Source organism: Nelumbo nucifera, chromosome 4, assembly GCF_055504915.1.
Source record: "Nelumbo nucifera cultivar China Antique chromosome 4, China Antique-T2T, whole genome shotgun sequence".
Classification (NCBI taxonomy): domain Eukaryota; kingdom Viridiplantae; phylum Streptophyta; class Magnoliopsida; order Proteales; family Nelumbonaceae; genus Nelumbo; species Nelumbo nucifera.
The window spans coordinates 44869426-45013604 of NC_142652.1; the positions used below are offsets into that span (position 1 = coordinate 44869426).

The 144179-nt window shown below is 39.4% G+C and overlaps 1 protein-coding gene and 1 long non-coding RNA gene across 8 annotated transcripts; one reads left to right on the forward strand and one right to left on the reverse strand.

Annotated features, from left to right (window-relative positions):
• Positions 1-6096: 6096 nt before the first annotated feature.
• Positions 6097-107100, forward strand: LOC148792244 (uncharacterized). Of its 4 annotated transcripts, XR_016085636.1 has the most exons (7): positions 6097-7587; positions 7705-7742; positions 28041-28109; positions 40172-40577; positions 41206-41265; positions 106663-106728; positions 106965-107100. It is a non-coding gene; the product is annotated as an uncharacterized LOC148792244 (long non-coding RNA). The 4 variants fall into 4 exon arrangements; XR_016085634.1 differs by having other exon boundaries at positions 6099-7742; positions 28041-28106; XR_016085633.1 differs by having other exon boundaries at positions 6100-7742.
• FSD3 (Fe superoxide dismutase 3) lies at positions 31486-107423 on the reverse strand. 4 transcript variants are annotated; one of them, XM_010272458.3, is made up of 8 exons: positions 107032-107420; positions 89776-89853; positions 54369-54560; positions 53742-53913; positions 39815-39888; positions 39698-39724; positions 39518-39541; positions 31486-31769 (listed from the first exon to the last, which is right to left on the reverse strand). In XM_010272458.3, exons 1-8 carry the CDS (start codon positions 107125-107127, stop codon positions 31644-31646), a joined length of 789 nt encoding a protein of 262 aa, XP_010270760.1. In that variant the 5' UTR covers positions 107128-107420; the 3' UTR covers positions 31486-31643. The 4 variants fall into 4 exon arrangements, with proteins under 4 accessions (XP_010270760.1, XP_010270761.1, XP_010270759.1 ...); XM_010272459.3 differs by having other exon boundaries at positions 53742-53877; positions 89776-89856; positions 107032-107419; XM_010272457.3 differs by having other exon boundaries at positions 89776-89856; positions 107032-107416.
• Between the last annotated feature and the right edge of the window lie 36756 nt (positions 107424-144179).

Genomic DNA, 144179 nt, shown 5'->3' on the forward strand with positions numbered 1-144179 from the left:
TGAGCCTAGAACAGAGTTAGAGACATACCAAGGGGCCCATCTAAGTCACGGCTAGCAACAAACTCTAGCCACCTAAGGATATAAGGTAAAAATAAGGCCGACTCTACTGAACCTCTTTTGCGCTAACAAGTGTGCTAACCCAACATTAGTCCTATTTACAAACAGAAAGAAATATCCATTGGTTTAGTCATAAATAAAATATTGTTGGGGTTATGTCTTTGATTGTCTAATTAAGTTGTAATCTAAGTTGGTGTGATTTTTCTTTAGGTTAAGGTGGATTTTATTCTTTTTAGAGAGAAAAAAAAATTAGAGGTTGAGAGAATGAAGAGTGCTCTTGGTGTAGAGTATGTTCTTTTTTCTTGTTTTGTTTTTCGAGTTGAGAGAAGGGAAAATGGATGTATAAGGGTTAAAAACCACAAAGTATTCTGTACAATTTTTCTTCCTTTACTTTTAAAGTGAAAAACAGCTTTCGTTTCTCCTATGGATGTAGGTAGTAAGGCCAAACCACATAAGTTCTTTATGTTCTTAATGGTGCTTATTTTGTTTGTCTTCGCTTGGATTTCATTTATTCTATTGCTATTGCATTTTCTTTATTGTTATTTTGCTTCAAATACTTCGTAGTTTTATCCTATAGGTGGCTGTTGTGAACCTAACAAAGTGATGTCAAAGCTTACAAGTTAATGTTTACAAGATGTTCATAAAATTGCTTAAAAGATAATGGCAACAAAAAGTGTAATTATCTCGATTCCAAATTGAGATATTTGATGTCAAAGGTAACTTTACCGTATGGTAGAAAAAAGTAAAGAATGTCCTAGTTTAATAAGGATTTGTTAAGAGTGTTGAAAGGAAATGATGGGAAACCAAAAGGCATGAAGGATGTTTACATAAACCTCCTCAAACTTATCCTACCAATCAATGTTACAGATTGCTCTATCAAGCTTTGCTATAATATTTTTCTCCCCATCTCTATTATTGGGCCAAATAAACAAGGGTCGTTGGCTAATTAACTCAAACCAATCCACACTCATCCATCAGTTCCCTATTTCTTTGCAAGTACTTAGAGTTATATGACTTTTCTCCCTCTTTTTTCCCATTGTTGGAAAACTAGGTTGAAATCTCCCATACAAATCCAAGGCTCCTTCAACAAACTTTCAAAAGCTTTTCTATTTCTATAAAAACATTATTTGGTTTACCATATATAAATGAACAATACTAATTTCCTTTGTCCACATCACCTACTCATGCATAAATGACATGAGGGTTAACATAAAGAACTTTTAGATCAACATATAACTCAGATAACTCCCAATCAATCACCCTAGGTTGGGTAAGAACAAAATTTAAGTTGAATAATCTTTTTAATTGTAGTTGACCTGGCCGATTAGATCATTGATGATGCCCAATTATAAAACGATTCAAATCAACCTCCAACCCACCATTTTATAAATAAACAATTGTCATGGCCAACAACCTGTTACCCTTGGTAGTTGAATTATTGACTAGTCTAATTTGTTTAGTAGATTACTAGGTTATTGCATTAAACAAAATGAAATGGTGAAATAGGGTTCATTATCCAACCTTATAAGATGGAATGGTTCAAGGTTGAGTAAGTTTTAAAACATTTGAGTGCTATAGTAGGATTAGAAAAGATCCTAGAAGATAAATCGATGAGTCTTCTTACAATCAAAGAAAGTGTTCATTAGGTTATGTTTGGTTGTAGTGCAAATAAATTTGCACCAATACAAATGCATGGGAGTGCAAATGTAAAAAAATGCAATTTCTTGTTTAATTTTATTTTAGATTTTACTTTATTTTGCTTCATGTTTTAATTTATTTCATTTGTAATTCAATCAAACGAAATAAGCTAAAATTTGAAAAAAAAAGGTCATAATTTATACTCAAATCATTTGCACTGCCATAATTTTGCATTAGTGCAAACTTATTTGTATTGCAACCAAAAACAACCTTAAATAATAAGAGCATCACAATTAGTTTGAGGTCCACTAACAAAACAAATATGGTGGATTACTAACCCATACATTCATTGTTTTGTCATCATCTAAACCTTATCACAACCATACAAAATCAACCACACTACAGGAATCCTATTTTGTTAGTCCATCTATATATAATAGAAAGAGGAAAGAAGGGTGGCGAGGGTCCTCTCACCACAAAACTCACATGTAGCTCTTCTTCTTCTACTTTCTCACACATGTATTTGTTTTTGTATTGAATCATTAAAAACCTTATGGGTCTTTATTGTCTTTCATAAAATCCATATTTACACGCCCTCTCTCTCTCTCACACACACACCTCCACATAAATCTCCCCTCCCCATTCCTTATTTTCCTCTTAAATGTCTTTTCAATCCCTTTTGGCTCTCTCTAATAAAGTAGGGTGTAAATCAAATGGACTCGGTTAGATTAAGGGTCAACCTAAATATGAACCTTAGCTTGGGCCCAAATTTGCCCACTAGTTCGTGGGGTGAACCAATCTAAACAAATCATTGTTCTTTTCCTTGGGTAATCAAGTTTTTCCCTCTATTTTACTCCTTTCCTTGGGTTTAAGTTTTCCCTTTGTTTCTATTAACTTATTTTAATGTAAATCTGTTTAGTGGATTTTTCTTAATTTAATAATAAAATGTAGTAAGAAATAATTCAATGCGAGTTTTTGGTTATCTTCATCAATGGGAGGTAGCCCATTGCCCCAACCCATGTTTTTGCTACAACTAACTAGATAAGGTATCAATTGAGCCATCATCACTTGGCTTATGTGTTTCTCATAATATATAAGCCATATAAAGAGGAAAGTTTAGAGTTCAATAACCAATAAATACAAAATTACTATTCTATACGTAAAAATGTAGAATACAGCATCTCGTGCATCGCACGGGTCATTGCTAGTTTTATTTATTGCCATATCCCTTGTTAAATTATGAGTGTTTAATTTATTTCTTACTATTTCAACCCATGTCCTTTTTGGTCTACCCTTAGTCCTTCTAGCCCCTTCAACTATTTCTTACATCTTTTTTATGTTATTTTCCTTCTTTGTCTAGCCTTGGTATTTGGAGTTTTGGGGGTGTTGTGGTTGTGGTTATGGTAATCGTTCTCTAAGAATTTTGAAAAGTATCACATGAAGATAAGTTTATTCCTCAAGCTCTTAGTATTCTTGATTTGTGCATGCTTAATTTGAAATAGATTTGTTTCTAATAGGGCAAGATTTTTAGAAAATGTAACAATGGCGGTCAAGCATACAAACCGTTAATCAAGACTTAGTGTTTAAGCTATTCTCTGTCCTAGTGACATGTGTACCATACTTGGCACGATTTTTGTTTCCTATAAATTAGTTGCTTTATGCTTTTTATTCTTTATGCATTTATACTATTTTTCTTGCTCTCTATTGCCTCTGTTACTTCTATTTTTGTTGTGCCTCTATATTCTTTTGAATTCTTCTATGCATTTCCCTTGCCCTTTCAACAATGGTGTCCGAAAAAACTATTGTTGTTGATGTTGTCAATGATTTTTCCAATAAGATTGATAGTTCGAGTGCTAGGATTGTGGTCATGGACATGGACTCTATGGATTTTTGTGATGATTCTCTCATGGCGAATCCTCCGCATGAGGATTCCTCTTTACTACTATTGGGAGAGAAAGCTATTAAAAGGCACTTTCAAGACTTCATTCAACCTGATAAGGTGGGATATTTTCAAGAGCTAACATCTCCCTGGTAAGCTGAAGCACAACATTTGAAGATGTATGAAGACCGCACAAACATATTCATGAATTGGTGTTCATGCATGTTAGCTCATCCTCTTTACACCTATCTATATGCAGTAGTCAGTGGTAGTTGGTTGCTCACATTGTTTCTTTGTTTAGTAATCGTTTTTTGGAATTCATCCATGTACTCTACTCTAGATGGTGGCATACAACTCATACTTTGTTACCACATGGGGAGAGTTTATTGTAACTCTAGAGGATGTTGTGGTGCTGGTGGATTTCCCTTTCTCTAGTGTTTTTCATATCATAGATATCACTCGTAAAGAGTTTTGGGAGGGTCTAAGTAAAGAGATTTTTGAGTGATTGATGGATTTTGATGCCCAAATGCAACAAGGTTTGCTTCCTATTCAGCACAGTAACTATTCCTTGAAAGCATGGTCTAAGTTTTGGTATCTGAGGTTGAAAGCAACTAGAAAAGGTATAGATTCTACAGCCCTTGTTACTTCCATTACTTGCCTCTTGTTGAGGATTTTGTTTCAAGGTGGTCCTAATAGACTACATGTGGTATGCTTGCATGTTGGCGACGAGGGAGAGATGCTTTAACCCCCATGTTTTTGGGTCATTTGTATAGTACGCTTGATTTCATTTTATTCTCCTTCTAGGAGTCATATAATTGTTAGCTATGTACATAGTATTTTTCTTTTTATATTTGTTTGTGAGAGATTTCCTGGGGTGGGCATTAGGTCAAGAAAGTTGAGTTCTTCAAATGTAACTGGTTTTTAAGGGGGGAAAGGTAGAGGAAAGGAATTATATAGCTTCCATGGTAAGCGATGGGTTAGTTGTAGTGCTAATATATCATGCAAAAAATTGTTGGAGCTTATTAACAAGCATAGTACATTTGGTACTCATCTTTACATTTGCGTAGTGGAGACAAGTTCCTGCATTTTGGTTCATGATTTTTTGGGGAGAGCGATTATGTGGTTTGTCTTGGGAGGGATATGGTGTTGTTTAAAATGTTGTGTTACCATCCTTCTATGTTGTAATTCATTAATTCCTCCTACAAGGCCATGGGTACTCATTACAAACCTGATTGCATGATGTCCCAACTTGGTTTTGACCAAGTAACCCCCTTTGGCATAAATAGTGTGAAGATCCCATCATTATCCATTGATAGCATTTTTCAGCTGGTTGGAAAAGTTTCCTTTGGTTGTTCACTCCCATGTACCATTGTTATCGTCATTTGGGTGTGATTAGGGGTGTAAACGGATCGAATTCGAATAGAATCTGGCAATATATGAATTCGAATCCATTTAGAAAATCTGATATCCAAATTTGATTCGGTATTAGACAAATATTGAAAATTAATATTCAAATTCAAACTTGATTAAATATTCGATTTGGTTCGGATTTGACCAATTAATTATTTTAGGTAACTAATAAATACATAGAATAAATATTTTATTTATTTAAATTATATAAATTATTTATATAATTTAATTATTATATATAAATTGTATAAAACATTTAAATATTTTATTTATTATATATAATAATTAAATAATTGGTCAAATTCGAATATTTATCGAATCGAATTAGGTCATATACAAATTTGAATCCGATTAGCTATGTGATATGAATAGGATATCTGAATTCAACCAATTAAATATTTGAATTATTAGAATTAGATTCGATTATGTTGAATCTAGAATTCAAAATCAAATTTTCGAATACCGTTGACACCTTTGTAGAAAAGCATGAAAAAAGTATTGGTGCTAAACTGCTATATGAAGTTTCTCCCTCCAAAAAAGTGACATGGCACAAGGCACCTACTACTATTGTGGAGGTGGAAGTAGAATTGATAAACGAGGGTGATGTGATTGAAGTAGAGTATGAGGTGTCATGATCTTACGAGTATAGGAGATTGTTGTTAGGTTTGAGTTTGTAGAATCTGTTTCATCAAAGAAAAACCATGGGAGGAAGGGTCAAAGGATAAGGGAAAGAATATGATGGTGGACACTCATGTCCCTAAGGTGATGCCTCAAACAGTTAGAAGACCCATGGAAGAGGTTAAAGGAAGGGCAAGACCCATTGGAGATTTTTTTTTTGTGTGTTAAAAGGTATATAATTGCTTGTGCTTATGTATTGCTTCCTTATAAGATATCTATCATGCAATAGACTCATTTTCAAATTCAAATTTGTTCCACTCCTAATCATTCTATTTGATTCCTAAATAAACTTCTTATAATTATTCATCTCTCTTAATAACTCTTATATTTAAAGGTATGAGGAATGGAGTACCCCTGAGTATGCAATCGGAGTTGTAATTATACTTGTAATAATTTTAAAAATAAATAAAAAAAGAGAGAAGAAGATGAAAGAGAGAGTTTAGAAGATGAAGAAGAAAAAAGGAGAAGAGAAGGGAAGAAAGAAGAGAGCTTAATGAACCTCTCTTTAGTTCCCTAATGACTTTTATTAATTTGATTGTAAAATTCAATACAATTACAACAGTGCCCTCAATAGGGTAGCTAATTAATAGAGTTAAAAGAAAGAAAAGTTGGCCAAATAAACTATGACCCACTATCTAAAATATAAAACACTAACCACACCAATAAATAATTGAAGACTAAGGCCCATTTGGCTCGATGTCTCTATAAAAGTTTTAAAATTTTGTAACATATAGGCTTAATATCTTATATATATTGTTCTAATGAGGGTTTGATACATGGAATGCATGGAAAACATATGTTGCTCAAATTCTTCCGTATTGAGATAATATGGGTCTTTATGGAGTCATTTTATGTCTATATCCCAATATGGACCAGTACTCCAAGTGTATTGATTAATACATTATGATTTTAATTTTATAACCCCTCTACATTCTCTCAATAATTACCCCTCTAATGATTTTGGATTTAGTACTCATAAAAATTGTCCTCACAACACTTGCAATTGTGCAATAGGAACATCACCTTGTGAATGAACACATACAAGTACAGAGATGTCCAAATGCATGACTAAAAGTGTTGTGAGGATGGTGTAAAGACGAAATCTAGTCTCCTCTCTAATAACTCTTATATTTAAGCACACTTTTAAATTTAAATTTATCTTACTCTTAATCTTTCTATTGATTCCTAAATAACCATATAATTACTCCCTCTCTCTATCTTAATGACTCTCATGTTTAAGTAGGGGTGTAAACAATATCCAAAAATCCGAGTTTGAATTTGAGATCCGACCTATTCCAATCAAATTCGGATTATCCATATATTATTAACGATCGAATTCGAACAACACTTCTTTACCGATAAACTTATCAAATCGAATTCGAATAGAAGTCGATTCGATTCGATTATATTATAAAATATAAATTATATATATATATATATACATCAATGTTGAGAATCACTCTGATTTTGGATGAAAAATCTCATATGATAGGTCGATTATACAAATCCCAAAATTTTCACTTCTAAGGATTGGTAATTCCTTATTTTGTGTTTATTGCTACATCCTCTTGAGAATAACGAAGATGAGTGCCCATGTTTCATGTGCGAACATGGGCACTTTCGTAATTTTGCACAATACATATCATCAACAAATCCCTAATCTCATTTGTTGTTTTCCCCCACCCCTAGCGTTCCTCTTCTTCAACGACTCTTTACAACTCTGCTCTTTGCAACTCCGGTTACCTCAAGAATTACTTCCATCTTTTATTTTTTTCCCACTTTCGATCAATGCTACCCCCAAAATCTCACCCTATTGATTCATTTTTTCCCTATTTCTATTTTTTCATGCCACTCTTGTTATTTATAGGAGAGACTGTAGATCTTTGCAGCTCTCCAACGATTGTCTACAACCCAGAAGATCTCAGGTCCACCTTTATTATTTTTTTCTAGTTCAATTAAAACAAGCCCAAGAATCTCATAATTTTGTTCTAAAAATACTTTCAAGAAAAAGCTTCTATCGTATTCTCTGCCTCTGTTCCCAGATAAGTTCATTGCTTGGAATGCAACTCACAAAATCGAGGTATCACAATTTTTTTACCATACCTCAGCTATAAATGTTCCCTAATTCTCTCCATCTAGTAAGGACATGCTTATGTCATTTGTTCTTGTTAGGACCATACTTAAATGGTGAGATCTTTCAGCATACATATCTGTGTACATAGACAAACTCTTGATACCAATTCAATGAAGATTTGCAACCCATGTATCTCTTAAATGGTTTATTGTAGTAGTTGCACAGTTGATTGCCAAGACAATTGTATCCTATACTCTCAAATGATTTTTTGTTTGCAAAAATAACTCAGAAAAAGTACTATCCGTGCATTTTACAAGAAATAACTTAGGAGTTATGATCTTCTAATGTCTTCTCCCTCTAGATATAGAAGGATACAATCTAGTAAAACCAAAGAAGGGGGGGGGGGGGGAGAAGTGATTTATTGACCTAAAAATCACCATAATTGGACCATATAAGGTCTTCACTATATCTTCTGCCTTTTACATGCTTTAGTCATTAGTGTAGAAAACAACAGGAACAATAGGACTGAACTCTACTAAGTAATAAAGAAGACCTAGAAATTTTCGTATGATAGGGTTTTAAGATACCACCCCTTCCTCTAAATCTTAAGTTCCTAATTAATTTCACTCTTTAGTCTAAAAAATGTTTTTATATTTATTTAAATTTTACAATTTAAAAACAAAAACAAAAGTTAAAGAATATTAAAGTTGAGTTTATAGTCCTTTATCTTCTAAACTCTATTCAAATCAGACTGAATCCATTGGGCCATAGAAAGTGGTGAAGCATTTAAATTTTATGAAAAGTGAGTGAAAGAGCAATGGCAAATGCCTTAATTGACTGAGAAGAAGGAAAAGTAACTTCTACAGGATGAGTTTAGGTGGATTTAGGGTGTAATAAGATACTCTTGAAGTCAATCTTCAACTCAATCACAGGTTGGAAGGACTAATCAATTTCTAAAAGAAGCAGTCATTGTTAAGGGATAATTTTCACCTAGAATCAACAACAAAGACAAAGGTATGTTTAAAGAGCCATTGTCTTCATTAGTCGAGAAGAGGTTGGTTGGGGGTTGAAGAGATTGAAGAAGCAAAAGAAGTGAAGAGGTACTATTGAAGAGTTTGATAGTGGGTACATGATTGTGGTTTGTAGAAGTAAAGTGGTGTTGGTATGATGTTGAGAGATGAAGACAAGGCTTGGCTTGGGATGGGGAAGGAGGGACATGGTAGAGATGAGAGTTGCTTCAACAATGTCAAAAGTCCTAAAGGCTTTTGATAAGTGTTTTAAACTGCAAAGGTGTGACACAAATCATTCCACTACTTGGATGCATGACATGTTGTTTATAACAAAAGAGGCATAATCCTCTTGAGCATGACGTCTGAGTGTTGTGTAGATGTTTTATATATTTTTGTTATGGTTTTATGTGGCTTGGTTCATATAGTGTGCTATGATTAGTTTCTTATGGTTTGGTTATAAGAAAGGTCAAAAGATTTTATTTGGTTTTAATAGGAAGATGGTTCTAGCATTTCAATTTAGAATATAATGGGTTATGGAGAAGATTATTAGTTGAAAAGTACGGTTGCAGTGCATTTAAGGCTTATCCTCACTTTTTGAGAGGCATAAGATGCTAGCTTGGTCTAAATTTGGCCTAATTTCTATTAAATCTTGCTACAAGGGGTTAGAGATGCTTGAGGCTTTCCTTTTTCCTAACAAAATCTAGAGGTCTGTTGCACCCTCAAAGATCAAGTTTTTTACTTGGTTGGTAGTTTGGGAATTGGGAGAGATGTCCTGCTAAATTGGTGTTAGTAAAAAAGGGGTTTAATCTACTAGATCTTCTTTGTTCCTTGTGTAGGAGTAAGGAGGAGTCTTCTAGCCACTTTTTCCCCCATTGCAATTTAACTCACAAGATTTAGACTTTCTTCTTCAAGGCCATTTCTCACCAAGGATGCATGTCAGACTTTGTTCATGTTTTGTTGTAGGGATGGAGAATAATTTTTCTTCTTCCATTTTGCTATTAACCTATTTTTTTAGGATACTTGAATATAGCTTGTCATTGTACATCAAAAGCAAAGGTGCAATCAATTCATAGCTAATGAGTTTGAACTACAACTAAGATGCTGGTGAATTTGTACTCTATATGGTCTTTTCCAACATGTTCACCAAGTGTTAACCATATAACTCGATGACAGCTTCTAGTAACAAATGACAAGAAAGAAAACATGACTGATTTCCTTGATAATAAATAGCAATTTTGTGGCTATTTTTTTTACTTCTTGACAGTTCCAAAAAAAGCTACAAAGAGTTGATATGGATAAAACAATTAATTAATCATTTATACTCCATAACCATAAACTTCTTGGCACAAAACCCAATACGATAAAAGTTTAAAAATGATCCACTCTACAAACTCCGATAATTGTTCTACCCCATGAATTTTCTAATACACATGCAGTACATCAACAACATAGGTTTTTGCACTAAGGATATTTCTTGCTATGCAAGGGTACATGAGTGACATTGTGTACCCTTGTGTAGGTCATAAAGTATCACTTATTGTGTCTCCATGTCTTTAGAAAGGAACGTTTCTTCTCTTCTCTTTCTTTAATTAATTATTGTAGTTAGTTGTTGGTAGAATGTCTGGTGTAGTAAGGTGTGAATAGTTTCTCTTAGGACAAATCAAATGTGAGATGTTGGTGTTGGTTTGATATTAAGTAGATAATTGCACATCTCAATGATCAAACTCATAGACAGGATTTATGTTTCATTTTTAACTTTGAGAATAATTTGTTTAACAATTTTTTTTGAATCTATACTGAATATTTTCTAATCAATATTTTACTAGAAACAGATGGCATCTTCTTAGAAGGGTAAGCAAGCGGCCACAACTAAGAGTAATGAGGCCAAGCATATAGCGATGGCAAGATGGTCAACTAGAGATGAAAAGGTTTTAATTGAATTGATGGCGGAGCAAATTAAGAAGGGTAGAACTACTACCATATTTAGTAAGGTTGGTTGGGCAGAGATCAAGAAAGAGTTTCTAAAAAGGATCCGAAATGACTACACAAACCTCCAATTCAAAAATAAGTTCAACAAGTTAAGGACAGTATGCAAGGATTCCAAAGCATTGTTGACCCAAATTGAATAATGTTATGATTACATAATGAGGACTTACAATAGAAGGGTAAGTTTAATTGTATACATAATGGTATCCATTCAAAGTTATTTATATACAAACTATGATTTTATGTAATGAAGGTTAATGTGATTGTGGATCACAGGATAATCCAAGAGCCAAGAATTTCCGATGTAATGGGTACTCACTATGCTAGAAGGCCCAAAATTAAGAGAAATATATGGAGATACCATTGCAACTGGTGATGTGGCATTTTCCAACTTTCAAGATGATGAAGTGGCAAATGTTGTTGTTAGTGAAGAGAGTTCATCTGATGGAATTGTTGGCCTTGATAATGTGCCACTAACACTTGCAGAGGTGTTGGATGCAAACATCCTTGGGTTAAGTGATGCTTTGAACAAAGACAAAGAAGAATTGGTTGTTGATTAAGAAAGTTGGTACTTCAAAGGACTATAAGCGAAAGAATTATGGTAATAAGCTGTTTGCAGAGGCTTATAAAGCAATTATAGAAAACTATAGAATGAGGTCTCCATCTATCACAACTGGTGCTACATTACCTTCTGAGCCCTTCTTAATCAATAAATGTGTAGAAATGGTGATTAGTACGAAGGGCATGAATAGTAGCATCCCTAATGCAAGATTGTAGATGGAAAGAGATGTTCATCAAACTACTTGATGAGTTAAGGGGATGGTTGTTAAATGATTGTGATGATGATGATGATGAAGAGGAATGAGAGGATTTATGAACGTTTTTTATTAGATTGTGCAAAGAGAACAACTACTTTATGAGTTAAGGGGATGGTTGTTAAATAATTGTGATGATGATGAGGAGGAGGAATGAGAGGATTTATGAACGTTTTTATTAGATTGTGTGAAGAGAACTTGTGTCCCTTAGACTAGTGTTGTGGTTTGAAACTTTGTATTTATGGTTTGATGTTTGGTGTCTAGTTATATATGATGTTGATTATGTTATGGATGTTATGTTATGATAATGATGTGATGTTTATCACTTGGTATGTTATAGTTTATATCCATATGTTTCATTCTCTAAGTTGATTGGTAACAAGTCAACATGAATCCACATAATGCTAATGATGGTGTTAATAGTGATGATAACTAGGATGGTTCTTAAAATGTCACATAAATATTACTTGAAATATATGGTAAAGGAACCAAAATGCACAAACACAGATTGGGGAGCAAGATATTTGCATGAGGTTCTTCAAGGAAACCATAAGAGGTGTCAACATGTTTTTGAATGGAGATGTGTTTAAAAATCAGTGTAGGACTCTTAGAGTGAGAGAATTAATTATTAAAAGATTCAAAGTTTGTGAGTGTGGAAGAACAGTTGGATATTTTTTTTAACTGTAGTGTGTCACAACTTCTCAAATAGAATGGTTACAAAATGTTGGCAACATTTTTGGGAGATGATCCATTGACACTTCACAACCAATTGTTGTGCTAGGGTGGGATATCATTTGCCCACCACCTACATAGGACACTCCTATGGAGATTGCCTCAAACCTTACCCATATTTCAAGGTACTTGTATTTCCATTATACCTATATTCCAAGGTATTTGTATTGTCATTAAGGTGCAACTAACTCTGGTGTTTATTTTTTTAAGGATTGTGTTGATGCCCTTGGTGACACTCATATCAGTGCTTTTGTTCCTATAAATAAGCAAATACCATATCATGGTAGCAAAATTGTAACCACTCAAAATATGATGTGTGCATGTAGTTTTTGACATGTGCTTCATGTTTGTTTATATTGGGTGGGAATAATCTGCCAATGATTCTATGGTATTCTCTGAGGCATTAAACAAGTCAAGGTTGGCTTTTCGCGCCCACCTCCAGGTAAGTTCCATACAATTTCATATGTTACAATGTGTGTTAAATTTGTAAGTGTTGATGTTGTTTAATATTAGAATACAAGTAAATACTAGTTGGTAAATTCTGGATATGCTAGGTTTTTAGGATTCTTACCACTTTTTCGCGGTGAATGATACCATTTATCTAGTTTCAGGCGAATAAAGTAACCAAGGGATGAACGAGAGAAATTTAATCAAGTACATTCCTCCCTTCATAATGTTATTAAATGATGTTTTGGAATTTTGAAGGCAAGGTTTCCGATTCTAAAATAGATGCCATCATTCTCAATTAATACACAACACTAAATTGTGATTGCAAGTTGTAATATACACAACTTTATAAGAAGGGAAATCATGAATGACAAATCACTTTAACAATTTGTTTGATACATTTGGGAATAAAAATGTTAAAATAGATGATGATAGTAATGAGGATAATAATGATGGTGGAGGCAATGAACCAAATGATAAGTTAGAAGATACGATGATAGTTAGACGTAACATTACTAAGCAGTTAGTTCTAGATTATGGGTATTAACAAATATGACATATACACATCTTTTTTTTTTTTTTTGTGGAACATATGTACATATTCATGTATAGATATATTCTTTTGAAGACATGTAAATAAAAATACAAGGAGGAGAGGAAGAATGTTGTTACTGAAGGCTAAGACTAAAAAAACTATGGTCATTGGTTTTACAAATGCCCATCTGGAGTGGTATGTTATGCTTACGTTTAACCAATAGTATTCATTAATAAGATATGTATTGGTTATACCATATTTCACATGTTGGCACAAAGAAATGATTTCATCTAGGTTGACCAATATATGCCCAAAGAAGAAGTTGTCATATATGATGAAGTGCAATAATACCAGACTTCAAGGAGGGATTAGATTTTTGCAATCATTGTGTGTGATTGTTGCATGATCACAGCTTGTTGGGCATTTTTATTAATCATATGTATCATTATAATTTTAAAATGAAATGTGTGTATACGTGAACCTATCTCTTTTTTTTTTTAATATGTATTTGACAATGATTTAAATGTAATACAATGTAGTGTAACTCCATTTGAACTTATATTTATTAAAATTGAGTCGTAGCTCGCTACAACGCGAGCTCGAGGTCCCCCGAGCTACTGAAAGGGAATACTCCAAGACTATCCCAACTCGCGAGCTAGGATAACCAACTCGCTCCAACACTCAGGCAGAAAGACTGGCCCAAAGACAATCTCGATGGGGGTCACCCCGAAGTACCCCTGGGAGCTCACAACAAGATAGCTCGCTGCGCGACAGGGTAGCTCGCTGCGCGACAAGGTAACTCGCGACTAAGCAACGCGATGCTCTCAGGAAGCTTCTATCTAACAAGAGTGTACCCGTCAGACTGCGCCACGTCTCTTGACTGACGACGCAGTCCCTGCCCATTCGACAGACTGTACCCACGTCTCTCGATAGATGGTGGTGTGCTTGTCCTCCAGGGACGTGTCACCCATCCAATTGGGTAGTACCCTGCAACGGTCACCTGCGCAGCCCTGGCAGGTAACGGCTGCGACAGAAGCCCAGTGGTGGTTACGCCCGATTTGACAAGAACTCCCCTATAAAAGCCCCTTAGTCGAAGGGGAGAGTGATCTCTGATCGAATCTGATTTTGAGTCATCTTACTTGCTCTCGAGCTAATCTTGAGACTACATGTGGTACACTCTTAGCCTCTTTACACTCTTTTCCCCAGCATTCTAACTTAAACTTCGGAGTATTCCCACCAGGCAAATCCCTCGGGAATCCTTCACCTTCTTCTTCTCAGGTGCCGTCCGTTGCCAGCTAGGAGCCAGTCAGCAGCCAACTAGGAGTGCTTGGATCATGCCGCATCAATGGTTGTTGCTGATTTGCTGAACCTTGACGGTTCCTGGAATGTGGCTAAGGTTAGAGTGTTTTGACCCCCCTTGGGCTGATCTTGTTGTTAGTACCCCTACTGTTTTAGTATTGTCTTAAAGTAAGTATCCGTTAATGTTTCATTAAAACTCGCAAACACGTAACGTATAATTTTTTAAAACTCAAATTTACCCTTACCATCTTCCTTTCAGCACTGACAAACTAAGCTAGGATAACGAATAGTGGGGATAACCCCCTCTACCGCCAGCCCCTCTCTCACTCACTTGCCAGCTGCGTCATTAGTTGAGTTGCACTTTCTCTTCACAGAAGATGAAGACAAAGGAGGACATCCGACTGAGGAAACGTGCGAGAGATGGGTAATTTGAAAAGCCAGTGATGACGGGGGATGCTTGCTGTCAGTATCGCCCGTCATAGATGTTGTTGGGGAGGAAACTAATCTCCAATAGAGCCTTCTCCTCCTCAAGCGAAGGCTCCCCCTCATTAGGCGGTGGGGCTCCCTCTTTCTGCTCCTCAATAGTAGGGCTTCTGTACAACTTCACCGACCAAGAAAGTGGTTTCTCTGAACTTAGTCAAAGTTAGTTACCTCTATCCATCGAAGTAGGGTAAGTTTGTCTATTTGCTAAATCAAAGAGATCGATGCCTAAAAATTTGGAGATTTGTTTCAAATAGAGTTACTACCTCACCACCCTCCCTAACCTTTGGAGGTGAAACAAAGGTTGTCAGAGACACCAAACCAGTTGACCTTGCAAAAAGTTAGCAATTCCTTCTTCTCTTGCACTTTTTATGCTTCTTTTTGGAACTAGGGGAAAAAAGCGTCGATTGGCTTTGGTACTTTTTATTGCCTGTTATTGCGAGAAGAGAACAAGAGGGAGAGGGAAGAGGGGGAGTTCAATGAAGTGGTATTTCATAGCAGCAACGATGTGCTTACAGGCTAAAACAAGAAAGAAGAGATCGATGTGGGAAGAAGAAGAAGAAGAAGAGAGGAAAAACCATCAACTGTCCTTGCTCTTAGATTGAAGGAAAGAAGAGAGAGAGACTGCTGCATTGCTAGAAGCCGCAACAACAACTATGTGCTCTCAGACTAAAACAAGGGAGGTGAGATTAATGGGGTGAAGAAGAAGAAAAGCAGGAAGAGGAGAGAGAGAGAGGGGGGGTAGAGTTAGTCAATTTCCTAAACCTTAGGGGTAGTTTAAGAAATTTGTCCTTTCTTTTATTTGGCTCCCTTTTAGGAATGGGTGCCTCTCCATTAAAGACGTTTTTTTTTTTTTTTTTTTTTGTTTATGGAAGAATCATGCTGTTTTTTTATCTGCTAATATTAAAGGTTTGATAATAGAATTTGGGAGTTAAAGGTTTTGTCGAGATTTAAACTTTCCTTTAGAGACTAATTCAAGGATTTGTGTTAGTATCTTCATTGTTAGCAAGTGGGGGTTTTAGAGTGCATTGGTCTTGTGTTTTTTGTGGGCAACAAGATGACGATCCGATTCAATTATTTTTTGCCTCTCCTGTAGCTTGAGATATTTGGTTTGTTACTCCTTTTGGGCTTGCTAGATCTTTTTCCTCTACTTCTAAGGTGGATTTAACTCTAGCTCTATTGAATTCTCTTAGCTCAATTGAAGATAGAAATCTATTATTAATTTTCATGGTTGTTATCAATTATTGTATTTGGCTTCTTAGAAGTGCTATAATTTTTAGGGGTGATTTAGTAGATATTCATAAACTGGTTATTAAAATTCACACATCAGTTTTGGATTGCCTATATTTTTGGACTTTAATTTGAATGTTATTTCTCCTAGTAATCAAAGCAGATTTTGCTTTGCTTCCTCTTCTTTGAGTCAAAATGATGTAATATCCTTTTGTGATGGGGCTGTGCTTAATGATGATTTAGGGTCATATGGAATCATTGCTTTTTGTGAAAATATGGTAATTATAGATGCACAAAACAGTCCATATTGAAAATAGAAAGGAGAGAAAGAGAAGAGAAGAGAAGAGATGAGAGGATAGGATAAGAGAGAAGAGAGGAGAATGGATAGAAATTGTCGATCTGATTAGAAAGAGATTAGAATGTCTTAATCCTTTCTAAGTAGACAACCCAATTAAATAAAATAGAGAATTACAAATATACACTTGTTTATGAAAAATAATGGATTGTAGCGTGCTTAATTCAGGATGGAATTACTAAACTACCCTACTGCCCAAATACACTCAAAATAATGTTCTTTAATGCTCTCTTTTAATAGTTCCCTCAAGTTGATGTATATATATCATATATACCTAGCTTGTTAGTAATGAAATCAATACGAGGACAATGTAGGGCTTTTGTTCATAAATCAGATAACCAATCTCCTTTCTTCAAAAATGGTGATACCACCACTTCAGATCTTCTCTCTAACAAAGTGGCAATCTACTTCAATATGTTTTGTTCTCTCATGAAAAAGTAGATTTGGTGCAAATATAAATGGCGACCTGATTATCACAATGTAAGTGCATAGGAGTCTTCGCCAAAATCCCATTTTTTTAAAGAAGACTCTAAAGCCACACTAATTCTCCTTTTGCATGACTCATGGCTCTACACTTAGCTTCTACACTTAACTTAGCCACATCATCCTATTTCTTGCTCTTCTAGGAAATAAGATTGCCACCTAAAAACATATAATACCTTGTTGTTGACCTCTTATCTTTTGGTAATCTAACCTAGTCAACCTGTATAAACCCAAACATGGTCAAATGACCAAAATCTCTATAGATAATCCCCATACTAGATAATCCCTTAAGATACTTTAGGATTCTATATACAACCTCAAGATGCGGGGCACGTGGAGAGATCATAAACTGGTATACAATCCCATTACAAAACAAATATTTGGATGGGTGATAGTTAAATAATTCAACTTCCCTAAAAGTCTCTGAGCATTGGAAAATGGCTCACTTAGGCTGATATAGACGACTAACCAGTTTGGGTATTACTAACCAGTTTGAGAGGACCTTTGAGAATTACTTTCAAAAATGCTTTTGTGCAATAGTGACTCCAAAGCCCAAGGTACCGGCTAACCAGTTTGGATAAGACTCGGATGGGAGAGGGAAGGGGTTAGGCACCCCTTTCCCGAATCCAAAAATCCAAAAAAAAAAAAACAAATAAAAAAGGGTCTCTCTTCACTCTTTCTTTCACACATCTCTCTCTCTCTTTTCCTTCTCCTTCTTATTCTTCCTCCTTTAGTTCTGTTCATTGTCTTCCTGACAACGAATAGAGAACTCCCACCGGTGTTTATCTCTTCACCATTCTTCACCTATCATTGGCGTGCATCTCATCTATCATTGGCGTGCATCTCACCATTCTTCACCTATCATTTTTCCTCTACGACGATTGGGTCATCGTTGTTTTCTTATTTACCTTTTGAATCCAATTTTATGAGATGATGAATGTTGTCGATCGTGTGCCCATGCCTTTAATCACATTGTAGTCTCTTTGAAGATTAGGCTCTGGTTTGGTTTGATGAAAGACAGTCAATACTCGAATTTCAGTATATATCTTGAATCATTAATTGTTGTATGGTTGGAGTTCCTATTAGATAGCTATTCGATTTGTTCTGATTTCGATAGTTATATATATGTTTGCATCAAGGATCTACTTGTAGCCATTAAATAGGAAATAAGTAGATAAATACACATTAGTTAAAAATTGATTAAAAAAAATTCAAAAGAAAAAGGGAAGGGATAAGATAAGGAAGACAATAGATCAAGATGAGCCTTATCTGTTTTTAGATCAGATTACAAAGGAAAGGGGAGGAGATTCAGGGTAATTTGGTATCTCAACATATTACAGGAATGAAGGGCGGTGTCGGTTACTGAGAGCAAAAAAAAATTTAAATAAAAAATAAATAACAATAAACAATTAGGTGAAAGAAAAGGAAGAAAAATAAAAAATAATGAAAGCCAACAATAATGTGTTTAATTTGAAAATCAATATCCAGTTCAACAGACAAGGATACAATTGCAATATGGAGAGGTTTAGAAAAAAAGAATAGGTTGATCAGTAATTGGGGAAACAAATACACTAAATAAGAAAAGTTACGAAAAATAATAATAATAATAATAATAATAATAATAAAAGTAAAGCAATAGATTTTCCTTTTTATGTCTTGTTCTGGTTTCTTGTTCTTATTATTATAATTGTTTGTTTGTGCTTGTTGAAATCCCAGGTGGGCCCCACCTAGTGGACCTGGTAGAGGAGTGCCTAACCCCTTCCTCTCCCATCTGTCTTACCCAGACTAGTTAGTTGGTGCCTCAGGCCTGGGATCCACTATTAAACAAAAGCATTTTTGAAAGTCATTCTCGAAGGTCCCATCACCTCTATTTCCTCAACTGATGGGTGGCGACTCCATATCAGCCCAAGTGAGCCATTTTCCGATTCTCACACTACTCGAGTTCATCTACTTACTCTCCTTGATCTAAAACAAGTTTAGTTTTGGGATCCATGGGCAACAAATCAAGGTGGTTGCTTCATGTACACTTCTTTCATAAGGTCACCATACAAGAAAGTGTTCTTTAACATCTAATTGATATAAAGGCCAATGATTAATTGCAGCTAAAGAAATAACCAAACGGACAAAGGTGATCTTAGCAACTGGAGAAAAGGCTCAAATTCTACAACACAAGTCTAAGGTGACATTTGACAAGTCTTTCTACGCGGTCTTTTGGACTTCGATAAGCTTGAAAGACCGAAATTTGGTCCTTTCTGTTTGGTAACCAAAAGCTGGAAAGATGAAAAAACGTGTGTGCAAAAAGACCAAAAACATTGAATTTCGAGAAGCATCAAATGAATATTTTGGTCTTTCTATGTGATAGATAGCCTCTAAACTCATTTTTAAAAGTCCAATAGACTGAGCCTTTTACCGAACGATTTTTGTCTTTAAAGACAAGACCCCAAAAGCTCAATATGTCTTTTGGCCCACTAGGCTACTAGAAGAGCTTTCTAAAATGACTTTTCAAACAACAACTAAGTAAACCCTTTAGCAACTAAGTGAGCTTTAAGTCTATCCACTGTACCATCAAGGTTAAATTTCACAACATACACCCATCTACATCCTACAAGTTGCTTACCAGAAGGGAGAGGAACTAAATCCCATGTATCATTTTGATGAAGTGCCCACATTTCTTCTTCCATAACCATCACACCCAAGGTCAATCAGGGCCTCTTGTAGGGATTTAGGGATAGAAACTATAGAAAGGGAAGTAACAAAATCAAGGGTAGAGGGTGATAACTGTGATAATGATGGATATGGACAAAGTGATTAATATGATTGACAATATAGGAATGTGTACATTTGCGAAGGGCAATGGGGTAGATCAAGGTCTGAAGGTGTTAAACAACTGGAGTAATAGTAGTAGTAATAGAGGGGTTAGTAAGACTCGTAGATGGCAATGCAAATGATGTTGAAGATAAAACTAGTTGTGTGCGTAGATATACCTGTTAAATAGGTGGCCTAGGTAGAGTAGTGTTGGTGGGTTATGGAGAAAAAGTGCACAATGAGATTGGAAGAGGAAGAGAATCACTCAGAGGAGAAGGGAGTGGATCACTAAAGGAGAAATATGGAGTGAACTCATGAAAGGTAACATTAGTATTAACAAAATGATGACAAAGAGAAGGACTATAACATTTGTACCCTTTTTGGGTTTTTGAATATCCCAAGAAGACACACTTCACTGCATAGGGTTCAAGTTTGTTATGTTGTCAATCAAAAAGGCGAGTAAGCAAACACATCCAAAAATATGAGGTGGTAAAACAATCAAAACAACATTGGGAAATAAAAATAGAATGAGGTATCTTAATCGGAAGAACTGATGAAGGCATTTTGTTAATGAGATCATAGGTAATAAGAACAATATTACTCGAATAATTTTTTGGCACATGCATCTTAATAAGGAGGCCCTGTTTAACTTATAGTAGATGGTGGTTTTTGCATTCAACTACTCCATTATATTGTGGTGTATCAACACAAGATGTCTGATTTATAATTTCATGCACATAAAATTCAATTAAATGATGAAGACATGTATTCATAAGCATTATCAAATTGGATAACACAAATAGCATAGCCAAATTGAAGTTTTATCTCCATAAAGGACATGGATACAAAAAATAATTCAGACCTTTCCTTTAACAAATATAACTAGGTAACTCATAAAAAATCATCAACAAAAGTAACAAAATACCCAAATAAGACACTATAGGACACAAACCCAAACGTTTGAATGAGCTAAATAAAAAGGTTTAGACACATGACTTATAGTTTGAGGAGGAAAAATAGCCAGATGATGCTTGCTAAGCTAACATGCATTGCAATCAAAACTAGTGTAAAATGAGAGTGAATGAACCATAACATGTAGACTCTACAATGAAGGATGACACATCCGACAATGAAGGATGACACATCCAACAATGAAGTTGAAAGGGAAATACACCATAAGAATACGACTATAAGGTAGTAGATCCTAAGTCACCTTGCAAGTAGTATAGACCACAAGATTCAACTCCTCCCCTAATCTGCCTCTTCGTCTTCAAGTCTTGAAATACACAATAAGATGGAAATAAAATAACATAACAATTTAGTGATTTTGTAAGCTTACTAACAGACAAAAGATTGGAAGGAAAGGGAGGAACATGAAGAATAAATGATAAAGTTAGTTGGGATGTTGGGTTCACATGTCTTATGCCAGATACTGGAGATTTATATCCATTAGCAAGAGTTTAACATGTTGGACAAAAGAAGATAAAAGAGCTAATTGAGAAAAAAAAATAGATGAAGTACTTGACATGTGATCAGTAGCACCTGAATTAATGACCCATGGAGATGATAAGGTAGAGACAAGTGAAGCCAAATACCTAACAATTGGGCAAGAATAGCAGTGGAGGAATACAAGGCTGCAACCAACCAATTACACTTTTCATAGAAATAGTCATTGTTTCCCCTTCTAGCTGATTGTTTGTGGTTGGGATTGTGACACATCGTTTGGATAGCTCACTTCGTTAGCATAACTTCTTGTTTAGTTTTTTTTAACAAATGACAATACTCCACAATATGTCTCTTATGGTGACAATGTGAGCAAAGTTGAACTCCATATAGATCTCTACAGTAACCAGTTGTATGCCCTTCCAACCCACAATGAGTACAAAACCTAGTATTACCATTTCTGCCTTGGCTACGACCACCCCAAATACCATTATCTCCTTTACCACTTAAGAAAACTAAAGGGCCATGACCACCACTGCCATGCCCTCCTCCATAAGTACTTCAACCTTGTCCACTTCCAGATATAACCAATACTACTCAATCAGATGTCTGGGTGGACTCAAATAATTTGAACCTTTACAGCCAGGAAAATACATCCTCCATGTCAAGTAGCTTTGGAATACCCAAAATCTAAGCTCTCACTGACTCATTCAGGTTTGATTCCTGAAAGAAATTTGGCTACATACAATTCCTTTCCCTGCTTTTCCATAATACTTACATCACTAGTAATAGGATGATTGTGAGAGTCGGAAAAATGGCTCACTTGGGTTGGATTTGGAGTCACCACCCGTTAGATTATGAAGTGGAGGTAATAGGACCTTGAGGAATCGCATCAAAACTCATTTTAGTTCAATAATGATTCCAAATCCCAAGGCACTAGCTAAACCAGTCTGGGTAAGACTCGGATGGGAGAGGGAAGGGGTTAGGCACCCCTATCCCACATCCAAAAGGTGGAGCCCACACTAGGGAAACCCAAAGTTAAAACATGTGCAAACTAACTACTTCATGATTTGAAAAGAGACAAGAATTATAAAAAAATGAATGAGGATCATATAACCACATAAAAGAGAATAACATGATGGGGCTGATTCTAATATGAGGTATCATTATTTCAAATAACCAATGATGCATAATAATCAAAGTGAAGTAAACACAACGGCCTAGATGATGTAGAGTAAGGAGAATATAATGGTATGAAATAAAAGAATAATTATTCAGACTTTATTACTAACTAATAAAGAGGAATCATCCAACTGGCTATGACAAAATGAGAATTATTCATATCATCCAAAAGAAATGAACTAAAACATGATAAAAGGTAACCACAATCATATAATAACATATGTTAAAACATGGTCTTAGTCAATTGATGGTCAATTGATGGTCATATCCAAGTGATGTAAACTACTCAAGCACCATTAGAAAGATCCTAATGGTAAAAAGAGACTAATCCATAATAAAAGACACTAATATACAATCAATCATGTAATCATCATGAAAACAATACTTGATAGGACAAGTTTACACTAAGACCATCAATTGACTAAATGTCCTAAAGAAGTGAGGTGAAAACAACACTTGATATGACAAGTTTACACTAAGACCATCAATTGACTAAATGTCCTAAAGAAGTGAGGATTATTCAATTATGCTTAAAAGTATATTATCTATTGATATAAGAGGAAAAAGAAAACAAAAGGAGAATATGGAGCGGTGCATGAGACAATATTATTAGGTAGTCAATGGAGAATGACTTGATAACCTATTTCTAATTTCTACAATTTTGATCAATGATTAGCTAGCTGAAAATAAGGCACTTGTCAATTTCTTTTGGGGTGTCATCGAACCAGAGTAGATGGAAGACTAGGCATGTAATTTTGTTAACAATGGTGATTTACCAACAAAAAGAAGTACAATCCAAAACTAGGTTTATTTCAGCTACTTTTGTTCACATCACATGGGTATCAATCCATCCATAAGGGAAGGCTACCAACTATTTGCATTAAACAATCCTAAACACCGCAATGGACATCGATTAGTGGTAAATACAACAGTATGGGACTCCAAGCTTACTAGTTCGAGCTAAGCAAATTCGATGAGTGTCAAACAGGAATTGAAACTGAACTATTTAATCCAAATAAGAATTAATAATTGAACCACTATGTAGGTCTAATAAAATGAAATCTACAAATGGAAGTGAGAAAGAATAGAAAATCGTAAGCTGATGCACTATGATGTATGGTAGAAGGTGAAAGTTGAGGAATGTGCCTTCAGACTTGCAGTTCGGCATGACAACTACTGTCTAGAATCTGATAACCTCGCTTGGCTAAGGGCGTAGCTGACAATCTTCGGTGATCTGAGAACCTCTTTGTAAGCAATTTGTTTGTTGCCTTCAAACTCAATTTGACTGTGTGGCTGACTAGACTTGACTGGGTGGAGTTCTTGATCAGAGGATGAACACAAACAAAGCAATGAATGGATACAGCTGGTCAAGTTACTACTCAACTAGGTGGTGAGAGTTAGTAGGGGTTCCCAGATCAGCTACGACAAGTTACAAAGACCAAACACCAAAGAGCAACTAGTTAATGGGTTAGGTAACAGTGGGCTAATCTTTAGTCTTGAGTTATAGAACTTCAGTGGTGGATGGAAGGCCTCGAATCCAGTGATGGTTCCGTAACTCTCCTCTGGTTAGATTGTGGACGACAAACCTGGGTGGATTGCCCTACTTGCCAAGTGGTAGAGGTGGAGGAAAAATGATGAAGAAGGAGCGAGAGAGAGAAAGGGAGAATGATTGAACGAAATCAGAGGGAAGGTTGTTGCCGCTTTGTTCATGTCCAAGGGGGAAGACAATGAACAGTGCTCGAACAACTTTTGGGCGATTGGTGGAGGGGTTGATAGAGACTAAGAGAGAATGTGAGATAGGAGGAAACAAAACTAATGGAATCTGCTGCTGCAAACAGCGACAGTGATGGAACATGGGAGGGAAAACGGGAAGAAGAAAGAGGAAGAGAAAAAGGAGAAAGGGAAGAGAGAGAGAGATCCAGTTGGAGGTGGAGTGAGAGAGAGATATGCTCGGAGGTTGAGGGCCGCCACAGTGTCGAGAGCTGGAAGACAGTGAATAGTGAAAACTCTCCTTCAAATTTCGCCCTCCTCCAAATGAAAATTTAGGTTGGATTTAAAGGAAGGGTTAAGGTAGTTTCTTAAATTTAGTGAAATCTAGGGGTATTTTTATAATTTAGGAAAACTTGGTCAAACTAGATTCAAGGGGTCAAACCGGGGTTTCTCTGATGGCTGGGATTTTGGGTCAAAATTTGAGGGGTCGAGATAGGTCTGGGTACAAAGAGGGGTTTTTATGTATGGGTTATTTAGATTGATCGATTTTTTTTTTTTTAATGAATGGTCAAACAGGGATATTTTGGTCAAAATTTGGTAGGAGGGGGTTTTAAGATATTCTGAGTTTATTGGTAGGGTCATATTGGTTCAAATGGGCCCAAATCGGATAGATCTGTAAAGGGCTTGATTCGGTTAATCTAGGGCTTCGAAGTGGAATCTATATATGATCGAAGGGCAAAACAAAGGTAGTTTTGGGTGAAATTTCACAGGGTAGGGTTTTTGGGTAGTCTAAGGTGATTGGTAAGGTTAGATTAGGTTAGATGGGCTCAGATTGGAAAGATTCAGAATCCGGTCATTTTAGAGTAGAGTCTCGAAACAAAATCTAGGTGCGATGGAAGGGTAAACAAAGGTGTTTTGAGCTAAAATTTTATAGGTGGGCATTTGGAGGTGTCGAGGACATGATGGTGAGGTTTGTATTAGTCTTAGAGGGTTAAGATCATAGGAATTTGGGTCGGATGTTTAAAATGGAATCTTGGTTTAATGGAAGGGCAAATGGGGGAATTTGGGGTTGGAACTTTTTGGGCAGGCGTTTTTATGTATCTGGAGTTTAATGGTGTGGTTTGATCAATTCGTATGTGTCAAGATCAAGGGAATCTTGGTATCAAGTGTTTTGGCTAACAGGAGAGGTCGAAATGAAACCTTGGTTTGATGGACGAGTGAACAGAGGAATCTTGAGTTCAAATTTCATGGGTAAGTGTTTTGGGAGGTCCTGCGTCTGATGGTTGTGTTTGATCTAATGATTGAGGTGTAAGTAGGGATCGATCAGGGCCATCAGATAGGTATCAGCTAGGTTTAACGATGGATCTGAGGGCTCTCATTGTGAAATTTGGGTTTTTTTTTGGGTTTTTGGGTGTTTTGGGGAGATTGAAAGGTTCTGATCGGACATTCGGGGTGAATTGGGGTTCAGGTGATGGACCAAGCAAAATCGAGTGCTGATAATGATATATATTCAACTTCTCATAAATGCTCAACATATCAAAGTAATAATCAACTTCGAAAGACTTATCGCCCTATGCTCTAGTAATATTATTACTCCCTGAGTACATCCTCTTTGCTTGCTCCCAAATATGCTTAAAAGTGAGAGTACTATTGATTTTTGTCTCCATAGAATTTCACAACCATGTTTAAATTTGTGCATCTTCTCGTAACCACTCCGAGCACTTGGAATTATCAATCATGGGCTTCTTATCAGTAGATACTTTAATATTCCAATAGGTGTGAGTGAAACCTCTACTAATTTTGCCCAAACAACATAGTTTGCACTATCATTCAACTTAGTGGTGGTCAACATAAAGGTTGTGGGGGCTGTAACATTTGATTTTACGTCCACAATATCTCACTATTCTCACAAAAATGAAATCACAACTAAATTTCATCAACCTGATCACACTCACAGTTCACAAGTAGACCTACCATATCACTAAAAGTCCCTTCACAGCTTTAGTTCCATCACAAAATCAATCTCATCACAAAATCACAAGAAAATTTTTCACTTCACAGTACTAATCAAAACCATCTATCACTTCCCTTCTTGGTTTTGGTCCACTAGAAGGTCACAAATAATATTAATGATCACTTATCACAATACTTGTGATGGTTAGAACCATCACTAATCACCTAGAAACCCTGCTGAAACTAGTTCGATCCCCTATAGCAAGCAGTTATAGCCATCTAGAAGGAACCCTAATCAATTCAATAGTGAACGAAAAACCTAATCATGTGAAAATGTGGTATTATAGATGCATAGAACAATCTAATTTGAAATAGAAAGGAGAGAAAGAAAAGAGAAGAGAATAGAAGAGAGGAAAAGAGAGAAAGAAGAGATAGGAGAATGGAGAGAAACAACTGATTTGATTAGAGATATTAGAATGTATTAATCCTCTGTAAGCAATTGACCCAACTTTATATTATCGCTAAAAAAAATACAGAATTACATATATACCCTCATTTATGAAAAACAGTGGATTGGAGTGTCCTTAATTCAAGATGGAATTGCTAAACTACCCTACCACCTAAATACACTCAAAATAATGTTCTTTAGGCTTAGTTTGGAAGGAGTACGAATTCAAATATGTAGAGTGCAAAACCTTGTATTTTGTATTATTTTGTATGTATTTGTATTGTACATATTTGTATTTGTACTCCTTCCAAATTTGAGTCTTAATGCTATCTTTTAACTAGAACCGAACCGTGGGTTTTTTTGAACCAAACCGACTTGACCAGTTTTTTAAAAATCTAAACCGAAACCGAACCAACGTAATCGGTTAATCGATCCATCAATTAACCGGTGGACCGGTTAACCGCGATTCGGTTTTTCATTTTTTTTGCACTCAAAATTAAGAAAAAAAAGGAAAAAATTACTTATCCTAAGAGGTGGCGGAGCCATAGAGATGAGATGAGATAAACAACGATAGAGCCTGGGAGGTGGCGGTCCTGGTGGAGTTGAGGCGGTGACCGACTTCTTGGTTGGTTGTTGTAGGGGTGAGCAAAAAAACCGAAGTTGAGGCGGCGACCGACGCCTTGATGGTTGGTGCAACGGAGACGGAGATGATAGGCGACAGAGAGAGAAAGGGGCACAAGTAAACACCGAAGCAAGAGGAGAATTGGCCATTATGTGAGACTTGAGAGGCCATCGGTCGGAGGACGTGTTAGAGGAAAAACTAGAAGATGAAGAAAGTCAAGGAGGAAAAAGTGAAGAATCACAAGAGAGACTAAGAGAGAGAAAGCCTACTGCCTATTACGGTTTAGGTTTCCAAGAGGGAAAACTTGAAAAGAGGAAAAAGTGAAAAGGCACTAGGCAGACGCGTGTTTGTTTATTGGATATTTAGATTTTAAAAATAACAAATATGCATGGAGAGGTAAGGTACTATGGTTAAGCTTTTACTTTTTCTTGGATTTGTTTGAAAATTGAAAAAGGCGCTAGGCTAACCTGGCACGCCAGACAGTAGGTGGATAAAGTGACAGACGCGCAGCAATAAGGTTATTCAATTTTAAAAATATAAATATAAATATAATATATAATATATACATTATATATACATCGGTCGATTACCGGTCGGTTCGATTAACCGCCAGTTTTTGTACAAGGTTAACCGAAACCGAACCAATCGGTTCGATTAACCGATTTTTCAGTTTGGTTTCGATCGGTTCATTTTTTTGGTTTTTTTTTTTTGCTCACCCCTACTTTTAACACTTTCAACCATTCAAATGATGGGTTTCTTTTTGCTACAGGAGGGAGGTGTGATCGGGTAAGCTGCGGTGGAGGCTGAATCGGTGGCTATTAAGAAGGCTTTACTCGTGGTAGTTTTAGATTCACTTATGGTTGTTGATAGAGGCTTTACTTGTGGTTGTAACTTTTTGGTTGATGATTTCTTCGATTTGTGATTGATTAGACTGTGCTTCTTTCTGTTTTGTTCTTCTATGTTTTTAATAGGTTGGTCCATTGTATAGCTTCTAGGGCTAAAGCTTTTGAGGAGGTTATTTGGTTGGTTCTATTAGACAGTTTTGTATGCCCTTAGCTTCAATCTGATTTGATGTACTTTTGATATTTAGTGTAAATAAATAAAGTGCATGTTTGATTCATGTTGTTTGATTTGATTCTGTGTAAGACCCTAAAACTGGACATTTATTGAGACTCGTATTAGTTTTAAATGTTCACAGCCATTGGATAAGTCTGGGGAGATTTATCCAGCCAAGGCTGATACTGGTATGCCACTAAGTGTTGGGATGGCCTATCTCGGCCACCAGGGTAAGACCCAAGGCACATGCAGTGTGGGATTGCTCGAATCCTTGAACCAGACCAGATTTCCAGTATTGCCCTGGACCTTGGAGACAGATGGGAAAAACTGGAAAGTTACACCTGACCCCTAGACTCGATTATGATATTTCACTGGGTGTCGAATCAGGCCGTCTTTGATATGCCAATCAGTGAGATCCTTAGCGGGGGCCAAAACCTGGGCATGTTGGGACAGTCTGAGAATTCATCTGAGTGGGTGATCATAGTGACAGGATCAACCCCTTTGTCGAACAAAGGTAATGATAGGGAATGCACTCTCTCTGATGGAAACCAAACTGCCGGCAATTGATTTCAATCGTTGGAATTTTGTTTTGCAAAATTTATATGATATATATATATATATATATATATATATATATATATATATATATATATATATATATATATATATACAGTTTCAAAATGTTTGCAAATGGTTTTAATTCCTGGGATCCATGTGAGTACAGAGTGCAGCACTGTTCCTTGCAGCCGAGGGAGAGGTCCTCTCTTGTCGGGCAGTGCTTGATCATTATGGGCTGAGAGGTTAAGTGTAAGGCCACTTAGGATAATACCTGATGGGCTAATCTTGCACCTGCCCACAGTCCCTGGGTTTTTATAAGATGGCTTGGGCCAATGATCACTTAATGTAAGTGTTTGGCCCATAAGGTCCATATGATGGGGTCAGGGGTTTACTGGGCTTCTAAGTGAATTCGGCTAGGCCTTATAATAAAGGTTGGGCCGAACCCATGTGGCTGGTGTGTAGATCAATGCTTGGGTCCCATGCCATACAAAGAAACCCAATTGGGCAGCAGATTGGAAACTAATTGAGCACTGATTATTTAATGGGCCAAAAGCCCATTTCGAACTGGGCTGATATGATCACCCACTTAAGGGGCGGATCTGAGATTAAGGTTATGAAAAGGATTGGGCCTTTAACCTAATCCACTCTAGGAGACCAAATTCAAATCAGATTTGAATATGGTAATCTCCTGATAAGATCAGGAGTTATCTAACCTAATCTGCAGATAAGATTAAGATCATCCCCTATCCAGATGCTGATTTGGATTGGGATAACTCATAATTAGGAGATTTCTTAATCAAGAAGAAAAGAGGAAAAACCCTAAGAGAAAAACAACAGAATTCAAACTTAGGGTTTTTTGAGCAAGAAATTATCCTGCGAATTGAGATAGGATCTCATACACACTCCAGAGAGAAGAGAAGCATTCTTCACCATCTTCATCTCAGGAGTTCTCCTCCAGCCGCCGCCATTCTCTGAAAAGATTCGATCTTTGAAGAAAAGAAATCAAGAAATCAGTTCTTGATATCAGTTTTGTAGAAAGAACTGAAAAGATTCGGTGCTCAATGTTTCCAGAGGATTCTTGTAAAAGATTCAGTGTGCAGGACGCACTCTGCTGGTTTCGTTCCACATATTGCTGTGTCATCTTCAACAAGAGCGGATCTTGGTGTCCTCTTTGGGCGTGAACACCAACTTTGGGAGATACTGCTTCTCTGAATCAGGTATAATTCATCCCTTGTCTTTTGATTCAAATTTGGTTCGATTATGGTTCAAGTAGGATCCTTGAATATTGTATTCTAAATTCAGGGAATATGATTCACAGTTGGAAGAATGTAAGAAAATTTTTGAAATTCGCCCACCCATTCCGCAACCTTTATGGTATCCATACGATGGATCCTACCATTCTTTCAGGTTCCTCCAAAGCTTTTGGATTTAGACTTTCTTGGCTTTTGGTTTTTCTTAATATATTTTGCTTTTCCATAAAAATGCTAAAATTGGTTATTAAAATTAATGTATTAATAAGTATTAACACAAATCAGATTGATTTTCTGAAAATTAAGTTATATACATACAAAATTTAGTTCTACCATTTTTCAACCATCACCAATTGTGTCTTAATATCTCACACTTCATATAAACCATTAAAAACTGATTTTTACATGTAAATAACTTTTATTGATAATTGTGAATAATTTATCTATAATCATATACAACTTATGTTTATTGTTATTAATATATTTTTGAAATTTATTTGAATATCCTAACATGTCCATGTGCATCTTGACTTTTATTCATATCCATGTGTCTCCAAAACATATCACAATGCAGGACATTAGCATTACTCCTTAATGTCTTCAATCTTTTACAAGTATTTCCCATCCTGTCTCTAATCTTTCAAGAGGTCCTCGTGTGAAATTCTTAACAAAACACATACATTAGCTATTGGCAGTTGCTATTTGCCAATACCCATTCTGTTGAAACGATTTTTTTTTTCCCTTAGGGGCGGTGTTCACCAATATAAATGATTTTGTTTTTTAAAGCAAAAATAAATACCATATCATCAAAATCACATTATTTTTGCTGATACCGCAGTTGCTTTATTTTGAAAACAAATCATACATATTGACTAACACCCCCCCCCCCTACCCATTCTGTTGAAACGATTTTTTTTTCCCTTAGGGGCGGTGTTCACCAATATAAATGATTTTGTTTTTTAAAGCAAAAATAAATACCATATCATCAAAATCACATTATTTTTGCTGATACCGCAGTTGCTTTATTTTGAAAACAAATCATACATATTGACTAACCCACCCCCCCTCCCCCCCCCCCCACCTCAAGAACAGAGTGATGCATTTAGGCTATTGATCTATTTTGTAATGTTACAAAAAAAAAAAAAACTTTTAAATATTCTTTTAGGACTTGGTAGAATTTTTTGGTCTTAAAAGCAATTTTTTTTATCAGAGCAACCTTAACTTACCAAGAAACATTGGAAGAAAAAAAGACCCAATAATTTGTCTGTTTTGAGAAACGTGGGGAACCTAATGATTTCTCGCAAGGGCACTTTGGATATATTATCATCTCAATATCTAAGCATCTATCCATTGGGCACTCGTAACAACTCTGGTGTTTCTTTGCTGGTAAAAATCAGTATACACATTTGAGCCATCAATGCCATGGCATATGCATTTCAAGTCCAACATGAAAAAGGGTCAATACGTCAAAAGAACTATTTCAACAAAAAATGGAGGCATGGAGCATTTCAAGCCACAGGAATCTTCGGCTCTCCTAAATTCACAAAGGCCTCTGCACGGGCCATGCGAGCCTTTGCAGCATTCCATGATACAAGGTGATTCATAAAGATGTTGACATATTTGCCTCTGTCGTTCTGTTCAAAATTTCCCAACTATCAGAAACCTCCAATAATATAAGGACAGAACAGTTTTAGGTGCTTAATAACTTCTGAAAGAGACAAATAAAGGGTCTTTTAGGAGTAAAGATACTGGTATCAATTTTTAAAAGTATGCCCTGTAATATGTTTAGATGATGACTAATGGGACATATTGAAAAGTCTACAACCAGGGGTAGCTGCAATCCAGGGAGAAACCTTCTTTTTATCAATATAGGTAGAAAATTACTTTATCAAAATCTAATATTACTATGGCAATAATGAACAACAATATACCAATAATACCAATAATAATGTTTTGTGAAACTAAATTTCCAATAGAACCATTTTACAAAATTCATGTTTGGTTATACAGTTGGGATTCTGGTAACATTTCTTGATAAGAGAATGATCTTTTCAATTGCTGAGTTTCAGCACATCAGCAAAGTCTACAGCATTGCATAAAGTCCTTTTTCTCAGACCTTCCACCAATTTCATTGATAGGTAAACTAAAGTTGAACAAAAAAGCTGCTTGGTTTGGACATCACACATTTTGATCAAATTCCTTCCTTGGATGAAGTATGGGCAAGTTCTATAAATGGTATTTTATGGTTGACATGAAAAGACTAATAGGGATGGGATTTCAACCAGAGTAAATCTCTTAGCTCTCATAAAAAGCCTAAGATTGTTTTTCTTTCTAGGACTTGAGAGGGTTGAGGTGGAGAGATATTCACAGGACTTGAGAGAGTTTGGTGGATATGAAACTAGATGATCCTTGAACATCACCAAATTAAAGAAGTTAGAGCAATGGCTTCTAGACACATTCAAATGGATTTACAGACCATCTAACTCATTGGTAGATAGTCTTGCTAAGGTCTAGATCAGATAGTTGATGTTGAGGCCTGGACAATTTGGGTAGTGCTTAGGCAGGAAATGGTTATTTTTTATGTTCTCATTTGATGCTTCTTCAAGGTGATTCAGCATGCTTGTGATGTATATAGCTTTCAAATTTTCCTGTCTTTAGTTTATCTGGCTTAGGATTTTTTTCTTTATGCAGATTTCAGTGTTCTTACCCCTTCTGATCATTGATCGAGTGTAACTGATAAAAATTCATAACAATCAACCTTGGCAATTTAGAGTTTATCTGTAATATGGATAAATAATAGATTGATTATATTAGAGTTCTACATGACAGAATGCTCCTGACACACCAAGATGTACATTTTTTCTAGTTCCATATTCCAACTTCATATCTAATTGAAAGCAATTTAAATTATCAATCAAATCCTAGACAATTTGTTATCCAAATAAGTACAACCCACTTTTGTTTTCTTCTGAATTCTTGTATATATGTCAAATATGATTATCAAACACTAAATCATTAATAACTTTTGGGCATTATGGAAACCAAATTTAAAGTTTTTTCGTTTGGAAAAAATGACGTTTTTCTTAGTGTATTGGGCATCTGCACATTTTCTGATCAACAACTTGGTATCGGAGCCTAGTCTCAATGAAGGTACTATTTCTCATGCACTCTTTGTCCAGCTAACTGCATGAGATAGTTAGAGTGCTAGAGGTTTTGATGTTTGTGGCCTTGTTTGGTGACTTTTGGAGAGATATCGCTTCTGACCAAGTGTTGGACTTGGAGAAGGTCCTGGAAGTCAAGGAAGAACCAGGGAATCAGGTAACGGTGTTTAGTTTTGTGTTTAATACCTAGGCTTTTTGGTACTCAAGGTTTGAAATTAAGGACCCAGTGAATTGGGATACTTCTTGGTATTGAGGTAAACAAATCCTTGTGTTACTAGGCACACCCGTTGGTCTGATACTGCTAAAAGATATGGTTCTCAGTATGATTTTTTTGTGGGGATTTGTCTGCTTTTTATTGTTTGGGAACTTTGGAAGGAAAGAAATATAAGGCAGTGGGAAGGCAAATCAGCTTGTTTCCAATTTGTGATTCATAAAGTCTGGGCTTGGCTCAGAGAGATAGATTCCCACTCCCTCTTCTTTTGCAAAACCGATGTCAGCTTTACAGCAGCTCACTTTGGACTGTCTGCATCTCCCCATCATTCAGGTTAGGATGGCTCATTATGAAATTATTTATCTTCAGCCTCCTCTTCCGGGTTATGTCAAACTGAATGTTGATGGCACCTCTCAGGGTAATCCTGGAATCAGTGGTGGTTGGGTGTGGTTAGAACAGTGAATGGTGATTTTATCTCTGCCTTTTCAAATTTTTATGGGGAAGAGAATAAATTGGTTGCAGAAGTCTTTGCCCTTCATGATGGCATTTGTTTAATTAGAGCTTTGGGTCTGTCCAAAGTTCATGTTTTTTCTGATTCTCAGATTCTGGTCCAGCTGGTTTGTCGGACTTCCCCTTTGCCTCACTATCTTTGGTATTGGGAACAAGAGGATCAGTTTCTGTTGGAGGGATTAGATTTTCATATTCAGCATACTTTTCCTCAAGGTAATCGTCTTGTGGATTCTCTTGCCAACTATGCTTGTGACACAAGAACTTCCACGATCTTTGATGCTACTGCTTTGTTACCTTCCTCTGAATATATGCTTACAAGAGGACCAAATTGGTCTTCCTTATTCAGGTTTTTTGATTTCCTCGATTCAGGTTTTTCGTTTTCTTAGTATAAATATTTTATTAGCTGGAATCTTGGTGTATAGCTTTTTTAGAGGGGTAAGGTATTTATGTCCCCCCTAATTATAAAAAAAAAAAGGTATTTATGTCCCCCCCATAGGTTTTCCTCTGATTATTTTTAATAAAATTTACGGTGGCTACCCCTCCACCGAAAGTTTGGGGTAAAAAAAAGTAAACAAATCCAAACATGGTATTTATACTTCACAAAGAAAGTATGTATTGGATTTGATTAGAGACACTGGAAAGCTAGGAGTAAAGCCTGCAGAGTGCAGACACTGGTCATAAGACAGGTGCTACTGAGGGGGAGATTCTGGGGGATTGTGCCATATATTTAAGACTTGTAGGGAGATGGAAAGAACTGCTCACCTCAAGAGTCTCTTCAAGGGAGACTTTGCCTCCTAAACGGAAAAAATTATTCTTCTTCGATTCTCAATAACTAACAGATATGGCCTTATATAGTGTTGCCTGATTACAATATTGGGAATAACAACCCTCCATAGGAACTTCTGACAAAGGATTTGTTGATGTGGCGCTGGTGGTCCTCTTCCTTTGACCAATGGTGTGCTGGATGAGAGCTAGTGATGTGCCTTGACCTGAATGGGCCGAGCTATTCTCAACAGATCCTCCCCCCTTGAGATGGACCTTGCCCTCAAGGTCAAGGTTAAGGAACCTGTCTTGGAAATGGTAACTTGGGCTCCCAAGTAGCATCTTCTGGCGGGAGCCCAGCCCATTCTACTAAAGCCTCTAGTACGACTCAATTGCCCCTTCGGGCCCAATGATGGTCCACAATGTGTACTTGGTGTCCAAGTCCCCATCTCTAGTGAACCTGGGGTGTGTTTGAGATACAACTGTGCTAGGCCCAACAGCCTTCTTAAGAAGAGAGACATGGAAAACAGGGTGTAACCAGGATGCTGCTGGGACAACTTGTAAGATACCTTGCCGACTTTTTCTAGCACCTTAAATGGGCCAAAATATCGTGGGGCAAGCTTATGCCAAGCTTGGCGGGCCACTAAGAACTGTCCATATGTCTGAAACTTTACATAGAAAAGATCCCCAACTTGAAACTCAACATTCATGTGGTGGGAGTCATAGTCAGCCTTCATCCTTTGTTGGGCTTTTGACAGGTTATCCTTGAGTGATTGTAGGATTTCATCACGGGCAAATAGGCTTCTACTGAGGCTATCATGGTGGACCCTTTGTCGTAAGGGAGAAATGAAGGGGGATCTCTCACATAAACAACCTTGAATGGGGTCATCCCAGCTGTTAAGTGAAAAGAGGTATTATACCAATACTCATCCCAGGGTAACTAGTGGGTCCACTGCCAAGGTTGTTTCGTTCCCCTGCAAAACATCTAAAGTACGTCTCCAAGAACTGATTGAGGACATTAGTTGGCCATCTGATTGAGGATGGCAACTGGTAGACCTGTTCAGTTGTGTCCCTTGTAACCTGAAGTATTCCTTCCAAAATTGGCTAAGAAAGGAAGGGTCCCGATTAGAAACAATGGAGTGTGGTGTACCATGGAGCTTGGCTACATCTCTCACAAAGACCTCGGCCACAAATGCTACAGTATAAAGGTGTGGTAGGGTGGAGAAGTGTTTGTATTTAGTCAATCTGTCAGCTACCACCATTATCACCGATTTCCCCTTAGATTTGGGTAGGCTAGTCACAATATCAATGGAAATATCTTCCCATATCTGTTGGGGAATGGATAAGGACTGAAGAAGTCCAGAAGCGGCTTGTGAGATGTATTTCTTCTGCTAGCAAACATTGCATTCAGCCAAATATTGTTGGATATCTTCCTGCATGTGTGGCCAATAGTAGTGGCTGGCTATGCGCTTAAGTGTGCACAGGATCCCCGAGTTGCGACCCACGGCTGAGTCATGGAACAGTTTAAGCAAGACTGAGAGATGGGATGAACCTGGAGCTACAACAAACCAGCCCTTGTAGAATGAATCTGGGCCAATGAGAGAGTACATGGGCACTAGCTGCACTACAGATGGGTCATAAAGTAATTTGGTCTAAATGTGGTCTAGCTGTAGGTGGTCCCTGGCCTCTTCCCATATAATCTCATATAGGGGATAGATGGGCTGAGAGTGTGAGTTGGACCAATTCTTCTACCCACGACAGTGCATCGACTGTTTTGTTGGATGTAAGGGTGTCAACGGACCGGTTTTGGATTGGACCCCTTCCAGTCCAAAATCAATTTGGATGGATTGGACAAACCAACAAGACATATTGGATTGGACCAATCCGGTCCAAAATATTTATTAGATTGGATTGAACCTGGTCCGTCCATAACAAATTTATATTGGATTGGGTTGGATTAAGCCAATATCTGGTCCATTGATATAAGATAAGAATATGTGTCAATGGACCAGGTTTGGGTTGAAACAAATCTAAATCAAAAGGAATTTGAACAGATTGGATGGTCCAGACATGGAACTGGACCGGTCCAAATTGGTCCAAAACATTCATTGGATTTGGACCTGGTCCATTTATAATGGACTCACATTGGACTGGATCGGATTGGACCAAATCTAGTCCAATTGACACCCCTAGTTGGATGGGCCCGATTTGTATTCTGAGTACCAAGAGTTTATAAATCTACTTTTGTTGCTTTGGTGTATGGAGTCGCTGTTCAAGGAGATGCTTCAAACTTCGTTGGTCTGTTCTACTCACGAACTGCCGGCCCAAAAGATAGGCCCACCACTTTTGGACTACACACATGATTGCCATCAACTCTTTGACATATGTAGACTGGGCTGAGCCTAGGCTAACAAGGCCTTGCTAAGCTAAGGAAGGCAATCGGCTGATTGTTTTACATCAGAACTGCTCCCAATCCTACTCCAGAAGCATCACATTCGAGCACAAAAGGTTGGATGAAGTTCGGTAAACTGGTGGTGTTGAGACCACAACCTTGAGGGTATCAAAAGCCCTTTGGGATTCCTTAGTCCAAACAAAAGAGTCCTTGCAAAGAAGGGAAAACATTATTCCTCTTCAATTCTTAGTAACTTATAGATATGGCCTTATATAGTGTGGCCTGGTTACAATACTAGGCATGGCTAACTCAGATTCCCTTCATAACAACTTCTGACAGAGGATTTGCTGATGTGGCACTGGTGGTCTTCTTCCTTCAACCAAAGGTGTGCTAGATGAGAGTTGGTGATGGGCCTTGACCTGCATGGGCCAAGCTATTCTCAACAAGAGGCTCCTCTAACTATGCATGACTTGGCCAGATATTTCCTATGATGTTAGTGTAGTGAGTCAGTACATGCACACTCCCCATACATCACATATGGCTGCAGTTGATAGGATTGTTGCTTAATGCTTACCTAAAGGGGAGTTCAGGTAAGGGGATTCAATACATGGAGCGTGATCATTTGAAGGTGGAGGTTTAATTTGATATAGACTGGATTGGGTCGTTGTACCTTCATTGGAGGAAATATGATGGCTTGGAAGAACAAGATACAAAATGTGGTGGCAAGGTCTAATGCTGACTTGCTGAGGTAGACTATCATACTATGGCACATGGTTTATTTGAGGCTTGATGTTTGAGATCTTTATTGGGGGAGTTGGGTATAACCATTCAGATGTCTTTATTACTATATTGTGACAATAAGGCAGAAATTAATATTGCACATAATCCTGTACAACATCGTTGAACCAAGAACATTGAGGTGGACCAGGCACTTCATATGGGAGAAGGTAGCACTTGCTTATGTTTGCATTCCTTTTGTGAAGACAGATCAGCAGTGGACAGATATTCAAAAAGAGAGTCCCCAAGGTAGCCCTGCAGTTGATGCTTAGCAAGCTGTGATTCACATATATGCTCAGCTCAACTTGAGGGGGAGGGTAGAAAGGAATGAATTATATTATGTTTACGTTTGCTAGTGGGTTAATGGACTGATTACATGATGTTTTGTATTTTTCTTTTCTACTTAATTCTTATGGACTTATTATTATGAGCTAAACCTATTTTTATTTTATTGTAGTGTCACTTGCTATTTAAACCAAATAGATTCCTTCAATCTGAAAATATTTTGTAATTGACAACTATGTTAATTCATAAGCCTGTTCAGGCTCCACATATCATTACATTTTAGGGCACGAAAGTTCAGTAAAAAATGGATATACTCCTGGTTTTTGATAAATGTTGGGAAAATGAGATTGTTTTAGGCCTTCCTGAAAATGACCTAATTCCTAATTTTAGGAGACAACAGAATCAACACTGTTGACTGAATTTCTAAAAACTAAAATGAAAAGATCCAATTTCCTTTAGGATCCAAACGGGTTGTTGCTAGTTGAGTGGCTTTTGCAAGAGGAGAAAGTGGAGAGAGGAAAATAAATGGATCAAAGTTTTGGGAAGATAATTTGGATGCGAGGCCAAGACAAGTATCAGTAAGGGTGACCATTAATAGCCCGGCCCAGTCCAGCCAAGAAATTCCCAAGCTGGGCTAGGCCAAATACTTTAGTCCTGGTCTGCACATATATGTATATATATTATATTATAAATAAATAATATGATACCTATAATACACAGAATATATAATATTTTACATTATAAAATGTATAACATTAATTTTATGCATATATTATATGTCATATAATATGAAATATCATGTACATTTAATATCTTATATTTGAAGTCATGGGCCTGGAACCCGGCCCATCCCGGAAAATATTTTTAAAATGTTGAAGTTCAAATCCATTAACTAGGCTCAAGGGGCTGATCAGAATTCAGAAGAGACTGGCTTTTCTCTCTGTTGCAAAGGTCACATGTTTAGAACCCACCATTTAGGGTCTAACATGATTTTCTGGATGAGAAATTTACAAAGTTGAAAGATCATAATTATCCACTCATCTGTAGACCCTGGACAATTTGCAGCAACTTTCCAAAGGCATGAAATAATAAAATATTGGAAAGACTCCAAATAGTAAGTTTAGAAACCATTAGATGTATGGATATTTTCAAGATAGGCAAGGAAGACTACTTTTATGCTCCTTCAACTCTGATCTCATTATATGTCGTTATTAGTTTTCCATGAATCAATTATAGATAGTTATCCAAGAATGGTAGGGATTAGTAGCAAACAGTTCTACATACCTTGTAATCTAGATAATAAGCATGCTGCAAGAGGGCAAAGAGAGGAATCATTAGCAATCTTTGAATTTCCAATCCCAAATAGATATGGCAAGACGATTGTTTAATTGGTTGGAACTGAACAAAAATTGGTAATGACGAGAAAGGGGGAAAAAGAAAAAAAATGAAAGATCCTTAATTTACCTCCCACATATCCAAACTTATGATTGGCTGCATAGAAAGAGAGAGAGAGAACACTAATCAAACTTTAAGAGGAAAAATTAGACATGAGATCAAACAGAAAATCTGAGATTGACATACAATATCACCCCAGACAAGTGGAGTAACGGCATTTGATGTTTTAACCACCTCAAGCCTTTTTTCTTTAGTCTTCACTGAAGAGACCAGAACACAAAAACAGATGCAAATTCAGAACCTCAGATGAAGAGAGTGGAACACAAGCAAGTTCATCAAAAAAGTACATATAGTGTATAACTGTAAAATTCAGAAAAACAAAAAGATTATTTACTTAATTAGAGTCTGGGGGGCTAATTTTCCCACCTTGGAGGGTCCTTTTAGCAGAAAAACAAAAGAAAAAGACTAAACCTAAATGTTAGTCATGAATGTAAGAGGATTTTTTTCTTCTTTCAATCTTATGAGCCTTTTCTTTTCTATCAGACGAAGGAGGAAGTCAGGTCTTGCAGACTCAAAGAGGGGCTGATTCAGATTGAGATCTCTTCTACAAACAATCTAGATAAGTTATTTTTTCTTTAAATCACTGAGTTTTGCTTTCTCTTGCATTGTAGGATTAGTTTTAAACAAAAAAATAGGATTTTTCACCGGATGTCCATTTTCTGGGCACTTTCCGATAAGGAAAATGATTCTAATCAGAACCCCATGCCATAGGATCCCAACAAATCCAATCTTGTAGCATTTGGATTTGCAGATTGTGAATTATGTTAAATTTTGGATTGTAACAGGGTGGACGTCAGCCAACTTCAGGCTGCCAGAAAGTGGCCGTCCGACGATGTCTGTGGCCAGATTTTGATTTCAAACTATAGTTCTTGGTGAGCTCTTTGAAACGGTAGGTAGAACTCCTAATTTGGGCTTATGGGTGAAAAGTTATGATCTTGGGGAGTTGACATTCTAAACATCCTGAACCTGGGAAATTCAGAAAGAATGATGATTAGCTAATTTTAGACCATTCAAAAGGGGGTGCAAGATGGTAATTGAAATTTGTGTCTAATTGATAGTATGCCACGATGTCATCTTAATGGTAGGTTATACTTACAAAAACGAATAACCAAATTGAAAGTTACGAGTTTGAGAAGTTGGGTACTTGTTCATGATAAATCTGGGTATTCTGGATTGTTGACAGTCAAATTTGGGTGCTGGAAAACAACCGTTTTGTAATATTTTTTGTTCAAATTCAGTTCTATTTTATAACTGCTCATGGGGAGTCTATATTTGAAAGATAAATTCATAAACTTTTTATTAGAAAATGAGCCATAAATGTTGGAAACTAGACTCTGGAGCATGTTAGCTGAAAATCAGAAATTAGAGAAACTTAGAAGCCTAAAGCAATAAACCAGTTTAGATTAAGTGGGATTTGTGCAATGAGCTAGAGGCATATGCATCATGCACACAGCATAAACAGTTCAGAATTTGTTGTAATATTTATTTATTTATTTATCTATTTATTATTTATGTAGGCTTTCACGACACATCTTGACTTGGAATATATTTTTGGTACTTGGGATTTAGTTTACCAGGTAAGCAACCTTCCATCTCCTTGGTTAGTTTTGAAAATGTTAATTGAACAAACATTTTTAGACAATTGTAGTTTAGAATTATATTGATTATGAAACTATAGGTTACAAGAAAACATTTTTAGACAATTGTAGTTTGGAATTATACTGATTAAACTATTAGCTATTTGAAATGATTTATTTGATACCCCATCTTTCTTGAAATACTTCATTGAATTTTTTTGAATATTTGGTATCCAAGTCGGATATGTTTGACTATTATTGGTAAATGTGCTATTGAGACTCATTCGTGGATTGTTGTATTTGTCTGCATTTTGAGATTAAGTGACTACACTATGGACCCCGCCATTATGAATACGGTGACATCATAGACTATTCTGTTCTAGGCCCTTACCACAGGGCATATATGTGGTTCTAAACCTTACCACTAAGGTTAGAGTAGTCATAGTGTCATAGTCTACATTCTAAATCTATTACACATTCTACATTATGTGTTTCAAACCATTTTGTTCTAGTATATAAGTTTTGTTTTGTAACTATTTGAGTTGTTATTTCCTTTAATAGAATGAATTTGTTGTAATCATTATTATATAATGATTTCTAACACTGTTGATCTGACTAATGGGATGCATAGTTGTCAAGGCGACACCTAGGCGACAAGGTGCCCTTGGAGGCTCGCCTCGCCTAGTCGCCAAGCCGTTTTGTGCACTGGGTTATAAAATACTTTTATATTTTATATTTTTTGACATTATAATTATAAAATAGACATTACTAAACTAGAAAGTTCATTTTATATGTTTATATACTAATTTCTTTTTATTATTTTCTTATTTTGTTAGGGTTTAATCAACGCAAACATTGCTAACTGCTGTATTGAACCCATGGTTCAAAGTATCGATACACCTCTGTCTATCGGCAGAGGTGTATTGGTACTTATAACGATACTCCCCCTATTTTTTTATTTCTTTTGTTTTCAATTTCATTTTTAAATATATATTTTTAAAAAAAAGGGTCCCTGAAAACACCTGTAAACAGGTGTATCGGGACCCCAAAGATACAATACAATACACCCAATATGGGGCGTATTGTATCGAAATTTTGATCCTTGATTGAACCAGAGAGCTGACGTGGAGTTCTTCTTTTGTAGGTCTTGAGTTTGGGCTGGCTATTTCCATACACCGGCCTGGGTTCAGTGCAGCTTGTCCTAACAATACCCCCCTGTCAAGACAAACCTTGGCCTCAAGGTCAAAATAGGGAAACTGGTGGTGGAGTTGGATATAAGGCTCCCATGTTGCATCTTCCTTGGGTAGTTGAAACCACACTACTAGAGCTTCCGATTCAACATGGTGTCCTTTCTTTACCCAACGAAAATCAATAATGGATTGTGGCTCTGTGACTAAAGCCATGTCTTCAATAAACTTGGGTAGAGTGGGCTGACTTACTACATCTGGCTTGAGACCTTTCTTCAGAATTGAAATGTGGAATACAGGATGAATTTTAGAGTGTTCTGGTAGCTCCAAGCGGTAGGCAAGCTTGCCTATCCTTTCGATGATCTTGAAAGGTCCAAAGTAGCGTGGAGACAACTTGTTCTAGCGTTGTTGCCTTACTGATAGTGAACGGTTGGGAAGCAACTTCAAGTATACAAAGTCACCTACTTGATATTCCACCTCCCAGTGGTGTCTGTCATATGTGTTTTTCATCCATTGTAGTGCTTGGTTCAAGTTTTGTTTGAACTCTTGTAGATAGCATCCTGTTGGGTCAATGCTTACTCCAATGAAGCAACTGGAGAGGAACCCTTTTCGTAAGGCAGTAAGCCGGGTGGTTCTCGACCATATAAGGCATGGAAAGGTGCCATTCCCGCAACCACATGATAGGTGGTACTATACCACCACTCAGCCCAGTGGAGCCATTGGGTCCAACGTTTGGGTGTGGAACTGTGGACCCTGAAAAACAACGCAAGTATGTCTCCAAGCATCTGTTGACTACCTCTGTTTGTCCATCTGACTGAGGATGATAGCTAGTTGATTTCCTTAGTTGAACACCCTGTACACGAAATAGTTCTCTCCAAAATGTACTAAGGAACACGGGATCCCTATCCGATAGAATAGATTTGGGAAATCCATGGAGGCGGGCTATGCCTAGGACCTGGGTGAGGCGCCTACCTTAAAATGCACCTCGCCTATGTGCCTTTTAAATCAATGGCTGAGATAACGGAGCTGAAGTACCAACTTCACTTTTTAACTGAGTCACAGCCAAGTCATGACCAAATAGTTCTCTTGAACCCATTTAGCATATGAAGGGTCTTCCTTGGCTGGTGTTTTTACATCTCCACTCACATAACCTAAGTTCCCTCTGCTCCCAATCGCCATCATGGCTGACTGAGCCCACTCCAAGTAGTTAGAACCATCAAATTTAACTAAGTTACATAACTTAGTTAGGTAGTTGTTGGGCCTTAGGCCCATTAGTTTATGTCTAAGTTAAGTGTGACTTCTCAGCTTCTTACAAGTAGCCGACTTACTAAGGGCATACTTGTACTTGTACACTCTTTATCTATGAGTATATAATCTAATGAAAGGGGCAGCCAGATAAGATTTTTGGCTGATCCTTCATTCTCTTCTCTCTCTCCTCTTTCTTTCTAGCAGAAACCTTTTCTTCTCTTCTTTCTCTTCTTTCTTTTACAGATTTTATATCAAAACTTTTCTACTTAGTATTAGAGCCAAGTTAAAGGTTTCTTGAACTGCTCCATCATGCAGCCCTAGATCGGCTGACTGCATGATGAGGTAAAGGGTTGATCGGAGACTTCAGGTAAGCCCAGTTCTTGGATTTTTTGATAGATTTGCAATCCCTTGTAGCTGGTCTAGGGTTTAACACCAAAATCAAGAAGAACTGGAGAAAGGGGGAGAGTCCTGATTTAGGACTCTTCAGTTTTGACCCAAGAAGAAGTGCTCTAGTTTTCTAGGGTTCCTTGAGTTTTTCTGAAGGGGGCGGTTCAAGTCCCAGCTATTTTGGAGGCCTTTGGAGGGAGCAGCAACCTCTTCTCTCTCTTCTCCCGCTCCCACGGAAAAGGGAATCTTTGGAGGGAGGGACTTCTAGGTACCAAAAGGGTGTTTGAGGTTTCTGAAGGAGATAAATATTCTCTTTTCATCTCAAATTGATTTTCTAATCCTTTTTGGAGTTATGGAGGGCTGTGGAGTTGAAAACAAACTTGGAAGTGAAATTGGACAAGGGGAAGGAGGTGCTAGAGACCTCTTCGGGCTAGAACCATCACTACAGTCAAGTTAGATGGTACAAACTACTTAGAGTGGTCACAATCTGCAAAGACAGCCATTGGTGCTCGTGGGAAATTGGGGTATGTCACTGGTGAGGAAAAGAAACCTGAAACTAACTACTCCCGGTGGGTACAGGAGAACTACATGGTGATGACTTGATTAAGTCCCCAGAGAATGGCCTGAGTGGGATCTTGGTCTTGTTTCAGGAGACAAGATAGACTGATTGAGTTTGGGCCTCTTATGGGTATACCCCGTAGGCAGATCTTGGTTCCATTTTCCATGAACTCCATTGACAACTGGGCCCAATCACACAGTACCGGCCCCAACTGCCTCGGCCACTGGATTCCCAATACAATATCGGCTCCACTAAGCTCTAGTGGGTATAAGTCTACCACGAATGGCTGCCCTTGGATTGTCAGTTCGATGTTTGTACAGATGCCTGCACAAACAAGAGATCTCTCGTTTGCTACTTGGACCTTGAATGAGGTTGTGGGTTGGATTGGTAGCCCTAGTTGTTGGGCCAACACACCTGTTATGAAATTTAAGGTGCTTCCATTGTCGATTAGGATGGACACCTGGCACCCCTTGACTCTTCCTAAAACCCTCATTGTTTGATGCTTGTACAAATAAATGCCCGCGCAAGGAAGAGATGTCCCGTTTGCTACTTGGACCTTGAATGTGGCTATGGGTTGGATTGGTAGCCCTAGTTGTTGGGCCAACACACCTGTTATGAAATTTAAGGTGCTCCCTCTGTCGATAAGGATAGACACCTGGCACCCCTTGATTCTTCCTGAAACCTTAATTGTTTGTGGGGAATTGAGCCTGGTAAGGGCCTGTAAAGATATCTCCAATGCTGGTTGTTGCTCTTCGGTCCAATTGTCTGGCGATTCATTGGGATGTATACCACTTTCGGCTCCGTCTTCATTGTCATCTTGGAGTGTGTAAATTTGCAAACTTTTACAACAGTGACCTAGTCCAAATCGTTCTGCACAATTATAGCAGAGACCCTTTTCTCTGTGGGCTTACATTTCAGCCCATGTTAACTTCTTGAAAGGAATAGTTGGGTCAAGGTTCATATTGATGGGCTTACCCAGAATTCCATCTTCTTTCCCTGAGCCAATTCCTTCACTTCTGTGTTTGTTAGACCTTGGGAAGTTGGCCTATCTTTGTGGTGGTAACCAGTGCCGTCTAAATTTCCTTGCTCTGTTCAACCGTTCTTCTTGAATCTTGGCCAAGGCGACAACATCCATTATAGTGGCGGGTTGAAGTGCTCTCACCTCCAATCCGATATCCTCCTTGAGTCCTCCGACGAAGGCTCTGACCAATGCACGCTCTGGTCAGTTGTGCGCGTGTATAGCTAGGTGCTCGAACTCCGTTTGGTAGTCACACACACTCCCAGTCTGTCGGAGTTTTTTTTTTTATCAATAACAAGAAACTTTATTAAAGATATGAAACCATGTGAAGCTTAGGTACAAAGGGGAGGTAAAAAGACTTAACTCCCCACCAAAGAATACAAGGAAAAATAAAAAATTAGCCCAAAAATTCGAAACCCTATCCACCCCTTGCTTTGCTAACCCATCAGCAAAAGAATTAGCAGTCCTCTTCACCCAGTTGTAATGAACCACAATATCCCTACTCAGCTAGTTAAATTTATTCTTCTCATTGTTGTAACTCCATAATCCGCTGCCTCCCCCCTTTAGCCACCTAATCACCACCTCCGAGTCACCTTCAAGAACCAAACATCTAATGTTCAACTCCCTTGCTCTTTGAATACCTTGCAGGGCTGCGAGGATCTCATCCCTAAGAGAGTCTCCTTCCCCAATTGGGCCTGAGAACATAGCAATAATAGCCCCCACCTCATTCCTGAAATACTCCCCCAATCCTAGAAGGCCCTGGGTTCCTTATATAGCTACCATCAAAATTCAGTTTTATGAACCTAGAAGGAGGAGGAGACCATGAAGGACTACAGGTCCTCTTACAGAGGGTAGAGGAGGCTATCTCCTTCCAATTTCTCACCACATCAGCCACAGAATAATCTGAGAACAATTCCATAGTTTCCAACCAATGTGCCACCCTTAATAGGATTAGATCTAATAAGTTCCCAATGGTTCTTTCCTTATCTAAAAATATCCGTGAGTTTCTTTCTTCCCATAGAAACCAACACACTACAGCCCTAATGCTTCTCTACATAGTCTTCCCCCACTTCTTCGGCCATCTTAAAAAAGAGGGAGAGAACAAGCTTTGGACACTCCCAGGGGGTATCCAAACATACCCAAAAAGGGAAAATACCCACTCCCAAACTGATTTAGCAACCAAACAAGTGACCATAAGGTGGTAACCAGTTTCCCCATCAACTTTAAAGAGAGTACATCTATTAGGAAGTAAACAAGAGTTGGGTCTCTTCTTCTAAAGTAGGTCATTTGTGTTAATTCTTTCCAAGAAAGTTTCCCAGCAAAAACTACCAACCCGAGGAGGAATGGGCCTACTCCAAATTTCTTTAATCGGGAAAGACAACCCAATGGGATTAGAAGGCTGAGTTAAAGTCTCGAAAAATGAGGCACAAGAGAAAACACCTGAAGAGGAGGGAACCCAAAATCTAGTGTCCTCCTTAATGGGATCCAAGAAGATATTTTCAAGGATGGCTAACAAAGACAAAATGTGGTCCAAGTCTATGTCCCTAATTGCCCTTCTCAGCCCAAGGTTCCACCCAAACCCTGAAGAAGAGTCTGAGGGAGTTAAGAAGGAAGAAATGGGTTCATTTTTCAAATCAGAAAGAGCATACAAAGAGGGAAATTGGTCCATTAGACGTGAGTCCCCAACCCAAAGTTGTTCCCAAAATTTTATTTTATTACCAGAGTTAAGACCATACCTGATACAAGGGGAGAATACAGGAAGCAGTTTGTGTATGGCTGACCAAGGAGAAGCGGCTATAGTCCTTGCCAAGATTCTAGGCTCCCAACCATTGTCTTCCAACCCATGTATGCTAGCCAAAATCTTTGTCCACAACTTGTCTCTTTCCAACGGAAACCTCCATAGCCATTTCCCCAACAATGCCATGTTCCACTTCCTAAGATTCCCAATCCCAAGACCTCCTAGCTTTTTACCTCTAGTTACCACCTCCCAACTCACCCTAAGATCCCGCTTCTCCTCTCCAGGCTCCCACAAGAAATCCCTCATAAGCTTTTCCAAAGTGTTAGAGACCTTTGTGGGGATCCCCCCCCCCAAGGGAAGATAATTTTTCCTCCAAGAAGCAAGCCTTCCCTAGGGGGAGACCTAAGTAAGCCATCGGCCATTCCGAGGTTGCACACCCTAACACATCTGCATACTCTCTAAGCTCCCTCTCCTCTAGATTCACACCCGCCAACTACTCTTATCCAAATTTACCTTGAGATTGGATACCCACTCAAAGAGTTGCATTGCCAACTTTAGGTTTCGGATCCACTCAATGTCCCCACCTTCACAGAAAATGATAGTGTCATCTATGAACTGTAGATGAGTAAGAGGTATCTCCTCCCTTCCTACTCTCCATCCTTTTATTAAATTTCTTGAATCCGCTCTCTGAATCAATCTCCCAAGTACATCAGCAATCAGAGTGAATAGGAAAGGGGATAGTGGGAGTTTGGCAAGACTCATTAAAATCTTCACAAACGCAACTACTTGATATGAATACCACAAACGCAGATCCCAAGGTGGAAGTTCACGCCTAAATTAATCCTAAAGACAACCTCCACTAAAGATGGCACGATGTATAGGTGAAGCAAATTCAGCAACATAGTTTTCAACAAAACTGCAATGCAACTACTTGGATCGAACTAGGGAAGGTGAGCCTAAAATTCCTCAAAATTTTCTTGCAAAAATTATAAGAAAACTGATATCTATCAATGAAAGCCTAAGTCGTGATAGGGTTTCTTGGAAGACAAAGGAGAAGAAGAGAGAACAAGAGAGAGTGGTGTTCTAGTCTAATTCGCCCTCTTCTTCTTTTATCTCCTTATGGAGCACTCTCCTAATCAAATTAGGAGATTATCCAAATCTAATTTAGATCTGAACTCTATTAAGAGATGAGCCTTATCCTCTTAAGAGGATGGATGCTCTATACCCATTTCCAAACCCAAATTTGGCCTAGAGCAATTGTCATGTGACAGCTTACTTAATCTTAAGCCTGACGACCCAAGATGTTGCATGGCCAACTTAGGCCTGATTTGTATGGCATGGGACCCCAGAATGACCTCACATAAATCCACATGGGTTGGGCCTAACCTCTGTGAAAAGGTTTGGCCAAATTCACTGCTAAACATAATGAACCCCTGAGCACATCACTATGGGCTCAATATGGACCCAACATTTACACTTAAACGGTCATTGAATTCGGCCATCCTATGAAGACCCAAGGATAATGGGCTTAAGTAAGACAAAGCTCATTAAGTAATCAACCCTATAATGGTCTCTTACACTTAACTTCTTGGCCCATAATGATCAAACACTACCCGACAAGGAAGGACCTCTCCCCTGGCTGCAAGGTGCAATATCACACTCTCTACTCGGATGGATCCCGGGAATTAAAACATTTTTGCAAACATTTTTCATAAAACATTAATATATATATCATAAATGTATTTTGCAAAATCAGATTTCAAGCACAATTGGAATTATGTTTCCACCTGTGAGTATAAATCCTATCATTCACTTTGCCCGACAAAGGGGTCGATCCTATCACTATGATCACTCACTCAAGTGACTTCTCAGACTGCCCCAACAAACCTAGGTTTTGACCCTTTATGGATCTTACTGATTGGCATATCAAAGACAGTCCTATCCAAAACCTAGTGTAGTATTATAATCAAATCCGAGGTTATGTGTAACTTCCCATTTTTTCCCATCAATCTCCAAGGTCCAGGGCATAACTAGAAAATGGCCCGGGTTTAGTGTTTCATCCAAACACATATTGCATGTGCTTCGGGTCTAACCCTAGCAGCTGAGACAAGCTGCCCAACTTCTTTGGCAGCACATCAGTGTCAACCTTGGTAGGATAAACTCCCCAAGTCTATTCAATGGCCGAGAACATTCTAAATTAACACAAGTCTCAAAAGTGTCTAGTTTAAGGGGTAAATACACAGAAACATACCAATATTAACATGAAACAATAATGTACTTTTATTCATTTACAATAAATGTACTTGTACATTAATCTGATTAGAGCTAAGTGCATACATTGTCTAACACCTGTTACATTCAGTTGTGCCACCATGTCATTAGTTGGACCAGAGAGCTGATGTGGAGTTCTTCTATTGTAGGTCTTGAGTTTGGGCTGGCTATTTCCATACACTGGCCTGGGTTCAATGCAGCTTGTCCTAACAATCTATCTCTAAAGCCCCGTATAGGATGGCTCCAATGGAGTTGAAGGAGCTTATGGAACAATTGTAGGAGTTGTTAAACAAAGGGTTCATTACACGTAGTGCGTCTCCTTAGGGTGCTCTAGTGTTTTTTGTAAAGAAAAAAGGATGTAAGTATGTGCCTTTGAATTCACTATAGGGAATTAAATAAGGTGACAATGAGGAATAAACACCCTCTACCTAGGATCAATGACCTTTTCAATCAATTGCAAGGTACTCAAATTTTCTCGAAGACTAACCTTTGTTCTAGTTATCACCATCTAATGATTAAAATGGAATATCTTCCCAAAATTGCCTTAAAATGAGGTATGGACATTATGAGTTTCGTATGATGCCTTTTGGTTTAACTAACACACTAGCTACTTTTATGGATCTAATGAATAAAGTGTTCAAGCCTTTCTTGGACCAGTTTGTTGTAATATTCATAAATGATATCCTTGTGTATTCAAAGAGTAAGGATAAGCATGAAGAGCATTTAAGAATGGTGTCGCAAGTTCTTAAAGAAAAGCTCTATGAAAAACTGAAAAAGTGTGAATTTTGGCTTGATAGTGTAGCATTTTTGGGTCATGTAATATCCATGGATGGAGTATCAGTGGACCCAAAGAAAGTAGAAGCGATGGTGGATTTGTTGAGGATTTTTCCCATATAGCCATGCCTTTGACTTGATTAACTCAAAAGGGTGTTAAGTGAATGGTCAAATAGATGTGAACAAAGTTTTCAAAAGTTAAAGTGGTTAGTATGAACTCCAATTCTCACAATTCCTTCTAGAAATGGGGGTTTCACCATCTATTTTGATGCTTCTAAGCAAGGTTTAGGGTGTGTACTCATGCAACATGGTAAAGTGAGATCCTATGCTTTGAGGCAATTGAAACCATATGAGTGAAATTACCCCACACATGACCTAGAGTTGGTAGTTGTATTTTCCTTGAAGATATGGAGACATTACTTGTATAGGGAGCGATGAGAAATATTTAGTGATCATAAAAGCCTTAAATACCTTTTCACTCAAAAGGAGTTTTATATGAGAAAGAGGAGGTGGGTGGAGCTACGAAAAGATTATGATTTGATTATCAATTGCCATCGAAGGAAGGCCAATGTGGTAGCAGATTCTTTGAGTAGGAAATACACTAGTAATTTGGTTGCTTTGATCACAACACAAAGGTATATCCTAGAAGACCTAGGAAGGCTTATAATCGAGGTCTTGGTACATAAACCAAGAGCATAATTGGCAAATTTGAAGGTTCAGCCTACACTGAAGGAAGAATTAGGGATGCTGAAGGTAATGGTCCTCAATTGAATAAGATCAAGAGTCAAGTAGTAGAAAATAAAGAGGGAGTTGTGTCCATGAGGATGGAACGCTAAGGTTTGGCAACCAGTTATATGTTCCAAATGAACCAAAGATAAAAAGAAAGATTCTGGAAGAAGCTCACAATCAGGATACACAGTGCATCAAAGAAGTACTAAGATGTATGGATCTGTGAGATTTTTTCGTGGAATAACATGAAAAGGGAGATTGCCCAATATGTGGCACAGTGCTTGGTAAGTCAACAGGTAAAAGCTGAGCACCAAAGGCTAGCAGGATGGCTGCAAGCTCTCCCAATCCCAGGATAAAGTGGGAGAACATCACCATGGACTTTGTAATAGGATTACCTAGATCACAAACGAGTAAAGATGCTGTTTGGATGATTATGGATTGCCTGACTAAGTCAACTCATTTCCTAGCAATTAAAGTTGGTGCCAAACCTGCCTCTACTCCTATGATGCAAACCATAAGATTTCAGCCAATGATGGTGAGCTCTTGGCAAACAAGGGAGTATAACAGAGACTTTTGAGGGAGTTACTATATCTTTGTATGACACAAACAGATATTTCATATATTATAAGTGTGATTAGTCAGTTAATGCATGCCCCCAAAGACACACATATGGTTTCTACAAAAAGGGTTTTGTGTTACTTGAAAGGAATTCTAGGGAAGGGCATTATCTTCTCTAAGCATGGACATATGAAACTAGAGGCTTATAGAGATGCTAATTGGGCCAGCAGTATTGATGATAGAAGATCTATATCTGGTTACTATGTTATGCTAGTAGGGAATATTATCTCTCAGAAAAGTAAAAATAGTTTGTGGTAGCTAGATCTTCAAATGAGGTAGGGCCATGGCACATTGGGTTTTAAAGTTGTTATGGCTCATGTAACTTCTAGAGGAGATAGACATTGCATATGATAAGCCCTTGATGTTGTACTATGATAATCAGGTTACAATGAATACAGCTCACAACCTAATCCAACATGACAGAATAAAGCATATTGAGGTAGACAAACACTTCATATAAAAGAGGATGGCATCTGGAGAAGTCAGTCTCCCTTTCATTGCCTTAGAGGAGCAGCTGGCAAATGTTCTAACTAAAGGTGTACCTAAGGCAAAACTGCAGCACTAGGTAAGCAAGCTGGGCATGATTGATATCTATGCTCAGCTTGAGGAGAGTAGAGATACTAAGCTGGATGGGCCTTAGTTTTTTTCTTTTATTTTTAGTGCTATTTATGTATTTATTAGTGGACCTTAGTTATGGGCATGTTTTACTTTTCTTGTCTTTATTGAGCTAGCCACCCTACTATGGGAATACTTGTAATTGTATCCAAAGTACAATTAGTTTCTAATAAAAGTGATTTGAGGGACTGGAGAAAGGTACGACTGGCTCTCTTCTTTCTTCCTCTTTATTCCATTCTCTTCTCCCTTCTGAATAATTTCTTCTTCTTCTTCTTCCTTTTTGCTTTACTTTCAGATTTATTGCAGGTGTGATTCACAACTCAGTTCTTTTGGGTGTCTACCTAACCTGTAAATGGAGACACAAGGTCTTTCTCGATCCATGTTTGTGATCTCCCAATCCTGTTAAAAGGGGCATCCCTTGGTAGACAACAAGTACTGCTGTAAGCTGTGTTTTTTAATGTGAAAGGTTGTTTACTAGACCTGCTGTAGGGTTATTTCTTCAAAGGTGTAGACCTGTAGCAAGGTCTTGCTTGTTCATATTGATGATTAGCTGGTTTCAAGGTACATGTTAAATTGTTAGTAAGAAGAGGTAATATGTGGTATCAGTGTGTGACTGTTTTTGTTAGCAGCAACAACAGAATTGTTTTTTTACAATAACACTTTGACCTGTTGAGGTTGTTTTACTTGTTTCTGGTGCTGTGGCTTTGCAGCCATAATAGCAGTTTGGCCGTTTGGGTTGGTGTTATAATTCTTGTCATTCTATTTGTTGCTGGGTGATATAATTATCATTATGACTATAGAAGATTAAGCTGTTTATGGAAGCCAACTTATTCGTAATACTGGTGCAGAAAATAGGACCTTTCTGGTATCCATTGCACCTTTAGATGGGTTAAATTATTTAAAGTGGTCCAAAGGTGTTAAGTTATTTGTAGGTGGAACAGAAAGGGTGGGCTATCATACTGACACAATTGTTAAACCTGAAGGATAAGGGATCTGTATTGATGTCTTCACAGTTACCCACCATGCAGTCCACGCTGAGGAAAAGTTTTATATAGGATGACACAGCTAAAGAGATACAGGATCAGGCATGTAACCAAACCATCTTACTCAACTCTCTCTCATTTTATCACCTATTTAAGCTACCCCTAAGTTCCTACGGATGACATTTTTATACACACAGAAATATAAAAACTATAGAAAATTTTCAAATCATATTATTGCTATTGTCATCATCATCTAAAATTTCCACATGCGAAGTATGTATTGTATACATTTGCTAGTTGTTTCAAATAAATAGAGTAAAAAATCAAATTTGATTCATTAAGAACTTACAGACGAGCCAAATCCAGCCAGAACCAAAAACTGAGAGTGCTGCATTTACAAACTTCTCCTTGAAGTTAGCAAAGGAACCAAAATCCTTTTCAATTTTCTGAAGGACACCTCCTTCAGGTGTTTTGCCCCCATCAGGCTGCATAGATTCCCAAAAGAAATCATGGTTCCACACCTTCAAACCACAGGTCAAAAGGGTCATGAAGTAAAAAAAAAAAAAATCATATACATAAGCATAGTTCAAGAATTATTCCTACTTGGATGAAAAATGCCTATATGCATAGAATTATTCCTACTTAATGAGCCCATAGGCCACCTCTATGGTATGGGTCATGGATTCAGGATGTCAAGTTCTGTTGGTTCTATAGTACTCACGGTGACATAAACAAAGGAATAAAGAATAAAACATGATATATGCATAGAATTGAAGAGTTCCTCAGCCAAAACTGATACCATCCGTGTTGGTGTTGTGAATATCAGTCTTGTCAAGAATCATTTGAGCCAGACACATCAATCAAGAGGCACATAGTAACTCATCCAAATATCTCATATTATTGAGTTGACTTGGACAACTAAAGGAAAAATGACTAATCCCTTTTAGATCTCATAAAGCCAGCATATTGGGCAGACCTGGGCAGCATTGTTAAATTCTGGCAAAGGGTTCCCATTGTTGTAGGTTGCTTTGACAAGTTCATCCATGGTGTACCCATATAATACATTGTTATTCTCAAGCTGTTTATTCAAACAGTCCACGTAGCCACGATGGTGTTTTCCCCAGTGCATTTCCAGTGTCCTCTGGCTCATATACGGTTCCAATGCATCCTGCATACAGATAGATTATTTTAAGAAAATAGTTGATAATATAAAGTAACACCATGACTGATTGAAAATGAGGAAATATGAGGTACAGATCTAATAACACTAACGATATTATACCATAGGTTCATGCTCATAACCAAAAGTGGTGCTCATGCAAGGCGTTACCTACATTGCACAGCACCTCAGGATATCTGCAACTTCAAAAATCAATTTAGTAATATGACCATAATGTTACCATCCTGTTAAGAGATGCGGTTTAGAAGGGATTGTTTCTTTCTATGGGCCTATTGTATTCTATTTTATTTTATGTTTACTAATGGGCTGATATGGTCCATCTTTCATCTTTTTTTTTTTTCTTTTCTTTTCTTTTAGTGCTGCTGCCTACTAGGGGCAGATTTGTCTCTGTATCTTTCACTATAGGTGATCAAATATATCATTGTAGGAGAGAGGAGACAGCCCATGATTTTTCTCTTCCCAAAACATTCTTCTCTTTTGTTTCTCTTCTCTCTTCTTCTTTTCAACTGTTCTGAACCCTTCTTGTAATCACAGCAGTAATTCCTTGATTTCTTTCACTATTGTTTTGATTTACATCTTGGTTCCAGAGCAGCTCTTCCCTTTTCCCTTCTCTTAGAATCTAAACACCACTAGGATCAACAATGCATATGGGGGATTAAGTTGCTTATCATTTTTATATGCTATCACCTGGTGGGCAGAGGATTTGGAAGACCTTCAACTGTTAATTTAAGGCCCAGAAGGTATTCCTGGAGATCATTGCCTGAAATCTGAACCATCTGAAGAAACTTTGCATGGACTGAATCAGAGACTAAGGAGGTAGTTTGGGTTTAGTGCTTAGGCCTTCCTAGGTGTATTTTGGATCTCCACTGAGATTGACATCCTTTAGAAAGTTATCTGGAAAGGCTCGCTTGAAATATTGCACTTTCTCCTATTTCTCTCATGATCCAGGGTTGGTGGAACCCTAGTGTTTGGTGTTGGATTGACTGTAGGTCAACAGATTTGAGGTTGGTATACCTTGTTTTTGTTTACAGTATCTATGATATTGATTTTTTTAATCAATGGTGAAGTTTGGAATGGATTCAAAGCAGCATCTTGAAGCTGGGATGGTTCCCATTGGGTCTGTAGAGAATTCTCTCAATGCAATGACCAAAGTTAGACTCAATTGCACCCATAGTTTTCAAGGCGATATGGTGAGGCTAGGCATGGGAGAGGTAGGATTGTTATGGCTAACTAAGCTATTTAATATGATAGCAAAAGAAAAGAAGATGTCTGATGATTGGTGAAATAGTAGTAATCAATAGGTGCATGTTCTTGCGCTCAGCAACCACATTTTGCTGAGGGGTGCTAGCACAGGATGATTGGTGTAACATGCCTGCATCTTCCATGAATGAGTTCAGGGATCTTTCAAAGTATTCAGCCGCATTGTCTGACCGGAATTGCTTAATCTTCTTATCAAATTGTGTTTCAATCATCTTGCAAAAAGCCATAGTTATCCGTGGTACTTCATCTCGTCCTTTTAACAGATAAATCCATGTGCACCGAGAATAATGGTCAATAAAACTGATAAAGTAACGGAAACCATCAATGGAAACAATGGGCGAAGGTCCCCAAACATCAGAATGAACCAAATCAAAAGGAGCTCGAATTTCATTACTAGAAGTTGGATACACTGTTCTACATTGTTTTGACATTTGACACACATCACAAATTAAACTATGACTTGGAATTCCCTTAAACAATTCGGGAAACAACATTGCTAAAGAAGAGAAAGACACATAACCTAGCCTAGCATGCCACAGGTGCAGCCTAGCTATTGACTCTACACTTTTCGGACTAGTAGTAGCAGAAGCTTGTAGGGCTGAGCCGATGTCTGCATCAAAATAGTAGAGGCCCCCATACTCATGACCACTCCCGGTGCCTATATTTAAGAATAAAGGTGATATACAAAGTTGTATTAACTATCGAGGGATTAAACTCATGATCCACAATATGAAACTTTGGGAGAGAATAATTTTTTTTATTGGAAACGGTAACTTGATTAATATAACTTAAGACTAACTTTCCAGATTTAAGTACAACTGTCAACCCCTAAGTAGGTGTTGAGCCCCCAGTAATCCTTCTTACAAAACTGCCCAGAACATTCTCTCCCTCACAGTCCCTTGTTTAGCCAATGTGTCAGCTAAACCATTAGCTGATCTCCTTGTCCATTTGAAGCATGCACTGATCTCCCTTGTTATGTTGAGGATTTCCCTTATGGGCTGTCTATAAATCCAGGCTCCCAACTTACCAGATTGCAACCACTCAATCAACAATTTAGAGTCTCCCTCTATCTCAATTTGGTGCAACCCCAATTGTTTGGCATATCTTACACCTTGAAGCAAGGCCATCACCTCTGCTCTCAATGAGTCCCCCACTCCTATTGGTCTTGAAAACAGAGCCACAATTCTGCCATTTTCATCTCTGAATACTCCTCCTATACCTGAAGGGCCCGGGTTACCTCTAGAACTCCCATTGAAGTTCAATTTCACTCTTTGCTGTGTTGGTGGGGACCACAATTCCTGCACAATAGGTTTCATGGAAGTTGTAGATGCCACTACTTCTCAATTCCTGTAAATGTCTTCAGCTGAGAAGTCTTTAAACAACTCCAAAGTTTTCAACCATTGAATAGTCATAATAATTATCCTTTCTACAATTGCCTCCTTGGATTTCTCCACTGAGTTAGTACATCATCATCTATTGCCTTTTCCCATTTAGGTACTTGTACTACTACTAATCAAGCTATCATCTCAGGTAATTATAATGTCTCTTGGATTATTGATTCCAGTGCTTCTAATCATAGGGACAACATATCTCATCTGTTTTTACATATCAACTTCTCTTTGGTAGAGATAAGATATCTTTAGTTAATCCCTTGCTCCTATCTTTGGGAAGACACATTAGAGTAGGGCTGTCAATGGACTAAGTTCGGATTGGACTCTGCCCGAACCTTAACTAATTGAATTAGTATGGACGGTCCGATGTTTTACATCGAATTGGATTGGTCCAGAATCTAATCGTCCAGTAGTTTAGCGGACCGAAATAGATATTGTCCAAGTCCATTCAATCATCCACATTTTTTGGTTACTTTCAATGGTCCATTCAACAATAGATTAGGGAGTGACCTATGTCACTATCAAAACTGACACCATCCTATCGGAATTTTGTATCCCTTCTATCGTCTGTGTTAGTTCCTAGATCTCTTCAGGATGCTCTTCTCTCTCCAGAGTGGAAGAGGGAGATGGATGAGGAATTTCATGCTCTTTAATCTAATCATACTTGGGACCTCACTTCTCTGCCTCCAAGGAAGAACATTTGGTTGTCAGTGGGCTTACACTATTAAGCATCTTGTCGATGGTAGTGTGGAGAGATATAAAGCACATTTAGTAGTCATATGGTACACACAAACCTATGGTGTTGATTATACTAATACTTTTTCACCTATAGCTAAAATGGGTTCAATCCGGGTGCTTATTTCCTTGGATGAACACTTTGATTGATCGTTGTTCCAATTATATATTAAAAATGCATTTCTTCATAATGACCTAGAGGAGGAGGCGTATATGGAGCAACCTCTAGGGTACGTTGCTCAAGGGGAGGAAGGTAAGGTGTGTTCGTTGAAAAAAGCAATTTATGGGTTGAAGCAATCTCCAAGGGCCTGGTTTGGGAGATTCAGTAGTGTAGTACAACAATTTGGGATGACACAATGTAGGGTTGATCATTCAGTGTTCAATAGAGATACTACCTCTAGGAAGATTGTGTTGCCAGTCTATGTTGATGACATTATTATCACTGGAAGTGATGAGCATGGCATTGAAAAGCTCAAACATTTCTTACAAAGCCAGTTTCAAACTAAGGACTTGGGGCACTTGAAATATTTTTTGGGCATAGAAGTAGCAAGGTCAAAGTGGGGAATCTCTCTCTCACAAAGGAAGTATGTGCTTGACTTGTTGGAAGAAACTGGTCTTTTAGGGGCAAAGCCAATGGATACCCCTATAGATCCTGTGAAGATGTCTAACAGTGAGGGGGAGCCCCTAGCTGATCCTAGATGGTATAGGAGAGTAGATGGACAACTGATTTATTCAACCATTACAAGACCAGAAATTTCCTTCAGTGTTGGATTATTGAGTCAATTCATGTGGAACCCAAGGACAACCCATTGGGAAGGCATTGTTAGAGTTCTACACTATTTGAAGGGTGCTCCAGGTAAAGGGTTATTGTATAAAAAAGAGAGAGAACTTTCCTTGGAAGGATATACAGATGTTAATTGGGCAGGGTCAATTACTAACAAGAAATCAACAGCTAGTTACTACAAGTTTTTGGCAAGGAATTTGATTACTTGGAAAAGCAAGAAACAAAATGTGGTGACTAGGAGTAGTGTTGAGGCCGAGTACAAAACCATGGCCCACACTACATGTGAGCTGGTGTGGTTGAAACAACTGTTACAGCTGATGGGAATATCGGTCACAACCCCCATGGAGCTATTTTTTGACAATCCAGTGTATAATGAGAGGACCAAACACAGAGGCAGATTGTCACTTTGTTAGAGAAAAGGTCATTAGTGGAGAAATCATTACCCCATATGTGAAGTCTGAAGATCAACTAGATGACTTGTTTACCAAAGGCTTGAGTGGTGCTTGGATGAAATACATTTGTAACAAGTTGGAGTTATATGATATATATGCTCTAACTTGAGGGGGAGTGTTAAAATATAGTTTTTGTTCTAGGGTTATTTTAGTCTTTTTCCTTCTTTTAAATCAATGTTTTGTCTCTATTCTTGTCTCTGTATACAGGGGTAATATTGTAACTTTACTTTTCATTATGAATTAAACATACAGGGCGGCAGTTCTCCCTCTCGATAGAGACTGGTTAGCCCTATTCTATTCAACTTCTTCTCCTCTCCTTCACCATCTCTTCTTCTAGGCTAATATCAGAAGTTTCCTTCTATTTATTTAATTAAATACAAGCCTGATAACAACCCTCAATGACTAGATTACCAATGCCCAACTCCTTTGCCTTCTTGACCTCGTATATTGCAGCTAACAGTTCTGCTCTTGCCACATCACCCTGTTCAGCAGGCCCGAAGTATAAGGCTATGATGTTTCCTTTCTCATTCCTAATTACCCCCTATGCCTGAGGAGCCCAAGTTACCCAAACAACTCCAAGCAAAATTCAATTTCTTCCAACTGCATAATGGGGGTGACAACATCTCAGTAGGTTTCTGTCTTCTAGAAGATGAACCAACAATAACAGCCAAGGCCCTAAAAAAGTCTTCAACCTTGAAGTCTGAAAACAGTTTCAAACTATTTGCCCATTGTGCCACTCTTAAAGTTATGATTTCCACCAAGGCTTCCTTTCTCCTTTCTCTTTCTTCAAATATTCTTGAATTTCTTTCCTCCCAAACTGTCCATAGTACCGCTACTCTTGTACATCTCCCCAAGATCCTGCCCCTCCTTTTAGTACAACTAAAACCAAAAGGGCTAAACAATCCTTCCAACCTATAAGGAGGAGACCAAAAGCATCCAAAGAGGGAAGAAAACCAATTCCAAATAAAGATAACAAGAGGGCAAGACATCAGGAGATGAAAAGCAGTTTCACCACTTAACTTGCACATAACGCACCAACTAGGGGACAAACACCAAGTTGGTCTTTTTCTTTGAAGCAAGTCATAGGTATTAATACAGCCATGAAACACTTCCCAACAGAAAGCACTAATTTTCGAGGGAATGGGAAAGCACCAAACTTCCTTAACTGGGAAAGAAGGAGAGGATGAAGTGGCAACCAAAGAATTGAAGAAAGATACAAGAAAACAACCCATCAGAATTTAGGCCCTAAACCCTGGAATTCATACCCCTCTTCACCCATATACACTGAATTCAACAAGCCAAGCAACTCAGACACACTAGGAATTTCAGCTTCTCTAAGGTTCCTATTAAAGTCAAAGTTCCAATTCAACCCAGAAGGATGAAGCTGTTTGGTTAAGAAATCAGATATAGGTCTACCCTTAAAACTGAAAAGGTTAAAAAGAGCATGAAATCTCTCACCCAAAGGGATATCCCCAATCCAAACATCCTCCCAAAACCTAATTTTTTTACCTAAAGCCAAGTCATACCCAAAACCATCTCATGGATGGCCTTCCAGGGGGAGGCATAGGTAGCTCTACGAAAACAACCAGCACCCCATCCATTGCTAGATATGCTGTGAATGCTTGCAACAACTTTGTTCCATAGCTTTTCATTCTCATTAGGGTATCGCCAAAGCCATTTGCTAAGCAGAGCCATATTCTTCAGCTTGATACTACCAATTCCTAACCCCCCTTCTGCCTTTAATTTCAGCACCTTGTCCCATCTAACCAAGTGATCATTCTTCTTTTCCCCCGGCTCCTAGAGAAAGTCCCTCATGATTGTTTCAATTTTCCTCACAATCTCTTAGGGCATCCTAAACACTGACATTTAGTACACTGGAAGGTTTGCAAGGGTGGACTTAATAAGAGTTAACCCCCCCCATCAAAATATAGTTCTTTTCCATCCAGCTAGCCACTTCTCAATCCTCTCCACCATAGAGGTCCAAAAACCAGTCTATCTAGGGTTGTCACCTAGGGGTAAGCCTAAATATCTCAGAGACCACTCTCCCCTCTGACAACCTAAAGCACTTGCTATGTCCCTTAAATCATCTTCTTCTACATTGATTCCAACAATTATGCTCTTAGACCAATTAACCCTCAAGTTAGACAACCTCTCAAAGAGTTTCACCACCAATTTTACATTTTCCACCCCTTCCCTACAGTCACCCTCACAAAATATCAAACCATCATCTGCAAACTACAAGTGAGTATTCAAAGTATTGTCTCTCCCAATTGACCAACCTCTGAGTAATTGCAGGGAGTTTGCTCTAGAGATCAGCTTACTCAACCCTTCAGCTACCAAAGTGAAAAGAAAAGGAAAAAGAGAGGCTCACCTTGTCTAACCCCAAGAAATCCCTCAAAGAAATCAAACACCACCCCATTAACAATAACAAAGTAATGGCTAGACTATAAGCAACCTCTAATCCATTTACACCACAAGTTCCCAAAGCCATTGTTAGACAATTATGCCCTTAGCTCCAATCAGATTGATGTACTTATTCACATTTATTGTAAATGAATAAAGTGCATAATTGATTCATGTTATTATGGTATGTTTCTGTGTAATACCCTTAAACTGGACACTTATGAGACTCGTGTTAGTTTAGAATCTTTATAGCCAATGGATAAACCTGGGGAGATATATCCTACCAAGGCTGACACTAATGTGCTGCCAAGAAGGTTGGGGTGGTTTGTCTCAGCTACCAAGGTAAGAACCAAAACACATGTAGTGTGGGTTTGATTAAAACTCTGAACCGGATCATTTTCCAGTTATGCCCTAGACCTTGGAGACAGATGGGCAAAACTGGAAAGTTACACCTAACCCCCAGACTCGATTATGGTACTGCACTAGGTGTTGGATTGGACTGTCTTTGATATGCCAATAAGTGAGATCCTTAGCGGAGCTCAAAACGTAGGTATGTTGGGGCAATCCGAGAATTCACCCGAGTGAGTGATCATAGTGACAGAATCAACCCCTTTGTCGGACAAAGTGAATGATCAGGGAATGCACTCTCTCTGATGGAAACCTAAATTGCCGGCAATTGATTTCAAACTTGTTGAGATTTGTTTTGCAAAATGTATTTATATAGAGATATACATATATATTGTGGTTTCACAAAATGTTTGCAAAAGGTTTTAATTCCCGGGATTCATGTGAGTAGAGAGTGCAACACTATACCTTGCAGCCGAGGGAGAGGTCCTCTCTTGTCGGGCAGTGTTTGATCGCTATGGGTTGAGAGGTTAAGTGTAAGACCATTTAGGGATGTTAGTGAAGGGGTATTTCTGTCTTTATACTTATGTTGAGGTTGTTGATCTGTAATATTATATTAGAACTAGTGTCCCTCATTTTAAGGGCACATGTGTCTTTTCCATTATATTAATAATATAAAAACATGTCTGGCCAAATGGGAGAGTGACTTTTCCCTAATTCGAACCAGACTTTTCTTCTCTCCTTTTCTCCTCCTTTCTCTCTCTTTCTTCCTTCTTTCTTCCTCTTTCTTCTTGGCTGTTATCAAACTAACAGAACTCAAAGGCAGGACGAATTATAGTATGGTATCAGAGCACAACTAAGCAACTCGGATCTGCCCAGATTTCTGTTCTCTGCGCACTCAATCTAGGGTTTTCCCTTGATTTCCCTGCCATCAATTGAGATAAGGGAAAGGGCTGAAAAGGAGTGATCGCCCTCTTCCCTTGGAGGTTTCTATGCCTCCAGTTGTGTCTTGTGTGGTCGGTTGCTGTGGTTTCTAAGAAGCCCTCCCCTAATCGATGAAGAGAAGAGGGCTGATTCGTGTGGTGCAGTGGGTGTCTTGTGTGGACTAATTTTCTTCTCGTGTGGTTTGTCTTTCGGGTGATGAGGTAAGAGATTTCTATGCATATTTTCTGTTATGAATCAAATAGGAAGTATGTTTCAGATCATATAATGGGATTTCAAACTGTAGTGTGCTAGGGTTTATGCTGTTTTTTTGTGTGATTCGAAGGAGGAGTGGTGCTCATATAGTGGTGAGATTTCAAGTAGTCGTAAGGTAGGGTTTGTGGTGTAAAGAGTGCAACCTTCAGCAATAACAAGTGCTGAAACCAGTGTGATCAAGTAGTGTGCAGTGTGTCGAATTCAGTGATAACAGAATTCAGCAATGGGAGATAACAGTGATAGCAAATCTAATGTGATGATACCTACTGACTACCTGAATGTTCAAATGACCTCCATTAAACTGAATGGAGAGAATTATGTACCTTGGGCTAAATCTGTAGAAGTTTTTCTAAAGGCAAAGAAGAAGGTGAAACACATAAGGGAGGAGAAACCCTCCACTGATTCTCATGAGTATGAAGACTGGGAACAAGAGGATGTTCAGGAAGCCCTTGCCTCTCCAAGGTGGTGCCGTGCAATGGAAGAAGAGCTCTCAGCTCTACTTCATAATCATACTTGGGACCTAAACACTCTTCCTCCTAGGAAGCAGGTTGTCGGTTGTAAGTGGGTTTATACTGTTAAGTATTTGCCTGATGGTAGTGTTGAGCGCCTGAAAGCTCGATTGGTTGCAAAAGGGTACTCCCAAACCTATGGTATTGACTACACAGAGACCTTCTCCCCAATTGCTAAGATAGGGTCGGTTCGTGTTGTGATCTCTCTTGCAGCTATGTATGATTGGCCTCTATATCAGTTTGATATCAAGAATGCCTTTTTGCATGGTGATTTGCTTGAGGAGGTCTACATGGAGCAACCACCAGGGTTTGTTGCTCAGGGGGAGGATGGTAAGGTATGCAGACTAAAGAAGGCTATATATGGGCTTAAACAGTCTCCTCGAGCATGGTTTGGTAGGTTCAGTGAGGTGGTAAAGAAGTTTGGTATGAAACAGTGCCAAGTTGATCATTCTGTCTTCAGTCATGACTCTCCGACAGAAAAAATACTATTGGTGGTGTATGTAGATGATATTGTTATTACCGGGAATGATAAAATGAGCATTAACAGGTTGAAGACTTTTCTACAGGAATATTTTCAAACAAAGGACCTTGGTAAATTGAAATATTTCTTAGGGATAGAAGTAGCAAGATCTAAGTATGGTATTAATTTGTGTCAGAGGAAATATGTGCTTGATTTACTGGAAGAAACATGTTTGTTAGGTGCTAAACCAACTGAAACACCTATGGAAACAAATACTAGGTTGAGCAGTGATATGGGTGAAGTGTCAATTGAACTACCTAACCATTACTCGGCCAGATATTTCATTTGCGATTAGTGTGGTAAGTCAGTTCATGCAGAAACCTCTGATTCCTCACTGGAATGCGGTTCTAAGAATTGTGAGGTATTTAAAAGGGGCCCCTGGTCGTGGTTTGATATACAAAAGTGGTGGAAAACTTGAAATAGAAGGGTATACTGATGCTAACTGGGCCGGTTCTATGTCTGATAGGCGGTCTACCATAGGTTATTGCACTTTTCTGGGGGGTAATCTGGTGACATGGAAAAGTAAGAAGCAGACAATCGTGGCAAGAAGCAGTGCAGAGGCAAAATATAGAGCTATGGCACATACTGCTTGTGAATTAGTGTGGCTAAGGAACCTTCTACAGGAGATAGGATACAACATTAATACTCCAATGAAGCTCTATTGTGACAATCAAGCTGCAGCTCATATTTCTTCTAATCTGGTGTTTCATGAAAGAACCAAGCACATAGAGGTTGACTGTCACTTTGTGAGAGAAAAGGTGCTGAATGGAGTGATAGACACTGCATACGTTAATATAGGAAACCAGTGGGCAGACTTATTTACAAAAGGGTTGAGTCGGGGAAGAGTGGACTACATATGTAACAAGTTGGGATTATATGATATATACTCACCAGCTTGAGGGGGAGTGTTAGTGTATGGGTATTTCTATCTTTATACTTATGTTGAGGTTGTTGATCTGTAATATTATATTAGAACTAGTGTCCCTCGCTTAAATAAGGGAACATGTGTCTTTTCCATTATATTAATAATATAAAAACATGTCTGGTCGAATGGGAGAGTGACTTTTCCCTAATTCGAACCAGACTTTTCTTCTCTCCTTTTCTCCTCCTTTCTCTCTCTCTTTCTTCTTTCTTTCTTCCTCTTTCTTCTTGGTTGTTATCAGACTAACAGAACTCAAAGGCAGGCCGAATTATAACAAGGGATAATAAACCTGATGGACTAATCTCACATAAGTCCATAGTCCTTGGGCCTTCATAAGGTGGCTGGACCCAAGGACCATTTAGTGTAAATGTTGGGCCTGCTAAGAGCCCATGTTGATGGACTCAGGGGTTCACTGTCTTTAGTAGTGAATTCGGCCAGGCCTTGTAACAAAGGTTGGGCTGAACCGATATGGCTTTTTTAGAGATCAATGCTAGGGTCCCACGCCATACAAAGAGAACCAAACTATCCAACATTTAAAGGAAAAGTGAGCTATGTGACTAAATGGGCCTAAAGCCCATTTCAAACTAGGCTTAAGTGATTTAATTAAATGGGTGAATTCTGGTTTATAATCTAATTAGGATTAGCTAAAAGATAAGATAAATCTTATCCATTTAGGAGTCCAAATCCAAATAAAGATTTGGATCAAAGAACTCTTTCCTAATTGGATTAGGAAGCTAATCCAAAGGAGGTTATAAATAGGAGGGTGAATCTTCTTAAAGAAGTAATTCTTTTCTGCAACCTTTTCCTCCCTCTGCTCTTACCGCCCCACCCACTCCGATCTCCACCTCCTAGAGTGATCAAGAACAGTTCTTGATATTGTTTCTTGGTAGAAGAAACAATCTGAAGTTGTGCTCACATACTCCCTACTCGATTCTTGGTGAAGAATCTGGGTTCTTGGGGAAGAACCCCTTTGTTGATCCTGCCTCAACATAAGCTATGTCATCTTCAGTGGAGGAAGGATTTGATAACCTCTTTAGGCGTGAACACCTACATTGGGAGGAGCTTTTGCGTGGATTCCATACAGGTATACTTCTCCCTAATCTTGGTTTCAGATTTGGTCCAGTTTGTTTCAAGAACGAACCTTGAAAAAGGCAGTTTTTCTAAAACTAGGAATAGGATTCCTGGAAGGGAGAAAGAAATTTTTGAAATTTCGTCCAACCACCCTGCATGGTTCGGCCATCCATATGATGGATCTCCCTTCCCTTCAGGCACACCTTCTCATGATATCAATTAAGAAATTCCAATCCACCAAGTCGTAGGATTTCTCTAAATCCAGCTTGATTGCCACTCCCTTTTTCTTTAATCTCCTTTGGGCCTCCACACATTCATTCGCAATCAGAATCTGATCAACTATCTGCCTATCTTGTACAAAGGCCCCTTGAAATTGTGAAATAAGTGGGGAAATCACCTTCTTAATCCTCAAAGACAACACCTCTGCTATCACCTTGTAGATACTAGTGATTAAACTAATGGATCTGAAGCTTGATAAAAATCCATTGTAAAGCCATCAGGCCCCGAACCTTTTTATCTATTCATAGAAAACATTGCTTCCTTAACCTCCTTTCCAAAAAATGTACTTGAGTCTCATCCAAAGTCTTCCAATCAATTCCTTCACCCCACCCATCTTTCGCTTAGTGGTCTTCTATAAATAGACCTAAAATGCTCTCAGAATGCCTTAGCAATCTCTCTTTGGTCTGTAACTTCACACTCCCCCACCAAAAGAGAAGAGATAAAACTCTTTCTCCTCCTTCCATTTGCAATGCCATGGAAGAATCTTGTGTTTCCATCCCCTTCCTTGATCCACCTCTCTCCTTATTCCATTCCCTAACCTCCTTTTTCAGCAGTTCCAATTTCTTAAGGAATTTTTTGCCTTCCCAAGAAGATGACTGCACCTCATTGTTCCACCATGTCTTGACCCTTTTCTTAAATTCTGGGTGAGTAAGCCACATATTTTTAAATCTAAAAGGTATTGGTCCACCATCATTAGTCCTCTGAAACAAGCAAATGGGCCAGTGGTTTGAGGTGATTCTATGTAGGGTTTTCCCAAGTAAGCCTAACCAATGCTCTTCCCAATCAAGAGACACTAGAAATCTATGAAGCTTAGAGAAAATGGGGTTGGCTTGAAGCTTTGACCAGGTATAGAAAGATTGCCCCAGTGGAATATCTTTCAGCTCAAGGGCTTCAACAAAGGTATTGAATTTTCTCATGCTTGAAGAAATCCATTGTCTACCTCCATTCGACTCACTCACATATCTGACAATGTTGAAGTCTCCTCCTAAACACCAAGACCCTTCACAAAGTCCCCTAATGTCCCCTAACTCCTCCTACATCTTGTTCCTTTCTCTAAAGGAGTTTGGCCCATAGACATTCGTGAAGACCCATTCAAAACCATCTTGTAGATTCCTTAACTTAATAGACACTGAAAAGTTGCCCACCAGCTCTTCCAAGCATTGAATTACCTCTTCTTTCCAAAGCTTGTTAGTTTAGTTATCAAAACATTATAGAAATTCCAATTCTATAAGCAATAAAAATCAATGTTTCCTAATATGATTCTGGTTTTCAATACATGTTTGTAGTTTAGGTGCCACTGATATAATTTTGAGTGAATTATATCTTTAATACAAATACCATATTTTACCTATGAAAAAAAAAACCCTTACAAAAACATGAAAATGACCGAAGAAAGATGCTTGGCACGTAGAATCTTCCACTAAAATCTGAATTGAGCTTAGGAAGAAGGTAAGGAGAGACATGAGATTGAGATGCAAAAGGAAATCACTATAGAGCTTTTGCACAATCATGGAAAAGGACTGATATGCAAAAGTAGTGGTGTTACCTCAATGGTCAATGCCCAGAAAATGCACAATCAAAGCAAGCTTGAAGAGAACTTCTTCCTCAAGAGTCAAAACTAATAAAGATAGGCTTGAGAACCAAGCTTATTGAAGTTATTTTATCAGGGAACGTGTAGTTTTTGAAGATGATTGCCTTCCCTATGTTGATACAGAATAGACAGCCAACTGATGTATTAGTAGAGAAGTTTGGACAACCTGTTTTGATATAAAAACTGTAAAAGAAAGAGGAAAAGAAAAAGAAGAAAAGGTTTCAAATGAGAAAGAGAGACAAGAGAGATAGAAGAGAATGGGAGAAGCTCAGAATTAGGTCTGGCCGCCACACCTTTCATTAGATTATATACTAATAAATAAAAGAGAGTACAAAGACAATTATGCCCTTAGTAAGTCAGCTGCTTGTGAGAACTTAAAAACACTTTTAACTTAAACATAAACTAATGGGCCTAATGTTAGACAGTTTTGTATGCCCTTAGCTTCAATCAGAATGATGTACTTTATGAGTTTATTGTAAATGAATAAAAATGCATATTTGATTCATGTTCCCTTGGTATGTTTCTGTGTAATACCCTTAAACTGGACACTTAATGAGACTCGTGTTAGTTTAGAATGTTCACAGCCAGTGGGTCGGTCTGGGGAGACCTATCCTGATAAGGTTGACACTGTGGTGCCACCAAGTCGGTTGGGGTGGCCTATCTCAGCTGCCAGGGTGAGACCCTAGGCACATACAGTGTAGGATTAATTGAATCTTTGAACTAAACCAGATTTCCAATATTGCCCTGGACCTTGGAGATTGATGGGCAAAACTGGAAAGTTACACCCGACCCCTAGACTCGATTATGATACTGCACTAGGTGTCGAATTGGGCTGTTTTTGATGTACCAATCAGTGAGATCCTTAGCGGGGGGTCAAAACCTAGGTATGTTGGGACAGTCTGAGAACTCATCTGAGTGGGTGATCATAGTGACAGGATCAGCCCCTTTGTCGGACAAAGGTAATGATCGGGGATGCACTCTCACTGATGGAAACCAAGACTGCCGATAGCCGATTTCAACCGTTGAGATTTGTTTTGCAAAGTATATTTTATATGAGATATAAAAGTATATATATTGTGGTTTCTAAAATGTTTGCAAGAAGGTTTTAATTCCCGGGATCCATATAAGTAGAGAGTGCAACACTGTTCCTTGCAGCCGAGGGAGAGGTCCTCTCTTGTCGGGCAGTGTATGATCATTATGGGCTGAGAGGTTATGTGTAAGACCATTGAGGATAATACCTGATGGGCTAATCTTGCATCTGCCCACAGTCCCTGGGTGTTACAAGGTGGCTTGGCCCAGGGACCACTTAGGGTTAGTGTTGAGCCCATAGAGCCCATTTGATGGGTTTCAGGGGGTGCACTGTCCATAACAGTGTATTCGGCCAGGCCTTATAACAAAGGCTGGGCCGAACCCTTGTGGTTGATGTGTAGATCAATGCTTGGGTCCCACGCCATACAAGGAAGCCCAACTGGGCAGCAGTTAGGAATGTTAAGTGAGAACATAAGCTTAATGGGCCTAAAGCCCATTTCGAACTAGGCTATTTAATTAGTTAATTATAGGGCGAATTCTGAGATGGATTAGAAGATAGGATAGGGTCTTGACCCTATCCACTCAGAGAGTCCAGATCTAAATGTGATTCAGATCTAGAAACCTCCTAATGAGATTAGGAGAAAGCTAATCTAATCTGCAGATAAGATAAGGGTTTATCCTTATCACCTAAAGAGAGGGCTGATCCAAATATGATTTGGATAAACAGCTCCTAATTGGATTAGGAGCTGATCTTTTAGGTTAACAAAAGAATGAGGGGGCGGCAGCTTTTAGACACACATAATCAGATCCTCTTCAGAGCTGAAATCACAAAAGAAAAAATTAAGCAACCCTGCAGAATTCTTTCTTGCCGACCTGTTTGCTAGTTCGATCTCCAATTGTGGGAGAAGTCAAGATTCGATCTTGACATCAGTTCTTTGAGAAAGAATTGATAGGAAGTTGTGCTCATGTGCCATCCTGCTGTTTCTTGCAAAGGATAGAATTCTTGGAGAAGAATACTGCTGATTCTGCTCCATCTTGCACTGCGCCATCTTCAGTGGGAGCAGTCTTTGGATCCTTCCTTGGGCGTGAACACCTTCATTGGGGGATATTATTTCTCCGTATCAGGTATAATCCTCTCCTACTCCTTTTGGTTCAGATCTGGTTCAGTTTATGGTTCAAGAATGATCCTTGAAAATATGATTTTCTAAATAGAGAATGTGATTCCCAGTTGAAGGAAGAGAAAAATTTTTGAAATTCGCCCCCTTTATTCCGCAAGATTTAGGCGTCCATACGATGGATCTCTCTCTCTCAGGATGGGTTTCTTCCTCCTGTCTTCTAAACTAGCCTTAAAATATGTTTTTATGTTATACTCCCATGATACAGATACTCGTGCTGAGATATTGTTTCATATGTAATTTAAATGGATTTCTGAATAATCTCCAAAAGCATTGGTTAAGGAACTAAGATTTGCTGATTTTATTCATCTGCTTCTGCCCCCACCCCATCTCAGTGATAGTAGTTAGATTCCATTTTCAAAGTTTATGCTCAGAAGATCTCTCTCTCTCTCTCTCTCTCTCTCTCTCTCTCAGTTTTAACTCAGGTTGAAATAAAGGAAGGGGAATTGAATTGTCAAAGTCAAATTTCCATGTTAACGTAGTGCATCAAAACCCTAAGGTTTCATGTTTGAGTACACAAATGGTAACTATAAGTTGTTTTAGATATACTAAATTGTTGTTGTATATTCTACTTGCCCTCTCCCTTCCATTGATATTTCTTTTTTGGAGTTGTGAAGAAAATTTTACTGGATGAACTTTTTAGTTCGTTTTCCATGTCTCCTGAACAACTTTTTTTTTTATCTTCCTATTTTATGTAACTAGGAGTGAACTATCAGACCTGAAACCTCATGGTTGCAGCAGAGAGACCCTCTGTAAGCAACTCACTGCATGTTCAATTCACAATTCATGATTTAAAAGTTGGTTAGTGAATCCAAGTACCAAAGTTCAATTGAACTAAGCCTTGTCCCAACTATATGGTGATGGCTACATGATCCTGTCCCACCATTCCACTCTGTTCAGTGCCATATCCATTGTTAAATTATTGGGCCTAATTATTGAGCCTCAACTCATTTCTCATTAGTCACTACTTCAACCCATGTCTTTTTTGGACTGTCCCTTGCTCTTCTAGACCCGTCAACTTGCAACAAGTTACTTCTTCACCTATTGGGGCTACTCCTAGGTTCCAATGAATATGCTTATTTCTGATCCCATTCTTTCTAGTTTTCCCACTCACCAAAATTCAATACGCCATTAATTGCCATTAATTTGTTAAGTTAGTGACATCAAAATTCAATTCACCATGTTCAGAATATCAATTTGCTTAATTTATAATAATATGCAACTCTGATTAGTTTGTTTCCCTAAATTCATGGCCAAGCCAAATAATGTGTTTTCAACCATAAGAAAAAGATTATTTATGTGATTTGCTTGACCCAATAACTCCCCAACTATGCTTTGTAAATAAAAAATATGTTATATCATCCCAAAACTCAACAGTATTCAAAGGACTTAACAAAGGAATATGACTCTGTTGGGGAAGTGGTTGTGGAGGTTCCCTATGGAGAAGGAGAAGCTATGGGCTAAAATAGTGGCAAGTATACATGGGCTGGAGGACAATGGATGGGACGCTGGAATCAAAGCTAGGACCACAAGCAACTCTCCTTGGAAAGCCATTCATGACCTGCTACCAGTTTTCTTCCCTAATATCAGGTATGACTTTAATTCCGGTAATTCCATAAAATTTTGGGAACAAACCTGGGTGGGGAGCGCCCCTTTAAAGGATCAATTTCCTTCTTTGTATGCTCTATCTGATTTGAAAAATGAGCCGATCTCGTCTTTCATCACCCTGTCCTCTTCCACTTCTGGGATTGGGTGGAACTTGGGTTTAAGAAGGGATTTGAGGGACTCAGACCTTGACAATATTTCGAGCCGTATTGCACTTCTTGATAATGTTGTCTTAGACCCCACTAGGGAGGACTCTAGAATTTGGACACCTACCCCCAATGGCATCTTCTCTTGTGCCTCGTTCTTCAAAGTCTTAAGTCAGTCCACCAGTCCTACCTTCCCCCCTTTCCCTGTTGGTGAGGTTTGGTGCAGAGCAATACCTCCTAGGGTTGGTAGCTTTTATTGGGAGCCTATCTGGAAAGAATTAACACTGGTGATCTACTCCAAAAGAAGAGACCCAATACTTGTTTGTCACCTCAGTGGTGTGTTCTATGTAAAGCAGATGGGGAGACTGGTTTTCACCTACTGGTGTCTTGCCACTTTGCGAGGTCAATTTGGGATTGGGCTTCCTCCTTATTTGGACGCAGTTGGAATCCCCCATCAGACTTGCAGGGCCTTTTCTCCCCCACCTTTTTCAGGTGGCAGATAAAAAGGGGAAGGATAATGTGGAGAGGACTAAGGGCTGCAGTATGTTGGACATTGTGGGAGGAAAGAAACTCCAGGATATTCTCAGAAATCCAAAGAGGAGCAGCAGATCTGAAGGCTATCATACATATTAGGGCGGTACAGTGGCTGAAATATTTGAAACTATTCACAGATTACACTGTGGATGACATGTTGAGGAAGTGGGGTGAAATTGCAAATTGCACACAGACCAAGTTAGTAATGAAAGTGGTTTGGACTCTCCCACCTAGAGGATTCTTGAAATTAAACGTTGATGGATGCAGTAGGGGAAATCCGGGGCAATCGGGGATTGGAGGTGTTTTTAGGGACGAAAATGGGGTCATCTCTGCCATGTTCTCAGGCCCAATTGGAGTGGGTGACTCCCTTAGAGCTGAGATCCTTGCAGTTATGGAAGTATAACAATGAGAGGAGGAAATTCATGTGGCTGGTGCGGGAGATGGAAGTTAAGACATGTTGGGTTAAAAGATCGGCTAATTCCTTAGCTGACGGTTTAGCTAAACAAGGGGCAGAAAGAGATTCACTGTTTTGGGCTAAGATGTAACTTTAGTGTATTCTTTTCTCTTTTTCTTCTTTTTTCTTTCTTTTATGAGGCTCTTAGTGACTCTTGGAAGATAAGTGTGTTTATCTTCCTCCTGTAAATTTTCTACTGATGATTAATGAAAGTGTTATTGATCAAAAAAAAAAAAAATTCAAAGGACTTAACAAGGCAAAATTTGATCAATGCATTAGCAAGCTGGGCATAGTTTGATCAGTGCATTAACAAGGTGGGCTACTTGTAAGAACTTAAAAAAACACTCTTAACTTAAAGCATAAACTAATGGGCCTAAGGCCCAATAATTCCCTAACTATGCTATGTAAATAAAAAACATGTTATATCAGCCCAAAACTCAACAGTATTCACAGGACTTAACAAGGCAAAATTTGATCAGTGCATTAGCAAGCTGGGCTTGAATGCATGATTAATCTATATGCCCAACTTGACAGCAAGTGTTGAGAGACAGGATTCTCAGTGGGGTTGTTATGTACTGTCATTTCTTCCTTGTTAGGCTGTGATGTTATTTGGTGTTAATGGGCCTTAGGTCCTACTTATGTTTTTTTTATCAGCAGAATAACTATTTTATTATATTTGATTATAGATGAGATTAGTACAACATGATGACAAGAAAGTCAAAAGTCACCCCCATCAATTAATATCAGCTAACCCATCTGCACTCCTTACCCACTTGAATTCAGCATTTATGTCCATTGCAATCCACTCCACTTCCCTTACAACATGTTTGAGAGTCCATGGGGTATATCTATTGCAATTTTCCCATGGAATTACTTTTGAATCCCCTTCTACCTCCACCTGTTTATAACCCAGTTGCTTTGCTAATCCAAGACCTTGCAGCAACACCAATAATTCAGCCCTCAGGGAGTTTCTCATACCACTTGTCCCTAAAATTAAAGCCAATATCCTACTATTAGAGTTTCTGATTACCCTTCCTGTTCCTGCCACACTCAGGTTACCAAAGGAGCTCCCATCAAAGTTCAATTTTACTTTGTTGCCTTCTGGGGGTGTGCACTCCATTCTTATTTTTTTCTTTTTCTCTCAATAACTGTTTTACTTTGGTCCAGGCTCTTAAGATATCAGTGACTAAGAAACTTTGGAAGCTATCCAAGGTCTTTACCCACAGTGCTACCTTCAATTTTATGTTGTCTATTACCTCTTCCAAAGTTCTGCTTTTTCCAATAAATATTCTGTTATTCCTCTTTTCCTAAACTACCCAACTAATTGCTGCCTTAGTAGCTCTCTAGAGTAATTTCCCTCTTTCCTTTGGTTGCCTCAAGAAGTTAGGACTGAAGATGCCCACTACATCTTGAGGGGAGTCCCACCTGCAACCAAAAAGAGCACAGAAAAACTTCCAAATTCAGTGCACAAAGGAACAAGAGATTAATAAATGGGAGAGGGTCTTGCCACTACTCCTACATAAGCATATATGAGGAGAAAGGCAAGAAGAAGGCCTACTTCTATGTGGCATATCACAAGTATTTACCTTTAAGAGGAATATTTCCCAGCAGAAGGCTTGAATTTTAGGAGGAATAAGCTTACTCCAACTTTCTTTCATTGGGAAGTCCACCCATTGAGGAACAGGAAAAGCAAGGACTTGGAAAAAAGAGGAATAGGTAAAGAGACCGTATAGTGAGACTGACCAAATTCTAGAGTCCTCAAGGTTTGGGTCCAGGAAGGCTTCCCCAAAAAGTCAAGAGGGTGAATCAAAGATGTACACTCACTTTCCCTTGAGCCTTTTCTGAAGCCCAAGTTCCAATTTAAACCAGTAGGTGTTCCCAATCTAGACACAGTTTCACCCTTAAAGTTAGAGGTGGCATAAAGTTCAGGAAACTAATCTTTGAATGGTGTCTCCCCCAACCAGAGGTCTTCCAAAATCAGATTTTATCACCCCACCCAACATCAAAATGAATGGAGTTAAGAAAATAGGGTAAATCTCATGAATTGCTTTACCAAGAGAAGCTGAAGTTGAGTGGGGAGAAATTTTTGTATCCTAGCCGTTACCTTCTAACCCATGAATGCTTTCTATTACCTTATGCCACAACCTATTTCTTTTAAGGGGAAATCTCCATAACCACTTGCCTAATAAAGCAATGTTTCTAAAGAAAAATGATTCCTATCCCTAGCCCCCCTTTCTCCTTTGGTTTACTAACCTGTTCCCATTTTACAAAATTATCCTTTTTTTATTCTCCTGGTTCCCACAAAAAGTCCCTCATTATTTCTTTAATTGCCTGGCTATCATAGTTGGGATGTGGGAAGTGGAAAGGAAATAAATAGGAAAGCTTGCCAATGTGGCTCAGATCAAAGTGATTCTTCTACCTAGAGAGATATAATTCCTTTTCTAGAGATCTAGTTTCTTAGAAAACCTCTTCACCATTGGCTTCCAAAAACCATCAGATCTAGGGTTTCCAGCCAAGGGGTCTTCAAACAGAAGGTCCATCCCTAATATGTCATTGTCCCACACTCTGCATGCTTTGGTGGTGTCAACAGTCCCAATGCTAGAAGGTTGATCCACCTCACAATCCTCCTCCCGTCTCATATGCTCCCAATCATTGTCTTCATCAGAGTCTTCGCACAATGCATATAACCCTAAAAAACTTTGGTTTGGGTTTGTCCAAGGTCATAATATTAGTATTCGACACCGACTTCCAAGCCAAGTTGCATTCTGAGGCCCAAACAACTTCGAAAGATCTTGAGATTTTAGAAAGGTCCCTGGGTTGTTGCTCTGTCACTGCATCAAAGCAGAGTGGGAGGGGGGAGGGGGGCTTGGAGTCGAACAAGAAGATGAGAGACCGTTGGAAGCGTCCCCCCAATTTGACCAGCCACCTGACCCTTTAAGTCGTCACATGACTTTGTTTTTTATTCAACTGGGCCGGCTTTCTATCTTGGTTCAACCAATCGTCTAGTGTTTGGCACCTTTTCAACTTTCTTGAACTGTAGGCTTCCCTCTTCTTCTATTTTTTTTGGAAAAGGTAAAGTAATATTTATTGAGAAGAAATTACACATGGAAGGCTGAGATCAGTCCCAAAAAAGGCTGACTAATCAAATCAGCAATTACAAATTCCACCAAGCACTAGAAAGAAAGACGGCTGGCATATTACAATTTCTGAAATCCTCAGACACAAACACCCAAGACATTAGTGAAGGAATGGGAGATCCATCATATGGATGGCCGAACCCTGTAGGAAGGTTGGGGGAAATTTCAAAAATTTCTTTACTCCCATCTGGGAATCCTATTCCCAATTTAGAAAACTGCATTTTCAAAGTTCGTTCTTGTAACCAAACCAGACCAAATCTGAAACCAAAATTAGGGAGGGATATACCTGATACGGAATCCACACAAAAAGGTCCTCCCAACGCAGGTGTTCACGCCCAAAGAGTGTACCAAATCCTCGCTCCACTGAAGATGACATAGCTTAGGATGACACAAGATCAACAGGTAGTTCTTCAGCAAGAACTTATGATTCTTTAGCAAGAATCGAATGGAGTAGTGAGCATAGCTTCAAAATTGTTTCTTCTAGCAAGAAACGATATCAAGATCAAAATCTTGATCAGTTCCAAGAATTGGAGATCGAGCAGGGTGGGGCAGCAAGAGCAGGAAGAAAAAGAACTGAAGGCAAGATCAGTCTAACTGAATTGTCTTCTCCCTGTGTTGTATGTCTTTTTTAGGTCCGCCCTACTCTCTATTTATAATCTTAAAGAGACAACCTCCTAATCTAATTAGGAGTCTTTTGATCCAAATCTTTATTTGGATCTGAACTCCTTAATTGATAAGGATAATTCCTTATCTTATCTGCAATTAAAGATCATCTTATTCCTAATCAAATTAGGAGTTTCTTGATCCAAATCTTTATTTGGATCTAGACTCTTTGAGTTGATAAGAATAATCCCTCATCCTTATCTGTTGATCCAAACCCAGATCTACCCTTATTTAATAAATCCAATTAACCCAGTTCGAAATGGGCTTTCAGGCCCATTAAGCTTTTAGGCTCACTTCCTTTTAATGCTGGCTAGCTTTGCTCTCTTTGTATGGCGTGGGACCCTAACATTGATCAACACATCAGCCACATGGGTTCAGCCTAGCCTCTGTTACAAGGCCTGGCCGAATTCACTGTTGAATACAGTGAACCCCTAAGTCCCAACATTTACACTAAATGGTCCCAACATTTACACTAAATGGTCCTTGGGTCCAGCCATCTTATGAAGGCCCAAAGATTGTGGGTAGGTGCAAGATTAGCCCATTAAGTATAACCCTCAATGGTCTTACACTCAACCTCTCAGCCCTTAATGATCAAACACTGCCCGACAAGAGAGGACCTCTCCCTCGGCTGCAAGGTACAGTGTTGCACTCTCTATTCACATGGATCCCGGGAATTAAAACCTTTTGCAAACATTTGGAAACCATAATATATATAAGTATATCTCTATATAAATACATTTTACAAAACCAAATTTCAAACACATTTGAAATCCACTGCCGAGAGTTTAGGTTTCCATCAGAGAGAGTGCATTTTCCCAATCATTCACTTTGTCCGACAAAGGGGCTGATCCTGTCATTATGATCACCCACTCAGATGAATTCTTGGACTGTCCCAATATACTGATTGGCACATCAAAGATAGTCCAATCCGACACCTAATGCAGCATCATAATCGAGTCTAAGGGTCAGGTGTAACATTCCAGTTTTGCCCATCTGTCTCTAAGGTCCAGGGCAATACTGGAATTTTGGTCCGGTTCAGGGTTTCAAGAAAACTCACACTGCATGCACCTCAGGTCTCACCCTGGCAGCTGAGACAAGCCACCCCAACCAACTTGGTGGCACATCAGTGTCAGCCTTGGCAGGATAAATCTCCCCATATCCATTCCAACGGCTGTGAAGATTCTAAACTAACATGAGTCTCACATGTGTCTAGTTTAAGGGTATTACATAGAAACGCACCACAATAACACGAATCAAATATGTACTTTATTCATTTACAATAAATGTCATAATGTACATCATGCTGATTGGAGCTAAGGGCATACACTGTCTAACAATCTATTTACCCACTGTACTCTGAATTATCTCCTCTAGACTTAAAGCCTTGTTACAGAAAATCCTTCTATTCCTCTCAGACCAGATGGACCAAAATACAACAACCGGAATCGTCTTCCAAACAATGTTCTTTTTCTTGCTCAACCTGTGATCTTCCAGCAACACAACAGCTCCTTAACCAACCTCGGCATCACCCAACTTAGACTCATGGAGCTGAGGAAATGGCTCCATAGCTGAGCAGAAAACGGGCAGTGGATGCACAATTGGTCAGTGGATTCAGCACTACTCCCACACAGACTGCAAGACAGGTCCAAAATCTAAATGCCCCTTCTCACTATATTAGCTCTAGTAAGACATTTATTCAGAGCCATAGTCCAAACTAAGAAGTTAGCTTTAGTTGGGCTGGTGGGATTCCACACTTGACGGTCAAGGAAATCAGGAACACCCCTACTACAAAGGTTAGAAGTCAGAGACTTGATAGAGAACACACCGTCTGAGTTCCACTTCCACTGCCACTTATCCTCCAAACTGAAATCCAACTCATGGTTCTAAAGACAGGACAACAGATGCAAAACCTCATCCACCTCCCAATCAAAAACGTTCCTTCTGAATGAAGGAGACCAAAGAACTGAACCACCAAAAACATTATAGCACTCTGCAACTGAAGCCTTTTGATCCGAAGCACACTAGAAAGAGGAGAGGAAAGGAATTAGCAAGGGGTTCATCTGAGTACCAAGGGTCCTTCCAGAATTTGGTCTTGTTACCATACGAACATAGTGGGGTCCACATCAGTGTTCTCTACACTCCCCCTCAAGTTGGGAATAGATATTTGTCATTCCCAACTTGCACAGGTCTCCCTCTAACTTCTTCCTTGGAACAACCTTGGAGAGAAGATCTGCGAGCTGTATGTTGGAGGTGATATACGGGAGACACACTTTTTGAGATGAAACCCTTTCTCTGACAAAATGTCGGTCTACTTCAATATGCTTAGTTCTGTCATGTTGTACCTGATTATGAGCTATATTAATAGCAGCCTAATTATCACAATACAATATTAAGGGCTTCTCATAAGCAATACCCAACTCCTCAAATAATGACTTCAGCCATAGGATTTCAGCCACACCATTAGCCATAGATCTATATTCAACTTCAGCACTAGAACGAGAAACAATACTTTGTTTCTTACTCCTCCAGGAGACAAGGTATCCTACAAAAGCACAATATCTAAGGGTAGACCTTCTATCATCAACACTCCTAGCCCAATCAGCATCTATATAAACCTCTATCTTCATGTGATCATTATTCTTGAATAATATACCTCTACCTGGACACCTCTTCAGGTATGCTAATATCCTCTCAACTGCAAGGAGGTGAGTAGTTCTACGATAGTGCATATAATGACTGACAACGCTGATTGCATAACTGATGTTCGGTCGTGTGAGACAAAGATAGAGGAGTTTTCCAACTAACCGTTGGAACATAGCTTTATCTTCAAGTGTCTCTCCACCCTCTGCACTGATCTTGTGATTCTGTTCTATAGGTGTATCTACAGGCTTAACACCCAACTTTCCAGTTTCTTCCAATAGATCTAGAACATACTTTCTTTGAGAAACAAAAATCCCATGTTTAGATCTAGCTACCTCAATACACAAGAAATACCGTAGCTCTCCCAAATCTTTCACCTCAAACTCTTGATGAAGGAATTGTTTAAGAGACTCAATCTCATTGTTATCATTCCCTGTCACTACAATATCATCCACATATACAGCAAGCAAAGTCAAGGAAGAGTCCACTCTCTTAATAAACAATGTATGGTCTGACTGGGCCTATACATAGCCGAATTTTTCAAGGGCTTGTCTGAATCTATCAAACCAAGCTCTAGGGGACTGCTTTAGTTCATACAAGGCTTTATTCAACCGGCAAACCATCTTTGCTGTCTCTGCATCATAAAATTCAGGAGGTAACTACATGTAGACTTCTTCATGTAAGTCTCCATTGAGGAAGGCATTTTCAACATCCATCTGGAACAAGGGCCAAGAGTAACTGGCAACAAGGGATAACAAAACTCTAATAGTGGTCATCTTTGCTACTGGAGCAAAGTCTCCAAGTAGTCTATACCATAAGTCTGAGTAAATCCCTTTGCAACTAACAAGGCCTTGTACCTTTCAATGGAACCATCAGCATTATGTTTCACAGTAAATACCCATCAACATCCAACCGGTTTCTTCCCTTTAGGTTGGTCAACTAGCTCCCAAGTATTATTCCTCAGAAGGGCATCCATTTCAACCTTCATTGCATCTTTCCACTCAGAAACTGACAAGGCTTCCTACACTGTTCTGGGGATAGGAATATCAGCAATGGATGTGAGAAAGGACCTGTAAGAGGGGAACAGGCGATCATAGGACAGGAACTGGGAAATGCAGTGAGTTGTGGATGTGGTGCAACACTGTTTGCCTTTACGGACTGCCATGGGGAGATCAAGGTCATCCAAAGGAGGTAAGGGTGCAACAGTGGAAGGTATCTCAGTGGGGCCTGGATCTGATAAAGGGACTGTGGTACCTGGATCTGGATCCGTAAAAGGAACTGGGGCTGGCCTGGACTACTAATGACCGAAATCAACCTGCCTCCACTGCCTGTGATAGACTCTCAAATCCTGACACCTCTGACAACCCTCCCCATTACATCCCTCATCACTCAATGGAATAGGTAAAGGAACTTCTGATGAGTTAACCCCACTCTCACTACTCTCCTCCTGAGGAGAAACCCTAGGATAATAGGGTACCTCCTCAAAGAAAAATACATTTGAAGGCCTTAGGATCAAATTTGGAACGATGAGGTCCAAGAATCTAAACAAAGCAAGTGCAACCAAAGGTTTTAAGAGGAACAGTAAACAATTCTTTATCGAGGTATAGAAGGGTAAATGGAGGCTTCATGTCAAGAACCCGTGAAGGAACTCAATTAATGAGATGCACTACTGTAAGAATAACATCTCCCCAGAAACGAATAGGCACATTGGAGTTAAACATAATGCTTCTAGCCAGCTCCAATATGTGCCTACTCTTCTTCTCAGCAACCCCATTTTGTTGTGGTGTATAAGGACAAGTACTCTAGTGAATAATCCCATGGTCAAGCAAATAAGAGGCTAATGAGTTGGTAAAGTATTTTTTCGCATTATCGGATCTGAAGATTTTGATTTTAACTCCAAACTGGATTAAAATCATTTGATGAAAGATCTGGGTCAAAGCAGAAACCTCATCTCGAGAACGCATAAGGTAAACCCAAGAAAAACAGGTATAGTCATCAATAAACAACAAGAAATATCTATATCCCCCCATAGCAGTGATGTGATACGAGCCCCAAACATTGGTATGCACAATGTCAAAAGAATTACTACTTCTTTTATTACTCAATGAATAAGATGTTCTACAATGCTTTGCAAGCTCACAACTCTCACATCTCAAATTGGACATCTAAACAGACTCAAATAAATTTGGAAACAAACTCTTCAAAGACTGAAAGAATAAATGACCCAACCGATTATGCCAAAACATAACCTGACTAACAGACTAAGAAACAAAAGACTTTCTATCTTCACTATCTTCCCAATGAGAACTCTCTCCAAGAAAATAGATCTCATTTGTCCCACGGCCAATCCCAATGACCTTCCTTTGTCTCCAAGTCTTGAAAAATACATCGGTCAGGGAAAAAAATCACTAAACAATTATGATGTTTTGTAATGCTACTGACTGAAAGCAAGTTAGTATTAAACTTAGGAACATGCAGAACTGAAGATAAGGAAATGGTATTAGACAACTTGATGTTTCCCTTGCCAGAAATGGGAACAAAGGAACCATCAGCAATGGACACTTCATCTCTGCCAGAAGATAAGTGATAGGTAGTGAACAGTGATCGCAAGCCAGTCGTATAGTTAGATGCACCTGAGTCTATTACCCAACAATGTTCAGTGTTACATGGAGCTGAAGCATGATAAGCTGAGGCCCAAGTACCTGAATGAGCAAAGGCTGATGTGGGAGGAGCTGATGGCGGCTAAGATGATTGAGTTGAATTACCAACTTCCTTTTCCAACTGAGTCAGGGCAGCCCGGACAGCAGCTATGGTGTCTAGAGGCATGCCTTTTGTGCCCGATGAAAATGCACAATCAGTATTAACAACCATATTAGCATTACCCTTTTTGTTCCTGAGTTTTGTTGGAACTAGATAAGGGTGCAGCTTCTAACATGTGTCTTTAATATGCTTAGGTTTCTTGCAATGTTCACATACTAGATCCCACTTATCTTCCTTCTTTATATCCCTCTCCGTATCACCCCCAGACTTAGGTTTAACTGCTGCCAAGGCTGGTGGGAAGGGTTGATGCTGCATCATAACCTTTCTCCTAATTTCTTCAATATGCACTAAGGAGTAGGCTTGAGATAAGGTCACAATGTCCCTTGTTAGTAGTTGTTGTCTCACAATATCATAGTCAAGATTCAAACCAGCTAAGAACTCAAAAACCTTATTAGTTTCAACTTGCTTTCTATGAATCTGTGCATCCTTCTGACTTTCCCACTCAAGTGTTTCTAGGTGGTCAATTTCATGCCACAGAGATTTCAAGGTAGAGAAGTAAACCGAGACTGGTTTCTCTCCTTACTTAAGGTTGTTAACCTCTGTTGCGAAATATAGAGGGAGAAAAGAAGAAGATTTTCTTTATTGATGATGAGAACATATTGAGCATACACCTTAAATAAGAAAAGATAGGAAAGACAGAACCCCTAGAATTTCTCTCAATCAGGGATTGACTAAATCTTTCCCTTAATCCTAGGATATGACTTTCCTAAATTTATTCAAATCTAATCTTTCCTAAATTTATTCAAATCAAATCATATCTTTCTTAATTTGCCGCAAATCCTGTCTTTCTTAATTTGCCGACAACCTCACACTTCAATTCATAAGCCCTAGCAACATTAAGGGGTTGGGAGTAAGTCTCTTTCATGACATCCCAGATAGTTCTCCTAAACCCATTTGGTATAAGTTTGGTCCTCCTTAGTTGGTTCTTTCACATCTCCCAATAAGAAGCTGAGTTTTCCTCTACCCCCAATGGCCGTCATGGCCGATTGAGCTCATTCTAAATAGTTTGATCCATCAAACTTCACAGTTGTAATCTGAAAGGCATTCTCAGACATGTTGCCAAAATTGCAAGTCCCAAAAACGCCTTCCCCCTGATTCTTGAACTCCATTCTTGGTCAAGAATTAATAAAAAAACTTTTTTTAGCTACTATAATAGAAAAACAGCACCCAAACAACTAATAACAGCCGGCCTAAGTCTTCCAAAGAACAAAGAAAACAGAATTCTGTATGAAATCAGTTCAAAATCTGATCTAAAACCAACAACGGTTCTGAATTTTAGGATTTTAGGGTTTTCTCTCAAAACCCTAAAGGAAAAACATAGATTTTCCAGCTGCACCTCTCAGAATAGACCAAGATGATTTTTTTCAAAGTTATTCTCAAGAAAAAACTTACTTTATGAAAGAAAATCTCTGGCCGCCACCTTCTGTCTGATGCAAAACCCTAATCTTGAGGATCCGAAGCCTTTTCTGATTCTTCTTAACTATTGGAACTCTCGCAACCTTCTACAATCTTCTTAGTAGCAGCCGCACACTACCAGTAACCTCCAAGAATCAGCCGATCCTCCTTTGTTGAAAAACTTCTAAACCTAGGAGATTCTCATGTAGTCAATCTAATTAGACTAGCATAAGAGCTCATAGGTCGGCTCTGATACCAAGTAGTCGATCAAGATTACAATCAGTCTTGAATTCAAAAGAAAAAGAATGAAGAAATTGCAAAAGAGAAGAAGAAAAGAGGGAGAGAAGAGAATAAGCACACGAAGAGATTTTAGAAAAGAGAGAGGGTTTGGTCTTGACATCAGCCGACCCACTCTTAATATTTATATATGTTGACTAATTGTAAAAGGGTTGAATTGCCCTTATTGCTTACATGGCAAATAAACTAACAATAAAGCTGAAATAACAAGTTGAAATAACAAACTGAAATAACTACCAACTAACACTGACATAACTAACAAAAATATGCTGCCATACGAACACAATGGGGACCACATCAGTGGGTCCACATCAGTGTTCTATATAGTTCCAATTAACTTTTAGACCAGTAATCACTTCAAACCAATATAAGATCCCAATGATTAACTCCACCTGTGAGGGGGAGGAATCCACAAAGCATAACATATCATCTGCAAATTGGAGAATATTCACCTTCTCTCCCCCAGAGAGATTGCAAACCCTTACCACTCACTTGAAGTTGCAGCCTTCTTACGGAATAAAGTGAGGATCTCCATTACACATATAAAGAGTAGAGGAGACAGGGGGTCAACCTGTCTAAGACCCCTGGAACCATCAAAGAAACTTGCAGACTGTCCATTAAGCAAAATTAAGAACTTTGGAGAGGTGATACAAACTTTAACCCAATTCCTCCATTTCTTCCCAAAAATCATCTGATGAAGCACAAGGTCAACACATCTCCAGTTGACATGATCATAGGCCTTTTCAATATCAAGTTTGCAAATCAGCCCTGGGGAACCTTCTTTTTTCCTAGAATGAATGAGTTCATTGGCAATGAGTACAGAGTCCAACATCTACCTACCCGAAACAAAGGCACTTTGGTTATTTGAGATAACACTACCAAGAACCCCCTTTCATTCTCTCAACAAGAACTTTAGCTAAGATTTTGTAGAAGCTATGCAGAAGTCTAATCGACCTGAATTCCTTAATGTTCACTGCGCCTTCAATCTTTGGAATGAGGGTTATAAAGGTAGTATTCAGACTCCTCTGCAAAGAACCCCTTTCATAGAAGTCCTGGAAAACATTCAGAATGTCCCGACTCACCAAATCCCAACAATTATTATAGAAAAGATTTGTAAGATCATCAGGCCTTGGAGACTTCTCATCAGCCAACAACTTAATTGCTGCTTTTATTTCCTCCTCCGTGAAGGATCTTTCAATAAGAGCTAATTGCACATCACTCAACTGATTAAAAGAAAGGGACCTAGGAAAAGGTCTGAAGAACCAAGACTCCTTGTACAACTTTTTATAAAAGCCGGTAGCCACAAGCTTCATATTTGTCTCAGAGACACCCACCCTACCCTCTCCCTCCAGCCTGGTTATTACAAAGGCTCTAGCTCTTGCATTTTCCATTTTGTGAAAAAAAAATGAGTATTTCTGTCCCCCTCTTTCAGCCAAGCCACTTTAGCTCTTTGCCTCCATTTGATTTCTTCTGATACTGCCAATTTATCAAACTTCATCTTTGCCTGAGATCTTTTTAGTCTATGTTCCGCAGAAATAGGACCCAATTCTTCAGCTGAGTCAATTTCCTTAATGGTACTCAGGAGAGCTTTCTTTTCAGTATCTAAACACATATTTTTCTCCAATTTCCAAATCTTTAATCTTGCTTTGATGGCCCCCAATTTTTTTGCCAAAATGAAAGAACTGGTACCTTCTACCTGCAGATCATCCCAAATAGACTTCAACAAAGGAATGAGAGTGGCATCCTCAAACCAAGCATTCTCTAATTTGAAAGAGACTTTTGCTCTAACTCTGACACCACAAAGCAGCTGAATTGCAATGTGGTCTGAAACTGGCCTAGGAAGGGCAATCTGCTTGAACTCTGGAAAGAGATCTTCCCAATTAGAAGTAACCAAAAACCTGTCCAGCCTCACAAGAGTAGGGAAATCTTGGTTGTTGGTCCAAGTAAACCGACTACCGTGAAGGGGTAAGTCATGAAGTTCACATCAGTTAATGAACTCAGCAAACTGAACCATATCCCTAGATCTTCTCCCTCTAGAACTTCTCTCCTCCACTAACAGAGTGACATTAAAATCACCCCCAATAACCCAAGGATAAGAGAAGCTTCCCCTCGCCATGGCCAGCTCCTCCCGCAGACTTCGATCATTAGGACCATACACATTAGTGATTTGACAAACATTACCATCTGCAAACTTCAAGACAAGGGAAATTGAAAATTTTCCAATGTGATAGGAAACCAAACTGCAAACCGTTGGATCCCACATACTCAGCAACCCCCCTGCACTTCCCATTGCTAACTTTGATCTCCACCAAACATCTCCCTCCCCCCAGATACTTCTAACCACTGCAGCCTCAACACAATCCAACTTAGTTTCTGAGCAACACAATTTTTTACCCTGATTTCTTTAGAGACTCACACACTACTAGCCTCCTTCTCCCCGACCCCAAACCCCTAACATTCCAAGAGAGCAACTTTAACTCCATTACAGACCACTAAAGCAAAGGAAAGCTTGGCACTCAAGCCTTCCCCCCCCCCCCGTCACTGCTACCTGCTTTGTCATTTAAACCCCAAGTCAGACGCATCATTTCTCTGCTTTTCTTAGATTTGTTACCCCCCTTCTTAGCTGCAACTTTCCCCCTTGCCAAAAGCACTCTTTGCTCCACTCCCTCCAAACATTTAATTGTCTCCTCTTCCAACCCTTCTAACGAAATCCCCAGAAACTTACCCAAACCCAGCATCTTAGAAGAGACCCAGGAAGAAGCACTTGAACTCACTGGTTGTTCACCTACCAGATTCGGCTAAACCAACATCAAACTACTGATCTCCTGCGTCTGCCCTTCCAATTCAGCAACCACATTAGTAGCACAAAGCGTCTGCACTTCCAATTCAGCACCCACATTAGTAGCACAAAGCTTGCTACCTTCCACCTGGGATCCAGCACCCTCTTGCTCACCTCCACCACCTTCAGCCTGAGAGTCTGAAGCCACCATTGTGATCGGATCCACATCAATCAGCTCGTCTTCCACTCGCAGAACAGCAAACTGGTTGGAACCCAGCAGAGATATAGCCCCAGTAGAAGTAGTCGGAGGGGACATTGGCTTCACAACATGCGAACGGAGGTCCAAAACTCCCCCCCCCCCCCACCCTTCTTCTCCCTCTGCAAAGTACTCAAAAATTGGTCTTGAGAACCCCAATTGGCTCCTGAACCCGTAAGCGGTTGGCTGAACCAACCAGGGGGTCTGAGAGCCAAGTCCCTGTGCACCCTTCAACCAGGAGGGGACCTGGGATCACTATTTGCTTTGGGCCCAGGCCCAACATCCAAATTAGAGAGAACAAAACCCGACTGGGCTGGAATGGGCGAGCCAGGCCCAGACCCATCTTCTAAGTTGCCTTGGGCCACAAGGGATTCAGAAGGAGGGAGATGGTGGTCCACAAACTGAGTATTTAACGCACAGCCCTCCCTAGGTGCCAGATGTAGCTCAGTCAGACACTCTCTGATCAGGTCTTAACAGCTTCTACTCCCAAGGTCTGCCCATTGTCTCCCAGGTTTGAAATTCGAACTCCATTTCCACTAGCTTCCTCATCGAGCCCATCTGAACCCTTTGCTGACACTGAAATCAGGCGGCTCCGAAGAAAGCTAAGGTCTGCATCTTCTTTCTTCTCTACCACCGGCCGCCGGAGAGTTTGATCGAGTACAAACCTTTTGAAGTTGCCCTTCTTCAGACATGCGGGGAAGAACACTTTCGCCAAAATCTTCCAACACCGTCTTGGTACAGTCTGAAATCCCCTTCTCTTCTCTCTGAACGTCCCAAGGCTTCTCTTCTCCCCCTCTCCATCTTCGAACAGACGGCAGAAGTTCTAGCAAAATCTGGACAGTGAACAGAACTTCCCGCGCCACCACTTCGATCTTGCTCAGAATTATATCCCCTCAGAATTATATCCCCTGCAAGCATCCCCGATAGCCCTTATTACACTTGGACACCAGAGAAGAAGAGGGAGACCAAACACCTTGATCCAAACCGATTCCAAATCTTCCCCTTCCGCGAAAGGGTCTGGGTAGTAGCAGCCCGCGCTTGCACCCCACCAGTCCAGCAAGAGGGGATTTCTTCCCAACTGCCAAGGCTCGTTTCTTAACACCCAATCAGCACCTGCTCTCGAAGGGTAGATGAAAAGGAAGAGGTCGTCTGCCATTCTCTTCACTTTCACTCCCCCCACCTCCCTTTATTGCCCGTTTGCCCACATCTCCACCTCCCTAGTCTCCTCTCCCCACCGGAACCTTTCCACCAAACAATTCCGTAGAAACTCCCTTCTCGCATTCACTGCCTGAGAGTCCGTAACTACCACCCTTTTATTGCTGACCCTCTTCACCTCCGACGACCCGAAAGCAGGCCAGGCACCTATTGCCGCCGCATCACTGTAGGAGAGATTGATCCTTGTCCGCCCTTCTTTCTCTACTCTTCAGTACCAGTTGGAAGCTTCCCATCTTCGCTTCCCTCCAACAGATCTGCTAGAAGGGAAGTGGCACACCATTGAAAAAAAGAAACAGACAAGGTACACACCTCAGTAGACCATACACCAGTGTTACCAGGTCCCTTCACCGGAGAAGAAGACCATGGGCAACTATGCATAAAACAAACTCCATACAGATACTGACCCTTCAACTTGCATTGGACGGGCCAAGAAACTCCACTTCTTTGGAAGTCTGTCCCATTACTTACGAATGAAGTGAATTCAACTCGAACTCCTTCCCCAAGTCGCCACTGACTACCACCAAGTCAGCATCATCTCCTACCTCTGACAACCCCTTCCATAGACGAGCATTCAACGACGAGAGCAGTCAGATCTTATCGGTAACTTCATCAATTAGCAACTCCACCAATCTAGGGATTGCTTTGGTTTTTACTCTACAAGTATGAAGGTTGCTGAACTAAGATTTGTGGAGTCCAAGTCTTCAACAGTTTCTCCGCAAAGACTTGTTATTTTCTTAAAGATGTCATGAGACCAAGCATGGAAGGGGATCCCTAAAACTTTCACCCATAGGGTTCCCACCAGTTCAACCTCATTTGCACTAGGATTTCACTGTCCAACAACCACCAAGCCCTCTGACGTTTGGATTGGAAGCACATGTATATCCTCCTCAATATTGCAAGCCTTTCTTTCTTGGAAAGGAGATCAAGTGAAGGCTCCTTCAGGGCATAACCTTTTCTTGATATCCCCTGCTATGTGAGTCCAGCTTCTTACTTTTTTATTAATGTTAACAATAAATTTCTTATGCTACTCCATAAATCTATCACCATAGCCTTCCACAGGAACTAAACACAACCCAACCCTTGCTCTGTTTTCCCATTGGAATGCAAATGAACTGCTTCCGCCATTCCCCAAACCATTCTGTTACCATAATGAACCAACCCTTAAGTCTCTCTCTCTCTCTCTCTCTCTCTCTCTCTCTCTCCTCTTCTCCTGCACATGTTGGATTGAGTTTGGTGGATTTACTGTTGATTACATTACTAGTCATTGCATGATCTGTCCCATGATATTTGCAAAATGACAAACAAAAAAAGAATCCTGCTAAGAATTCAAGACTAGGGAAAACCTAAAATTTATCAGAAAGAACTTGAATACTTAACACAAAAGTCCTTGAGCCTCTCCATGGTGAAATATGACATGAAATGGAATATAGTAAGGACTATGATTCCTTGACATTTAACCTTTATCAAATACAAGATTTGTGCTTATCTGTCTAAAGGAACTCTCTACCACTTCTACCCCATTCCATCCCCCCGATCCCAACCCCAAATAAAAAAAATAAAAAATAAAAAAAAAAATAAGAGAGAAAAAAGAAAACTTACAAGTTTGTATGGAGGAGTTGTGAGGCCATGGAAAGCCCAAAACTGGGTAGCCCTCCGGGACCTACAAAATTGTCCTTTCTGCTGCAGACATAGAAAAAAATAACATAATTACTATATGGAACATCTAAGTAGAGTACAACATTTATAAAAATGAAAATATAAAAATAAATGAGATTTTAAGTAGGTAGTGCAGACAACGTTAAGTATTTATCAGAACTAATGAGCCATTAATTTGATAGGAAGGCTTGCAAGTTTGTAGGTAACCTTTAAATAATATGTCTACTACACTTAATTTTGCTATTATAAAGATTTGAGAGTAGAAAACACCAGCTCTTAAGCCCCTAAGCAGTACGAAATCCATATTGATGTTTTATGTACCTGCACTTTAGTTTACCAACAAGATTGTTGTGTCTTTTGATCCATTTGATTTTATCATTCTGATGATTGAAGTAGTGGGTAGTTCTGAAAATCAATCCCTAACTGAAAGAGTTGTAGGAAACCTATACTAATAGTAGAAGGCTGCATTGCAGAGGTAAATATGACAGGAGTGTGCAGTAGTTTTGGGGTGTGAGGTGTCCCAGTGGCCTCTTACTTACCTAGGCTTACCTCTAGAAGATAATCCTAGGAATCTCAGTTTTTGGAATCTAGTGGTGGAGAGATTTTCTAAAAGGCTTGCTAGTTGGAATAAGGCCTATATTTCTCTAGGTGGCAGAATACTTTAATCAGGTGACCAGTGTACTACTTGTCGATCTTTAAGGCCCCGGGAGGGTGGGCCTTGGCACAACGGTTGGGTTGCTCCACTGCAACCTGGGTGACCAGAATTCAAATCTTGGAAACAGCCTCTCTGTATGTGCAGGGATAAGGCTGTGTATCTCTGTCCCTCCCTAGACCTCACATTGATGGAAGCCTCTTGCACTGGGTTGCCCTTTTAGGTGTGATTGGAAGATTAGAGAAATTGGTAAAGAACTTTCTTTGAGAGCCAGGGGAAGGGAGGAAGAATCATAGGGTTAATTAGGAACAAGTCAATAAAAGTAAATTGTTCGGTAGACTAAGAGTTAGAAATAGAGAAGAGGAATATGGTTCTAAATTCTAATGGGAAAGTGGCTATGGAGATTGCCTTTTGACAAGGACAAGTTGTAGGCAAAGGTGGTGATGAGTAATCATGGGCTCTCGGCTAACAGGTGGGATACTGACACACTAGCTAGGGCATCTCGGGCATCTCTTTAGAAAGCCATCAATGAACTTTTGCCTTCTTTCCTTCCTTACATCAGATATGAATCTTGCAATGGGGAACTTGTCAAATTTTGGGAACAATTGTGGATTGATGACTCCCCTCTAAAGAAAAAACAGTTTATGTCCCTTTATACACTTTCTACTTGCAAAGACCAACCTATGTCCATCTTTTGTTACCTTTCTAATTCGATCTCCAGGGTTGACTGGGATTTGGGTTTTAGGAAGGAAATAAAGGATGATGACTTGAACAAGGTGGTAGCCCTTCTTGACATTATTTCAGGTGTTTATTTGGACCCTTTGAGATCTGACCATACGATTTGCTCTTTCTCCTTCTGGCTCTTTTTCTTGTGCTTCGTTTTTCAAGGCATTATCCTATCCCTCTTCCCTGATTGGTCTTCCTTTCCCTGTCAAAGAAATTTGGTGTCAGCCCATCCCCCCTAGAGTTCGTGCTTTCTATTGGAAAGTTTTACTATTTTTGGAGAAAATCAATACATGTGGCTTGCTTCAAAGAAAGAGATCTAATTGATTTTTATCTCCTCATTGTTGTGTTTTGTTCAAAGATAATGGTGAGACTTGCTATCACTTATCAATTTCCTGTCCTTCCGTAATTAATATTTGGTAATGGGTTCTCTTCTTTTTTTTTTTTTTTTGAAGAATAAAGAAAAAATATTTCATTAAAAGAGGAAGAGTACAGTTCAATCCAAATGGGTGTTGAGGTGACATACCAATAAATCACAAGTCCACTAGAACTTTCACCATTACAAGATCGAATTTCAAGCACATCCCAGAAGTTCTCTCCCAAATCTGCCTTATTGATTAGAGAAAAATCTGGAGATCCATACCCAGTCTATCACTAGTTTACTGATTGAAGCAACTAGAATCTCAATGCTCTTGGACTTGTTCTCAAATAACCTTCTGTTCCTTTCATTCCATATGGCCCATCACACTGCAAAAGGTATGCAGCTCCAGATATCCTTGCCTTCCTGCTCCCTCTAAATCTTGGCCAAGATGAAAAAATTTCAGCAGTGAATCTTAGCTGAAAGACTCTTAACACTGGAGAGTGCAGAGTAAAACTTCCAATGAAATTAGCTACCTTGCAAGACAAAAATAAACTGCATCCATCTCCTCTTCCATCTTGTACATATGAAAGAAGCTTGCCATGCTGAAGCCCTTGCTCTTCAAGTGGTCTGCTGTTAGGTGGAAGAAGGTGGCTGATTCAGTTCCTTGTAAGATGCCCACCACACTTTGCAGGTCCCCACTGGAAAGTGATTTCATCAAATTAAATTTTGATGGAAGTAGTTTGGGCAATTTGGTGTCTCAGGTATAAGAGGAGTTTTCAGAGATGAAGATGGAAGAGTTACAGCATTATATTCAGGCCCAATTGGTGAAGGGCACTCTATTAGGGCTGAGGTAATGGTAGTAATTGAAGGAGTACAAAGAACAGTATCTCTGAATATTAATAAGCTAATAATTGAGTAGAAATTACTGATTGCAGATTTAGATGAATTCCTTGTGAAGAGAAAGAAGAAGAAGATGAAGAGTTTCAGCAGTAGGGAAGAAAAGAGTAGGAAGTCAACCAGAATTGAATTAGATCTGGCCGCCAACCCCTCATTATAATTTATACTTAACTTAAAGAATGAGATATTACAAGAACGCCCTTAGTAGGTGTAGAGAAGATGGGCCGAATGGCCCATAGGTTGTTTATTCTTTCTTGTTATTTATGTTTCTTTTCTGTAATGGGCCTTATTCTAGGCCCATCCTGTCAATATTAAGTTTGTAAATTCTTGCCCAACTAAGGGCCTCCTTGTAATTATTCAAAGATATCTAATAAAACAGTGTTAGGGGGCTGAGAGAGAGTGAGTTCGAAATCCTCTTCTCAAACCCTTCATTGCTGAACCCTCAACTCTCTTCTCTTCAGTTTTCTTCATGGTATCAGAGCATACCTGAACTTCAATATCCTAGGGCTGGAAGCTTGACTCATGTTGCCTGATTCTTGGAGGTCATTGGAAGTGCCCAAGACTCAAATCTCTTGGAGAAGTGGTTCGGTGGCCAGGAAGAATCAGAGAAAAGAAAAGGGGAAGAGGAAGAGGAACAGTTCGGTTCTGTTGAAGCTCAAAACTGTAAGTTGTACTCAGATTTCTGGGTTCAGTTTTCTTCTGGTTCGAAACTGTAAGTTGTACTCATATTTCTGGGTTCAGTTTTCTTCTGGTTGTTCTGTATTGCTTTCGATTGTGTTTGGACTGTTGAACTGTCCGAAAACTTTGGTTGTTCTGTACTACCTTCGGCTGCCATTGAATCTGGTTTAACCCAGAAATTTCTGAGCTATTTTCACTCCTTATTGGACTGTCAAACTGCCGAAACATCCCTGTAACAAGGCTGTGGACTGTTGCTTATATCTGGCTGTTTTTTGGGGGGTTGTACGAACTGTTCTTGAGGCCTTTTCTCCTTTTGACAGTGGGGTTGTCTCTATTGCCCACACTGTGTTTGTAAAAAGGGTACTTCGGCTGAGTGCCAAGTGGTATTTACTTTGAAGTTCAGATTTGAAAAGGTTACTTCGGCTGAGTACCTAGAAGTTTCTGTTTTACTTCTTGAAGGCTGAACTCAGTGTATTGCCTTCTTGTGGTCGGCTGAACTCTGTTATTGCTTGTCCTTATTCAGTATACTTGTAGAAGTCATCTGAAATCATATTTGGAGTGTTTACATGATGTACTCCTCAGAGTTTGAAAACAAAAGTGGTGTTGAATATGGACTGGTACAGGGGACTCCAAGTGATTCCTTATTGACTGTGACCACAGTTAAACTAGATGGAACTAATTATCTGGCATGGTCACAATCAGTAAAGATTCATGTATGTAGTAAAGGAAAGTGGGGGTTCATTTCCGGGAGTAAGAAGGCTCCCCCAGAAGATGATCCATCCTACGAGAAGTGGATGCAAGAAAATTACACTGTCATTGGGTGGCTTGTGAACTCAATGCAACCACAAATCAGTCAACACTACCTATGGATGAATTTAGCAAAAGAAATTTGGGACAGTGTTGCAGAAACCTATTCCCAAAAACTCAATGTGGCCTGGGCATATAAATTGAGAAGTGATGTAAAGAATTTAAGGCAAGGAGAGAAACCTCTTGCTGTATATTTCTCAACCCTGAAGTCCCTATGGCAAGAGATTGACCTAATAGAAACTGTAACTTGGGACACCACCAATGATGCAGAGACCTACAGAAAATTGGTTGAAAGGAACAGGGTTTTTGAATTCTTAACTGGACTAAACCCAGAATATGATATCACAAAACAGAATATTCTTTCCAAGGAGTGTGTCTCTTGGTCACAAGCTTATGCATTGATGAGTAGTGAAGAGAGCAGAAGGGTTGTCCAAGTTCAAGGGGCTGATATTAATGATCACTTTGCCAATATGGGGATTAAACCTAAAGGGAATGTTGGAACTTCTTGTGGCACAGGAAAGAAAGAAGTTATATGTGAGTACTGCAAGAAGTCGAAGCACACCAAAGACAAGTGCTAGAAGTTACATCCTAATCTTGTTCCCATTCGGTTTAAAAAAAAAAACATGATAGTAAAAGATCAGGAAGTGCAAATGTAGTTGCCGGGCCAAATAGTGAAGAGATGTCTGCTTCTGCACAGTTGGCAGCCATGAGAGCAGAATATGAAAAGTTTGGGAAGATGATCAGTCAGCTGAGTGATGTGACCTCTCCTTCCAACCCTTTAGAAAATTCTACTGCTTCAGCATTTGCTCATTCAGGTATAAGGGCTTCTGCCAATCATGCTACCTCTTCAGGTAATCTCAAGATCCCTTGGATTATTGACTCAGGTGCTTCTGACCATATGACCAATCTGTCTACCTTGTTTGTTTCATATGACTTACTTCCTGGACGTGATAAAATCACTTTAGCTGATGGTTCACTTGCCCCCATCTCTGGTAAGGGAACCATCAAGGCTACGGATTCCTTGTACCTACCTTCTGCCCTTCATGTACCTAAACTAAATATAAATCTGTTGTTTGTGAGTAGTTTAACTAAGTCACTAAACTGTTGTGTAACCTTTTTCCCTTCCTACTGTGTTTTTCAGGATTTGAAGTCTCAGAAGGTGATTGGGAGTGGCCATGAGGCGAACGGAATATACCTGCTTGATACTCCGGGACAATGCACTGATCATCTTGGGAATGTTGCTCTTGGATCTGTCTCTTCAGAGTCTGTTAGTCGGATTATGTTGTGTCATTGTCGTTTTGGTCATCTGTCTTTTTCTGCCTTGAGTCATCTATTCCCTGAACTGTTTAAGGGAATTAGTCTATCCAGTCTTCATTGTGAGTCTTGTGAATTGTCAAAGCATTGTAGAAGCAATTATCCTTTGAGCAATAAAAGATCTTCTGTTCCTTTTAATATTGTGCATTCTGATGTGTGGGGGCCTTGCCACTTACCCTCCATGGGTGGCTACAAATATTTTATCCTGTTTATTGATGACTTTTCACGGTTCACTTGGATATTCTTGATGAAATCCCGTGATGAAGTTCCAAGACTTGTAAAACAATTCCATGAATTTGTTTTAACCCAATTTGATACCAGGATTAAAATCTTCAGATCGGACAATGCAAAAGAATACTTTGAGAAAACCTATCCTGCTATCTTTCTAACATGGGGGTTATTCATCAAAGCTCATGTGCTAGGACCCCAGAACAGAATGGGGTTGCTGAGAGGAAAAGCAGGCATATTGTTGAGGTTGCAAGAAGTATCTTATTTGCCTCACATGTTCCTACCAGGTTTTGGGGTGATGTTGTACTTACTACTACCTACCTTATAAACCGCATGCCATCAAGGGTTTTGGGGTTTAAGTCTCCCTTCACTCTTCTTCATCCGGACAAGAACCTTTTTCCTGTTCCTATTCGTGTCTTTGGCTGCACCTGTTATGTACATGTTCCAAGTGTCCAAAGGCATAAATTTGAACCCAAAGCTCAAAAGTGTATCTTCCTTGGTTATTCCCCCACACAGAAGGGTTATTGTTGTTTTGATCCAAAGTCTGGCAATCGGTATGTCTCAATGGATCTCACCTTTGATGAGCTTTCCCCCTTTTATGGTTCCTCTCCAGAAGGACATTGTCCACAGGGGAATGAGGGATGCTATGAGATCTGAAATCGATGCCCTACACAAGAATGACACATGGGAAGTGGTGGATTTGCCTGAAGGGAAGGATCCTGTTGGTTGCAAGTGGGTCTTTACTATCAAATACAGAGCTGATGGCACCATTGAAAGGTACAAGGCCAGGCTGGTTGCAAAAGGCTATACACAGACATATGGGATTGATTATTTAGAGACTTTTGCACCTGTTGCCAAGATGACATCTGTGAGGGTTCTTCTATCTTTAGCTGCTCACTTTGGCTGGCCCCTTTATCAATTGGATGTGAAGAATGCATTTCTGAATGGTGAATTACATGAGGAGGTTTACATGTCTCTTCCTCCAGGGATGTATGGAACTGATATGAAAGGGAAGGTATACAGGCTGAAGAAATCTCTTTATGGACTAAAACAGTCCCCTAGAGCATGGTTTGAGAGATTTAGAACAGCACTTGTTAACTTTGGTTATGTGCAGACACAGTCCGATCATACTCTCTTTGTGAAGAGTGGACCTCTGGCAGTATACCTCATTGTATATGTAGATGATATTGTAGTGACTGGTAATGATGCCTCAGGAATTCATGATCTAAAATCTTTTCTCCATACCGAGTTTGAGATTAAAGATTTGGGGGAATTGAGATACTTTCTTCGCATAGAAGTGGCTCGATCCAAGGATCTCCCAAATGAAGTATGTTCTTGACTTGCTCTCTGAAACTGGAAAGATGGGTGCTAGACCAGTTGCTACTCCTATTGATATGAGTCATAAACTCTCAACCTCAGAAGGGACATTGTTAGAAGACAAAAGAATCTTTCAGAGACTTCTTGGGAAACTTTTGTACCTATGCATGACTCGGCCAGATATTGCATATGCAGTCAGTTGCATTAGCCAATTCATGCATGCTCCCCGAGACACTCATATGGCAGCTACAGAGAGAATCCTATGTTATTTGAAGGGCTCTCCAGGAAAGGGTATTCTGTTTGCCAAGCATGGTCATATGAAACTTGAAGCCTACACCGATGCTGACTAGGCCGGGAACATTGATGACAGAAGATCTACCTCTGGGTATTGCAGCTTGGTAGCTGGTGATGTTGTTTCTTGGATAAGCAAGAAACAATCGGTTGTTGCTCGGTCTTCTACTGAAGCAGAATACAGGGCCATGGCACATGAGGTTTCTGAGTTATTATCGCTAAAATCTTTGATGAAAGAACTTGGAGTTGAATATGACAAACCAATGATGTTGTACTGTGATAATCAGGCTGCCATCAACATTGCTCACAACCCAGTGCAACATGATAGAACCAAGCATATTGAAGTTGATCGACACTTCATTAGGGAAAGGGTCTCTTCGGGTGAAGTGTGTCTTCCTTTCATCACATCTGAAGGACAGTTGGCAGATTTTCTCACCAAAGGCATTCCCAAGGCAAAACTTCAGCATGATACCAGCAAGCTTGGCATGATTGACATCTATGCTCAGCTTGAGGGGGAGTGTAGAGAAGATGGGTCGAATGGCCCATAGGTTGTTTATTCTTTCTTGTTATTTATGTTTCTTTTCTGTAATGGGCCTTATTCTGGGCCCATTCTGTCAATATTAAGTTTGCAAATTCTTGCCCAACTAAGGGCCTCCTTGTAATTATTCAAAGATATTTAATAAAACAGTGTTAGGGGGCTGAGAGAGAGTGAGTTCGAAATCCTCTTCTCAGACCCTTCATTGCTGAACCCTCAACTCTCTTCTCTTCAGTTTTCTTCAGTAGGGCTGCTGCTAAAGTAGTTGAACAGTCACAACTTAAAAACATAAACTAATGGGCCTAAAGCCCAACAACTTCCTAACTTAATAACTTAAAATAAGAATAAAAAATAAATGGGCCCAATAACTAAAAACCGGCCCAACTCAACACTCCCCCTCAAGTTGGGAGTAAATGTCACACATTCCCAACTTGTGTAGATCATGCTCTATCTTGTTCCTTGCAACACCTTTTGTGAGAACATCAGCGAACTGCAGATCAGAAGTAATGTATAGAAGACAAACTTCCCTAGAGGTCACTCTTTCTCTGATAAAATGTCTATCCACTTCAATGTGCTTAGTTCGGTCATGCTGGACTGTGTTATGGGCAATGTTAATTTCTGAAACTCCATGTGCCATGGCCCTGTATTCAGCTTCAGCACTTGATCTTGCCACCACTGTTTGTTTCTTACTCTTCCACGAGACAAGGTTACCCCCAATAAGGGTGCATACTCCTGAAGTGGATCTCCTGTCATCAAGGCATCCTGCCCAATCTGCATCTGTATAAGCCTCTAGTTTCAACTGTCCATGATCAGTAAACAATATGCCTCTACCCGGGTGTCCCTTCAGATAAGCAAGAATCCTGTCAACAGCCTCCCAATGCTGGACTCGTGGAGCATGCATGTATTGACTTACCACACTTACTACATAGGAAATGTCTGGCCTTGTCATACACAAATATAGCAGCCGACCCACAAGTCTCTGATATCTCCCAATGTCCTTTACTGATTGCCTTCGTTCCAAGCTTCCCTGTTTCTTAAAGAAGATCCAAGACATACTTCCTCTGAGAGATAAAAATTCCATGTTTTGATCTTGCAACTTCAATGCCTAAAAAGTATCCCAGTTCTCCAAAATCCTTTATTTCAAATTCTTTATGTGGATTCTTTTTCAGACAATCAATCTCACTTAGGTAATTCCCTGTGACAACAATATCATCCACATAAACAATTAGGACTGACACCAAAGATCCCTTTCGCTTCACAAACAAGGTATGATCGGATTGAGTCTGAGTGTAGCCAAAAGCAATCAAGCCTTTCCGAATCTGTCAAACCATGCTCTGGAAGATTGTTTCAAGCCATAAAGTGACTTCTTAAGCCTGCATACCTTTCCCTTTTCAACATCACTGTAGAAGCCAACAGGAAAATCCATATACACTTCCTCTTGCAGATCTCCATTTAGGAAAGCATTCTTCACATCAAGTTGAAACAGGGGCCAAGAGTATGTGGCAGCAAGAAAAAGAAGTATCCGAATAGAAATCATCTTTGCAACTGGTGCAAAGGTCTCTAAGTAATCAATGCCATAGGTCTGTGTATACCCTTTTGCAACAAGTCTGGCCTTGTACCTTTCTATACTTCCATCTGTCTTATATTTAACTATGTAAACCCATCTACATCCAACAATCTCCTTGCCCTCTGATAGGTCCACAATGTCCCATGTCTGATTCTTCACTAAGCTTCCATCTCTTCCTGCATAGTTGTCCTCCACTCAGGTTTGCAGAGAGTCTCACTAACACCCTTGGGTATAGATACAGAGTCAAGAGAGGAAATAAAAGCACGGTAGGAAGGAGAAAGTCCACTATAGGATAAGTACTGGGAAATACAATGAGAAGTATACTTTATCTTCCCTTTTCTGAGAGCAATAGGAAGATCTAGGTTATCTGTAACAGGATTTAGAATCAATGGGAACTGAAACAGTAGAGGGATCAAGAGGAATACCTGAATCCATGTCAATTGAAACTGGAGTCTCCAAGGAACCAACAGGAAGTGATGTGAGTTCTGTTATAGTGGAATCAACCTCCCTGTGAAGTCTCTGTCGTGAGTAATGTTGAGAAGCAAGACGCAAAGGAGGTGGTAAGGTAGGTGACACAGGAGGGTCAAGCACAGGAGTAGACATAGGAAATGGGAGAAGAATAAACTGCTGACTCACAAGAATAGACCGCTGACTCACTCCCCCTGAGAAGGATTCTTTGAGAAGAAGTATGTGGACTCAAAAAAGGTGACATCCATATTAACGTACCGGCTCTCAGAGACTGGATCATAGCAGCAATACCCTTTCTGATTTTCTACATATCCAAGGAAGACACACTTCTTTGCCTTGGGATCAATCTTCGAGCGGTGAGGACTAAGGATATGTGCAAAGCAGACACACCCAAACACCCTGAGAGAAATATGAAACATCTCCCCCTCAGGAAAAAGGAGACTAAATGGGGTGCTAAATCCAAGTATACGAGAGGTCACCCTGTTAATCAAATATATTGTTGTGAGGACTGCATCACCTCAAAACCAAACTGTAACTGTAGATGTGATCATCATGCTTCTTGCAATCTCAACAATGTGTCTGTTCTTCCTTTCTGCAACACCATTCTGCTGTGGACTGTAAGAACAACTACTCTGATGGACAACACCATATTCTAACAGATATGAAGCAATGTGTTTTTCAAAATATTCCCTAGCATTGTCTGATTTGAACACCTTTATTCTTGTTCTAAACTGTATTAGTACCATCTGATGGAATTACCTCACCAAGGATTACTTCATCGTGGGATCTCATCAAGTAAATCCAAGAGTATCGTGAGAAATCATCCACAAATAAGAGAAAATATCGATAACCTCCCATAGAAGGAACATGGTAAGGTCCCCACACATCAAAATGAATAACATCGAAAGAAAAACACATTTTATTGCTAGCTTTAAATGAATGTCTACAATGCTTTCCAAGTTGACAACCTTCACACTTCAGACTTGACAAACTAACAGATTCAAAAAGGTTTGGAAACAAAAGACTCAAAGAAGAAAAAGGCAAATGACCCAAACGATTATGCCAAAGCATAATCTGATCCACAAACCCTGACTCACTATCCCTGCTGACATGATGACTCTGATGAAGAGGAAGCACATCTAGGAGGTAGATTCCATTCACTTCACAACCACTCCCAATTGTCTTCTTTGAATCCAGATCCTGCAAGATACAATGACCAGGAGAAAAAATTACTGAGCAGTTCAGGTTCTTAATCAAACTACTAACAAATAACAAATTAGCACTTAATCTGGGAACATGAAGGACGGAGGGAAGGGAAATGGAATCACTAATCTTGACAGATCCCTTCCCAGCAATGGGAACATGGGATCCATCAGCTGTGGAGACCCTATCTCTACCAGAGCAGAGCTGGTAAGAGGAAAAAATAGTAAAGCTATGGGTCATGTGCTCTGAGGCTCTACAATCTATAATCCAAGGAAGTCCCTCCTTACCTGAAGTAGAAACATAATTTGTAGTGACATGTGAACTACCTATGTGAGCAAAGGAAGTAGAATGAACTCCACCAGTACCACCTGTACCTTGTTGTCCGCTTATTGCTGAACTAGAACTGGTTGTATCCCGCTGGTTCAGAAGCTGCCCATACCTCTCAAGTTCGGCCCTTACTGCAGCAACTGCAAAAGACTCCAAAGCAGTTGTAGTAGGAGGGGCCGGAATAGGTCTATCTCCCATCGTATATTTCCTTAGTTGTATTTACCCATAAAAAATTTTTACTTATATGGGGCAGCATGGAATTACATAACCAAGTCATCACCATATAATTCTCCTGTACCCACCGGGAGTTGCTAGTTTCGGGTTTCACTTCTTCACCAGTGATATACCCTAATTTCCCACGAACACTAATGGCCATCTTTGCAGATTGTGACCATTCTAAGTAATTTGAACCATCCAACTTAACTGTAGTAATGGCCTAGTCCCGAAAAGGTCTCCAGCACCTCCTCCCACTGGTCTCATTTCACTCCCGGGCTTATTTTCAACTCCGTGACCCTCCATGCTTCTCAAAAAGTGCAAAGAAAATAACTGTAATATGCAAGAAGATCAAAAGAAACACTTATGGAACCAACAACACCTTTCTGGTGCCCTAGATAGTCCTCCCACAAAAGATTCCTTTTCTGCGAGACGGGAGAAGAGAGAAAAGAGGTAGTCGCTCTCTCTAGACGCCTCCAAATCAGGCAGGACTTGAACCACCCCCTACATAAAACTCCAAGGAACCCTAAAAAATTTGGGTGCCACTTCCTAGGTCAAAATTGAAGAGTCTAACAGAAACAGAACTCCCTCCCTTTCTCTAGTTTTTCCTGATTTTGATAAGAAACCCTAGACCAACTACAGGGCAAACAGATCCACCAAAAAATCCAAAAATTGGGCTTACCCAAGATCTTCGATCAGCCTCTTAAATCACCATGCAATCGGCCGATCTAGGGCTGCATGAGAAAACAACTCAAAGAACCTTCGGTCTGCTCTGATACCAAGTAGAAATTACTAATTGTAGATTTAGATGACCTTGTGAAGAGAAGAAGATGAAGAGTTTCAGCAGTAGGGAAGAAAAAAGGAGAAGAAAAGAGTAGGAAGTCAACCAGAATTGAAGTAGATCTAGCCGCCAACCCCTCATTATAATTTATACTTAACTTAAAGAATGAGATATTACAAGAACGCCCTTAGTAGGGCGGCTACTAAAGTAGTTGAACAGTCACAACTTAAAACATAAACTAATGGGCCTAAAGCCTAACAACTTCATAACTTAATAACTTAATATAAGAACAAAAAACAAATGGGCACAATAACTAGAAACCGGCCCAACTCAACAAATTGTAGGTGATTCAAAGGTGGTGGTGGGCTGGTTATAGAATGAAGAAACAAGCCTATGGATCAACAATAATGAGAAGAAAAAATTTAAATGGCTGATATAGAATATTGACATCAAAGTGCATTGGGTAAAAATAAGTGCCAATTCCTTTGCAGATTCTCTTGCTAGGCAAGGGTCAGGTAAAACTCAATCTTTTCTGGGCATAGTTGTAACTGATTTGTACTTGGGCAGAGACAAGAGGGTTTATCTCTCACAACCATTTTGCTGTGTTTAAAATTAAATTACTTATATTAATGAAAAGTTTCAGTTGGTGATAAAAAACTATATGGTGTGAGTTAAACAAATCCTTCATTTGGATCCATCCACAGGAAAAAAAATCATAGTTAGGATAAAAGTGATGGTAAAATCAGATGCAGACAATGTGCCCAAAGGCATGTGCCTCACTCACCAAGGTGGCAGGATGAGGTGAGGCACTGCAGTGTCAACTCGACTCACATGAGAACATAGCCTTTAGTGAGTTTACTGACTGACCCGGCTAGAATGTCATGTCATGTGAGCCAATATGAAAATGAGGAACTATAGCATCACTTAAATTAGATACAAATTTGTTTTATTGTCTTTATAAGTTATGGTGTACAGGCACCATAAAAGTTTTGTTTTACAACTCAAAGCCTGCCCGACTAATTTGACAAGAGAGCCTGAGATAACATGGAAACTCTAACCTACACAATGACATTCAATCTGCTCTAACCAGAATTAAAAATTCTCTTGAACATGTTCCTAGCTCTCCTCCTCCTTTCTTTCTCCCTGTTTCTTTTCTTTTCTATCTTTATCTAAGCAGGGGATCCACACCCCCCCACCCACCCCCCGCTTTCATCTTCTTCTTTCTTTCTCCTTTTCTCTTTACCCAAACAGGAGCTCTACCTTTATTACGCATCCTTCTTTTTTTTTGGATAATTAACAGATTTCATTAAGGCTACATTTGTTTTCAGTGTAAATGTGAATTGACATAAAACTCCATCGCTGGTTCGCATTTGCACGCGTTCGTTTTCAGTGTAAATATGGACCGGTGTAAAACTCCACACCCAGTCCACATTTTCACGTGTTTGTTTTCAGTGTAAGGTTTACATCGAAACCTTCCCATCGGTTGAATTTTGCATCGATTATCACATCAAAAAATCTCCAACGGTCCACTAAAATTTTAAACCCATCGATTGAGTTTTACATCGATGAATTTTCAACCAAAAATAAACGCAGCCTAAGCAAAGCAGAAATATATGTACATATACAGCTTCCCCATATGAGGTAGGGTGTCCTACCTCACCCCATTACATAAATTACAATTACAACTGTGCCCAATACATATGTTCCCTATCTACAGCGTGTCATCCAACCAGTTTGCAGCTCTTGGTGCCAACTGAACTCTTAACAGCAAATCTCTTGTCAACCATTTAATTTTTCAAAGCACCTCTCTATAGGTCCAAACTATCTGCTTTTCATTCTTTAACTAGCCAACCACCAGCTCAGAGTCCCCTTCAATAATTAGCCTGTCCACTTTCATTTCTTTTTCGTTCTGTGCTCCAAACAACACAGCAAGGTGTTGAGCACTACTTGAGTCCCCTACCCCAATAGGATCCGAAAATAAAGCTAAAGCATGGCCTTCTTTATCCCTAAATACCCCTCCTACACCTGACAGACCTGGGTTACCACACTACTCCCGTCAATGTTTAATTTAATGAAAGTATGAAACCCTCTTCCAGTGGCACCCATTATTGCTGACAGCCACCTCCCTCCATTTCCTTTTTCCTTCTGATACAATCACAAGAAAAAGGTGTGAATAGGTCCAAGGATTTGAGCCAATGTATCACCCTTGTTAGGATGCAATCCAACAATTTTCCTTAGATGTCTCTTTTTCATTAAAAACTCTTGAGTTTCTTTCTTCCCACACTGACCACACAACAGCAGCTCCTGTGCATCTCCACATCAACCTTCCTTTTTTCTCTGCCAACTGAAAGTACCAATCTCAACAGACTGGCCAGGCTCATAAGCAAAGTCCCACCTGCACCCAAATAAAAAGAACCATTCCCTTATATGGGTAACAAAAGGACAGGAGATTAGTAGGTGGTAACCAGTCTCACAATTGGCCTTGCAAAGAGAGCATCACTTTGGGGATAAACAAACATTTATCTTCTCATGATACACCTCCCAGCAGAAAGCCTCAATTTTGTTACTGTTGAGTTTCTGCCTAACAGAGACACTAGTTTGAGATAGTGTGGTCTCCTCAGAATATAGAGAGAGGGAGAGATAAAGAAATAAGTCTGAATCGAATCAAGGTAGTTTTTCTATTATGCTTAGCCTTTATTTATAGGTGCACACTGTAACAACTGTTAATTGCAACCACTTAAGAATCTGCTTGTAATCCACATGTAACAGTTCAAGAATTCAAGAATCAAGGTTCCCACTTGTATCGTGCTGTTGTATAGCTTTTTTTCTTATCAATAACTCTGAAAATTTTCATTAATTAAGAAGCTTTAATATACAACAAGAAGTTAAAGGGAAATCAGCATAGAAGCTGACCCAAGACAGCATTACAAAAGTGCCCAAAACATCTCTGTTCTTTGAACCCCTTGTTTTGCTGCTATCAGCCAAGCTGTTGGCCGATCTCCTTACCCAACCCACCTGAATAGACATATTTCTAGACATCCATTTGAACCTTCTGAAATCATTCTTCAGCTGCCAGGTCACTCCTTCCCCTTTGTGCAATCATTTTATCATAGTTTTTGAGTCTCCCTCAATGATCAGTCTACTAATCCCCAGATCTTTGGCCCTCTCAACCCCATATACTGCAGCTAGAAACTCTGCCCTAGCTACATCACCCTATTCCATAGGACTGGAGAACAAGGCAATAATGGATCCATCTTCATTTCTAATGCCCCCCCCCAATACCTGAAGGGCCAGGATAACCCATACAACTCCCATCGAAATTCAGCTTCATCCAACCCTCTGTTGGAGGGGACCAGGTTTCACAAATCTGTTGCCTCCTAGTTGATGAAGCAGCAATAAGTCCCCACACCCTGAAGAAGTCTTCAACTTTAAAACCTGAGAACTGCTTTAAACTTTTTACCCAGTGTGCCACCCTCAAAGTTATTGTTTCCACAAGAGCTTCCGTGCTGTTGTATAACTGGCTTTACCCCACGTGCCTTTTTCCTTGAGTATACCTTCTAGATGATAGACTTACTGGTTGTGTTTTGTTCTTGGCTTCTAACAATATCTCCCTTTCTTTCTTAATATATTTCTCCTATGAAAAAGTGGTCCACCCCCTATTTAATTTCTTCCTTCTTTCCTTGATCAGCAACTAACATCATCATCATCTAAGCCTTGTCCCAACTATATGGGATCAGGTAGGATCCCCAGAAACAGAAAAAGGCAGTACACTGATCAAGAGGGTAGGATCCCCAGTACAGAAACTGTCTACTAATTCCTTCCCTTGTTAGTGAGTCAGGAAGGGAGTTTACTGACCTAGGGATCCGAATCACTGGTGAATTTAGCCTTGTGGATAAAAACCTAGCTTCCATGGACCTAAGCTGTCATCTCTCATCCAACTAATAGTTATTTCTGAATCTCCCCCAACCTGTAAATCTGTGACTCCCAATAAGCATCCTAGTATCAGATCTTGGAGCAAGGAGTAATCATCCCTTGTAGAATTTCCCTCTCCAATGAAACCTAAGAAAACATGCAAACTGAATAGTTGATCACTTGAGTGATCCATTGCTGGTTATGGGGATAATAAGAATAGAAGAAAATAAAAGGAAACTAGAGGAAGGAAGAAGGAGAAGAAGAGAAGAGTTGTGTGTACAAAAAAGGGTGTGTTTCTTGTGTTTTAACACTCCATTCATTGTGCGACCCTGTGGTATAGTCTCGTAAATTGCCATGCTCTTGGAGTCAAAGTCCATCATCCCTAACAGAAAACTCAACAAACACCTTGCCTCCATTCAGTTCAGTATTGTTGTTCTTCCATCTTCACTGGAACCTTCTGTACAAGATTCCTCTTAGTTCAACGAGCATACATTAGAGAAAACATTTTCCTCTAAATGGCTACATGTAAACTTTAGTTTCTCTTGCTCTTCAACAGAAGTGCTATCTGCCGTACGCTGGAGCGAAGACGAACAACATTCAGGAGAACCAATATGAGCACCAGGCAAGTAAGCAGTGACATATTTAAATTTGATGTTAGCTTAGTCATGTCAAACACATAAAAATATGCCTTTTCACGCAGATAAACATATGAGCTATCAAATTTCTGTCATCCATGCATAAAGAAGATAGATTTCAATAGCCTGTTTCTTATAGCTTCCATCAGAACGTTACAAATTTCAAACCCATTTCGCAGTTTAACCAAAATATATTTATCTACCCAAAAAAAAAAATGAACAGGAATAAGAACATATAAAGAAGCATTACGACATTAGAGAGGGAAACAGAGGTATCGAGGTTCAACTACCAAATGCAGAATTTTGGGAAGCTTTAATGGCCTGGAAAAATCGCTGGCTAGAAGATGAGAGCATGCAAGTGAAGAGTTATTGAAACAGGACCCCATTCGTGCTCTGCTTCTGTTGTAGCTAAGATAGCATTTCGGCAGAACACCAACGACAGAGAGTCTATCTCTAACCACTTATCCGATTGATGTGAGCTATTATCTAAGCCTGCAAACAAACTTCTCTTTCGAGTGTGCCAATGGTGAACAGTCGAAGAAGTCGAAGCTCCAGTAACAGAGAAGAGAGGGAAACGAAAATTCGGATTTGCTGTGCTATTACAATTCCTTGATAAGGTAAGAGTAATGCTAGCAAGCAACTGATCTGCGTTTTTTAACACACTACAGACACTATGGAGTCCACGAAATGAAGCCCTTTATATATGTCCTATGTTGTTCCCTAATGCATTTGTGATGTACGTAAACATAATAGCGTTTCTCATTACAATGACGAAAACAACCCTGCACTGATATTTATCTCATCAGTGAGGAGACTTGGGCTGGGCCGTCGATATTATTTTATGCCATGGCCCAGCATAGCCCAAGGTTGAAGCTTGTTAAGTAGAACCCACCGAACCTAAGAGCGCATTTGGAAGGGCTTTGCGTTTGGATTAGGGCTGCAAACGGATCGGATCGAATTGGGTAAGGGCATATCCGATCCGATCCCTTAACAAAATATATAATATATAAATAACATATATAATATGTAAATAATATATAATATTTCATAATTAATGGATTGGATCGTGTAGTAGTGGATCGGATCAGCCAATATCTGAATTCGATCCATTAAGTTAAGGATCAACTTTTCTGATCCAATCCCATTTGTTAGGATCAAGAGGGATATCCGAATATGCCTCTTAACGGATCAGTATCCGGTTTGACTTATTGGATCTGATCCAACTTATTTGCAGCCCTAGTTTGTATTGAGTTGCGACAAAGAGCGGCTCATGTTGGAGTCAAGATCACTTGCCAACAAAATAAGTTCGAACACCCTACCAACAACATCTAACACTGTACATCTCATACATGGCGGGTCCCACTTTTATGGTGGGCCCTAGTTTTATAGCAAGATGTGTGGTGTTAGATATTGTTGGTAGGTTGTTGGAACTTGATGTAACACGGTCCGGTCACTCCTACCTGGCGCTCACGTGGCTCCTGAGAGGTACCTGAGATGAGAGGAAAAAAGAAGAACTCCCGAGGGGTCTCCCGGCGGGAAGCTCCGATGCTTAAGTTAGTACTGTGTGCAAGAAGCGAAAGAAGAACGAAGGTTAAGAGTGAGGGTAGTGCCTTATCACTATGTTCAGGAAGTCGAAGACTCAAGAAGAAGTTTCCCTTCTGCCCTGAGGGCTTTTATAAGAACACTCGCATTAGGTCGGGCATAACCACCACTGGGCTCCTGCCACAGCCGTTACCTGGCAGGGCTGCGCAGGTGGCCGTTGTGGTGTACGCTTCGTTCAGGTGAGTGACACATTTCCAAAGTGGCAGGCACGCCTTTTCCTATCGAGGGACGTGGACGCAGACTGTCGAAGGGCTGGGACTGCGCCGCCAATAGAGGATATGGCGCAGTTTGACTGGTACGGTCTGTCAGTCGGAAGCTTCCTGGAGGACGCTAGTGCGGCTCGTTCGCGATCTATCTCGTGGCGAGCTTGGAACACTCCAGGATGACCTTAGTGAAATTGGTCCTTGGAATGACTTGTCTGTTAGGCAGCTCGAGCGAGCTAATAACTTTAGCTCGCGAGCTACAGTTGCCTCAGGGTATCTCTTTGAAGATGGCACGGGGAACCTAGAGTCCGCCCTCCCCTCGTGAGTTGTAACGTAGCGGACTGCTCTGTGGGCCCGTCACTTGGTCGCTCCGGGCTTCAGTGCCAGGCTGTCGCTCATGCTAAGTCGGCGTCTACGTGTCACCGTCTCATAGGTTGGGTCAAATCATCCTTCATCAATTGCCCCCCACTCCTCGAGCTAAGAGTACTGCCTTAGCGCGGGGAGTTTATGAGGTGCGATTAACTGATTTGACCGAAATTCAAACTTGATTGACTGTCCTTATTAAATGCATTTGCGGGAATCAAGAGATTTTCGGACTTTCCTGACTTTTCGGATTCCGAAAACGTGTTGAGGTGGCCTTTAACTCCAAACGTCGTGTGACTGCGACTACCTTAACTGCGGAAGACGTGCCACCAATCGCCTTCGGTTTTCAGAAGGCATGCGGTCAGGGCGCCCGCGGACCGTTGGATCTACTTTGGTCCGGGCTGTCAATTTAAAAGGGTGGAGACTATAAATAGGGTCCGGGCTCTACTTCCTCCCACACCATCTTGCTGTCTTTGGATTCTGAGGTTGCGCACTTCACCTTGTCTACCTGAGTTCCTCAGTTTGCTTCGTTCCGTCTACTCTGGTGAGTCCCAATTATTGTCAGCCATGTCTGCGTACCCATATCACGCCTATCACAGGGGCGATAGCCAGGATGATGATGCTCCCTCGAGCTCGGGGGGTGCCTGGGAGCAGATCCCGGAGGCTCGGGAGGCCTCTGGTGACATGGTGTCTACTTCTAGGGGAAGCGAGCCTGATACCTTTGGCTCTTCCTTAATGACAGCGGAGAGACTCAGGTCTCTGATCCGCTACTTTCGCCTTTCTGGGGACCTGGTTTATAGCCTCTCTATTGGTAACTTCCCTTGGGAGCACGGCCCCGATGACATAGTAATCTTTCAGGAACAACTCGAGGTCGGCTTGCATCCCCCTACACCCTTTGATAGTGGAGGTGTTAAACCACTTCAACGTCACTATTGACCAGCTTCATCCCAACGCCATTCGAAACATGGTTGGGACTATATCCCTGTGTCACGAGCACTGCCTTCCTTTGGACCTTGATATTTTTGTCTCTATCCTTTGTATAAAGGATGCTGCTCCTGGGGTTCCTTCGGAGAGGCACTTTTATTACCTCTCTCCCCGTCGCGGCTATAAGCTCTTGTACGAGCTGTCGAATAAGATTCCCGCCTGGAAGCGGGACTACTTTGTGGTTCGTAACCCTGAGGGGTGGCCCTTTCCTATTGCTTGGAGGGGCGCCATCTAAGACCCCGGGACCGAGCTGGACCCTGAGATTCGGAAAACGATGCTGTCCTAGGCGTCGGTAGGCTTCCTTTGCTTGGACTACTTGATCGAGGAGAAGCTCGTGCAGGCAGGCTTGAGCCCAAGTAGGTCGGCCTTTTAGGTTGCGTAGTGCCTTGTGACTATTGTGCACATGTGTATTTTGTTTCTTGTTGGACTAATACCTTGTGGTCTTTTGGCAGCCATCATGTCCAGTGCCGATTCACGCCGCCTTCTCTCGGGTAGCCAGAGGCGCCATGCGAAGAAGACGCGCCCCGATCAGACCCCTCCTTCTGGAAGCACTGAGTTTGAGTCTGCCGAGCCGGTCCTACCCTCTCCTCCGCCCGAGGTTCCAATGCCCCCTCCTGAGGGGGCTAGTGGGATTAACTCTGGGGGAAACGAGCTTCCTCAGCCGGGGGAGGCCCCCTATAACCCCATTCAGCCCCGTCCTTACCCCCGGTTCCCAGTGGGAAACTAGGAAGGGGTAAATGATTATCTGGTGGCTTGCCGGAGGAGTCGGAAGGCGATCACTAATGATGAGATCGCTCAGTGGGGAAACATGGAGCCTGGGGATCTCTCCGCGTTCGCCTCTGCCCATTGCATGGTGGTAAGTGACCTTTTTCCCTTTTTCTCTCTTGTTTTGCCCTTTTCCACTGTCTTCTGATCTTCTTTTCTGTTGATAGGTGAATTCCGCCATCCATGCCATGGCTCTCTAGACACGCATCCACCGTGTTGATGCCCTTAACCACCGGGCCACCAACCAGAAGCTCCAGGGCGAGCTCGACCGGATCCGAGGCGAGCTTCACCACACCCGCAAGGGGAGCGAGTCTCAGGAGCTGCTCGTCCATGACCAGGAGGCTCAACTTGCCCAGCTTACTAAAGAAAGCGCACGTTACAGGGAGGAATCGTCGAGGATGGCGGTGGAGAGGGAGCTCCTCAAGCAACAGGTGCGGGACTTGGAGTCCACTCTTCTGAATCGGACTCGAAACTTTGATCAAATGGTGGAGGCTAAGCGAGAGAAAGCGGTCTGGGATTTTAAAGACTCCCAGGAATTTCAGGACCTCCAAGCGGAGTATGGTTCGGGTTCGTACCGCTCAGGGTTTAAGCTCAACCGGTGGCTGGTTCGGAAGAAGTTCTCCGGACTCAACCTCGACGGCATTACTATGAAAGGTCTGTCTCCTGAGACAGCGGACCAAGCAGATGAAGAGGAGCCTGACTCTCTAGAGGATGAGGAGGCAGATCCTTGAGGTGACGTTTCTCTGGGCTTGTAGTGGCTTCCGAGTGCCGTAAATCCGGTCTTTCACAAGTTTTCGGTTGGGCGGTTGTTCCCTATGATAATCAAACCTTTCTCGAGATGTTTAGCTCGGCTACTGCACTTGTTATTTTTCTCTTTTTTTTTACAATGAAAGTTATTTCCTTCTTCTGAGTATGATGAACTCCCTTTATTTTTGCTAAAGCGATCTCATCATTTGAGCTATTAAAGCTGCATGCCCAAAATAGGACTCTTCGGCAGTCGTTATCCCGATTTGTCCTTTAACGTTTAAGGCCTCTATGGTATACCGCGAAGTGATTACTATGTATGCCCGAACTATGCATTGGTTGGTTACTCCTCAGTTCAACCAACGTATTGAGGCGAGCTATGCTTCGTAGGGTTTAAACCTTAGCTGCTTACGCCTTTGATATTTCATACCTTGCCTTCGCCGCTGAAGTGGCTAAGTCTTTCCTCACGCCGAGGTCTTTGTTAGCTCGGTGTTTTGGCCCTTGGGCTGAAGGAGTGGCTCGTGGCCCACTCTCGGAGTCTGCCCATGCCATAGAGGCAACTCGGTCCTGTTGTGCCGAGATCATATTAACTCAGTATTCTGGCCCTTAGGCTTTGGGAGTGGCTCGTGGCCTACTCGACTCTTACAGATAATATTGCCTTAGGTTGACAATATTCCATGCTCGAGGTACTTGTTTCCCTTCGAGGGTCTCGAGCTCGTATGTTCATTCCCCGAGCACTCATTTCACTCGGTAAGGACCTTCCCAGTTGGACCCGAGCTTGCCAGCGCCAGGCTCAGGCACCATAACTTTACGAAGGGCCAGGTTGCCAACGCGGAGGTTCCGCTTCTTGACCCTGGTGTTATAGTACCGAGCTACTCTCTACTGGTAGGAAGCAGTCCTAATGTACGCGAGGTCCCTTACCTCATCGAGTAGATCGAGGTTGGTACGTAGCTCATCTTCGTTTGTTTGATCACTGTATGTTTTCTAGGCGCAACGTAGGTATTTCGATATTTGCGGGGATCACTACTTCGGTGCCGTAGGTGAGATTGAAGGGTGTTTCTCCCGTGGCGGTCTTCTCCGTTGTCCGGTAGGCCCATAGGACACTAGGTAGTTCATCTGCCCACAATCCTTTAGCTCGGTCCAGCCGTGCCTTTAGTCTGTGGAGGATGACTCTGTTCGTGACTTCTGCCTGACCGTTTGCTTGAGGGTGCACGACTGAAGTAAAATTCTGTTGGATCCCCATGTCTCGGCACCAGTCTTGAAATTTGATGTCCTCGAATTGCTTTCCGTTGTCGGAGATCAATACCCGAGGTAATCCGAAGCGGCACACGATGTTCTTCTAGAAGAAGTTTTGGACATTTCGGGCTGTGATCATCACGAGGGGCTCGGCTTCTACCCACTTGGTAAAATAGTCCACTGCCACTACTAAGAACTTCCTTCCACCCGTTGCTGGCGGGAATGGCCCGAATAGGTCGATGCCCCACTGTGCAAAGGGCCACAGGCTGGTGAGATACTTGAGGTCGGCAGCGGGTTGGTGGTGAATATTGGCATGTCTCTGGCATTTGTCACATTTTCTGACGAGCTCAATAGTGTCTGCCTTCATTGTTGGCCAATAATACCCTTGTCGGAGTGCCTTTTGGGCGAGGGCCCTGCCCCCCAAGTGCCCACTGCACAGACCCTCATGGGTGTCACGGAGTACGAGCTTGGCTTCGGTAGGTCACAAGCAACGTAAGTAGGGGAGCATGTAAGATCTCCGGTATAGTTGTTCGTCTATCATGACATATTTGGTTGTCTGGCGCTGCACCCTTCTAGCTGCGTTGTGGTCTGTTGGGAGGGTCCCGTGTAGCAAGATGCTCGCGAGCGGGTCAATCCAGCTTGGCTCTGCTTGAACGACGGGAACGACCTCCTCCGCCCCCCTGAGAATGCTGGGCCGAGGCTGGTCCTCTATGTACACAGTTCTCATGGTAATGTTGCTGGTGCTGGCTAACCTGGACAGGGCGTCAACTTCAGCGTTCTCTGACCTAGGGATTTGTCTGATAAAGTGTGACTGGAAGTTGAGCAGGGCTTCTTTGACTTTGGTTAAGTAGGCTACCGTGGTCGGCTCGCGAGCTTCATAATCGTCAATGACCTGGTTGACCACGAGCTGGGAGTCGCTGCAGATCACGATGTGCTTGGCTTTTACTTCTCTAGCTAAGGCTAGTCCAGCTAGCAACGCCTCGTACTCTGCTTCATTGTTAGACGCCACGAACTCGTAGCGTAGCGCGTACTCCAGTTTCGTGTCACTTGGGCCGTGCAGGACTATTCCGGGCCCGCTACCTTGTTGGTTCGAGGAGCCATCTACATGAAGGATCCAGGGCTCCTCATCCCAGCTCGCGCTTGGCCTAGCTAAGAGAGATGCCACACTGGCTGCTTCCTCATGGGGCTCAGACTGAGCCGGCCTGAGAGCTTCGAGCTCACCCGAACTGGGGACCTCGCGCTCAACCGGCTTGGGAGCTTTGGAGCTGAATGTGCACTCGGCAATGAAATCTGCTAAGGCTTGGGCCTTAATGGCAGTTCGCGGCTTGTACTGGAGGTCGTACTCGCTGAGTTCAATGGCCCACTTCGTCAACCGACCAGAGACCTCGGGCTTAAGCAATACTTGCCACAGGAGTCTGTTAGTGAGGACGATAACAGTATGAGCTTGGAAGTACGGGCGGAGTTTCCGAGCTGCGATTATCAGTGCGTATGCTAGCTTTTCCATCTCCGGGTATCTCGTTCTACTCCCTACAACACTTTACTAACATAATAGATGGGTCGTTGGACTCGATCTACTTCCTTTATTAGTACCGAACTGACCACTTCATCGCTCGCCGAGGGGTACAGTTCTAAAACATCGCCCTCCTCGGGCCGGGTTAAGGTTGGCACACTAGCGAGGTATTTCTTGAGCTCGTCGAATGCGAGCTGGCAATCTTGGGTCCACTCGAACCCTTTGCTCTTAATTGCCTTAAAGAACGGCAGATAGCGATCCGCCGATTTAGACATGAAGCGGCTCAGGGCGGCTATGCGACCATTCAACCTCTGAACCTCCTTCAGCTTCCGGGGTGGTCTCATATCTAAAATGGCCTTAACTTTATCCGGGTTGGCCTCGATGCCGCGCCGGGTAACGATGTGTCCTAAGAACTTGCCCGAGGTCACACCAAACACACACTTGTTTGGGTTCAGTTTCATATTAAACTTACGCAGGATTTCGAAAACAGAATGCAAATCTTGCATTAATTCATGTGAGAATTGAGTTTTGACGACCATGTCGTCTACATAGCATTCTACTTTTTTGCCGATTAACGGCGCAAACAACTTATTCACAAGCCTTTGAAAGGTTGCCCCTGCGTTTTTCAACCCGAAGGGCATAACGTTGTAACAATATAGGCCGAATTCCGTGATGAGGGCAGTCTTTTCTTCGTCCGCCGGGTCCATCTTGATTTGGTTATAGCCCGAATAGGCGTCTAAGAAACTTAGCAACTCGTACCCTGAGGTTGCGTCCACCAATCGGTCAATTCTGGGGAGCAGGAAGCAGTCTTTTGGGCAAGCTCGGTTCAGGTCGGTGTAGTCGACGCACATGCGCCACTTGCCGTTGGCCTTCTTTACCAGGACGGGGTTGGCTACCCAACTCGGGTAGTAGACTTCTCTTATGAAGTCAGCTGCGAGGAGCTTCTCGTCCTCCTTCGTCGACCGCTTTCCACCGCTCCGGGGCTAGGTTGCGTTTCTTCTGTCTAACGGGCCTAACTACAGGATCAATGTTAAGCTTGTGAGTCATGAGTTCGGGGTCTATACCGGGCATCTCTGCCGCGGACCACGCAAAAATATCTAAATTTTGAAGTAAGAAGCTTACCAGTTCGGATCGTGGGGGCTCTTGGACGAAGGCGCCGATCTGAAGCGTTCGAGCTGGGTCTGCTGTAGAGGTCGGGACCGCGACTGTTTCTTCCGTGGTCGCGGCTCGCTCTTCACCTTGCTCCGTGGGTTGCTTCAGTTCGGGGTCGTCGGCCACCTTGGTTTTCCCCTTCAGGGCGGCAACATAGCACTTGCACGACTCGAGCTGGTCGCCCCGTGCTACTCCCACACCGAAGTCTATTGGGAACTTCATAGCCAAATGGTAAGTGGAGACCACCGCCCGTAAGACATGGGTGATCGGTCGACCTATTATGGCATTGTAGGGGGAGGGGGTTGCTACCACCAGGAAGTTGTGTTCGAATCTGACCACACAAGGCCATGTGTCGATCTCTACAGGTACTGTTACTTTCCCAAGAGGGCGGATTTCTTCTCCGCTGAAGCCCTCTAAAGGGGTGTCTGTAGGCTTTAGGTTGCTTCTCTACAACTGAAGCTGGTCGAACGCAGCTTTGAAAAGGATGTCGGCTGAGCTGCCTGAGTCCACGAGTATGCGCCTGACCTTGAAGTCGTTGATTCTTAGCTTTATTACGAGTGCATCATCATGGGGGTAATGGACCCCTCGCGCATCGTCTTCTGTGAAGAAAATTGGGTCTCCTGTCTTCGGCCGCTTTGGGGGGTTCTGCTCTTCCCGGGTAGCCTCACGAACTGACGTCCGAGCTGTTGCTGAAGTGCAACCCGCAACGATCGAACCTCCCACTATCATGTGGATGGTCCCCCGAACTGGCCTCTCTTATGGAGGTTGCCTCTACGATTGTTCGGTCGGCCTGCTGCTGGACTCGGGAGCATCTTTACTCTACTCCCCTTGCCGATCTACTCTATTACTATTGTTATTATTATTTGTACAAAGTTTCTTAAATATCCACGACGGATGAGCTCCTCTATCTCGTCGCGGAGGTTTATACAACTCTCGGTACTGTGACCGTGATCTTTGTGAAAACTGCAATACAGAATCTTATTTCTTTCATTGGGATTCCCCCTCAAACGGGGTGGCCACTTCACGCACGGGGCGTCCTTGATCGCCATCAGGATTTCGGCTCGCTTCGCGTTCAGTGGGGTGTAATCAGCTCGATCCGCTACAGGAGCTCGAAACAATTGACCCGACTTTGCCCCCTGAATTGTTTCCTTTCTTCTTTGGCTGTCCCCTTGACTGGAAGGCTCTCCTTCTCTCTTTCTTTTTCTCGGGTGCGCCCTCGCCCTTCTGGTTGATCTCCTCTTCGGTGGCGGGTTGGTTGACGACCATGTGCCACTTGAACTCTGTGTGCATCACGCCCTTCTTAGCTGCTGCAACGCGTACGGCGGGGTCCAGGCACGTTATCTGCATACAAGCATCATTGAACCGCTTGATGTAGCCCCGGATGAACTTTCCCTCTTTCTACGCTATGTTGAGGAGGCTTTCTTCAGTTCGCGGGCACTGTTTGCTGGTGACAAAGTGGGACGCGAAGGCTTGTGCGAACTGCGCTCAACTTCTTATCGACCCGGGTGCCAAGTTCCGATACCTCGTGCGGGCTGCTCCCCTAAAAGTAGTGGAGAAGGCCACGCACATGCACGACTCAGTGGCTCGCACCAGGTGCATCTGTGACTGAAAAGCATCTACGTGGTCATTAAGTCCTTAGGCATTGGGACCGCTAGGAGTTCGGAATACAGGGGAGACGGAACCGAGAGGAGGGGAGCTTTGACTTCGGCCGAGCTTACCTCTTCTTTGCCCAGGAGCTCGGGCGGGCCGTGGGTGACAGATCGGTGAGCTCGGCGGTGGCGTCTCTGCTTCTTGGCGGGTTCGGCGTTCGTGCTGCTCACCTCTGTACTGTCCGGAATGGTTTGCGCAGGGAGTAGTCCGGTCTGCTGGTGATGACTGTGGACAGAGGGATCCTGCTTGGAGTCTGTTGCCAGAATCGCGAGCCGGTTTTCAAGGACCGGGGCTCCAAACTTCGACTGTCGAGGTGATGTATACCTGCCGGGTCGGGGTCCTCCCGACCTGTCCGCCCGCGGCGAGACCGGGGTAGCCGGTCTCTCCCGTCTGTCGCGGGGGGAGGCCTGAGTTTTTGGGAGATTTTGGGGGGCCTCTCCTCGGTCGGAGGGGTGCTCCTTCTGGCGGCGAGACTTGGCTTGTTGCGAGGCTGGGCGCTGAGGCTGGAGCAGTTGGGGGAACTGCTGCTGATACTGATACTGGGAGACCTGGTGCAGTACGTGTTGTTGATAGAGCTGAAGTTGTTGGAACTGTTGCATTTGAGCCTGCATGGCCCTCATGCACTGCATCAAGTCCTCCAACTGGTTCGGGTTGGCCGCTGGGGGCACGACCGAAGGTTCGGCGAACGTCGTTCTGACTGTAGCAGGGAGTAGAGCGATGACAGGTGCCATTGTGAGGGGCACATTCAAGCTGGGGATTCCGTCCACTGAGAGGGGGACGGTGAACTATCTGATACAGACAGTAGGAAGCTGGGGTTGTTCCCTGTAGTTATCCATTTCCGTGCTTCGTCCGACGTTGCTAGAGGAAGCCATGAGCGTTGGATCGTTTCAAGGAGGGAAAAAACTGAAAGAGTTTAGAGAGAAAGGCCTTTTGAAGCGTTTCCCACAGACGGCGCCAAATGATGTAGCACGGTCCGGTCACTCCTAGCTGGCACTCACGTGGCTCTTGAGAGGTACTTGAGGTGAGAGGAAAAAAGAAGAACTCCCGAGGTGTCTCCCGGTGGGAATGCTCCGATGCTTAAGTTAGTACTGTGTGCAAGAAGCGAAAGGAGAACGAAGGCTAAGAGTGAGGGTAGTGCCTTATCACTATGTTCAGGAAGTCGAAGACTCAAGAAGAAGTTTCCCTTCTGCCCTGAGGGCTTTTATAGGGACACTCGCATTAGGTCGGGCATAACCGCCACTGGGCTCCTGCCACAACCGTTACCTGGCAGGGCTGCGCAGGTGGCCATTGTGGTGTACGCTTCGCCCGGGTGAGTGACACGTTTCCAAAGTGGCAGACACGCCTTTGCCTATCGAGGGATGTGGACGCAGACTGTCGAAGGGCTGGGACTGCACCGTCAGTAGAGGATATGGCGCAGTCTGACTGGTATTGTCTATCAGTCGGAAGCTTCCTGGAGGGCGCTAGTGCGGCTCGTTCGCGAGCTATCTCGTGGCGAGCTTGGAACACTCTAGGATGACCTTATTGAAATTGGTCCTCGGAATGACTTGTTTGTTAGGGTGATCGGGCGAGCTAATAACCTTAGCTCGCGAGCTACAATTGCCTCGGGGTATCTCTTTGAAGATAGCACGGGGAACCCGGAGTTCGCCTTGCGGCGGACTCCTCCCCTCGTGAGCTGTAACGTAGCGGATTGCTCCGTGGGCCCGTCACTTGGTCGCTCCGGGCTTCAGTGCCAGGCTGTCGCTCATGCTAAGTCGGCGTCTACATGTCACCGTCTCATAGGTTGGGTCAAATCATTCTTCATCAGAACTTGTTTTGTTGGTAGGTGATCCCAATTCCTCATGTTGAGCATCTTTATTCTAAGTGGCGTTTGAGATAATTGTGTTGTAGGCTATGTAAACATAACTCTAGATACTATGGCTCAAGGTTATAATGCAAGGAAAGGAAAAGAGATCGACTTTCGTCCAGGCAAGCCCGTGCCCACACAGTTCTAACCACCTTTTTCAACTTTGCATTGGGAATATCTCCCCCATGAAATAAAGCACAAAAGTACGGAGATATTCTCAATGCAAGACTATAAGGTTACTTGAGCAGGCTTTGCCCTGACCAAAGCCAAATCAACTACCCCAAGATGGACCGATGTATCTGTTTTTTCGAGATTGTAACATAATCCTTTTTTTTTTTTTGGCCAAAAAAGTGGCATTTGAGATATTACTGATTTGGGTTTTTGGGGTTTTCACTAAACACAGCTTTTGACGTTTTTGTGTGGGGCTGATATTGAAATGCCAAAAGCCATGTCTCAAGGTGCAACTTGGGTCAAATTAGGCTTGAAATTCCTAGTATGACTTCTTGAGGATAATTGCCCTAGAAAAAGGAGGACACTTCTCTCTTACCTCCATCTTTGTCAGTTTAGCCAAACTAGGGGAAAACACCTAATCCCAATCTTTACAGGCCCCACCCTTGCGAGTTTAGCCCAACCAAGGGCAAAACACTCAAGCCCAACTTTCTTGAGCCTCCTCTATTCAATCCAATCCAGCCAAGGGCAATGCAGTCAAGTTTACTCATCATGGACCTCAGCTCAGTTAAACCATGGGTAATGCACCCAAGCCCAAATTTCGTGGACCTTAATCATACCAGCTTAGTGCAACCAGGGGCAATATAGTCAAGGTCAACCATTACAAGCCCCATCTATGCCAATTCAGCCCATTCAAGGCCATCCAAGGTAGGCCCAATCATCATGGGCCATGATCCTATTGTAACCTATCCAAGGGTATTTTTGCCTAACCCAATCCTCACCAATGATAGTCCATTCAAGCCAGGAGTAGTTTAACCAAGCCCAAGTCCATATGAAAGGGGCAACAATATCCCAACCAATCAGACCGAGGCACCTTGGTCCTTTGCTCCAACATGACCAATAGCACAAAATTTCATACATGGGGAAACACTCTTGCTCATGACCCCCAATTGACCTAGGTCTAGACCAGCTATTGACCCACCTAGAGCAAAGCCTTAGCAAGTTGCAAAGAAACAACTTGGACTTAGCATACCTTAACTTAACTACTAGACATAGGCTACCTTTAGGTTTTAAGTGGCCTGACATGGATAAATACAATGGGACCAGGGGTGCCCAAGGGCTCACATTAGAATGTATTAACAAATTCTGAGGCCCATGGGCTTAATTGATGAGCTTTTAGCCCAATCATTCTTAAGGAGCCTAACTGGACCTGTCACGACTTGGTTAATGACACCGACCCTAGCCTATTGAAGATTTGGCCAAGTCTAGTTGATGTCTTTGTGAATCACTACTCGTATAACAAAGACATCCTTAGTACTGTCAATGGACTGAGTTTGGATTGGACTCCGCCCAAACCTTAACTAATTGAATCAGTGTGAACGGTTCAAAATTTTACTTTAGGGAGAGACCTACTGTATTCTATAGTTTGACTCCAAATTTTCTTAAGCTCCATTAAGGACTTAGAGAGAGAGAGAGAGCATGCTGAAATGATCATTTCTAGCTACATCACCAGGTTGCTATGTATATTAGCAATGTCAATCAAGGTTTTTAAAACCAAATTGGATAGGGAACCATTCTAGGGACCGGTTCCAGAGTCGAATGGTCCAACCGTCTGGTCTGAATAAACGGCCTGCTCTAACAAAAAAAATAAAAAAGGCTAAAACATTATCCGGGTCAATGGTTTTTTTGCCAAAATGAGGTTTTGGGGTGAAATGGAACCAGTCAGGTGACCAATTCTCAGTTTGTCCAGTCCAACCGCCTAATCCATTCCAATTTTGAAAACAATGGTATTAATGGACCAGTTTTGGACTGGATCAAATTTGATGCAAACCTTATCTAACCGGATTTGGATGGTCCAGTATAATTATTGGATTGGGTCAACCCAAAATAAACTGACCCATATTCTTATCAATCTAAATATGACCTAAACCAAATTCTCAATCAATGTTTTCTAACCGCTATTGGCCCAGGCAATCAGATCGTTCGGCTTGGGAACCACCCAAGCAACTGGTTCTATTTTACCCCAGACCCGACCCTTGGCCAAAAACTGTTGAATTGGTCAATGACCAGCTGGCCCGGGTGGTCGATTCGTCGACCCATTTGACTATTTTTTATTTTAATTATTTTTTAAATTTTTATTAAAATGGACCATTTGTTCGAACTGGACGATCGAACCATCAACCTGGAAACCAGTGACTAGAATAGTTCCGATTCTGAGTCAGTTTTTAAAACATTGTTCCTAATAATCCAATCATGAGGCCAAACCCTTGTCCAATTTGAATTGATCAAAATTAAACCGACTTAAAAACACTTTTGTGAAAGTACTTTTATAAAAACACTTTTGTAAAAGCACTTTTATAAAAGTACTTTTACACGAAAGTACCTTTATGAAAGCATTTTACAAAATCACTTCTATAAAAGTACTTTTACAAAAGCACTTTTATAGAAGTACTTTTATGAAAGTGCTTCTAGGAAAGCACTTTTATAAAAGCATTTTTACGAAAATACTTTTATAAAAGCATATTTACAAAAGTACTTTTATGAAAGCACTTTTACCAAATTACTTTTATTCAATCACTTTGGATTGGATAGACCTAATCCGATCCATTTGCATTTTAATTGGACTAGATTGGATTACAACATTTTAATTGGACTAGATTGCATTTTCACAAAAGTTCCGATTCATGTTATTTTGGTGTTTGATTGAATTTGGTTTGGATTAGACCTAATCCAGTCCATTTGCATTTTATTTGGATTGGATTGGACTTGGTTTGTATGGATTTGGACCAGTCCATTTATAAATGGACCAATATTGGATTGGATTGGATTAGACCAAATCCAGTCCAATTGACAACCTTAGACATCCTATTATCAATGCGTAAACTAGAATTGGTCAAGCAAGAACCAGAAGAATCATTTATAGACTTCATAGTTAGGTCAAGGGCCCAAGCAACCCAAGTCGTTAAGAGGCCTTGTGAGGAGGACCAAATTTCTATGGTCTTAAAGACATTGAATAAAGAATATGTTAGTAGGTTGACTTTAACTTATCATCATACTTTTCAAGCCCTTGTTTGTGCAGGTTACCAAGTGGAAGACTCTCACAACCAGTAATACATTCACCTTCGAAGTATCATCAGTGACCGATAACTCATCTAACAACAAGCATATTACATGGGCTGAGTCTTTAGAAATCGAGGTGCACTAATTAGGGAGCGAGCTTTAAACTCAAGTGGTGATCTATAGTGCAACAACCCCAAATAGTTAACCTCAACAAGTGATATGTGAGAATAAGTTGATCCAAGATCTAGAAGGCCAACATCCAATCAACCCTCAAGGCCTAATGAAAGAGAAAAAAGCCCTACCAAGTCATTAGGTCAGCACCATGCAATGAAAGAGCCAACTGTTTGATCTCACCAAGTACATCAGGCCCATCCAAATAGTAGAAGTTATATCAAAAGCCAGGGAAGATAAGGCTTTTGATTCAACCCAATCATCAAGCCAATTTAGAAGAGAGGAAAGGAACCCCCCCAATATGACAATGCACATTATCAATGTAATGTAGTAGAAGATTGGAAAAGATAAGCCATTTGATCCAACTCAGTTCATCAAGCCCATAAAGTAGACACATCAGTGAAATGGTTCAAAAAAAGAGAATAATGTGCAACCAACCAACTAGACTTAGAACAAGCTTTTATTGCCTCAAGTTAAGTGATTCCCTTAAACCAAGGGCAAGAAAACCCTAGTATAGGTCTAGGCCAGGGGAAAATTCTACCTTGGAATCTCAACAATCTACCTCTAAATTTGACATAGAATATTGGCAAGGTATGATGCAAGTTGAGAAAGATCAGGGTATAGAAATTTGGCATACCACAAGACAACTACAACAAGATTCAAATCGGGTTGATCAGGATCCCATCACTGGTTAGAAGACTGGCATGGTGGATGGCAGGAAAAACTAGATCCTAAGCATGATGACCCAAAGACCATATTGATCACAAACACATAAGACTTGAATGACACAGGGAAAGTAAATCAAGAGCCTCGACGAAACAATCTAGAGCCTAGCCCCACCACAAAAATAAAAGATTGGCATAAAACAAGACATGATAAGAGAGGCCAAAATTAGGTTGACCAGGACATTATCATTGGCATAGAGTAGAAGGCATGCACCAACAAGAGCAGGTTAATCATTACCCGTTTCCACCCAACTTGGGTGTAAGTTTGAACTCGAGTCTAGAGATGCAATACGAAATCCATAAGGATGAAGAATAGGCTAGCTATGACTTGTATTGGTCCAGTCTTAAATCAATCTATGACCTAGATGCAAAAGAAATGACTCCTGATCTCCTACAAGAAATTAAACAAATTAAGCTTTTCCTAGGATGGACCGATTCAATTCTTGTCATTAACTCAGACAACAAGATAAAACTCTTGGATTGCCAATAAGGTATATCTTTTAAACCATCTAACTCACCATTGGTAACCCCTAAGTGAATCTTTGATTAAGGGCTAAGTCTAAAGCCTCAAAACTCTTATACAACTACTTGAACAAGGTTATTTGTTTCCTTAATTAAGTCTGGGTAATCTGAACATTGATGCACCCTGAACTAGTCCTAAGCCCACATTTGACATTGGCCCGAGTTAAGGGCCTCATAATTTCTCACAATCACTCAGTTTATCTTATCCACCGTGGGCTAATCTTGAGTCCACATTTACCTTCGGTCATTGTCTCCTCACAGTTTTTCACAATTACTTGGTTCTCCCGATTCATCATGGGCTAGACTTAAGCCTACATTTGGCATTGGCCCAATCAAAGGGCTTCACAATTTTTCACAACTTCTTGACCCACCATGGGCTAATCCTCAGCCCATCTTTGGCTTAGGCCTAAATCTAGGGTTACATAGTTTTCAACTACATTAGAATATTAAGCAAGTTTCTCTTTGTGCAAGCGTGAAGCGGTATGACCAAGGACCCATTACTAACTTGGGCACAAGTCTGGATCCTTCACACTTTTTGTAGGACTAGTAAATGTGCACATGCATTGCATGTGGCAATTTCCAAAGATAATGATAATAAAATTTAAATTATCTTATTAGAGCTCATGTTTCAAAGATAAGTGATTGAATCATAGTATAATTGATGTCATAAAAATGACAACCATTTAGGTGGTTATCATCGTCATTTAAGAGCTTTGTCCAAATTATATGGGATCAGCTATATGAATCCCCTTTCACCATTCAATTATATGGTTATCATCGTCACCTAAGTCCTTCTCAATTTATCCTTAGCTTTTCTCCCCTTCAAGATTAAATTGAACACCTTTTTAAAGAGATTTATATATGGTTTTACTTGCAAATGATCAAATCCTCTCAATGTACTTTCTCTGAATTTTCTCCTTTTGGAGCTACTCTAGGTTCCTTCATATGCCACCAATAAAGTGGTATTCATTAAAATTTCTTAGTGGGGTATATGATCAGTTAAAATTCTTTTGGTATCATACCTTCTGGCATCATAGATATAAAGAATATATATAATATTAAAGACATGTGTCAATTTTTTTATAAGTTTTATAATTTTTTATATTTTGTATTTCATTATTTATTTTATGACTTTACAAGTTAACTTATTTAATTGGGAGGGAAATACAATTGCAATTGACTTTTAGAACATGGTTTTATCTTATGGTCAAATCAACTAGTCAAATGGGTAAGTCCATCACCTAACAATGATTTCTAGTCCATTTACAACCAAATCACTTACTTGCAAAGGACCATTTACTTGGTTCTCATCATGGTGGCCTAATTTAACCATTTAACCTAGTAAGTGGAATCACAAATTAGACATCAATTTTTCTAATTCTTATATTCAAGTTATATTATTAATAAAACAATTCTTATTTATCACATGTAGTTTTTAGTATATCAAAAATATAATATTAGACATTTGTCCTATTTTTCTTTTTCATTTTTTTTTGTATTTCTTTATTTTAAATTTTAATCATGAAGCCATGGGTTGACCAATTTGACCCAAATGGTTGAACCCTTAATATGCCATCTAGATAGAAAATGGTTTTAACTTTGTCTGATTTTAAATTTTATATTCTATTTTCATCATTGATAAATACTTCATATTTTTCATATTTATTTGTTGGGTTGCTATTGTATGGCCCGGGTTTTTGCATACTCCATTTGGGTACTTCTATTGTATAAACTTCCTTTTCTTCTCTTTTAATAAAGTTTTAGTTTACAAAAAAAAATATCATACTTACGTTTAATATGACAATATATAATGATAGTGATGTGTCCAAATTTTCTTTGCTTTTTATGTTTTTTATATATTTATCTATTTTTAATTTTTATTATTTAATTATGGCATTTTGGATTGATCCATTTGGCCCAAATGGTTTAACTACTTACCCACCACCTAGATGAAAAAATGGTTTCATTTCGATGTTGTTTTTAAAAATATTGGTTTTTATATTATGGAAATCATTATTTATAGACTTAATTAATAGAATTTAAAAATAAAAAATAAAAAACCTTAAATATAGTATTCAATGATAGAGAATAGGATTTCTTTTTATAAACAATAGAGAATAGGAGTTAATACCTTAAATATGGGATTTAATATGAGGGAATTGAATAAAATGAATAGTACTATTGAAATTACATTTTTGCCCTCAAAATGAAATTTGTCCAAATTCAAAATGAAGGGTATTTTAGACAAGAAAAATTTTAGAAATCAATAGGAGTTAATACCTTAAATATAGGATTTAATGAGAGGGAATTGAATGAACTGAATAGTGGTATTGAAATTATATTTTTTATCCCCCAAAATAAAGAATGTCTAAATTCAAAATGAGGGGTATTTTAGTTAAGTAAAATTCCAGAAATCTCAAACCTTATTCGTGCTTTTTATAGTAGTTTAGATGAAGATACTAGCAGTTAAATAGAAGATCATGATTCAACCATATTAGCATCACTCAAAATAAATACATCATGATTTCCAATCAAGCACAGTGCAAACTCATGCGAGATCCCTTTTTTTTTCTGGTGGTTTTTCTCAACTTTACCTTCATTCCTTTATTACCTAGTCAGCAACCATCATTTCCATATTTTTTTTTCCATTTCTTCACTGCTTTTCTCTATCGCTTATGCACTTAAGTCAACCTGGATCTCCCATTCGGTATAATGAGTCAACTATTCCTCCAAGTATAGTTATCTTCAACCCTAGATACTTATTTCTTAATTCAAAGTGCCTAAAATTTACTCAAGCATCCCTAATGGAATTCTTCATCTTAAGCTTTGATTCAGGTGGTTACCATCTTTCAAAACGGGATAGCTTTTCTTAACATTAATTTGTTTTAAAAAACAAAAAAATCAAATATTTTTTTAAAACAAAAAATCAAAAAGTTTCATAATAAAAAAATAACAAATTTTCAAAATCCAAAAGAAAATCCTTAAAAAATAATCAAAAACTTCAAAAATCCCAAAAATGAGTTTTCATTCATGCATCTATAAAAAAAGTTGGGATTTCATTATATCTAGAAGCAAGGTTCGAGCAAAGGAATTCATTGGCAATTGAAGCACATTGAGAAAGATTCGACCTGTTGACATGTGAAGCTAAATTGCATTCTCAAGATTAAATGGATCATAAAAAATTTTGAAGTCAATGACTCTCTACCTAGAAGTTTGGTCATGTGTTGGAATCCTAACAAGAACAAAAGTGCATCACAATTTGTTAAGAATTCATTGATCATCATCTGATTAGCATACACGTCATCAATCATTAATCTAATCCACATCAAGGCAAGTCACAAGATTAATTTCCAGCATGACATCATGATAAGACATTTGATCAGCATCTTAGATCAACATTCCAATCACAACATCATAAGATGCTTAACATGACAAGTTAACCTATAAACTCTTATTGCAATTCCTTAGCATGGCATCTCATTCGAGCCATATGTAGAAAGTCTATGCATGCCATCAATCCAGGTATGAATGGATTTCCTAAGCTCAAAGTGACTAAAGAAAAAAAAAATAAAAAAAAGCAAAAAAAAAAAGGAAAATGTGCTTTCCATCCTTTCCCAACTCATCTGAGATTAGGGCAAAGTAGTTGATTAAAGTTTACTAAAAGAGAGGCCGCCTTTGGGCAATTGTTACCCCATTGAGCCACCTATGTTTATAATACATTCACCATTTGAAACCCATAATTGGACCTTAGCCATTTCTTGATGAATCATAAAATTTGACCCCTAAACCCTTTGCTTAAGTGAATAGTTCACCTTCACAATCTCTTTAGGGAACATAAAAGATAAAAAGGAAAATTTGAAGCAAGATAAGGACTCTTGGAGTTAACCACCCATGTCTTAGGCAAGGGGCAACGAAAGCTCTGAGAAGGGGAGGGCATCTTTGGCCTAATACTTACCTTGAACCACCCTAATCAAATTTTTATCCCTTGCAAGTCATTTTGGACCTAGCCTTTCCTTTCTAAAACCCCATTTTTTAAAAGGAAAAGCCTAAAAAAAATCCAAAAATATTTTTACACCCTTTCACCTTCCTTAGGGTCCTTTTGAGGATTACTCACAACTTCCACCCAAACAAGGGGCAATGTGGTCATGGGAAAAAGTCTAGTCTTGACAAAAAATTCCTGAGGAAAGCTAAAAAAATTTAAAGAAAGACAAGAAAAGTATAAGCAAAGGCTAAGCCAAAGTTGCAATCCATCATGACCCAATTACTTAGTCACTCAAGTAAAGTGATACAATGCATTCATATGTTGGAAGGGTTAGGATCCATCATATGGTGGCCAAACCATGCTAGATTGTTGGGCAAATTTTCAAAACTTTCCTATTCCTTTTGGGAATCGTATTGCCTATGTTTTGAAAAAATAGGATAATCCAATTATCCTTTTCGATCTATATCTATAGAGTCAAAGTCCCAAGATATAAGAGACTTCTCTAAGATCTTTCATGGAGAATTGCTGCGAAAGCCATACCTTCACCGTAGTCAACATTCCTACATCATTCCTAATGGGCAAAATGTTGTCTACATACAGAACCATAAATGTAATCCCAGTGTTTTTTTGGGAACACAAGGTTCATACGAATTCTGCTCAAAATCAAACTGTTTGACAGTTGAATCAAATTGGATGTTCTAATTTCTGAAAGTTTGCTTCAACCCATAAATGGATCTATTCCGCTTATACACTTTATGTTCATGACCCTCAACAACAAAGCCTTGCGGTTGCTGCATATAGATATCTTCATAACCATTGTGTGTAGCTATAATTAATAGTATCCTTATGGATTTGAGCATGGCCACCGGCGAAATGGTCTCCTCATAATCGACTCTTTCTTTTTGAGTTTACCCTTTCAATACAAGTCGGGCTTTATTGGTCTCAACTTTTTCCATCAGGGCCTTCTTCCTCTTATAGATCCATTCATAATTGATTGCTTTCACCCTAGGGGGTGGGTCTACGAGATTCCAAACTCCATTGGTTTTCATCAAGTCCATCTCGACTTTTATGCCATCTACATTGTTCAAGGAGTCTATGTCCAACATAGATTCTGTATAATAAAGGGATGGGAGATCCATCATATGGATGGCTGAACCATGTAGGGTGGCTGAGCAAAATTTCAAAAATTTTTTCTCCCATCCAGGAATCCTATTCTTAATTTTAGAAAAATTGCATTTTTCAAGGATCTTTTTTCAAACAAACTATATCAAATCTGAAACCAAAAGAGGGAGAGGGTAATACCTGATACGGAATCAATATAAACAACTACCAACATAGGTGTTCACGCCCAAGGAGATCACCAAATCCGCCTTCACTGATGACGACACAGCGAACCTGTGATTCCTCCGCAAGAATCGTGTAGGGTTATGTGAGCACGACTTTAGATTGTTCCTTCACCAAGAAACAATATCAAAAATCGTTCTTGATCACTCCAAGAGGTGGAGATTGAACTAGGTAGGGCAACAAGAGTAGAGGGAGAAAAAGATTGCAGAAAGGAAGTAATCATTTTGTAGAATTCGCCCCCTATTTATAACCTTCTTTGGATCAGCTTCCTAATCCAATTAGGAAGGAGTTTCTTGATCCAAATATGATATTTTGAAAAATTGTGGTTGGTATTGCACTCTAAACTTTTTCTTTCTTCATTGTATAGATGATGATGATGATCAAGATTTTCTTCTTGAGCCATTGGGAGATACACAAGCTAATGAAAATGACCAAAATGAAGTTGAAGATGATGAAACACAACCGGGTGATGAAGATAAAACCCAATTATGATAGCAATCATGTTCATTATGAGATTGTGTTGTTAAGAACTTTTTACTTTTTGTGTTTTCATGGGAGTTTGGACTTTGGATTATGGATTGTGTTGTTAAGAACAATTTTTCACTTTTAGGTTTTATCTTTTATTGATCTAAGAACTTGTTTGATTGTCTATGGGCTTATGGCAGCCATGGAGCTTGTTTGATTGTTTTTTTTTTTTATTATTATTAGAACATGAAATTTCAGGTTTATAGACTTATGACAGCCATGAAATTGTTTAATTTTATTTGGATGTTTTTTTCTTTTTAGGATAAGAAAATATAGGTTTATGAACTTATGGCAGCCATGGGAGTTTGATGCTTGCTTGCTCAAAGTTCAACGTTTGAACTTCATCTTTAAAGGTATGAATTTCACCCCCACTTTTATTTTAGTTGATGATTGATGAATGCATAAATTAGAAAGATGATTGATAATTTGATATGTCAAGTAGTGAATGTTTGATGGTTAATGATTTATGATTGCATAATAGAAAGATTAAGTTAGTTGTTTGAAAACTTAATTTTCTTCTTCTCTCCACTTTTTTAGGTGATGATTGATCATTTAATAACTTAAAAAGATTATTGATAAGTAGAATAGTTAATTTTAGATGGTTTAATTTTTTTTTGAAATTTTTATGCATTATATATATATATATTATAAATATTAGGCATTTTATAAGTTTTAAGATATTTCAGACATTTATTTATCTATTTATAATTTTATATCATTTTCTAGATATTTATACAGGTTTTATTCATGTATATATACATACATATATATATATACATATATATATTTTTAATATTTTAATTATGACATCACTGGACTGAATTGTTCGACCCGCCTAGTCGAACTAGTAACCCATGACCCGATGGGAAAACTGGGTTGACCTCCGGGTCGGTTTTAAAAGATTGATTATTATATTCAAATTTGAATTATTTTTTACAATTTTTTGTAATTTTGAAATATGACAAATGGATTAACATTGAAACTTTTAAAGTTTTTTGTTAGTAATAACAATTAATAATTAAGCTGCTTAATTAAGTTAGTTAGGATTGCTTAACCACATAAATAAGTTACCTAATTAATAAATAGGTAACTTAAAGCATGGGCTTGTTAAAAAATATTGCACTTACATGGGGTGCAACTTGAGCGCACCCAGCCTGAATTCGGATCGACCCAACCCATAATTTGACATGGGTCGGGTTTGGAGTTTTGGTCCTTGGGTTGGTTGTGGGACTAAATGTTTCTTAATTTTTGGGGTTGGGCATAGGCCTAGCCCTTGGGCAACATGAGCCCAATCCAACCTTATCACAACTCGAGTCCAAGTGTACTATATACATACCTACATGCACATATTGACACATTATTTGCATGCATATACATATATACACATATAAATACATGCATACATATATATATATATATATACATATATACACATATAAATACATGCATATATGTGCTTATTGACTATCCCAAGCCTGGCGGCCTAGGCCCAAGCCCAACTCTAGTGCATAAAATTTAGTGTGGGCTGGGCTTGGCTTGGATAGATCCTACTTGACCTTGAGCTCAGGCCTTATGTCTAATTCTAAGGGTTGGGCCTGGGTTATTCTTAATTATTGTTATTTTAATTACTAAAAAGTTATTCTACCTAATTAAGTAAATAAATGTGAAAATTATTTCAATTACTTTGATATTTTACTTAAATAATCCAGTAATTTACTTAAAAATCATGGTAAATTCACTAATTTAATAGTATTTTACTATTATATCGTTGTTACTTTAATTACTAATATTTTACTTAAACAATTAATTAAATATGATAAGTTATTATTAAATTACTTTCCAAACAGTTTGATAACTAATTAAGTAACTTAAATTTACATAAATTATGATAATTTTCACTAATAATTACCATAATTGTTAATTATATTTATAACAATTTATGTAATTGTCAATAATAATTAAATTATAATTACTATAAAACAATTATATAGTAATTAAAATAACAATAATTATAATTTAATTAATTCATTAATTTTGGTAATTTTCTGTTAATATTGTATTATGGTAATTTGCTGTTATTAATTTATTTGCATCCATAGCAAGTTGGACAAGTTAGGCCTAATTTAAGCTTAACCCAGATCTAAGCCTAAGAATAGGGTCTAAGGCTCGAGCCTAAGCCTAATCTGTCCAATCTACGCCTAATCACATTGGAATTTGATGCACTTAGGTTGAGTTCGGGTTAGGGGCTGGGCTCATGCTGCTAAATGAACACCTACTATAATTTGGCATAAATGTATGTGTGCATATACATACACATACATACATACATATACATATACATATATATATATATATATGTAGTTGGGTTGGGCTCAAGCTACCTAAGGGCTAGGTTCAAGCCTAACCCAAAATATAGAAAATGCCAAACTTTTGGGCCCACCCAACCCAAGGACCGAAAAGCCAAGCCTAGCTTGTCTTAAATCACAATCTAAGTCAATCTAGGCTCAAATTGGGTTTGCCTAAGTAGACCCCTATGGACCATTGACCACTACTTAGGTGGAAAATAGTTTTCTTTAGGAGTTAGTTTAACTTTCTATTCTATTTCCATCATTAAGAAAAATAGCTTTATCACACTTTTCTTTGACATGATAAATACATATTTATTTATTCAAATATTTTCTTGAGGAATATTTTCTTTATGAGTTAGTTTAACATTCTATTCTATTCTTTTATCTTTTTAAAATTTTTATTTTACCCATTTGACCTAAAATGTTGAACCATTAATCCACCACTTGAATAAGAAAATGGTTTTATTTTTGGGTGGTTTTTAAATTTTGTATTTCATTTTGATCCTTAATAAATAATTTTTCTTATTTATCATACTTATTTTTTAATATGATAAACTTATAATATTATAAATGAGCTAAAAAGTTTACTTTTTGTTTTGTTTTTATAATTTTATAATTTTATAATTTATTTGTTTTATTATTTAACTATGACACCCTGGGTTGACTCATTTAAGTTGATGATTTAACTACTTGCCATCTGAATTGAATGATGGTTTTATTTTCATGTAAGTTTTAAATACATAGGTTTTGTATTGTTAAAATTATTGGATATTAATTTAATTAGTATAATTTATTAGTGAGAAATCAAACTACCTCAAATAAAGGTTATGATCATAAAGGATGAGAGTTAACACCTTAAATATAGGATGTGGGTAAATTCTTTATGAAGTCCAATTGCATTGGGTTGGAATGACTTTTTAATAGCCCTTTTATTTCAATTAATAGAGGCAATTTAAAAATGGTGCCATGTTTAAGTGAAATTTCTCAAAAAAGAAAAAATGTTATATTGATATTTAATTTATCAAATGTATATTTGGTTCCTTTACTTATTGTTTCCTATCATATATAATTAATTTTTCTGTTTGTAAAATTTGCTCATTTTGAATGGGAGGAAAATTTACATTTACAATGGTGTATGTGAAGGTCAGGGTACCTTTCTTTTTTATTGGGTGAATTTTAATGGGAGGATGAGGTGGCATTTATCCACATAAATGACTTCTATGGTTTAACAATGACTATTACAATATTAAATGTCTTAATTATGGTGTTTTGTCAAAGTACACATTTGTCCCCAAGAAATTCAGTGATTAGGGAGTTACTTATGTCCAATGAAAAATCTAAAAAAATATAATATTAAATGTCTTACTTATGGTGTTTTTGTCAAAATACACATTTGTTCCCACAAAATTCAGTGACAAAATACACATTTGTCAAAAATTCTCACTTTTATAAGTAGTATAGATTGGAAACATAGAAAAAAATGTATGAGAATCTTACACCTAAAAGTTCATTATATAGCATCAAGAAGCCTAATAATTTCATCAACATTGAGTAAGGTCCTTGAAACATTACAACAAAAGTAAATAAACTATACATCCACACGACTTAGCAAATACATCAAATAGGATATTAGAAATAAGAAAAATTTATGATGCTCGAAAGACCAGTTACAAGTAGACCCCCTCTATTAGAATCATCTAAGAAAAAGCATGAAAATGTTCAAAAATACCCATGCAATTACTACCGAAGCTTGTTTCTACAAAAAAAAAGAACTTTATAAATAACAAAAAAAAATAGAGTTTAAAGTTGCAGCTTAATAGATGTGAAGGATTAAAAAATAATTGAATTTCAAAAAAGAGATTGGAAGATTCATTTGAGCAGATAATTTGGAAAATAAACATTTTGGTCAAAAGTAATTGTATGAATATTTTGAACATTTTCATGCCTCTTTCTAGTAAGTTCTAACAACAAAAGGGGTCTACTTGCAACTATGTCAGAAAATTTAGGGGAGGTGATTACAATTATCGAACTTGAGGGAGAGTTTCAGCAACGGTCCAAAACTTCAGGGAGGTTTAAAAATTTTACCTTCTTTTGTATATAGTGTATTGAAACTTTGAACATTGGGTCAACCCAATGGTCAAACATATGACCCATGACTCAGTAGACGTTCTGGTTTTGTCTATTTCAAGTCTGACGATGGACTAAACTCCTCCGAGGCCAACCCAACTTTTTTTTAAGGCTGTGTTTGGTTGCTGTGTAATTTTATTTGTACTAGTGCAAATGCATGGGAGTATAAATATAAAAAATGCAAATTCTTGTTTAATTTATTTAAAATTTTACTTTATTCTGTTTTATATCTTAATTTACTACATTTGTATTACAATCAAAGAAAATAAGATAAAATTTGAAATAAAACTAAGTCAGAATTTACACTCAAATCATTTGCACTGCCATAATTTTGCATCATTGCAAATTTATTTACATTACAACCAAACACAGCATAAAGTAAATGAGTTGCAAAACAGGGACCACCCCTCCCAAACCCCTGGGCCTGACAATCCCAACCCTGATGTTGAAGGCGGGACACGGTCCCAGGTCGCTACAAACAACTAGAAACATTACAACAAGCTAAATAGCACCTTCAGTAAGATTGTAAGAACTGAGCTTATCATCTACGTGTTGCCTGGCCCTGATTAGATGGGCTGGGTCAGGTAGGCCCAGGGTTTGTTCAAAAGGACCGGGCCGGGCTTCCACTATCAATCTCCCTCCCACCCAAAAGGCCCCCAGTGTCGATACGTGGCACTCGGCACTAGATTGGATCCGTGCATCACGTTTGTTTGGAGGATAGGATCTCACCACTGGGTAGGGAACAGACAGCCTGGAAATATAAATCCAGCAAAGGGACATTTGGGTACCTCCCATGTTTCATGAAGGGAGCAAAAGGATGGATTATTGGTTGTTGTAGGGAAAGTGCCCTGTATAATGTCCCTTAGCTTTATTTATTATCTTTTTTACTGGGACCTGCGACTTTTATAAAGAACTAAAGAAGGGCTGTGGGCTACTGGGTTGTGCCCAAAACAATATCAATTGGTAAAGCTTGACAAAATAATGCACATTATGCCGATTTCCATGCTTTATTTGTAGTACTTTGTTTTTATTTTTGGCAGCAAGACAATAATTCATTTAACCCACTTTTCCACAAGGTTAGGGTCTTAACAATACCATTTGGCCCCTTCCTTTCTGGGATTTTGAAGGGGGAAGGTAGCAACGGGGTAGGATCATATTCTTCATCTTCGACCTCAATTCTGAAATAAATCTCCATCCTTGATCCTGATCCCTAATAGGGACAGGTTTTTCCGAGGACCTTTATTTTCAAAATTTTTTAGTTAATAGTATATTTTGAAAAATAAATTTATTTAAAATAAAAAAATTAAAATATAAATAATATTTTAAACATATTATAATATATACAAATAACATCATATATATAATAATATATATTTAATATGAATAATATTTAATATATATAATCAGGGTCAGGGCAGGGTGGGGACCTCATTCCCCATCCCCAACCCCGACCCTAACCCTGGTCAGGGATCCCCATTAATCCCTATCCCAATCATTATCCTATTAAAGCAATCCCCATCCCTGACCCCGTCAGGTTGGAGAAGTTGAGTATCAGTTGCCCTGTTGGGACGGAAAAAATTGCCATCCCTAGAAGATAAGCCAATGAAATTTTGATTTTCATTGACCAACTTATCCATGTTCTTATTTCAAAAACATGGGGGTCCAAAGCAAAATTGATTTTTCTCATGTATAAATTATCTCGATTGATACCTTTATATTTACCTAGATAAATTAAACAAAAATAACATAGGTAAGCGAGAAACACTTATCCGAAAAAATAGGTTACTAAAAAATGAACAGAGCCTTTGCATTCACAACGACCAGTATCAAGGACTCTTCTTGCCAAATTAAGTAGTTCTTTTATTTGTTGATCAGTCCTAACAATAGGACATCTGCTCATTAAAATATGTGTTTGATAAGACCATACACCTTAGAATGTTGATCTAACAATGACTATCTAATTGGATTAAGATCCAGAAATGCCAGTTTCGGTTTGTAGTATTAAACTAATTTTGCAATTAAGACAAAATTGACAGTCTTTAACTACCCATCTATTGATTAAAAATTTGTAAAAGAATTATATATTAACGCAACTTTTTTAATAATTACTATTGTTAATTATTTCTATTGGTCAACCCTGTCGCTCATTTAGTCCTTGTTCTTAAGGAAATTTACCTAAATATCCCTCAACTATCTGATAATTAATAAAAGTTCTGTCGTTCCCCAAATGTTTACAAAAGCCTCCCCATTTGACTGAGATGGTATTACATTCTTTGGATACTGTGATAGAATGACTGAAAATACAATAATACCACTATGTTTCGTTAAAAAAAGAAGGGTTTTTTAGCATAAAAGAGCAACTTTTGGGGTTTAATATCAATAAAAGTAATATATTAAAAAAAAATCAAAAAAAGATTAACTTTTTAAAAATAATATCAATAAAGGGCAAAAATACTGTTCATCATCTTCTTCTTGCCATTTGTTCACTAGAACCGTCGTCCGCTGCTGCCCGCCACCGCCCGCTGCCGCCTCTGCCCACCTCCGGCAACGTTGCCGGAGGTGGAGGTGGGTGGTGGCGGGCGGTGGCGGACGGCGGCTCTAGTGAACAAATAGCAAGAAGAAGAAGATGAACAGTGTTTTTGCTCTTTAATGATATTATTTAAAAAAAAATAACCTATTTTTGAAATTTTTTTAAATATATTACTTTTATTGATATTAAACCCCAAAAGTTGCCCTTATATGCTATTACCCCAAAAAAGAATAATACCGCTATGTTAGTTGATTATCGTTTTTAATTAAATGACGAAAATAGACAAAGCAACGATAAGAGATATGGCTGCAAATTGATCAGATTTAATCCAATTTAAATTGAATTCGATTTGGTTGGATTGGATATTGTTAAGCCATAAATGAGTCAGATTTGGATCTTGCTTAATCTGATTCGCTAAGATTCAATGATTATATATACATTCATACACACATATAAGATATTATTTTTAGTAGTAAAATTCTTTAAAATTAAATTGGATTTAAAATATACGTAAACTTATTTTTTATTTATTATATATATTTGTTTTATATTTAATTTTAAAATTTATGCTAATATTATATAGCTTTACTAATATTTTAATTGTGTTGATTTTGAATGAGGTATTCGGATATGCAAATGAATCAAATTTCAATATATGTTTTATATGTCCATTATATATCGAATTGAATTGAGATTTTTTGGATTCTTATTGTATTGGACTTAAATAAACCTAGCTTTGTGTTAGGTTTGAATTAGGTCAAAGCATTTTTCGGTCATTTACGACCAAATTGATAGATATTTATTTACTTTTTAGGATTGACCAATGTTGGGTCAAATCGGCCAACTATTCAATCAAGGCAATAATTTTTTTACCAAAACTACAGGTTTGACTCAGTGATGATTTGTGAATCCACCCTGACCCAACCCAAATTCTTTCTGGGTTGTGTTGGGCCGCCTTTTAATTCAAATCATTAGATAGGCAACCTTAACTTGTTTTTTCTTTTTTTGTTTTTTGTTTTTTTTGGGTTAAGACAAAAATATGATTAGAATGGTCATCAGTTTATTTATTTGAGAAACAAAAGAACATGAAAAAATGTACTTATTTGGATAAGTATTTTTTAGAAAGAAACTTATCTAGATAATTGTATTTACCCGGATAAATAACTTACTGAAAAACAAACGGAATCTTAGGGGGAAGTTGCCAAAACTTGAATAAAACAAAAATGTCTCTTTTAATATTGGATTTTTACGCCTAAAATGATCATTAGCTTATTTACATGAAAAATAAAAGAATATAAGTAAATGTACTTATCCGGGTAAACATTTTCTTGAAAAACTTACTGAAATAAATAATTTACTGAAAAACGAATGGTGATTTCATACAAACAAGGGTATTTAAGTCCTATTATTTGAAAGCTATTTTAGTCGTAGATCATATGAATCGATCAGGGCGATTCTAACACGTATACCAAAGAAAAAAGAAGAAGATAACTCTAATGGGCACATCAATTTGTAAGAAAATGAGGTAGCGAAAAAGAAAACTTGTAAGAGAATGAAGACAAAGAAGGTGTTAGTGGTGCAATTTCAGGTTTGAGTGCCCATTTAGGAAGGCTCTCACGTAACGGCTTCTGACATTACATAGTGTCCCCATGTGAAAAGCTTAATAAGTAATGTTTGGTGAAGATCCTTGAAATCCCAAAGTTGTTATTACAGTTGAAAATATGGTGTTCTGCTTAAGCTTCTTTTATGGTTTCGGTCTCTCCAAAGTAGCTCAGTAGCTCAATCAAATCTTTAGCTCTCCCAAACGTACCCTAAACATCCTAAAGCTAGTGAAAATTTTTAGTGATTGTCAGATAAGTGAGAGAAAATAATAATAGGATTAACCAGTCAATAACTATATATTTTTATGTTTGAACATGTAGAAAACTATGCAAGGACAAATTGCCCGTCATCTTCCAAAAATAAACGGAGACAAACTGGTCTCCTCAAAAAGATTTTGAGTCTTCACTCTGATCATGGTTGTTAGGTCATGTTTGGTTCAATTCTCATTCTTTTTCATTTTTATCTAAGATGAAATTTTAAGATGGAAAAAAATGAGTATAAATGGAAAGAATGAGAAAATATTGCTACGAACCAAACACTTTTTTCTCATTTTTTACGACAAGAATGAGAGTAAAATTTTAACATGTTTGGTTACAAATTTCATTCTCATTCATTTTTTATTAATCAAAATAATAATATAAGGGTTAGAGGTGTAAAACGTGCCGTGTCGGGTCCACGTAAAGTGCAGGTTGTGCCATGCCACCCTCCCTTGGGATAACTTGGGGGTCGGCCTGGCACGTCCCACGGCCCAAGCCCGTGCGGGCCCGTGCCATACTGTAGGCTGGGCTGGCCCGTGGATCCAGTTGGGCCATGAACCGGGCCAAAGCTATTTATTTTAAAAAAAAATTAAAAGAAACTTAACATTTCAATTTTCTTATATGAATGATCCAAGAAATTCATACAACTTGGTAAGATATTAAGATATTAGAAAATTCATAAGCCACAAATAGTGAATGAGAAGCATAGATTCATAGAATTGTAAACCTCACATGGCTTGCATATGTACCCACTAAACCCCACCAAGCAATATTTGGACCTGTGAGAGAGAGAGAGAGGAAAATGTACTACCCTCTTATTGAGAAGCAAATCCTAATTTGTTTTCTTAGAGGTTACATATTATCAGGTTCTTTGTTTGTTTTAGCAATGTTTCCTTTTGGTCTAATTAGCCTGTAGTAGTGCAATTTTATTTGCATTAGAGCAAAAGAAAGGGAGTGCAAATTCTGATTTATTATTCTTTTAACTTTCATCTTATCTTGTTCACTTGCAGCACAAATGAAGTAAAATAAAACCTAAAACAAAACAAAGTGAAAATTGAAGCAAAAACGGATCAAAATTTGTGTTTTTCTTATTTGCACTCTCATGCATTTGTATTGGTGCAGAATAAATTGCACTATAAACAACTAAAGCCTTCTGTATTTAGAAAACAAATTAGTAAATCGGTCATGTTGCCATGGTGGATTATGTTAAATTTCAAAAGCAGATAGAAAACAAAAATAGCTGGAAATATACAAGTGAAAACTACTTGAGAAAATAACACAAAAAAACATTTATTTCTGTGATAATTTTACATAACATTACAGTTCTTATTCTGCTAAACTAGAATAATAAAGTTTCTTTCCATGTAAGTTGTATGCAAAATTAAAAAAAAAGGAAAAACCATTTCATATTATAGTTATTGATTAATTCGAGATGCAAAACTTAGGTTTTATGGGCCAATATGGATTCAATCACCATGAGAAACTCTCCTTTGAAAGTGCATCACACAGCATTTCAGTACAGGAAGCAGACCTGTCTATTCAATATTTATTAACAGAAATACAACTTTTGATAACAATATGGATTCAATCACCCTGAGAAACTCTCCTTTGATGTTCATGGTTTGGTATCATGTATTTTAGATCAAGACAATAGAGCTTTTGATAACAAATATATTATGAGATGCGAAGACAAACTTTGGAGTTTAGTGGGCCAACAGAAAATTTATTAACAGAAATCAAGACAAAAGCCTGAGAATTTTGTGGGCCAAAACTTTTTTGACAACGCATGCTATAGGGCAGTACTTTCCCATTTTGGGCCCATCTTCAACCAACTCTATGTAAGCCTAGCCCTAACCTTTGGAATTATCAAAGAGACACCTGGCCCATGCTTCGTTTGAGATCAGGGGAACTTAGGGTACTTAGTAGTACATGTACTTATCCATCCATTCAACGGTTTGCTTGGTTCGAGTTCATGGCTCCTGATTCGTCAGTATTAGAGAAGTTAGCCCTGGAAAGAGTAGTCTTATATGTAAGGGTATTAATGGACCGGTTTTGGATTGAACCCCGTCCAGTCCAAAATCAATTTAGATAGATCAAGGTTTGGGTTGAAACCAATTAAAATTAAAATGAATTTGAACAGATTACATGGGTAATGGTTAATCTTGGCAGGGAACAACTGAAAAGAAGAATGGTTGTTGGAAGCACATGGTTTTTCAAAAATGGGAACACCAAGGATCTTTTTATCACCGAGTCTGTCAGCCACCTTAACACTCTTAGGCTCAGTATCATGTACATAATGGAAACCGGGACCATTTCCATCTTCAACTTTGTCAGAAAAGTGTTGATGATTGACTTGTAAGAAATCCAATCCCATTCTCCCTGAATTTCCCCTTGCTTTGGGGGGCATGTCATTGCAAGTTGGTTTTCCTCTAATCCAAGGCAAGCCGGCTGAAGGATCTTCATGCTTCCTTTCTCCATCTATAATCACAAGATCTCGCTGGGGAACCACTGTATCTTTAAAGCCACTTGGAAGCACCATATTCAAATTCGTATCCTTTGCAGTCTTAACATCAACGAAATCTGAACACTTGTAATGCTTCACAGAACCATGGTTTTCAAAGTTTTCAGAAGTTAATGTCTTCTCATTACTGCAGTTCAGATAGTCAAATCCAACTAAAGGGGAACAAACCTGTAATGGCTTGGACTTCTGTAGCTGGTCTGAGGTAAGACACGTGCCACTTAATATGGCCAAAAAGTTAAACTGTATAGTTCTTTTATAACTAGAATATCTCTCTTGGTGCAGTATATTTTCTTAAGTTCCAATTAGTTTTGAAATGTAAAGGAGAATATCTCTTTTGGGGAAAACTGTTATGTTATGATACATTTACCTTGAATTTAATGTTTCAATAGATAGTTTACTGTATTGTAGGTTACATGTCTGATATTTAGAACAAAAAGACCATTACCCAGTGTTGGTCCAACTATCTTGGGTCTTGGGAGGGGAAGACTGGATTCAGTCCTAACCTTTGGCATTTTTTGCACAAAATGGCCTATGTCAGATTCTAACCTGTTTTCTCACACTAGCAAACAAAAGGGGAATCGCAACAACAACTCCAAAATATATTACTATACTTGGTAATAGGTGACTGGCCTCTCAACAGCAAGAAATCTGGGATGAGTCCAATGTAATCCTATTAGGGATCATATTATAAAGCTCAAGTTTGATGGTCGCTGTATTGGTAATCCCTTCAGGAATAGGTGGACCGTTTAGAGGTGCACATGGCATCATAGTAGTGTTATTTTCAGGACCAGCTGGCCACAAGCACATGACTCAATAAGAGAGGTATCAACAGCATTGCAAGGAGTGAAAGTGTAAAAGTTATTAAACAGTACAGGTATCCCCAAATTTAATTTAAGCAAGAATGGCAGGGGTAGAACCCCAAAGCTTATAGAGGAGGGATTCTATCACTATAAAGTTCTTCCAGAAATACACCCTATTTGGCTAAACCATCTGCTATGTGATTTAGATCCCTAGGAATCCAAGTTAGTCTTGCATTTAGGTAAAAAGGACATCTTTTAGTTAAAAAAATTTAGTTAACACAATCAGGTGGACCAATAAAGAGCTGTTCTGCAGTCACTTGGCTTCCTTTGGGCATTTACAGGTTTAGGCCTATGGTAAATATTACATAGGCAGAGTCTGGGTGGATTAGGACTTAGGCCCCTATCCCACCCTACTAACTTCTGCACCTGTTGGGGGCTGGAAGGATGCCTTTGGTATTACTGCTGAAGATGGAGTCAAATACTAAAAATTTGCCTATAAATATCTAATAATCCTTAATAATCTTACAGGTTGAAGCTTTTTTTGAAAAAATTAGAAATAGAAATATAATCTGTATTACATTAGGTTATGCAAGGTCATCCTATGTACAATTATTTGTATTATATTCTTGGCTCATAAGAAAGATACTGGTTCCATACTGATTATAGTGATTACCGGTAGGATTTAATTAAGGTGAGGTCATTTTCTTTTTCCAAACAAGAATTTTATTATATAAACTTTGATGCAGACTAGCAATCTTTACTTCCTTATGGCTATCTCTTTCCCTTGGTGACTAGGACTGTTGTTCCCATGCTAATGGTGCAGCAAGTTTAGCCTAGCTTTCTGTAATTTGTCAAATGAGGGTTCAAAGTATTAGGTTTAGGGTTTGAGTGGGGACTGCTTGGCCCTGGTTCAGTGATTTTCTGCTTCACGGAATTGTCGTGATCCATGTGTTAGACAGTGTATGCCCTTAGCTCCAATCAGATTGATGTACATTATGACATTTATTGTAAATGAATAAAATACATATTTGATTCATGTTATTGTGGTGTGTTTCTGTGCAATACCCTTAAACTGGACACTTAATGAGACTCGTGTTAGTTTAGAACGTTCATAGCCGTTAGATAAGTTTGGTGAGATTTATCCTGCTAAGGCTGACACTGGTGTGCCGCCAAGTGTTGGGATGGCCTGTCTCAGCTGCCAGGGTGAGACCCAAGGTACATGCAGTGTAGGTTTATTTGAAACCCTAAACCGGACCAGATTTCCAATATTGCCCTGGGCCTTGGAGATTAGTGGGCAAAACTGGAAAGTTACACCTGGCCCCTAGACTCGATTATGATACTGCATGCACTAAGTGTCGGATTGGGCTGTCTTTGATATGTCAATCAGTGAGATCCTTAGTGGGGGTCAAAACCTGGGTATGTTGGGACAGTCTGAGAATTCATCTGAGTGGGTGATCATAGTGACAGGATCAACCCCTTTGTTGGACAAAGGTAATGATCGGGGATGCACTCTCTCTGATGGAAACCAAGACTGCCGACAGCCGATTTCAATCGTTAAGATTTGTTTTGCAAAATATATTTTATATACGGATATATATATATATATATATATATATTATGGTTTCAAAATGTTTGCAAAATGTTTTAATTCTCGGGATCCATGTGAGTAGAGAGTGCAACACTGTTCCTTGCAGCCGAGGGATATGTCCTCTATTGTCGGGTAGTGCATGATCATTATGGGCTGAGAGGTTAAGTGTAAGACCATTGAGCGTAATGCCTGATGAGCTAATCTTGCATCTACCCACAGTCCCTGGGTTTTTAATAGGTGGCTTGGCCCAGGGACCACTTAATGTAAGTGTTGGGCCCATTAGGAGTCCATGTGATGGGCTTCAGGGGGTTCACTGTCTTTTCAGTGAATCCGGCCAGGCCTTGTAACAGAGTCTGGGCTGAACCCATGTGGCTGATGTGTTGATCAATGTTTGGGTCTCGCGCCATACAAAGAAGCCCAACTGGGCAACAATTTGGAAGCAGTTAGAGCACTTAGACTTCATGGGCCTAAAAGCCCATTTCGAACTGAGCTGATATGATCAGGCAAATAAGGGGCGGATCTGGGATTAAATCAGCAGATAGGATAGGGTAAGACCCTATCCACTCAGAGAGTCCATATCTGAATACTGGAAACCTCCTAATTAGATTAGGAGAGGGCTGATCTAATCTGTAGATAAGATAAGGGTCTATACTTATCACTTAAAGGGAATTCAGATCCAAATATGATCAGCAACTCCTAATGGGATTAGGAGCTTATCTCTTTAAGGTTATAAAAGGAGGAGGGGGCGGCAGCCTCTTGGATCATCACATCCTCACTCTCAGAGCAAGAGTTACAGAAGAGAGAACATAACATCACTGCGCTGTTTTCTCTCTGCTACCTTCTTCCTGCCGCTGCCGCCACACTGCCAGTTCGATCTCTTCTTTCAAGCAGGAACGATCAAGATTGGATCTTGATATCAGCCTTTGGAGAAAGGCTGATCTGAAGTTGTGCTCACAGCCTCTAGCGAATTCTTGCGGAGGGTTCGGTTCACCGGAGCGATGGAAAGCAGTCGACGAGGAGGTCGCGAAGCTCCTTGCAGCCGACTTCATAAGAGAAGTCCATTACCCGATCTGGGTAGTCAACCCCATTCTGGTAAAGAAGGCCAATGACAAGTGG

Bases quoted from the DNA above. Each gene is read 5' to 3' on its own strand.
- FSD3 (XM_010272457.3), bottom strand. From the start codon at position 107,127: ATGGGGTCCTGTTTCAATAACTCTTCACTTGCATGCTCTCATCTTCTA. The intron at 89,857-107,031 runs GTAGTTGAACCT...CTATGTCTGCAG, and splicing joins TTCCCAAAATTCTGCATTTG to CAGAAAGGACAATTTTGTAG. The intron at 31,770-39,517 runs GTATGTAGAACT...AATTTTGAACAG, and splicing joins CTTATTATCTAGATTACAAG to AACGACAGAGGCAAATATGT.